At 44.3% G+C, this 116,272-nt stretch overlaps 1 protein-coding gene across 1 annotated transcript; it reads right to left on the bottom strand.

Moving 5' to 3' along the window:
• Nucleotides 1-27,000: 27,000 nt before the first annotated feature.
• On the bottom strand, nt 27,001-108,834 carry LOC309968551 (putative E3 ubiquitin-protein ligase TRIML2; the record flags this gene model as incomplete). Its single annotated transcript, XM_082849838.1, is given in 7 exon segments — nt 27,001-27,054; nt 54,679-54,863; nt 107,555-107,828; nt 107,834-107,926; nt 107,928-108,254; nt 108,260-108,306; nt 108,309-108,834. Coding segments are annotated over 7 exon segments (1,506 nt in total).
• Nucleotides 108,835-116,272: the final 7,438 nt, after the last annotated feature.

The raw sequence follows: 116,272 nt of genomic DNA, 5'->3' as shown, positions 1-116,272 counted from the left end.
GAGGGGGGAGGAGAGGATGAGATGCCGCTGCTCATCCGGAGCAGGTGTAAAGACAGGGACACCGAACAATAGTCGGCTCCTGTTTTCAAAGTTCTCCTCTGCCGTTAGTATTGCACTTTGTAAACACTCGGCACTCAATAAATGCTAGCAGACAGGCAGAAGCACTGCTGCCGACCAGCTGGCCTGAAAGTACGGGCTGCCCAGCCCCCGGGGCCCTGGCTGCTGGCGAGGAGAGCCTTGCCCAGCTTCCGAGTCTTGACGTGTGGCACAGACCCTGGCTGAGCCTCAACCCCCCTCTTAGCACCTGTCAGTCTCCTGTCCTCTCTAAAAGAGCCTGTTTTTCTCCCTGCTGGGCCCCCCACTTCTCTGGGATTTCCTCAGTGCTGTCTGTCCAAGTCTTTCGGCTGCTGGAGGTGTTCCTCAGGCCCAGAAACTCTGGGAAAGGAAAAACCAGTCAGCTGTAGGCACGACTACACATTCTCCACCTTCCCAGCAGCCTGGGGGTTCTCTTCTTACCAGGACAACAGTGAGTCTCATTGGCAGAGACCCTCAAGCCTGGCCAGCCAAGGTCCCTGCCCTTCTCCCACTGGCATGGTCCAGCTCTAACAATGTTCCCACCCAAGGGGCAGACACCCAGGTGATTTCAAGGGGTCCGAGGAACAGCAATGGAACAGAAGAGCAAGGGCCTTTTCTGCTCAAGGGCAGAGGCTCCCTGCCCTGGATACTGGCCCATGTGACCACATGTGCCCAGCCTGAGTCAGGGCACCGAGCTCACGCTGCCCAGTTTGCTTGCGTGTTAGTTCACGGCAGCTGTGGTCGCAAATAGGATCAAATCGTGCAGCTCTTAATTCTGTGTAACGCTGCCGTGAAAAGGGGCTTAACTGCTTTTCAGTATGATCATTATGACTCTCTCTACTTCCCTTCCCCATGAAACCTTGCATGAGTCATGGTTGGAGAATCTCGCTCCACCCCACTGCCCCCGCTGTCCCAAGGACAGAAAAGCTGGCTTCCTGGGGTTTCTCTTCCTGGCAGTAAACCCCATTGTCCCTGCAGGACCGTTATGACTGATCCAAGGTTAGAACATCAGGGAGCCCGTAACCTGGCAGGGGTGGGTGTTCTCCTCACCAGCTCACTCCCCGTCCAGGAGGGAAGACGGGTGTCTGCGGCAGATTCAAATTTGGCGGTGGGGGGTGACAGAGGTGGGCCATGAGGCCCACCAGGCACAAAGGCAGCTGTCCTGTGAGGTCCCCAGGCCCGGCCAGCCTCTTCCCTTCCCAAACTCGAGTCTATTTGTTCCCAGGATCAGTTGGGCTCTCTTACGCGTAAAGGACAGAAACTCACTTAGGCCTCTGCGTTAGTTTACAAGGGCTGCCATAACAAAGACTGGGTGGCTTAAACAACAAAAATTCATTGTCTCACAGCTTTGGAGTTTGCAAGTCCACAGTCAAGGTTTTGGCAGGGTTCCTTCCTTCTGAGGGCCATGAGGGAAGGATCTGTTCCAGGCCTCTCTTCTTGGCTTGTAGATGGCCGTCTTCTCCTGTGTCCTCCTTTACATTGCCTTCCCTCTGTGCATGTCTCTGTGCCAAATTTCTCCTCCTTATAAGGACATCAGTCATATTGGATTAGAGCCCACCCTAATGATCTCATTTTAATTTAATTATCTCTTAAAGACCCTATCTCCATATACAGTCACATTGTGAGGTACTGGAGGTTAGGACTTCAATATATGAATTTTTGAAGTGACACAGTTTAGCCCATAACAGCTTCCTAGAGTAAAAGTTCATTTTAAGGATGCTGAGCTGAGCTGGGCCAATGTGGGGAGGCAGCTCCAGAGAGTTTTCCCTTTCTCACTTTCTTTCTCTGGACTTTCCAATCCCTCCAGATGAAGTTGGGTCTTTCTGTCATACACGCTCCTAACACCCCTTTGTCTCCCTTATAGAATTGACCAGCATTGTAATTAATAATGTGTTGTAAAGTTTCCTAGTCAACGTCCATCTCCTCACTACACTGGAAGCACCAGGGCAGCAGGGCGAATGACTGCCTTGTTCTTTGCTGCATCCCCAGTGCTCGGCCCAGGCTTGGCAATTTAAAGGACTTATAGTTGTTGAGTTGAAGGCCTCTCACTTTTGGTGATTCTGCCCCCTTCTCCTCTCACTCCTTACTGGCCAATTCCTCCGTAGCCTCTGATCCGATTTGCCCACATTGCAGAGTCACATTCCATATCCTGTATTTTACTTTGTGATATGCATACCGTTACTTACCTAATGTTCTCCTTTGAAATAAGTCACATTTTTACAGAAAGAAATTTATTTAAAACATTTTTAAATTAATTGATTAATTTTATTTATTTATTTTTGGCTGTGCTGGGTCTTCGTTGCTGCACGCAGGCTTTCTCTAGTTGCGGCGAGCGGGGGCTACTCTTCGTTGCGGTGCGCGGGCTTCTCATTGCGGTGGCTTCTCTTGTTGGGGAGCACGGGCTGTAGGTGCGTGGGCTTCCGTAGTTGTGGTGTGCGGGTTCAGTAGCTGTGGTTCGTGGGTTCTAGAGTGCAGGCTCTGTAGTTGTGGCGCACGGGCTTAGTTGCTCTGCGGCATGTGGGATCTTCCCGGACCAGGGCTCACACCCGTGTCCCCTGCATTGGCAGGCAGATTCTTAACCACTGCGCCACCAAGGAAGTCCCAAGAAGTTTATTTTTAAAATTGTGTCATGGGTTTGATATTCTACTTATATGTTTAAATGAGTAGATATTGAAACGAACAAAAAAACTATTAAAATAAATGTTTGTGTAACAATGAAAGACATCCCTTGAACCACCGGTGGGCTACCTGCCCTGCTCAGGGCCTGGAGGGAGATAGTCTGCGTGGCTCAGCTGACCATCTCTCAGATTATGACAAATAGGGCACTCTTGGCTGCAAGTAACAGAAACCCCACTGAAGCTGACTTAAATAATAAGGGCCTTTATTACCTCACATGATGGAGGTATTGGAATAGTGAGGTGTGAAGACTGCTTGTTTTAGTGACTCAGCTGTCTCATCATAGGCTGACGTTTTTTGCACCTCTCTGTCCTGTGGCCTCAGTGTCGGTTTAACCTCGTAACAGGAGCAAGATGGCAGCAGCAGTCACAGCATCACACTGAGACGCAGCGTTCAGAAAAATAAGGGAGGCTGCCTTCGTCATTCTCCCGTTTCCCACAAGACTCCCATCAGACTTCCCTGTGAAATTCATTGGCTAGAATTGAGGCCATGCTTAGTCCTTGGAAATGAAATGACCACGAAGGTCCTCTGGGCTGGAAAGGGTGTGGAAGTGACAACTACAATGTCCATCACACACATCAGTGACTGGACCATGGACAGCCTATGCCATTGAGGCAGGTGCCCACTGCTGGCTCCTTCAGTCTCTAGCCCGGGCCCCAAACCAGCCTAGGTGAGGGGCTGGGGCATGGCAGGGGCCACAGCTCTCACATCCAGGCTCTCCCTTCAGGTGGCAATCGCTGTGCCCTCAAGCCCTGCCCGGCCTCAGGCTGAGCCATCAGCTTGCAAGCCTGTGCCGCCTCCTCCCTGACTCCCTCCTCTGGCTCACGGCAGACCTGAGCAAGCAGAGCCGGCTCCCACCCCGCCTTGGCCCCCGAGTCTGGGAAGAGAGAGTCTGCCCTGAGTGTGCTTTGGATGGGGCTGGGCCAGACCCGCAGGGCTCATTTTCTCTGTCTCCTGCTAAATTCCCTGGCTGCTCCTCAGCTGTCAGGTTGCCAAGCCCCGAGCGTCTCCTGGCTCCATCTGCAGCAGGAAATGGGCCTGACAATTGTTCTTCCAGAGCTGGTGATTTTTCAATATGTATCTGTATGGATCCCACCCACGCTTCGTCTCCAAAACCCCAGCTTGTGTTCAGCTCTGATTTACTGAGCACGTACTACAAGCCCAGCTCTGTAGTCAGCACTCTGGGTGGGGCGTGGACAAGGAAGGGGCAGCAGGGAGGGGACGGAGGAAGCATCCGACACGCTCACTGCTTTGGGGCTTGTCCTCTAGCCATAGTGATAACCACACACTTGGAAAGTGAGATCACCAGCCAGGATGGTTCTGCTTGGCTACAGGTCACATACATGGTCCAGATAAAAAATGCCATGTGGGTTCAGAGGAAGGCAAGATAGACAGGGCCAGCGTGTGTGCTGATGATTCTTTCTGGCCCCTACTTACCCCCAGAGCCATTCTCTTCCTACTGGGTGCTTTGGGGCTGACCGCTAGAGCCTGCATTGCCTGTCCCCGGCCCTCAGCTTCCGCTTGGGCCAGCGGAGCCACAGACAGGAGATGGGGTGGGGGCAGAAGGAGAGCGAGGCATGAGATTTATTCCCCCTGCTTCCTCCCTGCCTTGTCAAGTGTGATTCTGGTTTGGCTGGTTCCCCTAAAGCCGCAGCTCCTGTGGTGCGCAGAATGGTGTGGCTTCCTGCTGTCACTTGTCCCTGGGTCCCTGTTTGGTTTCTGTTAGCTTCCCCGTGCCTCTGAAAATAGTTCCTTTATTCTTCAGAGCTCCCTTGAGTGTGCTAGAACACTGACTGGTAAAGCAGCTTAGGAAATACCCTCCGAAGGAACAGAGGCTGGAGCTGGACTTCTGAGGATGGGTTGAAGTTGGGTAAGCAAAGAAGAGAGCAAAGGGCTTTCTAGGGGGAGCACAGCCCCAGCAGAGGTACCAGGGAGAGACTGGGTGAAGGCTGGGAGACTTTGCCTAGACGGGAGCGAAGGCTGGAAAACAAGATGAAGGCTTAGCATGGAAGTCCTTACCTGCTAGAGCAAGGGACGTGGCCTTCATTTCTGGGCTCCACGGAGTTATTGGAAGATTATGAACTAATGAGGCAACAGTTTTGACTTTATTATTAATGGTTTCGTGTTGGATTTTGTTTCTACTTTTTCCTGTTGTTAATTTTACTGTCATCATTAATAACAGCTAATATTTATTAAACACATACTTACAGGTTGAATTGTGTCTACCCCGAAATTCATATGTTCGAGTCTTAACCCCCAGCCCTTCAGAGTGTGACCTTATTTGGAGATAGGATCTTTACAAAGGTAATCAAGTTAAAGCGAAGTCTTTTGAGTGGGGCCTACACCAATATGACTGGTGTCCTTATAAGAAGGAGCAATTTGGACACAGAGACATGCATAGAGGGAGGACGATGGGCAGAGACTCAGGGAGCAGACGGCCGTCTGCAAGCCAAGCAGAGAGGCCTGGGACAGATCCTCCCTCACAGGCCTCAGACAGAAGCAACCCTGCCGACACTGTGATCTTGGACTTCTAGCCTCCAGACTGTGAGATAAAAATCTTCTGCTATTTAAGCCACCCAGTCTGTAGTACTTTACTACAGCAACTCTAGCAAACTAGTAACACCGCATAACGGTTGTGTGTTGATCTGTTATGAGCTGTCCTGTGTGCGAGGACAGCGAGTTATCAGGTTCCTTCCACAGCAGCCCCGCTTTGCAGGTGATTCCTCCAGCCCTCTTTGTTTCAGCATACTTTAACTCTGGCCATAACACTTACAGCCCTGACACTTTTCCACGGTTATCAACATATCTATTTATTGAGCCCCTGTTGCGTACCAAGCACTCTTCCAGGCCTTGAGGAGATAAAAACGCACAAAGCTCCTTACGGTCCTGGAGCTGACATTCCATCTTTCTGTGTTTGTTTCTTGTCTTTCTCTGCCCGAAGAAGAATAGCTCCATGAGGGCAGGGCTGTGTCCATTGTGTTCACGACACTGAATGTCTGTGGGATGAATGAGAATAAAACCAAGGTTAAAGTGATGATGCCCTTGCCCAAGGTTGGTGAGTGGCAGGTGCCGCAAATCAGACAGGCTGAGCCTTCGGGCCGCTGCTGCTCACTTAGTATCCCCTTTCAAACCGAAGGCGCGAGGGACGCACACCGCGCAAAGGAGGAAGCCTCTTCAGAAGTCCTTGTTAAAGCTCGAGGCGTGTAACTTTTTACTTGGTGTACAGATACCATGACTTCTGCTCACAGGATTTGAGGGATGTTTCAAGGAGAGGGAGGGACCCATATTTAGACTTTCTGTGGAACATCTATTCCAGGTTCAATTGCATCTAAGTACTCATTGAGAGAACTCTGGGCCTGCCCATAGGCCAGCCGCGGCCTCCAATGGGTGTGGGCGGCTGCCTTTCAAGTGATAGTTCACCCAGGACCTCTGGCCCTTGTGTGAGGACAGGGTCTGGTGGGGTGTGGTGGTGACAAGCTGCTGGTTCCGTTCACAGCCCTGAAATACATACTTTCAGCTGCATTCTCTATTGGAGGCAGAAAGAAAAGGGATGGAAGTTACCAGCTTGCTGGAAGCTCAAGATGTGGAACAAAGAAAGCAGATTCTAGATGCTGAGAGAGTCCTTCCATCCTATCTGCTGGGAATTCTCACAGGCATTGTTTCCCCACCTCCCTCAGCCTCACCTACTCTCTAAAATGGCCCAGGAGACTCGTGCCTTCTTTTGGGCCATGAGATCATAAGCATGGTCATCTTGACAGTGTAATTATACTTTAGTCACCCCAACTTCTGCTGGACATAGAACTTCTCAGTCCACAGGGTTGAGGGTGTGGAAAGCTAAATTGCTCACCTAACGGGCCACACCAGTCCCAGGAACCACTTCTGAAAGGCTGGGGACACTGGCCTGGAATGATGGCCAGTCGCCCACACCACGCCCTGGAATTAGGGCAGCCAGGCCCCTGCTCAGGGCTGCAACACAAACCCTCAGGAAGCTTAGTGCTGGCCCCAGCTCTCCTTCTGCAATCGTGGTCCAGATGAGGCTACACGTGGACAACTGTCATCTGTCCCTTCTAGTCAAGTATCCCAAGTGTGTGAATGATTTGTTCACTAACTTTTTTTAAACTGGGGTGGCTCCTTGATTACCCCATAATAATGGCCCTCACACTCACTTTTATCCTGATTCGCTTTTGCGGGTGGAAGAGGTGGAGGACGGCCAGATGCTGGGAATTGGGCACAGGTGTGGGTTGGTCCGGGGGTGTGTCATGGATGACATCCATCCGTATGAATATCATCATCTTGTATGTTGTGGCAGAGAAAGTTGGGAACCAAACGTCTTTCAGGTTGTTAGGAGATGGGCTTCTGGAAGACCCGTTAACAGCATGTTTGGAAACCAGCTTGGAAAATTTGACACATTGTCACTTTCATCTGCTAAGCAGCTTACAAACATTCTCCCGTTCCTTCCTGTGACTCCCTCCAACTTCTTTGCTTCAGCCCAACTATCTGAATTTTCCAAGTGAGATCACAGACCCAGAGGGGGCTGGCTCCAGGCTCTGGGAGGGTGTCAGGGCAGATGTGAGGTTTGGAGACAGGAGCTATCAGTCCTCGGGAAAGTCCCCCATTTCACTCTCCTTTTTGTGATGTCAAAAACCTGCCCATCACAAGGCAACTGATCCCTAAATTCCTCAGAGCTCTACCTGACCTGCAGGAGCATTTGCAGTAATTGTGCTGCGCACGATACTGAGAGCCCTCCTGGCTGGTGGGGATGCAGACTCCCCGGGGCTGACTCCTGGTGCCTCTGGGAATGTAGATGAGATCAGGCCACTTTGCAAGCATGAAATAGGCCCCCGGGGACCAGGGACTAGAGCCACTTCTCTGACATTTTAGGGTATGCACTTGACAGGTTAAACCCAACCCAAAGGGTCCTTCTCTTTTCTAGGCAGTCTCAGTGACTCCCTTCTGAGCCTCCTCCCCTCTGACTTTTGTTGCAATGGCCCAGAGGAAGGTCTGAGGTCTACCCACCTCCCACCACGAGCAGAAACCCTTTGGGGGCACGCGCCAGGATCTCTTTGCCTGGGCTGGTGAGGCAGCCATGGAGTTAACAGTCTCTCTTTTTCATGTGTGTCTCTGCGCCTGCCCTGTGAAAGGCATGATGGATGCCCTGGGCTCCCCGGGGGGCAAAGCTGGGGGCTGAACAGAGGTGGGAAAGAAAAGCAGGTTTGTAAATAAACAAGGGCACAGTCAGAGCCCCAGGGCCGTGCTCCTGCCGAGGCTTTCCGGGCTTCTGATGAGGGGAGCTCCTGAGGCTCCCTCTGGGGTGGCTGGGGATTTCACTGAGATGAACTCCAGATGATTTTCCAGGGGCTGATTTCACAGCACATTTGCTCCATCTGAGCAATCACTCTCTGCAGCAGTTGGATTTCCATTCGACGTTTACCTCGTGTGCCCGGAATCAGGACTGTCTGCTTCTTTGGGGTCGAGTCGTCTTATTTTCTTTGGGGCTTGGCCAAACCCTTTCCGTCGGCCTTGGTTCCATCTAGGCATTTCCATTTGTGTGTGGGCAAGACTAGACCAAGTTCCCAGCGTTTTCCAGAGCACAGAGACGATGCCCATTCCTTGTAGAATATAAAAAGTGGGGGGAGAATCCACCAGATCTTTTAATTTCACAGAGAGAGATATTTAGCTACAGTGGAAGACAGCAAAAGCCAGAATGATACCCAACTTAGGAAATACCATGTTCTCTGCCAGAGCGCTTCCTGAGGAGTCAGGACAGGCCTCTGGAGGATGTATGTCGGGACCCCGTGAGGGAGAACAGGCAGCATTGTTTGCAGCAAAGAGAACCCTGGGGACAGGCAAGGGGTGGGTGTGCTGAGGTGGAGTGGGGTAGGGGTATGTGTAGCCTAGCTGAGCTGTTTCAGGGACTGATCAGATGCCTGGGATAGAGACACAGGAGACCTTGCCTTGAGAAGCTTTGTATCCTTGTGTGTTGAGTTGCACCGGAGGTTCGTTTTGTTTCTTTATCTTAATTTTCTATCTTAAAAATTTTCCGATATTTGTACTTCTGTAGTACAAAGAAAACTAGCCCCTGAAGTCAACATGCGGGTCATTTCTTTCACTCGAGGCAAGAAATCTGTGCCCAGCCTTGATGCGAGGGTCACTGGATATCTAAATTGTTTGTTAAAGTGAGTGGCAGTGTGTTCTCTGTGAAATGTACTGACCACAGGGTGGCCGGAGTTAAGCCCGTCCTCATGCGTTTCCTCACCAGGATACACATCTTCCACCAGGGCTGAGTCTTCAGATTCCCCTACTCAGTCAGCCCTTTATCTGCCCTAGGACCTCTGGCCTCGCTAATGAGGCTCAGGGCCCACCTCTTCTGGTTCCTTGGTGCCCACCCCAGCGCTTGGCGTGGGGACAGGGCCACGGAGGGTGCCTGCTATTCACTTGCTGCTTGAACACACTCCCTTATGGTGGCCCTCCCAACCCCACTGCGTCCTCCAGCCCCTCTACATCTGCCTTTTCTGCCCTCCTTTTCATGTCCCCAAGGATATCCAAGAGCTGTGCTTGAGGACCCAGCTCAGGGCATCCACCCTGCAGAAGAGTGAGTCCAGTCTCTTGAATCAGAGCTGAATGCCAGGCCTGCATCTGTCGCTTATACGTGTGCACCCCTAAACTCGTTTCTCAATCTCTCTAGCCTCAGTGTCCTCCTCAGTAAAAATAGAGGGTTAGTGCTGCCATGAATCTTAAACTATACATGATAGAATCTGGTGTTCTCAGTTAGCCTCCAAATTTTACGGAAGTATGAAAGAAAGCAGTTCCTCTCCACTGGGGTTTCTTTTACAGTTAACAAGCGTTAGGAAGCCCTCCCAAACTTTTTCTTAGAGATTTCATTTTGTCTTAGAGAAACCTGCATCCAAACTGAATTCTAGAAGGAAAAGAACAGAAAGGAAGTAAAAGTTGGCCCTCGGAGATGGAAGCACTCACGCAGGTCCATTTGCTGTGCTCCACGTGTTCCTGGACTGTGGGGGTCAGCTTTAATCATTCAAAGATTACGATGGGTGATTGTTCCCCGACGTTGGCTTTTGTTATAATGGGAGGTAGCCTCTGAGCCTGCACCTGTTGCCTTCATTCATCTCGTCTTTTTCTGTCTACTCAGGCCTTTTAGTGAACATGGCTTGGTCTTTCTTTAAACTCCCTTCCTCTGTGCCTTTCTTCTGACTCAGTGCTCTAGATCCTAACTGGAAGACACCCCCGCCCCCCGCGGGCAGGGGAGGGGCCCTGGGCTTTGGAGGAAGAAGCTGGCAAAATAACTCTCTCTTTTCAGTGCTCAGGTCTCTCCACTACCCCCAGATCCTTGGCTGGGAAAAAGCACTTGAGGGTCTGTAGAGAGATCATTGCCTTAGAGGATGTGAAGAGAAAACGTGTGGTTAGAATAAGTGTTTATTTTCTACCAATGTGAGCACCACTGTGCTTAGGCATCATTTCCCTTTTATGCACAAAAAGCCTACGTTGCTGTCTCTCAGGGAAAAATGACTCTTGCGTTATGGTCCAAGGCCAGTGGAAAGGCCAGGAGGCAATTATGAATCCAAAATGCTGATTTCTTCCACACAAATGGTGCCTATTTCTACAAACTTTCATTACTATAGACTACCAAAAGTTATTGACTTGAAGCCTACTAAGAACCATTAAGCACTACTGAGCTTCTGAACTAAAGCATTGCTTCATAGTATAAAATATAATGCAATGTGAAATATTTATGTACTAAATTATTATAAAATATAGATGCAGGAGAAATAGGTATTATATATAATAAAAATAATTTAGTATAAAGTCATGTGTTCAAGTTTGTAATGTTTTTATAAAGTGAATGAAAAATTCTTTTTTATTCCTCTAATTTTTTTTTATCATTACCGAGTTTTGCTTTTTTTCTTCTAAAAAGAGGAAACAGGCAGAGGGACATGGGCTGCGAGGGCTTCTGCCAAGCCTAAGTTGGCCAGAGTCAAAAAAGATTGAGGGCGCCACCCAGAGAAAGGGCGCTGCAAATAATTTTCCCAGCTTCCTCTCTTTTTCCTCAAAATGGTTTGAGAGTTAATGGTTGGGCAGTGAAGCACTTCCACATCCCCACATAGACAATGGTAGAAAAGTTCTCAGTGTGATGGTATAAACGTATTATCATCTAAGACAGAAATAGTTGCCTTGTCCACCAGAGGTACAGTGAGCATATGGGTTGGTTGTCTTTTCATCTCCATTTACTATCTGCAGAATTTCCCTTCAGTAAAAGAACAGAGAAGAGAGAACTAATCCAGCAGTTTAGGCTTCTGCTCTATTATAAGGAGAAGAAAGATTCAAAGACAAAAATCAGTGCGGAATATTTTACTTGCAAGCTTTTAGATGATGCATATAAACAGAGATCAAAGGAAGGCAGAGAAACCAGGAGACATGGTTGATTATATCCTTCCAACAGTGGTAATTGTGCCTCAATTTGCAGGGAAATAGGTTCCCTTTCACAGACCTGATGATGTGAGCTGCAGCTGAGATTGGAACACGTCTGGCATGTCCCAGAGCTCCAGTCTGGGGGCTTCAGTGGTCTTTGGTATGATCGTAGTGGGCAGGGCCCCAACCCCAAGTGCTGCGCCGAGTTCCATGAAGAGTCGGCATCCGTGACAGCGTCTGGGTCTGGATCGACCAGGCTTCTCATCAACCCAGAGGCAGAGCACCCACAGAGAAACACAAACACTCCACACACCCCACAGAATGGTAGTGCTTTGTATTTACTTTTTAAGTTACAAAATGTATGTTTATTATACCAGAGTTGGAAAATTCTAAGCCAAATAAAAAGGAAAATAAATACCATCATATTTCCTATACCCAAGAGTAACCGCTGTTGAAATCCTAGTCCTGCTTCTTTCAGTCCTACGTGCATGTATGTGTACGTACGTTTACATGCAAGTCAGATGTCAGCAAGGATTTCCCAGCCCCTCAGGGAGCGGCTCAACCCTGCTGCATACTCTCTAGAAGTCCAAAGTCTTCCCCATTGTTTCTGGAAATTCCAGGAGTCTCACATCCTCAGGATCACCTCCATCTCCAAGCATCTTTTTCTACAACCATTTTAATTGTGTTGTTCTGCGTTGCATGAACCTAGATGATTATTAAGTCCTTCTCTGGATTTCCACCCCGTATGTCCACTCACACAAAGCATTTATTGATGAAATGGACTTTACTGAAAATGTCACGTGGGGCAGAGTTAGGGTTTAACTTGCAGCCACTGTAGCACCTACAAATGGAGCACCAGGCATCTTTGTGCCCTGCAGGCAGCCCCGCAGTGGGGAATGCCTGACTTGGCTCTGGGGGGTCTGGGACTCACACCTTTGGCTCCGTGCTCCTCCTTTGGTTCCATGCCCCCTTCTCCCCACCCTCACCACCATAGCCCCCCAAACCCTCCTCTTGTTTTGCACCTTTCAACACCAGACCCACAAGGTCTCCCTTCTAATACAAGTGGTTTGTGAATGAATTCTCTTAAACAGGGACATTTCTTCTTCCAGCAAATGTTAGAATAATAAAAATCTCGAGATCATACTCTATATACAGTCTTTATTCTGCCTTTCTAAATTGACCGTTACATTTTTAGCACTTTCCTTGTCATTAAATGTGTACTGACATAGTACTTCATTAAATAGATGCATTCATTTCACTAGTCCGCTATTGTTGGGCATTCTTTGCTTTGGGGAAATTTGGAAAGCAGAAATGAAGAGCTCAGAGGGGTGCGAATATTTTTAAGGTCCAATACTAGTTGGCAAATTGTTTTCCAGAAAGGTTAGATCCATTTGCACACTCCCCAGCTGTAAAGGAGAGTGTCAAGTGACTTATTCTTTAAATGATCTGCTAATTTGGCATTGGCCGTGGGAGAGAATATTTCAGGGCAGTAAAGAGTCTGGTCACTCACAGCCACAGTGAGCCTGGGGCACAGAGGGGGTTCTTGGCCTGGCTGGACTCCAGGGCCCTGGGGCAGTCTGTCAACCTCTCAACCTGCTGCCCCAGTCAGGCGAGGACACCCACTGTCTCATATAATCCAAGCAAGTCCTCAGCCCTGCCTCCTGCTCTGAGAGGTAAAATTCCCTGGGCATCTCCCGTTCCACCTTGGATACGCTGCCCTCAGCCACGCCTTTCAGCTATTCCTCAACAGACGGGGAAGGCATTGCGCACACCAGCCTTCTCCCCAGCTCAGAGGGGAGCTGGGCCTGGAGCCACCGCACTCATTTCTTTCTCCCTCATTGGAGCTTGAACGGGATCAAGGGCACCAGCTACCCCGTCACCCATCCTTCCAGCAGAGGGTTTCATGGGTTCTGCTTTCCCTTCCCCAGAGGTCACAGGGGTGCAAACAGGCAGAGCCTCAGAGCTCATCTTTCCTTTTCAGACCCCTTTCTTTCCTTTCTGGAGATGAGAGAGATTCAGGGAATCTGAGACTTCTCCCACCCTTTGCTGTTAGGACATTGGTAAGTTGTGCTTTTCCCGCTTAGCAAAGCACACATGTGCACAGGCAGCGGAGACGCTGGCCTTCCAGACTATTTTTAAACAGACTAAAAATACCGACTTACCTCAGAGGACTGTGCTGAAGGAGCTTGTTTAGGGTATCGGATGAACCTTTACAAATATAAAATACTTTGTGTCACCTGCTGTTACACCGTATAGGTTCCTTCCTACGCTGGTAACCAAGCAGGAAGATAGTTATAAACCCAGGCTGGCAAAGGAACGGGGTGATGGGCGGACTGGGTTTCATGATGCTCCGTTTGATCTGGACAACCCCAGGGCTGACCCTGAATTGCCAGGCCCAGTCCAGCATATAGAAGGCCCCCTGTAAGTGTTGGTTGTTGGCTAGGACTGGACAGGTGATGGAGGCCAGCTGTCTGAGATGTTATGATTTCTGACACCCCTGTTTGGGTAGGCAAAGCCCAGGCACACATGCGTCCACTGTGTTTTCCTTCCCCTCCCACCCCAAGTCCTTCCACAGTGTCCCTGGACTCGTCCCCTCCTTGGGATATCTGCTTCCCCGACATAAGCCTTTGCTATTGCAGAATGGAGGAAGGTCAAGTGCTCTTCTGTTCCAGGTCAGGCACTTTGGATTTGACCTTGAGGCAGAGGCTCAGCTGCCCTGACAACCCGCAGCTCATTTCTGCAGCAACACCTCCCGCAAAGGTAGCCCAGCCTGTCCTTGGCCACCGGCTTCCTGGGGCGATAAAAATAGCTGAGGCCCTGCAGCTGCTGAATGATGAGTTCTGGAAGGAGATGATTGATTCTCACAGCTGAGCCCCGGGGTCAGGAGCTCCGTGCCGGCAGAGGGGCTGGGGTGAAGGCTGGGCCCGCCCTGGGCCCGCTATAGATAGAGCTGTTGACAGAGTGATCCGGGCTCTCCCCACCTTAGGGGAACATGATGTAAGCTAATTAAAAAGAACTGCAAAGGGCTCTTGTGAAATGCAGACCACGCACCGTTTTCTTTTAGGCCAGTCTTGACCTTTTTTGATAGGTGCAGTCATCTCCCCACCTTCGTCTGGGACAAAGTTCCAAGGGAGGAGGGAGTTTCCTGCCAGGGAAGGGGATGGGGTGGTAGAGCGATAGGAGGCCCCGCTTCCCCTGAAACAATGGTAAGGAGCTGTCGGGGCTTATGAAACACCCCAGGGACGTGGATGTCAGGTAGTTCCCTATGGCCTGGAGTCACCCTCTGCCCCTCCCTCAGGCTGCGGCAGTGCTCTGCTTGCCTTGCCAGGGGCCTGGGCTTGGGCCATCGGCCCGGGCTGCTCTCGTTCTTCCCCGTGATCTCAGGTGAACCGTGCCCGTGGAGCTCCTGACCAGTAATAGAGTAGCTTTGAAGCCGGGACCCACATCACGAAGCTGCTGGGCTGTGCACAAGTAAACAGCTGGAAGGGTGAAGTTGCACAGCTGGATCAGCTCTGAATGATTCAGAGATAGAGCCATGTGTGTTTACTTTACAGTGCATGTTTTCTGGGCAATCTATAGGCCAGTGTTCTGTAAAGTAACAATAATAAGGTTTCAGAGAGAGAAAGAGAGAGAGAAGAAATTGCTGGAGGAGGGAGAAATTAAGAGGCAAATATGAAAGGCTATGTTTTCCTATGAAGTTATTAAAAAGATGATGAGTTGATGAGGTGACCAGACGCAGAAGATAATCCGGATGGCTGCTCCCGAGGAGAAAGCACTGCATTGTAACTGGAGCAGAGGGACTGGAGAGACCTACTGGTTTTCATGAAAGAGACAAAAGAAAAACTCTGCAGAGGAGCCTGGGTTAGGACCACAGGCTGGAAAGAGAAGTGGACCCTCCCTTTGTCTTTTATGCTACTTGTGGGGCATCTAGGTGTGTCTTTGTCTTTCTGGAGGCACAGGAGATGCATGCACTCAGCTTCCCTACCTCACTGTTCTTTGCTCAGAGGTGGGGCTGTAGATAATGTAATTGGTGCAGAAAAGAGAAGATTTCAGAACAGTACGAAAATGACCCCGCAGGTTAGCTCCAGGTCTGTCTGATATCTGTGGGTGACAAATGGAGAGTCCTTCTCTTCCAAACCCTCCTCTGTCCCACACAGTGAGAGGCCTTGTGCCCACGCAAGTGTGTAGACAACCCAGGCTGCACGTCCAGGCTCCACCTCTACACCCCACCAAAAAACTGCCTCTTGGCCTCTGCCTAGGGCCAGGAGTGTGCACATCGACCACCCTTGGGAGGACAGACCTGGGAAGAGGCCACAGGCTGGGGCCATTTGGGCATGGAATTTCCAGTTACCTGGAGCAAGGCTAGAGGGGTGCGGTGTCACTGGATCTAGGTGGGCACGTCCCCTTTGTCCCATAGACTTCTTGTGGAAAGTGGTGTGACCCAGGAAGGGTGAGAATGGGGTCCCCAAAGTGCAGGGCAGAGGGTGGGAGCAACCCCAGTTGCTCAAGTCTAAGTCTGGTACTGAGTATGTCAAACTCAGGCTGTCCAAAACAGGATGAATTTACCACCAGATCTACTCCTCCTCCTACATTCTGCCTCTGCGCCATCCTCCACCTCCAGGGGAACCCTGAGAGTGGAACCCCTTCCCCAGCTCTGAAGCAGCATTCGGTTCTAGCGATTCCAACTCCTCCAGAATCTTCCTTCTCTCTCAGCCCTTGGCTACGACCCAGTGACAGCTCTCACTTGTACCTGGACTGATTTCCTAGCCTCCTGGCTTTATCTTCTCCCCTCCTGTCTCCACACTGCCACCCCAGCAGTTTTTCCCCAGGGTAAATATGACCTCTCCACCTTCGGTCCCACTTAAAGCCCTTCAGGGGATCCCTGTGCCAACAGGGTCGAGTGCAAACTCTTCAGACCAGCACGCAAATCTCCATGCAACCGTGCATTGCCCACCTCCCCTCTCCCCCAGCCTCCAGCTCTCGAGCCTTGCCAAATTCTTTCGCAGCGAATGCAATATACCCTTTCTGACCTCTCTGCCTCCTTGCTTATACTGCTCTCTCTACCTGAAGTGCCCTTTCTTGTCAACATGTACTCACTTTCTCCCAAATGGAAACGTTTCCAATGCCTCCTACTCTCCCTTTCCTCCCCAGGTAAAATTGATCCCATTATCTGTAAACTGAGCTGATGCCCACTTCATAGCAATTAAACATATTTTCTAGCATTTACTTATTTACAAGTCTTTTTTTTTCTTTTCTAACTAGCCTGTAAGCTTTCTGAAGGCGGGGGCTGTATTGTCCTCTTGGCATCCCTGTGCCTGGCGTAGAAGCGTGTGTTGAACTGAAATAGAACAGTGTCCCTATGATCAACGTTTGCTGCCACAGATGGAATTGTGTGCTGATGAGCATACATTACTTGAATTTTTTTTTTTTTTTTACCAGACATCGTATAGAACAATTCCCAAACAATGGGCAGGAACTGATCACGAGGTTCAGCATGCATTCAAGGCATGGATGGGTCCATAAAAGGTGCTCAGTCTTGCTGAGAACCCTTGGCACTGCCAGCAGCTGGAAAGGCTCTCAGAGCCTGCAGGAGTTCCAGGCGTGTGGACTTTGTGTCTCAGGTGCCAAGGTCACCTCAGGACGAAGGCCCGGTCATTTACTCTGGCCACGTGGCTGTGCATCCACTTCCTCCAACAGGGGCTTCTTCCTCACCCTTGGAAGCGGAGAGAGGAGGCAAAGGGCAGACAGGTATGCAATCTACTCAGGCGGTCAGGGCCCAGCTGCCCATCTCATCCATCCGTGACGCGTTGAATGCACTAGTGCCAAAGACACAATCATGAGCAAAACACAACACTGCCCTTGAAGGGCCCACTCTCAGCTTGGAAGATAGGGAAATAAACCAGTGGTAACAATGAAGGAGAACACCTGCCCAAATAGGGTGAAATACAACATGATCGAAGGACCCTGAGCATGGACTGCCTGCCCCCTTCCCATGACTCCTGGCCCTGTGTGATCTCAGCCTGCCTGTTCTCCAATCGCAGGGACCTCTGTCCCTCTTGCTTGCGGGTCTTCTCTGCACATAGCACCCCCTGCTGGCCCCTTTTTGTTTTCCAGCTTCCACTGAATATCATTTCCTCAGAGGCCTTCTTCCATTGCCCCACCTATGGTAACTTCTCCACTTTAATCCTTGTTATTTGCTCTCAGCTTCTTGTTTATTTCCTTTAAAGCACGTACCAGGTGAGACCATTTTATTTATGTATATTTTATGATCTCTCGAATCCACAACAGAGTAAGCTGTAACAGAGGCTGCATCCGTCTTGTTTTCTCTTGCATTGACAGCATCTGGGACCTAGTAGGGGCTCAATAATCTTTTATTAAGCAACTGAAGGAAAAAAGGACTGGTTCTCCAGTACGTGGTGGTGTGAGGTGGGGGAGATGTCATGGAAGGCCTCCCAGAGACAGGACATTTGAGTTGGGCCTTGTAGCATTATTAAGTGTTTGCCAGATGGCAGGTATATGAGCAGGGACACATGTAGCCCACCTGGGAGGGGCACAGCTGCTATTGGCAATCTATCCCTTTTTGCCTACAGCCCCTCCTCGATGCATGGGGTGAGGCAAACTATTAAAAGTCTACTTTGACACATCTACCTCATGGGCAAGCCCATCCAAGCTAAATAAATGCAGCATGAAAGTTAACCAAATTCAGCACAAGCGGAACAATTAGAATCCGGGGAGCTACCTGACGGACCCAACAAGGACAGCAGGGACACTCAAGTGACCTCAGATGATTCCGAAACCTGGGAAAAATACTCCAGCAAGCCCAAGTCATGAGACTCATCTCCTGATCACCTCTGAATGCTTACAAAGAGCTGGCCAAGGACATTCCAGCTCTGCCAGGCCACTGGGCCAAGTGCTCAGGGACAACAATCCGCTCTGCTCTCTCCCCCCATCACACCCAAGGGCTGCATCCCACGGGCTGGCAGACACCTGCCCCAGCGCCAGCCAAACAGCCACCACCTTTGCACCAGGCCAGGGGGAGGGGCTGTTGCCGGCAGAGTCCTGGTGATTTACGACCTCCAGGCTCACCGTCGGCGTGGTGCCAAGCAGAATCTCCAACTTCCCCAGGCACAGGCTCTCCCTTCCAGTGATGTATGGATCCTGAGTAGGCCAGTCATTTTTTCCTTCTTCTCTTTCTGCCCCCTCCTCCCGGGACAAACAGGTTTCACACACCGTGGGCCCTATGCGTGTGATGACAAAGACAGAGAGGCCGCATTTGTCCATCTCCTCTCTGCACCTGCCGTCATGGGTTAGTGGCTGTTGGTCGGCGGCCACATTCATTTTGCTGGTGCTTTCAGCTCTGTGTGGTGCTTGGGCCACAGCACCCGCCGTCGTGCTCTCACTATGGCTTTGTCAGTTGCCAGGATCTACTTCCCACCTGTAGCAGGCCTGGCTCAGGACTATGAAGTCGTGTTTTTCTCTTCCTCCTTGTTTCCCTCTTTCTCTCCCTCCATCTATAAGAATCCATAAATCTTAGCTTGATATCTTGGCGTGAAAACTGAGGGAGTCGAGGTTTCCTTCCATAAGAGTACAATAGTTATAGAAGCTGCCCTCTCAACGCTGCCACCAAGCAGCCGGTGCCCTGAACCCGCTCTGTTTGTGCTGCACAGTGAATGGGTCTTGAGCTTTTCCCACATCATCTCTTTGCTCCTAGAGGCCAAAGGGGGAACAGGAAAATGACACCCATCTCTCTGTTGTTCTCAGGTGCCCCTGCATTGCTCTTGTGCTACATCGAGGCAGTAGCATTCTTGGGGTCTGGAACGTGGCAGAGGCATAGTCAAAACAGAGTGGGAGGGAGGTTGGGTGGTACCTTGCAGTGTCACCAGCTTTGCAAGCCGTAGTTCCTTAGCAGAGAATCATCACTCTCTTAAACCTGCAGGGGGTATTTGGGCATTTGGGCATTTGCCAGGTAGAGGCTGGCATCTATAGGAAATCACAGGCAAAAAGCAAGGGCAACCACCCAGTGAGGTCAGGCCCTTTTCTCTCTGCTATGCACTGGCTAGTGGAAGAAAGGGTAGGCAATCCAGCCCCAAGACTTCCACTCTCACCCCAGAGCAGCCCCTCTGACTTCTGCTCAGGAGAACTAACATCAGCCAGGCCAGCTGGGTTTCAGCTCCAAATGTGGCAGCCAGCAGCAGGACATGTCAGGTCTCAGGGAGGCTAGGGCTGCTTCTCCAAGTTCACCGGGATGCTGCATGTGGCTGCCGTCCCTCTGGTCCCTGGTAGCCTCCAGTGGCCTGCCTGTGCCTCTTTTATCAGCAGAGCAAAGCAAAAGTGTGGGCTGGAGACTCTGGGATGCTGTGGGGCCTCGTGGGGTGTGGGAAAGGCGCCCACAGTGCTTGATTCAGGAATCCCTGCTCTCAGGATGATGGCATGTTGTGGGTGATTAGTAATGTACGCTACCACTGTGGAGTGCTTACCCTCTCTCAGGTAATGTGCTAAGTACTTTACGTCATCTCATTGAAGCCTCTCAACGACCTGTCAGGAATGCCTTATTTTCCAACTTCTGCAGATGAGGAAACTGAGCTTCCTGAGAAATTAATTATCCAAGATCACACAACCAGTTATTGGGAGAGCCAAGAATTCTATAGATGACTCCAATGCTCATGGGCTTAATGAATAAATTATGCTACGTTCTTCCACGAGGGTTATGGGGAATTCACATATTTAAGGAGCATTAGGTAAGTTAGTCAAAATTCCAAACAGTAGTTAAATCCAGGATGTTCAGAGAAAGAAATTTCCTAGGCTATAGGCTGGGACAAAGCAGAAATACCACCTACCCCTCCAATACCCAGGATGATTCTAAGGCAGCCGCCAGCTGCTATGGTTTCTTCTGCTCCTGGGGGACTCAGAACACATCTCTCAGCCCCTCCTGGACTTACTTGGCTGGGACGAAGCCTTGACAGTAGACTCCCAAGGACACGGACAGCTTTGGGGCACCATTATTCTGCCTACCACACACAGGTTTTCTCATTGAGTCCTCATGGTAGCCACGTGAAGCACATATTCTTATTATACTCATTTTGCAGATGGGAAAAGTGAGGCTTCCAGAAATTACATGACTCGCCCAAGGTCATTGTCTTAGTCTGCTTGAGCTGCTGTAACAAAACACCATACACTGAACGGCTTAAGCAATAAACATTCATTTCTTACAGTTCTGGAGGTTGGGAAGTCCGAGATTAAGGTGCTGGTAGATATGGTGTCTGCTGAGAGCCTACTTCCTAGTTTGCAGATGACTCCCTTCTTACTATATCCTCACATGGCAGAGAGAGGGAGACGGAGACGGAGACGGAGACAGAGAGGGGGAGGTGGGGAGAGAGCTCATGTCTCTTTCTTGCTTTGTAAGGACATTAATCTCCTCGTGAGGCCCGCACCCTCATGACCTCCTCTAACCCTAATTACTTGCCAAAGTCCTCACCTCCAAATAGTATTGCACTGAGGATTAGGGCCTCAACATCTGAACCTGAGGCACAATATTTGCGACACAAATATTCAGTTCGTAGCAGTCACATAGCCAGGAAGTGTCAGAGGTGGGGTTTGAGCACAGATGATCTGACTCTAGAATATTCTACTGCCCCATGATATTTTCCCATAAGTGATATATGGTTTTTCTTAGCCTATGTTTTAAACAATTGAAGTATAGTTGATTTACAGTATTTCAGGTATACAGCAAAGTGATTTGGTTATACATATATATATTAAATATATTTTTTCCTTTTTTTGATTCTTTTCCATTATAGGTTATTACAAGATATTGAACATGGTTCCCTGTGCCATACAGTAAGTCCTTGTTGTTTATCTATTTCATATATATAGTGTGTATCTATATATATAATCCCATACTCCTAATTTATTCCTCCTCCCCTTCCCCTTTGGGGAAGGCTATTAAACTCCATAATGTATTTTGACCATATTTCTCTATGAGTAAATCAATATCTACAACATCATTTTAATGACTGCACCATGAATGGGGTGAGGATACAAAGGGTAGGTAGAGTCCAAATTCTTCTACATAATACCCATGCGATCTTATTGCTTTACGTCTTTGTAAAACAAGGACAATAATAATACCTATCACATGATGTTGGAGACTTAATGCATGGAAATATGATTTGCAAATCATAACTTTCTATATGATGTAAGTCATAATGATCATTGTTATTGTTAATTATGTACCAGGGTGAGGGGACTCCCCACGGGTTGGGGTGTTCTGGGGAACAGAAGTGCCGGTTACCTGGACGTGTTCACGTTTGGAAAAATTCACCTGTGATTTGTGCCCCTTTCTGTATATGTTATATACATATATTTGTTCCTCCTTTCTGTGGAATTAAGTGCCAATTTCTGACTCTGGCATTCAGGGCCTACTACGACTGGACCTACCTTCTCAGCCTCACCACCCTAGTGCGACCCCACCAGGAGATGCATGATTCTTTTCACCCATCCTATGCTTTCTTGCTTCTTCATCCTTTGCCTGAGGCTGTTATGTCGTGCCCTTTAAGATCTTCTCAGATATTGCCTTCGCTGTGCCTCCTTCCTTGATTCCTGTTCCGCCCCCTCTTCTGAATTCCCTTCTCCCTTGAGTTCACTTTCTCTGTCCTACTCATCAGAGACACTCTGTCAACAAATACTCTTGGAATGGAACTTTCTAAAATCCCTAGTCAAGGGCTGCAGTCCTGGAAGCTCTCCTCTGTGAACCCCTCTCTCATGGACAACACTGACTTCATAGGGCCCTGAGCTAGGAAGGCTAATGGGTGAACACATGTCTGATTTTGCTTGAGAAAAGCCCTATAGCTTGAAATGGAACCACTGCTGTTTTTGCCCTGCCTGGAGGTTCTCTGTATTTTCTTCCCAGCTAAAGTGTAAGCTCCAGGAGAACAGAGACCAATCATAGTATGTGTTTGCATGCATTCCCTACTGACCCGACCACAATGGTCGGGTAGAGGAGAAAGCACAATGAATGGTGTGTAGAGGAGAAGCCCCGTGGGTAATGCCGTGATGGTTACTGGTTTCGCATGAGGTGGAGCATATTACCAACAAAGACACCATTACTTGCTTTCCACACCATCTAGGGCTCTTTAACAGTCAAAGGGAAAGACACCTGGCGTTGTTAGCTGTGCTTGAGCCAGAGGAAATGGGGCTGCAGGCTGACTCCGAGGCCGCAAGGCTCTGACATGGCCAGTGGCTCATACTTAACCAGCTGGGACCCCTTCTGCTAGGGAATTGATAAAGTCTTTCCCATTCCATTGGTTCTTCATTGAGTGGAACGTATTAGACCGGGGTTGGCAAACTTTTACCTGTAAAGGGCCAGAGAGTAGATATTTTAGGCTTTGTGGGCCATATCACCTCTGTCATTACTGCTCATCTCTGCCTTTGTAGCGTGAGGGCAGCCACAGACACCACATAAACTAATGGGTGCTGTGTTCCAATAAACTTTTATTGTGGACACTGAAATGTGAATTTCACATTATTTTAACATCACAAAACAGTATTATCCTTCTTTTGATTTTTATAAATCATTTAAGATTATAAAAACCCTTCTCAGCTTTTGGGCTGCAGTTTGCCAAACTCTGAGTTAGATCATCAAGGGGAAGATTTTTTTTTTTTTCCGTGAAAATGCTTTTCAGACAACTTGCATTAGAATCACTGAGGGGCGGAGGAGAATGCTGTTCAAGGTGCAGCTTCCTGGTCCCCACACCAGACCCACTGAACCAGATTACCAGGGAGAACGCCCAGGAACCTGCAGTTGTAGCAGATTCTCCTAGGTGATTGTGAAATACATAAAGTGTAGGGAACCATTTTAGCTAAAAGGAAACCAAGAGCTTTCCTAGAGAAGCTTTTCAATTTCTGCAGGAAAATGAGGCCAACTGACAAAACAAGTGCTTCCTACCTGGGCAGGTTCTTTTAGGATATTTTAAAAGTCACTTTCTTTTAAATAGGGTCTCCTATTCATGAGTTGTTTTAATCTTACTCAGACCCCCAGTGCTGTGTTTTCCAAAGAGAATGAGTGAGCAGCTGAGCCCTTCTCACACAGATATTGTTGATCCTTATTCTGAGTCCACCTCCTTATTTCTCTTTGTAGCTAAAAGAACCCCAGTTTTATTCTGGCATTCAGCCTTCAGGATGGGCGCCCTTTTGCAGTTTATCTCTTTTGCTGGATGTTTATCTTCAGGACGGCTCTTTAGGGAAAAAAAAGCCCTGTGTGTAGTGTTTGCCAATCCCTGTGGCGTAAATATGCCCACCACGGCCAGTCTCAGGCCACCAACAGGAGGTCACCAAATGGAGGGGTGTGCTGTCAGCTCTCGCAAGCTAGTATGAGCTACCCTATTGCCACTCAGGGACCAGTGGTCCAAGTCCATCATGGTGATTCCATCCCTCTGTAGTAATTGGCTTGTGGCCAAAAAATATTCTGGGATGGGACTGGGCACTTTAAGGAGAGTTTTCTTTACCAATAAAGGAAGAGATGGCTTCTCTTATTCCACAGTAATTCATATTCCACTGCAGTTCAGTACTGACAGGCATCTTGTGGTTGTAAAGGCAGCTGACCTGAGGACAGCTGACATCATGGATTGCAGACCAGAGACGGGAAAGGACTCAGGTCCTTGGTGATGTGATCAAACTGCTGAATTAACTAGATCTGACAGCACTGTGTATCAGGCCTTCTAGTTATACACATTCCAAAAAATTCCAGGTTGTTGATTCTCTTTGGTCTGGGGTTTCTGTTACTAGCAGCAGAAAGCTTCCAAACTGATGTATCTTCTCTGCACTGACCACTCAGAAATTTAGCAGAGAGGACATGTGAATTATTACTCAGCCTTTAGCACCTCACCAGGGGTGAATGCAGAGCAGAACTTCAAGGACTCAGAGGCCCTGGAGCTCCAAGTCAGCCTCTCATGGCTCGTTATCTCTCCCCTGCACTACCCTCCAAAGCCCATTTACTTGCGAAATGTCACCAACTTTCTGTCTCACCTATCTTGCTCCAGCACTGCTAGCACGAGTGATGTAGGGCATTATCAGGGCTTCGGCAACAGCGTGTGTGGCTGAGGTTTAAATGAATTTCATCAGCATGATTAAATACTTATTACATGAGTCAAACATACGGGCTTCATTAAGCTAGCGAACTCCCAGGAACCTCCTCTTCTGTTTATACAACCCATCTGGACTCTCAGATTACTTTAAAGAAATGGGATAAATGGAGTTTGATATGACAGCCAGGTCATCTTTCAGCATTATACTCTCAGAGGAAATGCATCTTCCATTGCTAACTCTGGCTTCCATACAACTGGGTGCAGAGGTTTTTTCCATCTGCTTCTGGCCTCTGTGAAAGCCTGACATGATGCTGAAATTGAGACTTTAAGTGTAACTTGCCAGGACATGACAGACATACTTTTCTCATTGAAGCATGGAACATTGTCTAAAGTCATTTGCAAGCACAGACCCTGGGCCTTTTACAAGGAGGGCACACCTTGAAAGCAAAATAAAGGACAAGGTTTAATTAACTTACTGGGCCTCTGTTAGTCATTATTAGAAGCTCTTTATCAAATTAAAGGCCTGCTGGGAAGGCAGCTGAGTGCGGAGAAGCAGTGACGTGCGTTAAGTGCCAAAGTGGGTTTTAATTGGCTGTTTAAATGAGGAAAAGCTCCCTGCAGTGTGACAGACACACATAGCAGGTGTGTGCGCAAACATTCAGGCACCCACACACGCACACATGTAAGTGTGGAGCCCCAGGCGGTCTGGGGAATCACAGTTTTGGAATGCCGACATCCCCAAAGTGGGAACACAAACCCACCAGGAAGGGAACCCTAAAGCATGTGGCATTCCATCCCAATAAATGCCAGTTATTATTTCTGATAATAATAAATAACAGCGACGGAGCCGTAAGTCGTTTGAATGCTGCCCGATTTATACTGTACGCAGTCCAGCTACATTGCTAAGGCCCTCTCACTCTAGGATCAAGCTCAGGGTTTTGCCCTGTCTCTCATGTCCATCAAGCCACTGACATATCAAACAGGGGACATGTCAGCTACCCTGCAGGAGTGTTATAACACATTTACACAAAGCTCCTAGCCGTGCCCAGCATGCACGGAGAGCCCAGTAATTGATAATTATTTTGACCAAAGTATTTTCTACTCTTCTCTGAAAAGATTACTGGGGATCATTTATTCTTAAGAGCTATAGTTAGGACAAGAGGCATTGCAGCGTGGTAGCTAAGAGCACAATCTTTTGTGTCAGCTTTATGTGGGTTTGTACGCTGGTTCCACCATGTCAGGGGGCCTCTCTGAGCCTCAGGCTCTTTTTCTACAAAATGGGATGAATCATACCTACTTCATAGAGTGGTGGGGAAATCATATGACCATGCCAGAAAAGAGCTTAGCACAGTGTGTGCACATAGTAGGTGTGACCATCAATAAGCTTATTAGGGTTGTAAGTATTTCTGTTCCCCAATGAGAGATGGGGAGACTCAGTTACAGAGTGGCTGTGGGGCAGGCCCCAAGGACACCTCAGCTTTTCACAGAGGCTACTAGCAGACGTTCTTTGAGTCAAACTGTTGGTTGAGTGTATGGGATGGAAGCTTACTAACCGAGTGTGGCAGGGACAGGGCTTTGGGGGATATTAAGGACACATGGGGAGGAGGGTTGGACAAAGGAAGAGATCTGGAGTTAGTGTCTTGCTGTTCACCCCATTGGAAAGCTGGGGCTCCCCCTTTCTGAGTATGAACACATTTTGCCCCAGAATAACTCTGTGACACAGTTAGGACAAGAGGCAAGGCCCCAGTTTCTAGCCTTCATCTTATTTTACTGAGAAGGTTTCTTGTTAAGATGAGATTTTCTCAACCAGGAGGGAAAAATTATCCCGAAACAACTGGTTTTTATTCCATACGCAGGTTTATTCTCTTTTTTCTTGGTTAAAAGAATTTTATTGGTACCACGAACGTGCTATTTGACAGGAGCTTTCAAACGAAGTTCTTATAAGATCAAGATTTTCCAGGTTCCTTTACAGGGGTGGTGTGCAGTAGCCACTCTGACTTCTGGCTTCCTGTCAGCATCACAGTTTGGTGTAAAGTTATGGGGAAGGTTGTGGGGGGAGAGGGGGAGGAATCGCATGACTAGAGAAGCCTGGAGAGTTGGTAAAGTGACCATCTTTTGAAGAAGTTAGACGTGTGAAAGAACCTTGGCCTACAGCTGCTGACGAGGAACTTAAAATCCAGGACTCTGGGTCCTTGGAGCCATTGTCCGTTGGGAGATGTTTTCATAAAGGCTGCAAAAACAAATGTTCCTGGTTGAAAGCACGAGGCTACGTGCATTTAAACACACACCCTCTGTTCCAATAACAGCGCAGTGCCAAGCGATCCCTGGTGCATCAGCAAGGAAGAGAACAAACTCCTTCATTTCCCAACGTCCTTGCTGGGCTTGGAGGGATAGCTCTCACTCCATTTTGCGGCCCCACAAGGCTTTGAACTTAAAATAGCAGCATCCCAGGGCTTTTACAAATGATCCGCAGCGGGCTGGATGTGAGCTATGGATTCATGGGCTGCCGGGGGGTTCATATCTCTTGCAATTACAAATCAGAAAAAAGCCTGCATTCTTCTTCATTCCTCCTGCTCCACACGTCCTCGGCAGCTGGGCTTCCCAATGCTTCATTTAGGCCCATGCCCGTGAAGGGCCGGATCAACAGGCGAGGGCCATCAGGCAGCCATGTTAAGCCCTTGGCCTGGGTCCCCACTCCCCGTGCTTGGGTGAGACAGACAGGCCTTTGTGTGCCTGGAGCCGGCTAAGCCAGGATGTGACTGCGAGCTGGAATCTGACCTTTCGTGGGCTCCAGCACCTGTCAGAAAAAAACGAACAAGCTTGGGGTGTTTTTTCCGCTCCGGACTTAAATGCCAGTTTTGTGACTCGCTCACAGTGGAACGGTGCCAAGGCAGTTGTGGTCAACTCCGGCTCTCCAAGGAGCAAACCTGAGACTTGAGTGATGGACGGCCCTGTGTTTCTGAGGCCTGGCCAGCTCTCAGCTTAGAAGGAGTTCAAGCCAAGCCGAGGACTCCAGCGCCCTGAGTTAGGAAGCTCAGAGCAGAACCTCACAGCCATATTACTCTGGCACCCTATAGTGTGTGTGTGTGTGTGTGTGTGTGTGTGCGTGTGTGCATTCCACATTGGAACAAAGACCCAGTCACGGGGACCCTGCCACTGGCAGCCATCAGGGGACAATTTTGAGAGCCCTCCCCCCTTGCCCTGGCCTGTTGTAGCCGTCCGAGTATGAATGTGCTGGTCAACCTTGGGGTGGACTCAGCCACTTATGATCTGCAGGACCAGTGGAGGCAAATGGTTTAACCTTCTTGAACTTCGACTTCCCCAGCTGTTAAATAGGGAGAAAAATGCCTAGTTCCAAGGATTCTGTTGTTGTGGATTAAATGAGATGATACACGCAAATCGCGAGCCCCTCGCCTAAGCACCTTGGAGGCACTTGGTCAGTAGCTGTGTTTCCCGCCCCTGCTGCAGGGCGCGCTGGGGCTGGCGGAGGGGTGAGGGTGCTGGTCACCAGTGATACTCGACTGCCCCAGGGACGCATCCTGCCCTGATCACGGAAGAGAGGCTGGCCCAGCCCGTCAGTGACTTGAGGTGTAGGAGGACAACTTTCCTCCAAAGTGTGTCCTCAGAGGATCATGTTCAGGGCTCCTTGGTGGCCTCAGTTGGAGGTGGTGCAGCTGCCAGAGGGGCCTGGAGGCCTGGGTGTGGACCTGTGGTTGGTGCCCTTACCTATACTCTGAATTAGTTCAGAACCCCACAGATGGAGGACGGCTGATGGACACCAACCTTCCGGCCCTGGAGCTCATCGCTTTGAAGAGAATATGGCCACTGTACCTGCATCCTTGCCTCTGGGGATCCTGCATCTGCAGAGATGTCAGGCTGTCAGGCCGCCTCATTTCATAGACTAGAAGTCCAATGCTAAGAAGTAGCAGCTCAGGTGGAAGGCAATGTCTACAGTTAGACAGATGCCTGCCCCAGAGCCTGAGACATGCAGGAGACGACCATGAAAAAAACCTGAAGTTTCCTCATCATTCTCAAGCTATGAATACTTCAGAAATACATAAATATCCATCATTTCAAGTCCGCTTTTGCATTATATCGATCAAAAATGAACAAAATTTTATTTTAGAATGAAGTTTCTGTTTCTTTGTTTGACTTTACCACATCTCGTGGAAATAGCTGAGTAGATTTTTTACCAAATTTGGAGAGTACGTTAGGTTGGTATGACAGAAAAGCCTGGCTCTGCCCTGGGGAAATCTCAAAGAGATAAGCCATCATTTTCCAGAGAGAATGAAACTGAAATTTGGCAACAGGTAGCCATGAGTGGCAGCTGGGATGACTGGCCCCAGAACTAAGATGCTGGGCCAAGAAAGCCAGGAGCCCTGTAGGAGCCCTCAGTCGGAATGTGGTTGTTGACTGCACCAAGCTTCTTCTCAAATGGGCAACTCTATGTAGTTGCTGCCAATGTGAGTAGAAGAGAGATTTGTTGAACCCTTCTCCTAAAGAGCACAGGGTAGGCCAGTTAGTAAACACACGAATAGTCTATCAAGTCCATTACCTTTATATAATTAAATTTTCAAAAGATATTCTTCCTTGTTCAGATGGTACATTTTGTAGCCTTTTTGTTCCTAATGTTTGAAACGCATAGTTTGCCATTTAAATAGATACTTCCCTTTAAATATATCACGTTTAATCCTCAAAAGGATTCCCCTAAGGAAGCTTCTATTGTGCCTCTTTCACAGATGAGGACAGAGGCTCAGGGAGGTTGAGTAACCTGCCCAGCATCACCCAGCTAGAAAATGCCAGAACCGGGACACAAACTCAGGTCTGTTGATTTCAGGGCCCAAATTCTTTACCAAAAATGCTATGTTGACCCTTCCTGTTGCTTCTTAAAGTGTCATTCCTTTACTACAAAGACATTCAGATGGTCATAATTTGATTTTTTGGCTTAAAGGGTGACTTTAATCCATCAAATTGCATGCTGACAATATATTTCTATGTACCTTTCAAAAAGGTCTGGGTTTTAAAAATTCAGATGAAATTTTAAAAATGCTCTAAATTAGATTTTCACTGGTAAGCATGTTATCTGATCAGGTGATTATTTGATGTTTGATAAATATTCACCGCTACTGTTCAGTCCTCAGTTGAACAGTTAAAAGGTGGCTGGTTTTAGTCTTAATCTGAAATACATTAGGAGGGGTCAGCCAAACCCAGGCAGGCTTGGCTAAAGGTTTTTTGCATTGGTCACAGTTTTGACTTATAGATCATCAATTAGTTGCAGATGTCGACAGTAATATGGAGTGTAGGAAGGGTCAGGAGAACACTTCGTTCCCATTTGAGAGGAATTCAGAACCTAAAAAAATACTCTGTTAATTCTGAGCTGCCAACATATACACATTCATGCGTGTGTGTAACTCCCTGGAAAAACAATCAGGTTTTTAGAAGCAGTAGACCATAAATCTATAGAGTTTATAATTCAATTCACAAACAATTGGGTTTTAAAAACATAATTGTAGCAACAAGAAGAATAATGGGAATCATTTTCACATTTGTCTCATCTCTAGAACTCAATAAATGGTTAATTTTTAATAATTACAGTAATTACTCATATAAAAATAAGAGCAACAATGAGAAGCACAGCTGTGTTCACGCCAAGTTCTGAGGGTTCTGTTTGTCTGTCATTCCATCAGTCCTCACACTCACTCTGAGTTAGGTTCTACCACTAGCTCCAGGTAGAGCAAAGGGAAATGGAAGGTCACGGAGATCTTTGGAACTGGCCACAGCTCAGCTGCCTCCCTCTTCCGACCATGTTTGGGGTGAGGCATCCTGCCAGTCTCTCTGGAGGATCTGTGTTCGGGAAAGACGGTGTCAGCTCTGTAGGAACCCATGGATTTAGAAAAGACTGAGATGCAGACACCAGAATTATAGGAGGAATGAGGTGGAGAAGTCCAAGTTCATTGTGAAAGAGAAGGAGGGAAAGACTGCTTCTGTAGCTCATTGATCCCCACGGGTCTACCAGCTGTGGCCCACAGGCTCAATCTAGGGCCAAGCCCTGTTTATACAGCCCCGAAGCTAAGAATGGTTTTTATAGTTTTGAAAGGTTGGAGAAGGAGGAAGAGGAGCTGTAGGAGGACAAGCAGAAGGAGAAAGTACATGGCAGACCATATGTGGTCTCCAAAGACTAAAGTGTTTCTATCCAGCCCTTTACACAAAGTGTTTGCCAGTCCCTGGTCTAGTAGAAATAATATTCAGTCACATAAATTTAACATTTTCTAGTAGCCACATCAATAAAGCAAAATTAAACAGGTAAAATTAATAATGTATATTTTTTTAACCCAGAAGATCCAAAAATATTATCATTTCAACGTGTAATCAATATGAAAATTATTAACAAAACATTTAACGTTCCTTTTTTCGTTCTTCGAAAGCTGATGAGTATTTGACACAATACATCTGAGTTTGGACTAGTCACATTCCCAGGGTTCAGTAGCCACATGTGACAAGTGGCTACGCTGTTGGACAGTGCAGGTCCAGACATTGATGAATGGGCAGTATTTTGATGTGGGGCATGGGAGGACATCAGACATGGTCCTGAGCATGGTTTCCCAACCTCAGCACTACTGACATCTGGGGCTGTACCACTCTTTGTTGTGGGAAGCTGTCCTGTGCATTGTAGGATGTTTAGCAATTTCCTTGGACTCTACCAACTTGATACTAGTAGAACCCTCCCCTCCCCACTTGTGACAACCAAAAAGGTCTCCAGATATTACCGAATGTCCCCTAAGAGGCAAATTGTCCTAGGTTGAGAACCGCTGGTCTGAAGCGTGGAAAAGCTGTGTGTGGGAACACACCTGGAATGGCCCAGAAAATGTTCTCTGAGTCAATCACCTTGATGGAAGAAACATAATTGAAGGAGAGTAATGAGTGTTTGGGTAGAAAAAGCTGAGGGCACAGCTCAGGCTAAAGCATTTGAAATTTATTCCCTCAGCAATGATAGCCATCAAAGAGTTTTGAGCAGGGGAATGAAATTAGTAAAGTTCTAAATTAAAAACATTTTTTCTTCCTTCTTTGAATAACTAGATTCTTTCTCCTCTTTCTTTTACTGGCACAGATTAATATTTTTTTCCTTAAAGCAAAGCATCGTTTAAAGAGCCAACACCCCCACCCTGCGTTTGATGGGTGGTTTTTATTAAATTCCAGTAGAGGGATGGGTTTCCAAAGCAATCATCCAACCCCTTGGTGAGCAGGCTCCCTGCCACTCAGCTGACATTCCACCCTGCGGGAGTTGAGGAGAGAGGAAAATCGACAGCGGGCAGGCAGAGTGACTGTAGCTTACGCTGTTGGAATTTCCAGCGGGGCCACTTGGTGTTACAGAGGGGGGCCAGATGCAGCAGAGCAGGGCTGGATGAAGCCTGATAACAACCTCTGTATCTAACAGTTGCTAAATTGTTGTATTTGCTCAGCCCCTGACATCCAATGACTAAGGGGTTTCTAAGCCCCCTTTGAATAATCATGATAATGATAATAATACGTGTAGGTCTTTATGGTTGATCATGTGCTTCTGCGTACGTAGTCCTGTTTAACAGTCACGCGTCATGATACAATATTGAAGGAGGTATGTATAGAGTAGATGTGTATTTTGGAGTTTGTTCTTTTTTGGGCGGACTCGGAGGCTGTTTGTCCAGCTCTGCTAAATGTTCTCCGTTTGCCCCTTGGATCCACTCTCCCCCTGTCCACCCTGCTTTGTGTCCTGGGAAGCTGGCCTGTATGGATTGCATCAGCTGGGCTCCTTTGCCCTCATTTCCTGCTGGGTTCAGCCAAAGGGAAGCACAGTGGGAGATCACGGCGTGGGGGAGAGTGAGGCTGGGGTGTGTACTCCCCCATCCCTCCCTGCTGGGCTGTGGGTTGGAGGTGGCTACATCCCTCCACTGAAGACCTCAGCTCCTACGGTGACAGGCCTCCCCAGACTCCCGGGCACTACTTCCTCTCCTTGTCCTTTCAGGCCTGAGGATGGGAAGGCACTGTCCTCCTAGCCCCCGAGTGCTTCATCATCCCTTGAAGGTTGTTGACCCACACACCTGCCAATTGTCCTCTCATAAACTCTCTTCCATCACCCCTTGTGAGTGTACCGTCTGCCTCCTGCCGGGACCCTGCCTGGCATTCCAGCTCACTTCAGCTTCTTCTTCCTTTTTCGACCATCCCAACATCCAATCCGGACAATTCAAGCAAGGCTAGAGTGAGTAGCCTGGCCTTTGAAGTCAACGTGTTGACCACATTTTATAGCTAGAGAAGCGAGGCATGGAGTTCCTTTGGCTTTCCCTGGGTTACCAAGTAACTTGGTACACAAGAACTTTATTCATAAATCCCAAACCCACACACCCTGTTCTCTTCCAGAGAAGAATGTATGTAATGCTTAATTCGGTGTGTTTCTTTCTGGAATTTCTAACAATAATAATGGAAAAGGAACTTGGGGGAAAGTGTCAAAGAAAATCACGTTTGTGTTTTCCTTTCCTTATGTGTGGATTGTTCCAGGGAATCTAAACCCCAGCCTGAGCTCCAATGTCTGAACCAGACACGTCAGCTGTCAGCAGGCTGGCCCTGTCATTGGACATCAGCAGAGGGAGATGTGTGTGTTCTCATCTCCTCTCTGCTCTCGGCCTGGTTCCACCCCACGGGGAACAGGCCTGGACGTCACATTGCCTGCACTTCCTCATGGAGTCTCACCAATTACAAAAAGAACAAGCCCGGCTCTGGGTTTTGTCTCAGCCAGTTTAACCAGAGGTAGTGATTAATGCCGATTAGTTGAAAAAGCCTGGGTCTTTTTAAAGTTGTTTCCCAGCTATTAGTGAGCTCCTGTTAGTATAAACATGAAGAACGAGTAAGAGCAGAGATATGAATGGTAGGATACGGTGCCTAAAGACTGTAGCGAAAGAGAAGACAGGCGTTCTCCGGCCATGCGAGGGAGAGGGCACTGAGCTGCCCGTGTATTCAGTCTCTTCAGGCAGGTAGAAGTGGGGTGTGGATACACACAGAATATCGTGGCTCTAGTCTTGGCTCACTGGGTGACTTGGGGCTAATTCCTTCAATAGTTTAACCTCAGTTTCCCAAGAAAGGAGATACAAAGACCTTGAACACTCTTAAGTTGAGTGCCTCTCAACCCTGACTCCATGTTAAAATCACCTGGGCAGCTTTTTAAAACGGTATGTGTGTTCTGCTCCACACCAACTGGATTGGAGTCAGGGAGGCTCAAGTCCTGGCACTGACGTCCACTATTCTGTTAGCAGATACAGTACCACCCTCAAATCAGGTGAGGGACAGAGAAGGAGAAGGGGAGACACACACACACACACACACACACACACACACACACACACACAGAGGGGGAGGGTGCTGGGTTTTGACGTAAAAATGTGTTTCCTTTTCATGATCAAAAATTTTGAGAGCAACTGCATACTGTACTTTATGTATAGTGAGCACTTGATAAATAAATGTTTAACGTCAAGGAGGAAAGAAAGCGGGTGCAAGAGAAGAGAAGAATAAAGGAGGGAGGGAGGAATGACAGAAGGACATTAGGACAGTTTTCTGTCCTCAGTGTTTGTGGAAATCATGGGCACAGCCAGGCATGACTTACCTGAATTTGCAAAAAGTTTAGAAGAAACTGAGGAAAACAAGAGAGAGGAAGACAGGAAGTAACCAAAGAGTTCATGAACCAAAACCTCACAAATCAGTCCTAACATTTCATCATCTCATTTTTGACTCATTCTGGTTTGTGAGTCTTGACATAGGAGTTTTCAATGAATTTTAATTTCCTGTTGGTTTGAGTTGATTCACGACTGTGATATTTGAAAATATTTCAAGGCAATTCAGTGCTTTCTTGCCAACTGGATTTCTCCTTGGCTAGGCTCTGACCTGAAGGTGATTCAAACATTGTTTTGTAGCGTCAGTCTGAGATAAACAGGGTAACCTTGATCTCAATTCACTCCTTGGAGTGAAAGATCGTCCAGAACCCTCTGGGGATTTTTTTTTTTTTAACAGACTATTCTGTGACCTCAGTATATTGGTCCACAACAGAAGAAATAATACCAGAGACAAAGAATGACATTTCTTAATGAGTCAGGAGTAAATTATTCAAAGGCATAATAATCCTAAATGTGTTTGCACTTAATAAGAAAGCTTCAAAACGCATGAAGCAAAACTGGATATTCATCCAAGATAAATGAAAGCATATGTCTTCACAAAAACCTGTGCAAAAATGTTTATGGTACCTTTATTCACAATTGCCAAAACTGGAAACAAGCCAAATCTCTTTTGACTGGTGAATATATAACCAAATGTGGTACATCCATACAATGGAATACTACTCAGCAATGAGAAGGAATGGACTACCGATACACACAGAGCATGCTAAGCTGAAAGAAGGCAGATCCAGAAGGCTATTTATTATATGATTTCAGATATATGACAGTATAGAGAAAGCACATCTATAGATGGGTAGATGGATATCAGGTCACTGGTTGCAAGGGACCTGGAGGGATGGAACTGACTCTAAAGGAACGTGAGGGAACTTTTGGGGGTGATGGAAATGTTCTATGTCTTGATTGTGGTGGTGGTTATATCACTGCATGAGTTTGTTAAAATTCATAGAACAGTATACCTAAAAAGCGCAAGTTTTCCTCTATGCCATTTATTCCCCAGTAAACCAAAAAAAATCATAGAGGAATATTGTAAATAATTTTGTGCCAATAAATGCAACAATTTAGATAAGATAAATTCTTTGAAAGACACAAACCACCAGAACTCTTTAAAAATATAATGTGAATAGTCCTATACCTGTTAAAGAAATTGAATTTATACTTAAAATCTTTCTCACAAAGAAAACTGCAGGCATCAATGGCTTCACTGATGAGCCTGATGTTAAGGGTTAAGGGGTAACTATTACAATTCAGTTGGGAATACTTCCTAACTCGCTTTATGAAGCTAACTCTACCCTGATACCAAAACCAAAGACATCAGAAGAAAAGAAAACAAAGACCAACTTCCCTCATAACGTAGCCCCCAAAATATTTAGCAGAATTTGGGCAAATAAAATCCATCAGTATATAATACATCATGATCAAGTGGTGGTTATCTCAAGAATGCAATGTTGGTTTAATACTAAAAAAAAACCCCTCAATTCATTATATTAACAGAATGAAAAAGTGAAATTAAATAATCATCTCCATACATGCAGATAAAGCGTTTGACAAAATTCACACTCATTCACGATAAAATCTCAGCAAACTAGGAATAGATGGGAATTTCTTTATCCTGATAAAAAGCCACGTGTGAAAAAACTATAGTTAACATTATACTTAGTGGTAAAACACAATGATTTTTCCCTAAGCTTATGTCCTCTCTTACCATTCTTACTACTTGTATTCAACATTGTAATGCAGATTCTAGGGGAATGGGAATCATAGAGATTGGACAAAAGGAAGTAAAACTGTCTTTATTTATAGCCAACATGATTGTCTACATGGAAAAATCGTAAAGAATCTACCAAAAGATTTACAAGAATAATAAGCGAGTTTAGCAAGGTTGAAGCACTGCAAATTCATCAAAGAAAAATCAATTGTGTCTTTATTTATTAGTCACAGATAATTGGAAATTGAAATTTTTAAATATGACTTTTACAGTGGCATCTAACAACATGAAATACTTTGGGATAAATTTTAAAAAATATGTGCAACACATACATTGAAACATAAAACTGTTGAGAGAAATGAAAGAAGATTTAAATTAGTGGAGAGAGATACCATATTTGGTCAGAAAACTCAGTAATATTAAAACTTCAGTTCTTCCCAAATTAATATATAGAATCAATATAATCCCAATCAAAATTCCAGCAGATTTTTTTTTAGAACTTGACAGTTATTTAAAAATTTTTCATCAAAATGTGAAGGACCTAGAATTGTCAAAACTATTTTGAAAAAGAACAAGTGTGGAGGCATTATATTACCTGATTTCAAGATTTACTATAAAGCTACATAATTTAGTATGGTATTGGCCTAAGGATAGACAGAATTATAGAGCAAAATAAGGAATCTAGAGATAGACCCACACATACATGGTCAATCATTTTTCAAAAAAGGTGCCAATGTAATTCAATGGAGAAAGGAGAGACCTTTCAAAAAACAGCTGGATGTCCATAAGGAAATAAAATGAAAGTTGACCCTTATCTCACATCATATACAAAATTTATTTTAAGTAGATAATAAACCTAAACGTAAGAGCTAAAGTATAAAATTCTAGAAAAAAACAGACAAAGAAATTGAACTGGGTTAGGCAAAGGTTTCTTACATAAAATACAAAAATCAAAATCTTGAAAGAGAAAAATTGGTAAACTGAACTTCTGCAAAATTATCAACTTTTGCTCTTCAAGAGACACTGTCAAGAAAATGACAAGGCAAGTTACTGACTGGGAGAAAATATTTGTAAAATGTATCTTAAGAGATTTGTAGTGAGGATATTTAAAGAACTCTTACAACTCTGTAATAAATGAGAAACAAATGGACAAAAGATTTGAACAGACAGTTCACCAAAGAAGATTTACAAATGGTAAATAAGAACATGAAAGAAGGCTCAACATTATTCATCTTTAGGGAAATGTGTACTAAAAACAATAAGGTATCACTACATGTGCACTAGAATGACTGGAATTAAAAATACTTATAATACCACGTGTTGGTGAGGATGTGGAGCAAATGAAAAACTCTCTCCCAGGGCTTCCCTGGTGGCGCAGTGGTTGGGAGTCTGCCTGCTAATGCAGGGGACACGGGTTCGAGCCCTGGTCTGGGAGGATCCCACATGCCGCGGAGCGACTAGGCCCGTGAGCCACAACTACTGAGCCTGAGCGTCTGGAGCCTGTGCTCCGCAACGGGAGAGGCTGCGATAGTGAGAGAGAGGCCCGCGCACCGCGATGAAGAGTGGCCCCCGCTTGCCACAACTAGAGAAAGCCCTCGCACAGAAATGAAAACCCAACACAGCAAAAATAAATAAATAAATTACTAAACTCCTACCCCCAACATCTTCTAAAACAAAAAACAAACAAAAAAACTCTCTCCCATTACCGATGGGAGATGTGAAATGGTACAATCCTTTGGAAAACAATTGGTCAGTTTTTAATAAAATGTAATGTGCACTTATCGTATGACCCCGCAATTCACCTCTTAGATATTTACATAAGAAAAATAAAAACGTGTCCACACAAAGATATGTATATGTATATGAATGTACATAGAAACTTCATTTTCGGTAACTGAAAGCCGAAATCGATCCAAATATCGATTAACTGTTGAATGGATAAACAGGGTGCAGTATTTCCTTACAGTGGAGTACTCCTTAGGAACAAAAAGAAATGAACTACTGATACATGCAACAACATGGTGAATCTCAAAAGCATTATGCTAAGTGAAAGAAGCCAGATGTGGAAGACTACATGCTGTCTGATTCGACAGATATGAAATTCCAGAAGAAGCAAAGCTATAGTAACAGAAACCAGATTAGTCATTGCCTGGGGCTGGAGATGGTGAAATGAGATTGACTGCACAGGGGCTGAGTACTTTTTGAGTGATGGAAATGTTCTGTATCTTGATTGTGGTGGTGATTATACAACTGTATATATTAATCACACTGATAAGACTATACGTTTTTAAATGGGTGAATTTTACCGTATATAAATTATAACTCTATAAAGCTGGTATTTTAATAAAGGGTCTAGGTGTAGATAGGGCTTCACATCAGAGTGACAAGTGGAAAGTTGCATGGCAAATTGTGTAGATGCAGGCAAAGGTAAAGAATTGGAGCAATTAATGAAATCAATCTACTGTATTGGGTTTGATTATAATAGAACCTACCCATTGTTGGAGCTTGAAAAAGTTGCCCTCGGTAAAGAATCTGTTGCTTCATACTCATCTTTGTGTTTCCTTTCCTTCCAGCCTTTTGGCTGGTCCTCTGATATTGTCATTACTCATTACCCCTTGAACTTAAGTCTAGTGTTTTTGTGCTTGGATTTCGTGTAGTTTCTAAGAGACTAAGGATTCAAAAATTTATGGTCATCTGGTCAATCGAAAAGTGAACTTAAACTCATTGGTATTTGCAATGCCAGCATTTATTTATCCTTTCCCAGTGGAAAAGCTGAACAACTAAAGAAAAAAAAAAGTTAATGAGTTAGCTATCATCGAAAACCATTTAGGGATTTTATATACTTTCTCTTTAAATGCATCAGGGAAGTTTGCATGATCATTACAATCCACGACAAAATAAGTTTTTGCAGTTTTAGGCACTGTAGTCAATGAATAAAATGCTTCAGCATATTTTTATGGGAGTGACATATGCTGGGACTGTCTCTTCCTCAAGAGACCTGAGTCCAGCAAAATGATAAAACTGGCCCAGCGCCGTGGAATCCCATGAGAAACTGAGATTGAAACCACAACACAAAGAGCAGAAATTTTTCATGCTTTTCAAGCCTCTACTCCAGTTTGATATGAACAAAGCTTTGTACGCAAATCAAGCCTATATTTAAAATTTTCCTCCTGTCTGGTAGGGAAGGAGGGCTGTATTTTGCCATGTTTAGAATGCACTTAATCTCTTTGGTCTAGGCAAATCCCACCAAATGAGAACAGCTTGGTGTTTAAATTTGTTTACTCCTTGTAAAATAGAACTTCCTGTTTTTTGATTCTGTAAAGATTTCTTGAAGTAGGATTTAAATATTGTTTTGGTGAGTTGAATGCAAATGGATCAGAGATGTACGGATAAAATTTCCCTCAAATTTACCCTGAATTTTAATAATTAAGAACTAGCCAAACATACTTTAGGTTTAGGGCTGGATTCAAAACATTCAGGGAACTCAGACTGCATTCCAAACAGAAATGTTTTTGTTTTGGTGTTTTGTTTAAATTTTACATGGGAAACAAAACACTTGGGTTTGTCTCCACAAATATGAATCTGCTTTCAGTATTTGTACCTCAACTGTCTCACTGATAGGGAAGTTTTTATATTTTTTTTCCTGGAAATGAAATCAATTTTCAGAGAAATGAGAGATTCTGTTGACTGTTGAGAGTAGCCCAAGTCTATGTTGGGCAGGCTCCCAAGCCTCCTTTTGAAAGGAACCCACTGCCCTCTGCTAGGGCACCCACTGTGGCTGGACCTCATTCATGAATGTAGCAAATAGCTCTGATTTTCAGCTCCACTGATCCTCCTAGACCTCAGGGTTCCCATCTTCAAATTCTGTTCTTTCTCCAGACTGTTCCAGTTTGGCTATCTGACTCTTCCCACTTTGAGCAATTTCGGTAGAATATCTCCACTCTAATTCTGGCTTTTGGGGACAAACCCCATTCTCCCACCTTACTCAACTCTCTGTTTCTGGGGAGCCTCACTGTGGGGCGTCTGGGCTGTGCTGGTCATGGAAGGGAATGGAGGCTTCTGGAGACCCCACTGAACTCAATGAGGAACTCAATGGATTCTGGGCCCAGGTCTTGGGAGGAGAAATCCCTGCTGGTCTGGGATGAACAGCTACAGAAATTTCCAGAGGCACTTGTCAATGGAATGAGGATGGGGAAAATGCTGTTTGGGGTGCCTTGGGCCAATGATATTTCATTTTCTGAGATGGGTGTTAGTAGTTATGTAAACTCTCCGTCTGTCCAGCCAAGGGCAGGTGCATACTGGAGAAGGACAGTTACTGTAACCATGGCAATGATTCAAGTTGTCAATGAACCAGATCTTCAGGGGGTTTTCCACTCTTTTCTCCTGGTTCTCTTTGTAACTGTGATGAGTAGGGCCTCAAAGGGAGAAAAGACTGGAAAAAGGAGGCAAAACTCAAGTTGATCAGCTGTGCTACCTTTTTGCAGTTAAAAAGTTTGAGTTCATGTCTGAATCACTAGGAGAAATAGAAAGATTAATGACTAAGTAAACTGCATGTTGGTAGGACTGGTAATCTTTCTCTTCCCCTCCCTCCCACTGCAATCAGAGGGGGACTGCTGAATTAAAAGAATTTAATCAAGACCACGTCTTTGCCCTGGTTATCAAGAGAGCACCTTGACATAAGGATAGAGGCCCACTGCACCTAGGCCAAGCCTGCTGGTGAAGAAACTGTTATTCTTTTCTGTGGTTTTAGACCAGTTGTTTCCAAATCTGTCTGCACATTAGATTCACCTGGTAAGTCTTAAAAAATAACAATGGCTGGACCCAAACCCAACTCTGGGGGAAGCCCAGGCATCAGTGTTTGTTTTGTGATTCTAATGTACAACCAGAGTTGAGAACCACTGGTTTAGATTGTAGTGTTTCTGAGAAAAGTTAATATTTGTCTTTTGGAGAGGTACTGACTTTAAGAGGTCAATGAGTCTCAAATTGGCAGTCCTGTATCTCTTTCACCGGTGGGAATGTTGCAAAGTAAACCTGAGTTCAAGGATTCGCACCCACCCTCATCCATGACATTACAGATATGATTTCACGTCTCCATTGCCCCCCACGCTTAGAGGTGGCAATAAGCATTCGTGTCCGCTCTGCTGAAGGTGACTGGGGAGAGATTCCTTCAAACTGCAAGTATTCTGAGAGTGAGACCTCTCCCCATGGGTAGGAGTAGGTGTAGAGCTTTCCCAGGGGAGGGGATGAAGTTTTCTCTCTGGGGATGGGCGCTGAATCCATAAAGTCCAAATTGGCTTCAACTTCAGCCTTTGTCCCTCTTGTACTATAATTTCTTTCTAAAAGTGTATTTACGCATGGGTAGATATTTGCCTGTGTCCTTGCAGCTTGTGTGTTAGTCTCGTGGTGACTGAGGGGACAGAATGGCAAGAGGGGAAGAGTCATCCTGCCTCTTCCTCTCCTGGGGAAAAGGCAGGCAGCCCGTCAGGAGGACCACAGCTCTGCAGAGGGCCAGATGGTTATAGGCCCCCCACAGGGAAGCCAGCAGCAGAGGAGGCAGATGGCCCCCAGCCTGTGCAGGATCCCTGGAAACAGCATTCAGACAAGAGGGAACAAAGTCTCTGGCCCCATCCTGCAGCATGGACTAGTAAATGTTTCGCGAATGGCTGTCCAGAAGATAAATCTCTAGTTTGTGGCATGGGCCAATTTGCATGGTGTAAACTCACTAATTTTAGGCTCCCAACCTGAACAAGGAGTCTCTGGCAGAGAAGCTGGGAAGAAATGTGCAAAACTAGCTCTGAAAAGCTGGGAGGAGCGGGCTCCAGCAGATTCTTAGGGGAATTGGTGTATTTTCTATAGATTTCTGCTCTGTGTGTCCCCTCTCCTCTTTCAACATAAACAACCAACATTCGTCTGTGATTGCTGCAAGTACAACCTCATGAACTCAGGGTTGAAAATAAGCCATTTATCAGAACTGAAACCTGGATTTGGACCCAAGTAGGCAGAAAGGACCGAGGGCTACACCTTTTATAAAATCAGAACAAATATTTTTGAGTGTTCTTCAAATATTATCCTAGAGCTAGTCACATACAGTTTGAGATGGTCTAAACACGTAATATTTATTGAGTGCTCACTATGTACCAGGTACCTTACATGTATTAACTCCTTTCATCTTTACTATAACTTTATGAGAAAGGTAGTATTATTAGGAGAATTACACCGTTTAAACAAATAACCCCGTGTCTACGGTTGAATAAAACTACATGTTATTCTAAACTGTTCACCGGGTAGTTGGAGATGGTTAAAAATAACAAACATTTATTGAGTGCTTACTATGTACCTGGGTGTTCCATGAATTCTGCAATGAATTTTAAAAATAACCTATCAGTCAGGTGTTCCTATGATGCTTGTATTCCACTTAAGGAAATAAAGAACAGAAAGTGACTTCCTGAAGGTCAGGCAACTCATCGATGGCAGAGCCGAGAATCAAACCCACGCAACCTGGCACTACAGACTCTACCAAGCAGGGATGTTTCCAAGCAGGGATGTTCCCAGGCAAATCCCTGACCTTCAGTGTAGATGTCTGACCTTGCTTTAAAAGCAATGAACTTCTAATTCAAATGTTTCTGCACAAACACCCTTCCTAACACGCAGCCTTCCTTCAGGCTGTAAACGCTACCTTGTTCACTTTGGCGGTAGATACAGTTTGGTATTACGTTATTGTGGTCTGTGAGTTAGAACTGAAGTATCCACAAGTCAAGAGGTCAGGAGATGAATTCTGAATCAAAAGCAAGTCTCCTAATTGCTAGTCAAGTTCAATGTTATCCCCTTGAAAACCACTCCTAAACCACACGCAACTCAGCTGAAACTAAGGGATTAAAGCAAGTCAGATTTCAGAAGGATTCTATTGATCTCCACCTTTCGTACTAAAACAGTTTTGAAGTTTCTGCCTCATTGGAGTGACATAATTTACACCTTTCATTCTGGGGGTGTCTTAGCTGAGCTGCACAGTGGCATTCTTATGTAGACAAAGCTACTGGAGTTTAGAAACAGGAAGGGCTAGAAACTCACTTTTTAAAGTAAAATAAAGCTTACACAGTGGGGGATTTCCTTAACTCTCCAAACTCTGACATGTGTTAGGTAGTCAGGAAAGAATAATAAAATTCCCCAGGAAAAGCGTTTCACAAATGGCAGCGGTTGAAATGTGGTTTTCTAGGTGGCCATGGGTCTGATTTCCATCCCATTCTCCTCACCTCCTGCAGGGCTGGTCTCGGTTGTTTTTGCAGAGACAGGTTTGCAGAGCCCCGCGGAAGAGCCAAGCCTTTCTGAACAGGCCAAGGACAGTCTGGAGGATGCCCAGCCCATAACCCAGGCTCCTTCTGAAAATGTGTGTCTGTGTCACATAAGCACTATGCTAGCTTTCAAGGGCTGCTCCCTTGATCACCCAGGAAGGGCGCCAGCTTTTATTCAGTCCTGACGGCTCAGCCAGCACTCCTTGATAATGGAGAAGGTGAAGAGGTGCTTGTTCAATGGAAAGCAAATAATAGGAACCACACGGACATACAACGCTTCTAGCAGGTAGCCTCAGAAAGAAAGAATAAGATTGATGGAGTCAGAGATGAAAGAACATGCTGCCGGAGGACAAATGGTATTTCTGGAGAGTCCTTCAAAAAGAAGCTGCACGGTGTAAGGTTGTCAAGACTTTTGATTCAGCCCTGAGGACCTCAAGGAATGAAGTGGATCTTGGGAGGTTCTGGTCCTGGGGTCCAAGATGGGAGAGACAAGTTTAACTTAGGGGTTCACACCTGTAGCCTGTAGTAGCCAAACAATGGTTGAGTGGGAATTAAAAGATCCAGATAGTAACATCCCAGTACATTTATATATTTCATTACAGTACAGTCAGTTTTGCTATACCACAACACACGCATTCCTAAAACTCACCTCACTATGCAAAATCGCACAATAAAATCTGCAGGGCTTAGCGAAAATGGAGCCAAGGGTACAATGCCTAAAAGCTTTGTCAGTGACATTAAAGAAAAGAGATAGGAATCTAATAAAAACGGTGGCACTGTCTCATACATGTTAAATGATTGAGAAATATATAAATACTACAATAAATATGGTACTTTATATTGAAAAGGACCTGAAGTTGTCTGTGGAAGTGGGCTTTGCAGCTTGTGAGTTATCATAAAATGATAGAAGGATGGTCATCAAAATTTGCAGGCCTAAAATCCTGGAGCTTGTATGTCTGTCTTTGAAATATAGGCCCTTTGAAGTATGCATTTATACTATGGTATAATAGATACCGTCTTCATCAAAATTGAAAATTTAAATCCACGTATGGTCTTTTTCAGTTAACTTCTGTGTCTCTGCTGGAAAGTCTTTCACAGCTTTCTCATCTGCACTTGGCGCTTAGTCCAACAGCTGAAGGTTGGGAAATTGTAGCAATGTTTGAAACCACCCAACTAGCCCCTCGTAGTACTAGAAGGCACCACCTCTGCAGAATAGGGCATTTTCCGTGAAGATCTTTGTATACAAATAGTGTGTTCTCTTTGTGAGAAAGGTCGTCCCCCATTTTTCACCCTTTGGTTTTCAGTCTCAACAGTGCTCATCTTTCCACCTCTTCCATTTCTTCAGTCCTTATGCTTACCGATTTCTCAGCACTTAGAGTTCCATCCATAGATGTTTCTTTTCTCGTCGCGGCATTGCGGATTCTTTTATGCCGTTGTTTGGGAAATGTCACGTGTTCTCTTGATTCTTTAAAAATGCTTTCTCACTTCAAGCTTCTCCTCAATACACTGTGCTTTCCTTTCTCATGACCTGTTTGGTGTTTTTGAACCAGGATTCTCAGATATATTTCAAGTGTTGAATGAGTTTTTTTTTTTTTTTTTTTCTTTTCAAATATAGAAAAGCTCACAACTGTGAAAGAATAGCAAAACACAACCTTGGAGGACAACACACTTGGTTAGGATGAGTAGGGTGGGTAGGACAACACAGCTTCAAGTTAGGGGGTAGATGTGTGAAGTGTGTGCCTGGGTGCGTCCTGTGAATTCCTACAAGACTCAGTTCAGCTGGGTGCCGTTTTCTATGTTAACCTAGTTTTTCTCACAGACAAAAATTGCCTGTGAGAAATCTGCATTATGCTCAAATTATCCCATAATATATTAACCTAGCTGGAATAAATTTGCATTTTCAAAACAAGTGTTATCCCAGACTATATATGGTACCTCTGCTCATGTATTTTCTCATTTGATCACTATAATAATGATGTGAGGTAGACAGGAAAGTTAATATTCCAATTATACAGATGAAGAAACTGAAGCTGGAACATCTCAGAGCTTGGATATGAGCCTGGAACTGCCAGAAGTTAAGATATGAGTTCTGACGATTTTTTAAGGTCCTGGTCCTACCGGTTCCTAAAGCTTCTGGAAGCTTGGTTTTGTGAGCCAGGAAATTTTCTTCTTGGCGTAGTTTGAGATGGGTTTTTCGAGTAATGCAGGGTCTTGGCTAATTCAGGGTAGCCTGGATAATGTTCAGATTCTCTCCCAGCTCTGGGAAACTTTCTGCCACATTTTGACTTATAAATTAACCAACTTCAGATAGAAGGCACCCTAAATTTTAAGGTTTGCTCTTGAAATTGGAGGTTCTGCCGGTATTGAGCAGCGATGCAGAAACAGGATAAAGGAGATAGCTCTTTCGACCCATGAGTGCTAGACAAGAAAGTCCCCAGGCAGAACAAAGACCCCTTTGGGATCTTTGGAGGGGTTCTGACTCGGTTTGCACCCACTTAGACATTGCCTTTTCTGAAGACAGTGCCCCTTCGCTGTCCCTGTCAGTACCATTGTGATGTGGCCATCACCAGCCTTGCTCTCCGGGGGAAGAGATGCTCTGGGTGTAGCTGAGCTTCATTTTCCTCTTGCCCTCTGGTGTCCTGACTGCTCTCAGTTAAACCCCAGCTCAGTGACAGAAAGGGATCCCCATGGTTTTCAACAATGAGCTCAGGGGAGATCACTGCTGCTGCCGCTGCCGCCGCCGCCTCTGCTGCTATTACATGAGCACCTCCTGGTGCCCCAGGAGCGTGAGGAGTAGTCACCTGTTCATTCATTCATTCATTCCACCAGTTACTTGTGGAAGACCTATTAATGTGGCAGGATCATTCTTTTCATGTGGTTTCTTCCATTTGCTTCTTACAATTTGAACCCAGGAACTACCTGGCTCCCAGCCTGTGCAGTTCACCCCATGCTGTCCTGCTTCTCCTGTTCAAGGTTGTCCACGCAATATTAGTCAAGCCTCAATCATTTTTCTACTTACTGGAGACCAGGAAACTTGTCAGTGACCTTCCCATGACCTGGAAAACAATTTCTCAACTTGTCACTGCCTTTCACGTGTGAGTGCAGTCTTAGTTCCCTTCTATTTAGATAGCATATGCCTGGATGTCACCTTCCTGTGTGTTTTGATGACTTTTATATTTCCTTCCTTCCTTCCTCCCTTCCTCCCTCCCTCCATCTCTCTTCCCTCCCTCCCTCCCCCCCTTCCTCCCTCCCTCTCCCCTTCTTCCCTCCCTCCCCCCTTCCTCCCCCTTCCCTTCCTTCCTTCTTTCCTTCCTTCCTTCCTTCCTCCCCCTTCCCTTCCTCCCTCCCTCCCTCCCTCTCTCCTTCCCTCCCTCCCTTCCCCTTCCCTTCCTCCCTCCCTTCCTTCCTTCTTTCCTTCCTCCCTTCCTCCCTTCCTTTCCTTCTTGTTTCAGATTCACGTGTTGGGACCTATTCTACAAATTTGAGAGAAAAAGAAAAAGAATAAGGAAAGCGGAGCAATCTAAACGCTGGAAAAAAAAATTTTTTTAACTTTATGAACGCAGCTTTTGAATTTGGTGGCCACGGCTCCTTCCCAACCTGTGTCTTTCATGTCCTGTTTCCAGCTGGAGTGGGAATTTGAGGTGCCCTGGCCCTGAGCCCGCACTGGGTTATGCCTCCCTGTCCTCTGTGGGCAGTGGCAACCGCAGCTGCTGGAGAGGCGGAGCAGTTGGCCTTCCTGCCGGGAAGGCACCAACGCTGGCTGGGAAAGGAAGGGAGCCTGAGGCTTCACCTGATGTGTCCAAGGGCAGCAACGGGAGTGACAAGGAGAGATTCCTGCAGCCAATGGGCATGGGGCTGAGGAGGAAGGGGGTGTCTCCAGAGCTTGGTTTTCAAACTTTCTGCCTTGACTAAAACCCAGGTTCTCAGCAGAAGGGATGTGACTCATGGCTGAGAAATTCCCCATGGCCTTGCATGACATTTATGTTGATTATCTCTGAGTCACATTTCTGGGAGGAAATTTTTTTTTTCACCAGATACAAACTGAAGGGAAAATGGCATGGATGGTAGTTTGGAAACATCAGAGGAAACAGGGTCACATGTGTTACTAGCAGGAGAGCTGGGGACATGCAAGAATGGAAAGAAAAACAAGCCAGGAAAGGAAGGACGTTGAGGAGGTAGGAATCATCTCCCAGTGGAATCGGTAGAATTGGGGGTCTCTCTCTGGTGATGAAAGGATGGGGGCAGCACAGATGGACTCTGGCCTTTGTCTCTTATTGTGATTACAGAAATTCAGAATGTAGGAGATGGAGTCATCGTTCGCTCCTTTATTTCACAAATACTTGCCGAGTGCCTTTGATGTTCCAGATTCAGTTCTAGGCGCTGAGACAACACAAAGTCTGCCTGGCGGTGTTGACCTCAGTGGAAGAGAAAGACAGCAAAGCGAATAAAACAGCATCTTTCAATCCTGCCCTTTTGACTAATTAACAGAAATGCATTCAGAATGTCCCTCCAGGATGCTGCAAGCGTGTGCACTTTGCGTGAGGGGAAGGGCTATGAAAGGCCCTGTCAAGGGCGCTGTGCTTCAGCTGTTCAAAGGTTTGTCTGGGGTCTGGGCTCCTGTAGATGCCCAGCCCCATACCTGGGATCCCATCCCTGGAAGAACCAGCAGGGGTTTGGAGCTGACTGGGATTTCAAAGGGGCCCCTTGAAATCTTCAATCCTCCTTAGTATGTGTGTTTGATGCCTCATCTGAGGTTCCGAGCTTTCTTAATGTAAATCTCAGTTAAATCATTGTATATCTGGAGACAGGAAAAGCAATGTCCCAAGTCCAGTAGGATTCCAAACCACCAGCAGAAAAACCAAACCAAACCAAACAAACAGAAGACACTTTGCAGTAAATTAGCTTCACTTCTGCCTGACTGAGATGAATGGTTCTGAGGCTATTTCCTACAAAATGACCATTCGTAGCCACCAAGCAGCAGTTTGGGCGGTAAAGGGAGGCGATACTAAGAAGCGGAGAGAACGAAAGGCCAGGATCCAGAGAGCCGGGGTCCCATCCAGACTTGCCACTAACTGGCTCTGGAGAGGCAGGCAGTCCCCCTGGCTGGGTGGACGGAGAATGGAACATCGGGAGACCCAGGGAAGGGTTCTCAGTCATGGATGGAACAGGCAGGCTTAGGCAGAGGGTGGGTACCAGAGAAGACTGGGAAGAAACCGAAGGCAGGGGCTGCAGTGAGCGGCCAGGAGCCCAGCAACTCACAGAACCTTGAAGAAGCCAGACAGCGAAGGATTAAGACACTTCCTGCAACCTGAGTGACCCCGGCTGAGGGAGGCTGGGAGGATCTGAAGGAAGGACTGGATGGCTGTCTGGCTGCCACTTTTGCCTCACTGGTGCCTTGCATTCGCTAAACCCAGGTCAGAGCTCACTGACGCCCCCCCCCACCACCACGCCCCTGGCCGTCTGGCTGCTCCCTGGACCCTACCTTCTGACTCACCCTTCTGCATCTGTCCTCCCAACTGACCTCCAGGGACCGCTGCACACCCCTCCATCCCGGACACACAGCTTGCAGCCAAGTCTTTATGAAAGGCAGAGAGCAGAATATGACAACAAGCAGAGAGCGAAGGGGGCGCGGAGGGGAGCGTAAAAGAAAGATGGAAGGAGAGAGGCAGCAGCATGAAGGCTTCAGCTAAAGGCTGACTGAGGCTTAAGCGGGAGGAGTGAGTAATACTAAGAAAAAGAGAACTGGGGCCCGCTCCAGCACTGGCTCTTAGTGTCCAGAGGCAATGGAGGCGCGGCCCCACCTAGCTCTCCCCAGCAACTCTCTTCTTCATCTCTGTCCTCCAGGTGGCTCCCTCAAAGTTCTGCCCTCACTCCCCACACCCCCCACAGTAGACAAGAGAGCGCCAGCTCGGGTCTCCCTTCTGCTCCTGTACGTTCCCAAGAAGCTTCATCCTGTTGGCGTGGTCTCATCTCTTTCTGTTCATCTGGCCCTATCCACCCTTAGTGTCCCCAGGCCACCCATCGAGGTCAGTCAAGGGAGTGGCCAGATCAGAGCTCTGATGGCTGCCGCGGGTTTGGTTTTGACCGAGAACTCTGCATGGGTGGATGTGTGTGCACACGCATGTGTGCGTGATGTGCGCACGTGTACTCAGGGGGAGTGGAGGTGTACTTACAGCTTTGGCCAAAAGGATTTGGGCTTCATAGATCAGGGACTAAGTAGGATCTCTTAGCTGGGGGGCAGTCCAAAGGTATGAATTAAGCTACACCCAGCAGAATCTGTGACTGACTAAATTCCTGTAATTTACTCCTGTATATGTTGTGTGACCTACGCGTTCTTACCTGGAAATGAAATAAATTCTTATTGTTGCTGTTACTATTACTGTGGCTTGAAACAGAAGACGGAGCGTTTGATGTGCTAATGGCCCAGGTCAGTGAACAGAGTTACAAGAGACATTCATGAGGAGCCTCCGGAGCTCATCATGTCTCTGGTTAAAGAGGAGAGCATCCCCATCCCGGCTGGCGGCCAGGTGGTTGATGAGGGGCAGAGAGGGATGCTTGGGATGGAGATGTCCTGGTAGCTGGCATGTTGCCTTACCAGGGTCCAGCTGAAGCCCATTATTAACATGAATTCTCTTCCTTCATCATTTTAAAGAGAATTACTTTATTACAGACATGCTATTAAAATAACAGAAAGCCAAAACAAAAATTGCTCCCAATCCCATCCTGAAATCAAATCAATGAAAACTATGCACGATATCCAACAAATATAAAATTCTATCCGTGATGTTACTAGAACACAGAGAATGCACATGGATGTGGCCTGGCATAGGATACTGACTAATCAACAAAGGTTTTCTCAGGCTTAGGCCCAACCATGCTACGCTCGACCAAGGTTTCAGTGACTTTTCAGATGATCTGGCTTAGAAATCATGGAGGAAGGAGACCCAGGCTTAGCCAAACCCCACCTATTCTCATTCTCCTCCCTCATGGTGGTCTATCCCTTTGAAACGTTTCCATGTCTCTGTGGGAGGCAGATCTTCTGTTACATTGTGACATGGCCCCTTGATGTTGATGGCAGGGAATGAATGGAGTCTATGCATTTGCCATGGAACAAATGGTGCTTCATCTGTGCTTGTTTGAACATGTGTATGCTTCTGCATTTCAATGATTTCTTCCTTCCTAACCAATCTGCTAAATGCAACATTTACAACCAGTCTCGCATGCATTATTGCAAGGCTGGGGCCTGATCATGTCAAATGAAGGCTGCCAGTTTCCCCTGCCAGAAGCAAGAGGCACTGGGAAAAATGGAAATTGGACAATAGTCTTGTATATACTCCCTGCTCTGTCATGGATGGCCTTCAGCAGGAAACCAATCAACGGAATCAAAAGAACACGGTTTCCTGTTAACATAGAGCGATGCCAAATTCACCAGACATTATTATTTCATGCCCTGTGCCAGTCATTGTCAACCATAGCATAAGTAATAACATATGACTGGGGTTGTGGTTTCAGTGAAATATTCTTTTGCTCTTGGCATGGTACCACACACCTTCATATGCTTTATTGCCCTTTCCCAAACCTAGGGAGGTTTGTTTTTTTTTTTATCTTTGCTTTTCTTTTAAGATTTCTTTTCCCCCAAAGAACTATATCTGGCTGTTTTGCTGCATACCAGCTCTCAAACCCAAGCCAACCGACTCCCAATTCTCAGGCTTTTCTTAAGCAACACTTAAAAAAATATATTATTATTATGATGATGATGATTGCATCACATAGGGCTGAAATAAACCCACTGTGTATTGGCCTTCAACAATCTTACTTTTTCTTTGAAAATGGCTGGTTCCCTAAGACTGGCTTTAAGAGAGAAAAACCTCTCACATAATATTTTTCTTGTTTTCCAGGCTGATCTTGAAGGTGATGATAGGTCATAAGCCGCAGCCTCTGCAAGGATGTTACAACCTCTGCAGCAGGCGGGAAGTACATGTGTGTTTGGAATGCAACAAAAGGGAAAAGTTCCTAGTGTGTTTTGGACAGGATCCCGCATTTTTAACCCTTTTTCCAAACCTAGAGAAAACCCAGTTCCATTAGCTACTCAGAACCTTTCTCCTAAAATGCCACGGTTAAGGGGGGATGTGAGCAGTCACCTGGATCATCCCTTTTTTTTTCAGACAGTTTTGCCTGGTGGTAAAGAGCTTTGGTAGCAGATGGAGCTGGCTCAGACCCTAGCCCCCTCTCTTATTAGATGTGTGACTCTGCGAAAGTTGATAAACTTTCTGATTCTCACATTTCTTCTCTAGAAAGTGGAGAAAACACTCTCCAGGGTTGGGGCCCTTTGCTCCCTGCTCTGTCATGGAAGCCTTTGGCAGAAAGTGTACCCCGTAAGTGCTCAATAAACAGCATGACTATTATTAAGAAAGCACTTTGGAAAGTACCGGGTCCCTGCTCCCAATGGTTTTGGGGAGTGACAGGAAGAGACTGTGGGGTTCAGGGGTGTGGAGCATGTAGGGCCAAGGGCAGAGGAGCTGCTCCATGAGGACTGGGTGCATTATCTCACTTAACTGTCATGAGAATTCTGGGAGAGAGTCATTATTGTTCCCATTTCACAGGTAGAGAAATGGAGGTCCTTGCACACTGCTAGAATTGGCAGAGTCACTACTAGACCCCAGGGCTCCAGAATCCTTGCTAATGTCCCATCTGTACATCACATTTCCTCTCAGAGTTGAGTTAGTTTGTTCTTGGCCTGTCCTCAGTTCCCTGAGGCCCTCTCCCTCCCTGTCCTTTCCAGGAAACGACAAGCTCCCTGCCTTTACCCGCCCGCCCCCTGCCAAGCACACACCCTCACGCACACACTCACTCACTCACTCCCTCCCTCCCTCACTCCCTCCTGGGCCTGTGCTGCCTCCTGTGGTCTCCTAGGAGAGTGGTTGCTCACACATGGATAGGACCTAAACTTTGAGGTGATTTGACTGCCTTGTATCACATTTTCTTCCCAGCAAGTCCATCCCTGCAATCTCTCTGTCTCTCCAGAAAGCTTTTCTGAACTGCAAATTTATTACCTGTAGGTTCCTAGATTAACCCCAGGCATCTAGCTCCCAGCTGACCTACTGCCCCTTGTCTTCCTCCTGAGAGTGGATAGGATGGCATTCTATCCAGGAACAGGTAACTATTGATAAGAGGAAGGTGAGCGGCATTTTGGAGGATGGGTTACTTGGGCTGGAGTGGGTTCTAGTTCAGGGTCCCAGGGAAACAGACTCTGAGATGGAAATTGCTTGGAGGAAGTTTATTGCAGAGGGCGCTCAGGATCAACACGTGTGGGTGGGGTGGAGGGCGGGTGGAAGAAGCAGGACCAAGCAGATGGAGGATTAAACTGTAATGATGGCTGTAGTGATCACTGAGTCTCAGCTAATCCCATAGGCAGCTCTGGAGCTAGGATAGCCCTTCAGAGTTGCCCTGTTTATACCCTGTATTGACCTGGCAATGGGTGCAGGCTGCTGCCAGAGGATGTGACTTTAGTCAAGGTATAATCTAAGGGTAGTTCCTGGAAAGGGACCCAGCTGAGAGCCTTCTCTGGATGTACCTCAGCATCTGGGCAGGGGGAAGGTGAATGAGACTTCAGCCCTGAAGGAAAACTGGATAGAATGCCATCCTATCCACTCTCAGGAGGAAGACAAGGGGCAGTAGGTCAGCTGGGAGCTAGATGCCTGGGGTTTTGAGACTGGTGAAAAGACTTTAGAATTAAAGTACTGGGAAAGAGAAGGTAGTTTTTTCAACCTGCAACTGAAACAGCAGAAGAAGACTCAGATAGCTGGTAAAGGATGGAACCTTCCTGCTGTGCCTACTTTCACTCTCCTTAGAACCTGGCCATGCAGCTCATCTTGGGTTTTGGAGTCAAATAAGATTCTGGACCAGTGTTTCTCAAAGTATGCTCTGTGAACCCGATATGTCCAAATTACCCTGGGGAAGGGGCTTTAAACATATAAATTCCTGGGCACCAAATATAACAGAATCTCTGGGGATGGGACCAGGAACCTGTATTATAAACATCTTCCTTCCCCCACAATTTGATTCTTTTGTACTTTTTTTTTTTTTTTTTTTTTGCGGTACGCGTGCCTCTCATTGCTGTGGCCTCTCCCGTTGCGGAGCACAGGCTCCGGACGCGCAGGCTCAGCGGCCATGGCTCACGGGCCCAGCCGCTCTGCGGCATGTGGGATCTTCCCCGACCGGGGCACGAACCCGCGTCCCCTGCATCGGCAGGCGGACTCTCAACCGCTGCGCCACCAGGGAAACCCTTTTTTACTTTTATAGTAGAGCTTATCAACATCTCTGCCACAACTGTCTCTGGAATTGGCAAGGTCTTCAGGGCCCAAAATAAGTATTTTTCATAATAATAATATTTGCACAGCTGAGTTACATCACTCTGGATTTTTCAGATCACTTCCATAGTAGGCTCCAATTGAAGTGGCTGTGTAACTCATATGTGATTGCCCTAGTAACTACAGCTATTCTACTTACTCTTCTTTGGGGGGACCAAACTATCCTCCCCTCCACCTCCTCCTGACACAGCCATGGGGCTCAAATTTGAGCATCTTTTTGCTTATAAGACTTCACCTCTCTGGCCACAATCACGGATTGAGGGATGGGCATCTGCCATGAGCTGGGCCAATTATTGTGGCCCACCTCTGCCCCCAGGGATTGATGCAGAAATGTGCCCATGATTCAAGCTAAGGCAGTTCGAGTCGTTCCCCTAGGATTTTTTTTTCCAAACTAAAGCTGGTATGGGGAGAAAGGGAGAGCCTTTCCCCTCTGCTCCTGAGGCCATGAGTGTGATTCTAATGCTTTCAGTACTCACAGCCAGTGGCGTGGGGAAAGTGGGTTTGGAAGAGCAAAACAGACACCAGCTGAGAGAAGCAGAGGTGAGAGGCAGGGTGCATCCTGATGGTGTTTAAGACCTCTGTTCCAGTCACTTCTGGTTTTGCACGGTTTGGTAATGTGAACCAATTACCAGTGTGTTAGTAATGGATTTCCTGGTATTAAGCACGTGAGGGTAGTACATCAGGATGTGATCACATATAAATGTGGAATTATCAGACACATGGGCTGTCTGGGAGGGGGTGGGGGGAGGGATGGAGATGGTAAATAGGTAGTAGAAAGGTCTCCGTTTTCCTCTCACTCCCCCATGGGCATGCAGTAACAACTAAGTACTACATGTATGCGATGTGTTTGTATTCCTTTCTCTTGTTGAGCCTAAAAATCAAAACCAAAAACAAAACAACCTTTCAATCCAGTGTCTCAGGAAGCCAATTGGTGGGAATCAGCCTTTGCTATGAAAGCTTCATTGGATCCTTGGACCCACTGCCTTTGTATCTCTTTCAAAAGAGGTCTTTGCATGTTGATTTCTATGTGAGGCTAAAGGTTTTAAGTGTTTTGTCTCTGCACGCAGGTATGTTAGTAGAAAATCTTGTATGACTTTCCCCAAGTCCATCTGTCAGAGAAGGTCCTTGCTGGCCGTGTTATCTTGGCTTCTTCCAACTATCAATCCCAGTGCCAGGGCACATTTCACAAAAGAAGCTCTCTTTTTCATTTTCCCTTTGGTATGTCAGGGCTTTAGTTTGAGGATAAGAAGGAATTCTTGCAAAATAGAAAAGTTGAAGTCTATAGTTTAATTGGTTTGGATTGAGAGGAAGTAACTATTTTGGGGTATACAAGTTTACCCCAAAGAAATTATGCTTCCTTACTGGGGGGGTGGTGTTGTTGGTGGAAGTGGTGGTGGTGATGATGGAGATAGTGGTGATGGTGACAGTAGTGATGGTGACCGTAGTGATGGTGGTGGTGAGGTGGATGGTGGCCTTTCTCACCAGTTTCTTCCATACCCCAGGCATTATCATTGATGGTTTCTCTTGTTTCTCAGTGTAATGCTCTTCTGCAAAATAAACATTGAGAACATAAGGGACATTAGGTAAAAGCCCACATACAGAAATGCACTCAGTTTTCTCCTGCCCCTTGAGCTAAGTAAAAAGCACCTACCGGGCTTCCCTGGTGGCACGGTGGTTGAGAGTCCGCCTGCCGATTCGGGGGACACGGGTTTGTGCCCCGGTCCGGGAAGATCCCACATGCCGCGGAGCGGCTGGGCCCGTGAGCCATGGCCGCGGAGCCTGCGCGTCCGGAGCCTGCGCTCCGCAACGGGAGAGGCCACAACAGTGAGAGGCCCACGTACCGCAAAAAAAAAAAAAAAAAAAAGCACCTACCAGTGGCCCATCCCTCTTCCCTGCTTTTAGGGAGAGCGTTTAAGAGCTCTTCTCCTCCCCCGCCACTTCCTCCTCCTTCTCTTTCCCCCTCTTCTTCCCTGTCTCCAAATTAATCTTAGCAGGGAGTCCTAAAGCAAATGATCATGTTACAAGTCTAAATGCGATAGCCTGTCATCTTTCATTATTTCTGACATAAACAAAACTGTCAGAATTCTCTGAAACCTGCCTTCGGTTCAGGTTATTCTCTCTGAGGCCGAGAGCGCCATAAGGATTAGTAAAAGGAGGGTTGCTCCAAGGTAATAAAAAGAATGTAATGGAAGATTGGAAAAGATCTCCATTTCCAAACTTGTGTGCGTTTTTAGACCATTGCCTTTAAGGGGGATATTGATTAAGGCTGTAAAGTGTTTACATAATTGTGGCATATTTTATAAAATAGAGGTCTGGGGGCATTTCATTAACCAGATTTCTTTCTTTGACGATTCCCCTGCAATTTCCTTGAATATTTAGGTTTGATATGCAGTTAAGGAATAAATCGCCTGGCTTGTTTCCTGGAGATCGGTGCCTTCTGTGGACCGAGCTGCTGCAGACAGGCAGAGTATGTTTTTATATGGAAGAATAATACCCAACTATTGGAGTTGTCGATTAGGGCTCTGAGCTAGCGGGCCAGCACTTCAGGCACACACACACACAAATGTTTTGGAAAAGTTTCTTATTCTTCGCATGCTTTGAACATGGATCTCCCTGCCAGTGGTCCTGGGATGAGCTGAGTGTAAATGAATGCAAGTATCTATTCATCAGAGGCTGTTTATCTTTTTCTGGCCCCTCATTCAAAGCAGCCACAGTTTTCTGAAAGAGCCACACAGACCACACTCCAAAGTAGAGAATTATTTGGTTCAGAGTGGGGAACGCTGAGGCCATGGTCTCGGTTTGGGGGCATTTCAGAACTTGAATATTTTGGTAACCCCTGCTCTATAAATCATTGAATTACATCAAGTCTATTTAAAACCCCTCTGGGCGGCTGTTTAAAATGCTGTCACTGCAGTAAGCAATGTCCTCAGAGTCACATGGTAGGTTGGGGCTGAAAAGGGGATGGGTTTTGTTTGTGTTTCTTTAACTCCAGTTAGGTTTACCCTCTGACTCTCCACTTCTGCGAATAGTCCCTCCATTTCCAGTTATTTCAAAGTCAGGATACAAAGGCCACTGAGTCCATCAGGGTTAAGCCTTCCCATCAGAGCAAATTCTTTTTTCTTACATTCTTCAAGCCATTTAGTGAAACTACCACAAATTGTTAACTTCAGATTAATATGTTTAATAAGTGAGATCTGGACTATTTCAAGAAGGCAGGCAGTTTGGAGGATTGGCTGCAGCTGAGCGATCCCGTGGCTTTTCCTAGGTCATGGCTCGGGGTTGAGACCACCTGTATAGCACCTGTGGGCAACTCGGGCCTAATGACCCCAGGGAGCCTAATGACCTAGGGAGCCCTGCTCTGCCAGCCCTGCCCTCTGGCCTCCCCATTTTCTCTGGGGTCTGACAATGCAGGGGGTATCAGGAGGCCAGAGCTGAGGGCGGGGGGGGGGGGCGGGTGGGCAGGCAGCCCGGAGTGAGGCCTCCGGCTTCCCTGTCCGAATGCTGTATGTAATAGGTGGACTGTCTGCCTCTGCTCGGGTTCCAAGCCCCTGGGAGAGAAGGCTGCTGCGGCTGTCTTGTTCACAGTCACACCCGGGCCTGCCTTACCCAAGCATGTGCCGGAATGCATGCACACACAAGAGAGGGAAGTTTAGCTTCAGTGAACTTATTAAGAACATTTTAATCAGAAAAATTGAAATTAAAAATCAAATATGCCGGGCTTCCCTGGTGGTGCAGTGGTTGGGGGTCCGCCTGCCGATGCAGGGGACGTGGGTTCGTGCCCCGGTCTGGGAGGATCCCACATGCCGCGGAGCGGCTGGGCCCATGAGCCATGGCCGCTGAGCCTGATCGTCCAGAGCCTGTGCTCCGCAATGGGAGAGGCCACAATAGTGAGAGGCCCGCGTATCAAAAAAAAAAAAAAAAAAAAAAAAAAAAAAAAAATCAAATATGCCATCAATTTCAGCAGACTTATAAAAATGTTGAAATCTAAAAAAAAAAAAAAATCAAATTACACATGGGGGGTGTGTGTGCTGGGGGGACATTACCGTTTCAGAGTCTGGGCCCTCCCATGGTCTTAGTCCTTCCCTGGCACACGGTAGGTGCTTAATAAAGTTGTGGAATCAGTGCATGAATCCAAGTTAAGAGCAGGGCTTTGGAGTCAAGATCTGAGTCTGAATCTCAGCACCGCACTTACTAGCAGTGCGAGCCTGAGCAGGTTACTTAACCCTTTTGAGCTTCAGTTTAAGTTGTTGGGAGGTTTAAGTGAGATAAAGCATGCAATATATTATACAGTTGATCCTTGAACAGCCAGGGTTAGGGGCCCCGACCATCTCTGTGCAGTGGAAAATAGGCCTATACCTTTACCCTCCGTATCCACGGTTCCACATCCACAGCTCTGCGTCCACGGGTTCAACCCACCATGGATCCCGTAGTACTGCAGGAGGTATTAACTGAAAAAAAGTCCACAAAGAGGCAGACCCGCACCCACTCAGTTCAAACCCGTGTTTCCAAGGGTCAGCTGTGTATGCGATCTATATTAAAATGAATGGCATCTATCATATATATTCTACTCCCCATTGCATTTGCCCCAAGGGCACCCAGAGCGGACATGTCCGAGGAACAAGAGCCTCTGCCTTTGCCAGCTGAGGAGAGGAGTACAGGGCTCAGCTTTCTCTGCGGGTCCAGGGCGGAGAGGGGAAGAAGGCAGGGCCGCCGGCCTTGGCTTTGGCGGGGAAGCCCTGGCCTGCTCGCCACCCTCGGCGCAGGGGCGTCCAAGTCCCGGTCTCCGCTGCGCGTCTGGAATCCTCCGGGGCCACGGGGCTGCAGGGGCACCTCCACTCCCAGGCATTAGTGCATTTTGAACAGAAAAAACCCCAGCAGTACACAAAACAAAACCAGCAGCAGCCGAGGCGAATGTGATTCAAAGACGATCTGCTTATTCTGAGCCAACCCAAATGAGGGGCGGCGACTCCCAGCCTTCCCCGCACCCCTGCAAGGCCCAGGAAATACCCGAGGGCCCTTCGGAAGGGGAGGCCGCGTGCCTGTGTTTGGGAAGCCCAGCAGGTGTCCCCAACTAGCCTGTCTCTGGCTCTGACCTTGCAGAGATTTCTCACTAGGTCAATGTTTCTTTAAAAAACAGTAACAGTGAAGCCCTTAATTCGTTTTTGTTCTTTTGTTTGTTTTGGGTTTTTTTGTTGTTGTTGTTTGTGGGTTTTTTTTTTTTTTTTTTTTTTGCAAAATTCCTTCAGTTTATGGAAAAGGCAGTCAAAGGGGGGAATGTGCTCTGGTCCCCTAAAAGATATTGTGGTCCCTGAGAGGAACCCTGAGAGGGGAGAGGCCTTTCCCTTCCGGCTCAGCCTGCCCCCAGATGCTTCCTTGATAGAGGAGGCTCTGCACTGGAAATGTTGCCTCTCTGGAAAGAGGGTTTTATTTCCTACTGTGGGGGCCGCATTTTCCTCCCTCCCTCCCTTCTCTCCTCTCCTTGCTTCTTCCCTCCTCCTTTCCTCCCTTCCTTTTCGGTTGAGAGTTTGTTATTCATTTTCTCTCTCTGTCTCTCTCTGTCTGTGTCTTTGTCTTTCTTTCCATGGAGAGAGCAGGGATTTGTTCAAATCTCATCTTCATCGGTTACTAGCTTTGTGACCTTGGATACCATTTAGCCTTTCTAAGCCTCCACTTCTTTACGAGAAAAATGGAGTTAATAGTGTCCAAGGTATGAGATTGCTGGGCTGATAAAATATATTAACCGTAATCATGTGCTCACCACAGAGAATACACTCAGTAGGGACAGGTTTAATAATAAGTACTGCTTTCCTGAAAAAATCTACTTTGATAATCCCCCCACCCCAACTCTCTATCCTTTAAGAAAACTTTAGTTAACAGTTTCCAGCCTCTGGGATCTTAGATCAAGCAGATCTTCAAGGTCAACTTAAATACTCATATCATTTCCTGAAAAGAGAGACCAGTGGTTTCTCTCCCACCTGAACATCTGCTTCAGCTTCTACATAATCGTGTCTACCTTCACTCTTGCCCCACTTCAGTCCATTCTGCAGCAGCCAAAGTGGCCTTTCGAAAACAGAAATTCAAAGCAATACAAAACAAACAAACATCTCTGAAATCCCAGATCATATCACTCCCTTTCTGGAAATGCTTCAATGGTTACCCGTTATACTTAAAACAAAATCTAAACTGCATTCTCTAGACAAAGACCTGTGCTGGCCCTCTGCAGATTGTCCCCCACCACTCTCTCTCCCTCTGTATTTCAGCTATGTGACCACCTTTCTGACCTTTGCATTCTCTGATGGTTTTAAACTCTCTACTGCCTTAAGGCTCTGCACTCACTGTTCCCTGGACGATTGACTCTTTCAGCTCAAATGTCACCTCCTCAGAGATGCCATACCACTACCTGATCTAAAGTAACACTCGTACCCGACCCTCAGTTATCCTCTACTTACATCACCTTGTTTATTTCCATAGCACTGTTATTAATTATTTATTCGTCCATTGATTGAATCAATGACCCTGTAATTTAGAGGGAGAAAACAACTTATAAACAATCAGCTCAAGCCAAAGGACCAGGGAAACAAATGCAATAGCTTTCAAAGCAAGGAGAGAGAGTCACCGATTAACCAATCTCTAAAATCAAAACAACAGAAAAGATCATTCTTAATAGGAAGCCTGAGTCTGTGCCCTGTGGTCAGAGCTTGGGTGGATATAATTCTGCCGCAGAAAAACTACCGAAGGACTCACAAAAGAGTGAGAAAATCTGACTTCCCTTCAGTATGAAAAAATGTCCCCAAGCAGCTTCGATGAAAGTAGGAAGAGAGAATGAGTTAATTATTGTAATTATGATAATTTCTTCTGTATTCAATACTTACTTGACTAGGTCTGTTAAGAGAATTAGCTTTTTGTGGCTTACTCATTTTTTTCCTCAGGCCTTACCAATGGGCATTATTTTCTTAACTTAAAAGAACTCTTTGGTTTCCATAGAGAAAACTCTGGAAACAAAATATACTAAGCAATTGAATCTGAATTTTTTGAAGCCCTATCTCTTTCTGATGTGCCTGGCCTGGGTTGTTTACAGGCTATTGGTTTGGATGGCTTTGGGAGTTTATTGAACTACTGCAGATTATATAAATTATATTTTTCCTGAGTAATTTTGATCAAATAAACTTTTTCCCTAGTTCTTTCCCCCTTAGTTTACATGCTCATATGTATTCCAGAAAAATTTAATCCACATGGTTAGATTTATTTATGCTCAGCTCATCCCAAGATCACTGGCAGGGGGATCCACGTTCAGAGTATTTGGAGAATAAGAAACTTTTCCTAAAACATTTCGTGTGTGTGTGCCTGAAATGATAGCACATTAGCTCAGAGTCCTAAATAGGCAAATCCAATAGTTAGATATTATTCTGATGTGTGAAATAGGAAGATCTTAAGCAGTGGATGATACAAGTCCAAATTATTTGAATTTATTTTAAAAGAAGTGATTTCTATTTACCTATTGGCATTTCAGGATTTTCCCTTCTCTATTCAAATCCCAAGTGAATATTTCCAGACCAAATTAATTTTCCTATGTGAAAAGCCATGTCAGTAAGAGAAAATAGCTAGCCATGTGGTTTGAGGCAAGTTAACCTAACTGCGCTGAGCCTAGGTTTCCTCATCTGTTCAACAGGGTTAGACACGTCCAATCTGCAGAGCTGTTGTGAGGATTAGACATAATGTCGGTAAAGCTCCTAGAATAATGTATGACTTGTAGTAGAGTTTTAACAAGGGGCAAATGGTCCTATCTATCTAGCCTTTTGTAACATTTTTGATGAAGTTCTATATGACACTATCATCACTAAGATGGTTATAGGGTGTGTGTGGACCAGAGTGGGCAGAAAGGAATGTCCAGAGTGTCCAGATGGCCAAGGCAAGTGGCTTTCAGAAGGGCTTCTTCTACAGAAGCTGGCCCAGATAGTTAGACAACCAGACACCACTAAGCTCAGCATCCTTCCTAACCCACATCTACAGCAGATGGTCAGTGGGTCATTTGTCCAAAACCAACCAAGTGTTGATGAGAGTCATGATGGCTTTGGGGCCACACATTGGAGGGTATTATCATAAGTAATGCCCGTGTGGACCTCATGACTTTTGTGTACATGACCTTTGGAACTTTACCTTCCCTCCTCCTTAGAATGTTAGCTTTTTGCAATATAGCTCAGTGAGGAGGACAACTGCTTCTAAAATGGGATCTAACAGACTCTCTTTGCCCCAGCACAGATCTAAAAGGGCAGTTCACACATGAAGCCACCCATGAGCATGAGGTGTCTCCAGGTCTTATGATCTGCAGACCACAGTTATGTTCTTCACCAAGAATGGGAGTATTTACAGGAAACAGTGAAAGGCAAGGGAAGCCACACTCAGCAATCATGGGAAAGATGGTGTCAGATGGCAGGGCAAACCACTGTAGTAACCTCCAGAAGTAATTATGGACATCTGGATTGATGAAAAGAACTGAAGGATGGCAGGCATTCTGCATTTGGGACTGGGTTTTCCCAAAGGAAGATAAATGGAAAAAACATGTTTGCTTTAACTGCTGACTCATGGTACAAAGTTTTAATTCAGAGACTTTAATTGAAAATGCAGCAAGAATGTAAAAGATTTACATGCAAAATATTTTAGTACATTGGCAAGACATTAATTATAAAACCAGATGGTCATGGTAGAAAAATCAACCAAGAGGCCTTTATTTTTCTTTTGTTTTCTTAGCAGGAAACATTTTTACTTTACAAATTTCAGAAGTCGATTTTATATATAAGCAAGACCGCCTTTCTATTAAGATTAATATAAAGAGTGATTGTCCGGTGTTCCAAAATATTAAAAAAAGAAAAACAAGAATCATCATTATAGAAACCTGGAATATGAAAGCATTCTTGTGATAGAAGCTTCATGATCAAGACACTGGTTCTCTTTCCCCAGAGGCCAGTCTAATGAGACCATATTTCTCGGCTCCTATTAACCGTGACTGCTGTCTCAGTCAGGGGTCATTTGTTTGCAACAGAAGGTTGGAACAGAACTGCCTGAAATTAGCTCAGAAAGGAGAGTTTATTGTGAAGATACAGCAGACTTTCACTCTCAGAAAAACTCACGTTCAGGAGATATAATCGGTTAAGAAAGTTCATCTGATAATCTATCTCTCCATCTTTATCTTAAGGCACAAGGCATCTTCTCGTTGCTTCCCTCTGCACACCTGCTCCAAGATAACCACATTTGTTCCCCAGGCTGGCTTTTCCTGCTTGGTGAATAGCAGGTCCACCATGGATGCCAATCTGAGTTTAAATCTACCATCTTTTTCTTTGTTTACTATCTGTCCCATCTGTTTTTATTTTCCTCTTTTTCTTCATTCTTATCTGCTGCCCTCTCTTACGTTAATGTAGTATTTTAAAAATTATTCCATTTCTGCTATTAGCTTCTTGATTATACATTTTAAAATTATTCTTTTTGTGGTTACCACAGAGATGACAAACATGCATCCCTGACTTATTAGACTGTACTATAAATTAATACTGTTAATAATACCGTTAATACTTCTTGGACAATGAAACAACCTTACAACATTTAAGCCAATTTTCCTGTTTGGGCTATTGTTATTGTTGTCATGTGTTTTAATTCTACATACTTTTAATCCCACAAAGCATTATTCTTGTTGTTTTAAACAGTCAGTTTTCATTATGTTTCACCCACATGTTTACCTTTTCCATTTCTCTACATTCCTTCCTGTATTACTATGTTTCCATCTGCGATTATATTCCTTCTGCCTAAATAACTTCCTTTAGTATTTCTTCTAAGTAAATACCTGCTGCCAACACATTCTCTTGGTTTTTGTTTGAGAGTTTTTATTTCAAACCTTGCTCTGTGATCTGCCTGTGAGTTTTTCTTCTACTTATGGCACATTTTTCTGCCCAAATTTACACAAAAAATTGGGCTTCCCAGCTTCAAAGATACACTACAATAGTTATGAGACATCTTTATAGTTTATGATTTGAAGCTATGTCTTTTTTTCAACAGGGAGGATTCAAGGTGCCTTTTATAACTCAAAACCTATGATGTGTCAGGTCTTGAAGGCCTACCACGTGTCAGGTGATGTGCTAGTCACTGGGAATTTAAAATCAAATAAGATGTGAACTTGTTTTCTAAACCCTCAGTCTTGTAGGAAAGACAGGCAAACAAATGTTACATCATGTGTGATAAGTCCTGTGATAGAATTATGCATAGGTTATTTTAGGAGCCAAAGGATGAACACCCCAATCAGAATCAGGGAATATTCCCCAGGACAGACACCTGACCTTGGATTGAATTTTAAAAGAGTAGAAGTTTTTAGATCCATGTATCAGCTAAGAGTTATTTGGCAGCAAGTAACAGAATATCTGACTAACAGTGGCTTCGATGAGAAGTCTAGAGGCCTTTGACATTGATTTCAGCTGTTCATTTGAGCTCTTTATTCTTCTGCTCTGCCATCCTTGGTGTGATGGCTTTTCATCCTCATGTTTTATGGTCTCTTGATTTCAACATGGCTGCCACAGATCCAAAAATAGCATCCCTGTTGAAGGTGGGAAAAAGAAGGAAGGACAGCACCAGCCGTATCTGTCACTTTCCTAGAAGTTCCATGGCAGACATTCATTTGCATCTCATTGGCCAGAAGTGGGTCATGTGGCTACTTCAAAGTGCAAGGAAGCTGGCAAAGGAGGATCTGGCTTTCAAGCCTCTGGGGAGGGAGGTTACCTGGAGAATAGTGCTGGGAAGGGCTGTTGGATTAGTCAACTGCAGTGTCTGCCGCAAATCTAAGGTGGAGAACAAATATATAAAAGTTTGGAGTTGTAAAAATTTATACACATTTGAAGAACAGCAAATAGCTCTGGAACCAATGGGGAGGCTAGAAGGAGAGACAGTGGCCACAACACAAGGTGTCTTGTGGGCTAAAGAGTCAGGCCATGAAGAGCAACAGAGGGTCTCAAGTACAGAAGGGAAATGATCAGAGTTTTTTTTAAAGATTGCTATGGTGGCATGTTGAAGTTGGCCTGGGATTGGTCCAGAGTGGAGTCAAGGGGGATAATTAGGAAGCTATTGCAGTAATCTAGGTAAGAAGGGGCAGGAAGTAACTGTGGAGATAAAGATTTGACAATGAATTATAGCTATATTTGAAACAATAGTTATTACAAGGTAGTATGTATAGTTAAGAGTTTGGGTTTTGGAGGAAGACATAACTGGGTTCAAATCTGCTCTGCCATTTCCTAGATGTTCAACTCTGGACTTATTACTGAACCTCTAGAAATCTCTTTTCTCAATTGTAAAATAGGGCCACAAAGAGGACAGTATCCACTTTATAGGGTTAAATGGTATAATACAGTGGCTTGTTAATTCAGGCTAACATTCAGTTATTTCTCTATACTTATATGTGAATATACTCACACATTCATATAGATGCAAATATTGAATGAAAAGAATAGATCTAGGATCACCCCAGGTTTCAGGCTCCAGTGACTAGGAGGATGATGGTCACTGAGATGAGGAATATTAGAGGAGGAATGTGTTTGAAGGAAAGAAGTGTGAGTTCAGAATTGGAAACATTTGAGTTTAAGGTAATTTAGGAACATTCAATTGGCCTAGGCCATTGGGCACGTGGTGCTTTAGCAGAGAGAATTTGACCATGAATAGATATTTGAGTGTCATCACATTGTAGGTTATAGTTGGAGTTGGACTGAGGTCACTCAAGTATCCGAATATAGAAGAAGAAAAGCAGAGGTCATCAGTGAAGAATGTGAGGCAGGGAGAGTAGCTGGGAAGACGACTGAAAGGTGTGGCTGGAAAGTGGAAGAAAGACCAGGAGCATCACAATGGACAAGGGAAGGAACAACCAAATGCATTGAATGGTGCAGAAATTCCCGATCCTGGCTTTCATCATCACAGGTCCTAGGAAGCCTCTGTGAGAGCGTAGTTAGCAGAGCAGTAGAGACTGAAGCCACATGACATGGGTTGGAGAGTGAACGGGAAGTGAGAAAGTAGAAACAGGGCAACTAGGGAGCTATTTCCAGAAACTTGTCTCTGACCAAAATGGAGCAGTTGGACAATAGCTGGAGTGAGGGAACGTCAAGGAATGGCATTTCAGTCTGCTCGGGCTGCCATAACAGACTACAGCCGACTGGGTGGCTGAAACCACAAAAAAATCTATTTTCTCTGGAGGCTAGAAGTCTGTGATCAAGTTGCCAACAAGGTCTGTTTCTGGTGAGAGCTCTCTTCCTGGCTTGTGGTTGGCTGCCTTCTTGCTGTCCTCACATGGCCTTTGCTCAGTGTGTCCTATGGAGAGAGGGAGATTAGGATCAGGGCCCTACCCTTAGGACCTCATTTAACCTTAATGACTTCCTTCGAGGCCCCATCTCTAAATACAGCCATGCTAGGGGTTAGGACTTCAACATATGAATTTTGAGGGGACACACATATTCAGTTCTTAGCAGATGGGTTTTACGAAAAAGATAGAAAGGATATTTTTTTGAGCTGAGGTTGAATAACCAGTCAGGAGAGCATTATTAAAGATACAGAAGAGGGGACCTGGGCTATTGGAACGATGACCATGAAAAGCCAAAGCAGAGCCTTGGATCACAGAGGGAAGGGAAAAGTGTTGGTGCCAGTGGAGATGAACACCTGCAGGGGTCCTGGGAGGAAATTCCAGCCTGATGTAGGAGGCAGAGTCATCTGAGAACACGGGAGAGTCAGGAGTAAGGGCCTGGAGAAGGAAGGTGATTGCTGAAGGCCCAGCTGTGCTTGGAGACCATGGATTGATAAAGGCCGAGTCTTCCCAGTTGGGTGATGATGTCTAGTTTAGGTAACCATCTGACCCACACTTGAGGTTGCTGATCTGCTCAACTATTACTGCCATTTTGTATCAGCTGTCATCTAGAGACAGCAGATTGAAGCTTGAGTTGAAATTCCTGCTTTTGAGTCCAGAACTACAGGATGGAAAAATACAGTAGCAGATCACTGTCAACTAAAAGGGAACGTTAGGTGACGAGGCTGTGAGAGTTAATGGAGCTGGTGGCATTTTTGGCTGCATTGGTACAAATACAATATTTACACCAAAGAAGGTAAAAGTCTATCTCCAATCTGTGCCTGTCAGGTTATTCTGGAGAATTTTGAGCACCACATGTGAGAAGAACATAAATTGTGCTGTAGTCACCCAGAACATCGGACAGGACTCATGCCTTGCCACGTGACACGTGGGTACAGCTACTAGGGGACTCTTAGCCTGAAGAGGAGATTCAGCAGTAATAAGGTAATTGTTGATTTAATCAGTCTATTTATCTTGTCCTTTTTTTTTTTTTTTTTTTTTTTTTTTGGTGGTACGCGGGCCTCTCACTGTTGTGGCCTCTCCTGTTGCGGAGCATAGGCTCCAGACGCACCGGCTCAGCGGCCATGGCTCACGGGCCCAGCCGCTCTGCGGCATGTGGGATCCTCCCGGACCGGGACACAAACCCGTGTCCCCTGCATCGGACTCTCAACCACTCTCAACCACTGCGCCACCAGGGAAGCCCTATCTTGTCTTTTATGTGCTCTCACTTCAAGAGGTTTCTCACCTGCTGGTTCATTGCTTCCCTCTGACTTCCCCAGTGAATAGGGACATTATTAGCCAGATTTCACAGATGGGGACATTGAGGCACCTAGAGGAGAAAGACAGGAGACAGCCTAGGCGCCCAGCATCCACCAACTTGCTCCTTAAACCATCTCACTCTTGACTTTCATAACAAATGTTTTTCTCTGTCTCCTCCCATAAAAATCCTCCCGTTCTTCAGAGCCCAGCTGAAGTTTCCCTCCAAAGAAGCTTTCATGGCATCATTGAGCCTTCACTGATAACTGCCTCCTTTGAAATTTGACAGTATTCAAAACATCTTACTAAGCATCTAAACAATATAAATCGACACCTGTTGCTAGAGTCTATAGTACTTGATTATATATTATTTCATGTTATTCACTCTGGTTTCATACATGTTCGTCACCTCTCTCGGGGTTATGTTTTATTCTTTGTTCTTATCTCTCATAGAGCCCAGCCCAGTGCTGAGCTCTGAACACGTGCTCAGTATAACGCCTTTGCTCCATAGGGGATAGTACTGCCATCTTCTGAGGCTGTCCACTCTACACACATCCTTGGAAAGGTAGTCTGAAACAAAGAACAGTCATTGTCTCTGCTTGCGAGTTTGCAGAAATGTGAGGCACCAGTGGAGAACTGTCTCCCAGTGATAGGTCATTCTCAACTATTCCCAAGTATTGACATTTTAGCAGCTAGTAAGAGTTGCCAGTTATCTCCTTGACCTTCTTCTGATCAATAAAGTACATCATCAAAACTGGGATCCCCGGAAATTTAAAGTGATTGTTTTGTTTTTAAAATATGGTCTGCAGATATTTTTATTTTTCCTGAATCAATCCTTGAAAAACAAAGTTATTCATGACTGATTTGAAGCATCTATTTTTCCATTTTAAGTTTTACTTTTGTGCAGCTTCTGTTTCTGAGATCGCGTGTATTTGATGGCAGTGCTTTCGATTTTCTTTGCATCAGCCAGTCCACTGGCTGTTTATTCAACAATCCTATTGCACTGAGCACACGATCCTTCGTAATGTAGCCTCAACCTCATCCAAACTCATTCACTCATGTAGCTTCTGCCCCAGCCTAATTCTGGAATCATCTCAAAGACGACTTGTTCCTCCATACCTCTATGCCTTTGTGTGTGCCATTCCCTCTGCTGGAAAGCTTGCCCTATCTTTTTTGCGAAGGTAAACTCCTACTTGCCCTTCAAAGCCAGACTCAAGCTTTGCCTCCACTGTAGAGCATTCGCTGTGTTCCCTAAGCAGAATTACTGGCGTCTTCCTTTGTGATCTTTGTTTATCTCTATGATAGTACTTCCTATATTGCACTGTAATTATCTGTTTACACAACAATCTCAATCAGTCCGAGGGCAGGAACCATGTCTCTGTATTCCTAGTGCCAAACATAACAGATGTTCAAGAAATTTTGTCTTTGAATGAATGAATACATTAGACTTCTTGGTCACAAGCAACTGAAATAGCCTCTGATGATCTCAAGAAAAAAAATAAAGAATTTTTTGGATGGCTCCTGGGGACAGATCAATGAAGGGCTGGAAGACTGGGTTTAGAAAATGGACAGGACACAAGGGGAACCCAAGAGGGCAGATCAGCAGGGACAAAAAAATTCTAATTGCCACTAATATCCTTGTATCCCTCCCATTGGATTCTCAGGCTGGGGAGAGTATTCCATTGGCTATGTGCCACATCACACTTTGTCTGCTCACTCCGTGGACAGACTGGGATGTGGTCACCTATCGATGTCAGCTTGCAAGGCTGGGGGTTGGGTAGGCACTATTCCCACCAAAATTACACATGTTGGGGAAAAGCAACTTTGAAAGGAAACTGGGATGTTATCAGAAGGGGAATGAAGTGTGTCTAACCAAAAAAAAAAAAAAAAAAAGAGTGACAAGTGTCTATTACTATAATGAGACTTTGTGGAAAAGGAGACTATGTGATTTAAAAATCAATTTAATATTGGATGGTTTGCTTACCAGCAAAATCACTCATGACATTTAGCACCTTTCTTTCTTTTCCTTGAGGAACTCAGAGTTCTTGCATAAATTTCATAATGTGTTATGTATCCCCTGGATATCTGATTTACTCACTTGAACTTAATGATTGGACTCAATACAAAAAAAGAGCTTGCAAACTTTGCCTGTGGCTGTCCAGCCGTCAAGGAACTAAGCTCTTTTGCTCCCTGGAGAAGCTAAAACTTCTAAACTGAAGTGCCCTCTGCTCTGGTCTCTGCTTTTCAGCATTTCCCTTCTGCTTTCACATACTTTTGCTGTTTTAAAATTAAATCTAAGAAACTCATTCCATATTTTTCATCATCTGCTTTTGAAAGTGAATGCTATGGATTTATGGGTTTGTGTTCTTTGATGTTAGAGTAGCAAACTATGCTTGCTTCACTTGTTTTCATTTCATTTCTTTTAACATCTATGAAGCTTTGATAATTTGATTTATTAAAACACCACAGTCAGTGTAGGGGAACTGACACCGTTTGCATTGTTGGAAAACGTCGTGAAACATCAGGCACTAGTTCCCTACAGAGAGCTTAGGTCTGTTATGATGTACCCCTCCTCTTTGGTCTTCAGGGAAGTCTGGCATTAAGCAAAATTTCAAGCTACACCCCAAGGATATTCATTCCTAGGACATTTCAAGATTTTTGGATTGGCTCCCACCCTCCTAATTTTTTTAAATAAATTTATTTATTTAAAAAAATTTTTTTGGCTGCGTTGCGCCTTCGTTGCTGTGCATGGGCTTCTCTAGTTGTGGCGAATGGAGGCTACTCTTCGTTGTGGTGTGCGGGCTTCTCATTGCGGTGGCTTCTCTTGTGGATCATGGGCTCTAGGCACATGGGCTTCAGTAGTTGTGGCATGTGGGCTCAGTAGTTGTGGCTCGTGGGCTCTAGAGCACAGGCTCAGTCGTTGTGACACACAGGTTTAGTTGCTCCGCGGCACGTGGGATCTTCCAGGACCAGGGATTGAACCCATGTCCCCTGCATTGGCAGGCAGATTCTTAACCACTGAGCCACCAGTGAAGTCCTCACCCTCCTAATTTTGATGTTATACTTGCTAAGATATTCAGAATAATCAGTTAGTTTTTCTTATTAAGAAACAAAAATGCTCCTTCCTGTTTCCTGTATTGTGGATCTGATGTATTAAAATTTGCATTTTATATAGTATGCCTTTAAATGTATTAAGGGGGAAAAGGGGTGCAGAGGGGAGAGAGAGAGAGAGAATACAGGATAACTTTACCCTGAGTGGAAAGCCTGGATAAGCAGACTACCAGAAGAACTTAAAACCATATTAAAAAAGTCAGGGTTGGAAGAGCGCCTAGATATGTTCATTGCAATTCCCTCCGCAGTGGGAGGGGCTTCAAGGAAAGGAACCATTACGCGCTACTATTTAATGAATGTGTGTGTGTGTGTTTGTGTGTGTGTGTGTGTGTGTGTGTGTCTGTGTGTGTTTGTGTGTGTGTGTGTAGGGGGGCTATTATTAGGCTAAGACAGGGACTCTTTTAGGTATCTGAGGAATGGAAAAAAGCCAGGTCACATGGGGACGAGAACTGCAAAGCCAGAAACCAGGGGCTCGCTCTCTCTCTCTCTGCATCTGTAGGGAATTGTACAATCTCTTCTCAAAATTGGTCATTCGACACACAGTATGATATAGGCTATTATAAGTTTCTTTCCTTAACAAGAAAATAGGCACTTAGACATGTCAGGAGATTTAAAAAAAAAGTCATGGTCTAAAAATGAAGCAAATTAAACTCTGGCATGATTTTGAACTGATGGAGTATCAAGAGAGAGAGAATCCATTCAACCTTGGTATTAGGAATAGTCTCCTTAGCATGACACAGGTTTAATAACATAAGAACTATACACCTTTCTAATGGGTCCATTCACACTACCAAAATAATAATAATAATTAATTTTTATTTAAACTCTACTAGGTGACAGGCACTGTGCTAAGTGCTTTTGATAATTCCATTTAATTTTCAAACCCTATGGGGTAGGTATTATTATTCCAAGTTTTTCAGATGAATAATTGAGGCACAGAGGAGTTTAGTAACTATACTAAGTCACACAGCTCTTACGTGGCAGAGCTATTCTAAGCCACATGCTTTACCTCTATGACATATATTTTTCTGGCTAGGCTATATTATCCCAATCAGGAATAAGTGATACTTACACAATCATTATAAATGCTCTTTTGATTTTTAAAAGAATTATTCTATAGATAAAGCATGTAAGACTTGATTATGATTATAAAAGAGAATGCAAACATTATTGACCTTGGAACATAATAGTACAGAAGGAAGTTAGGGGAAAGAGGGAGAAAGAGAAGGGAAAAGAGCATGTATTTCCTCGCATCAAAAGAGCAGTATTTTTAAAGTTATAAAAAATAGCTAATAGGAGTAAAAATAAAAATAAGTCAAAAGTTGGAAGCAGGTTGAATATAACTGAGCCAAATTTTTTATTTTTAAAAGTGGTACTCAATAAATTCTTCTTGAAGTTGATAAATCAGGAAACAGCATATACATGTTATTCCAGTTATGTGGATGACTACAGAAAACAAAAAACTATAAACAGATGAAAAACTGTTACCTGTGAAAAGTGGGGATCTTGGAATGAGATTTTTACTTTTTATTTTATACCTTTCCATTTAAATGATTATTTCCATGTGCACATATTATGTTTTATAATAAGAACCATGCCCATACAATGCATTTCAGTAAGTCAACATCTAGGTTTCCATCCCAGGAAAATGCTCATCGTGTAGATACATAAGTGGCTCGCAGTGAAATTCCAAAGTCTGGAGATACAGTCCCTGTAGGGCGTGCTGAGCACTGTTGCCCCAGTGGTCTGGGGTTCCTTTATATAGATCTGAATGCCTTTAAACCCTCACCTATCCCAACATACAGCCCAGAGATGGGAGAAAACAAGAACCCTTCTGCCTGAATTTCTTAACCTCTTTTTTCTTTTACATTTACTTCCAGGTGAGATGGCATAGTAGGTTCCACTTCCTCTTCTGATCTGATCTGTGTCTTAGCCTGATTCCGGGAGACAATAAGCCACATGGCTTGGCCTTATTAGTACATGGGGTGCAGGAAGGGAAACCAACCTACTGAAAAGAATGCACAATATTGGGAGGTATTTCAAAAGTATCATCTCCCTTACCTATATATAAAAATGCATATGAAAAGGTCTGTAAGGATACAGACCACTGCAATGGCAGTGGGCACCGCTGGGGAGAGGAGTGGGGCAGGGGAGAATGTATTCATGTATGTCATGGCTTGTTGGCTGTTCTGGGTTTTTTGGTACTGTGGGTATTTCAGTGCTTTCATATGTTTTTTCCATTTTAATCATTACAATAGCGAGTTTAGTTTTAGTCTCTACTTACTTTTTAAAAAATTAATAGACCTTATATTTTACAGCAGTTTTAGGTTTACAGAAAAATTGAGTGGAAAGTACAGGGAGTTCCCATATACCTACCCTCACCCCCCTCCCCAATTTCTCCTATTACTAACATCTTGCATTAGTGTGGTACTTTTGCTACAATTGATGAGCCAATATTAATACATTATTATCAACTAAAATGCATAGTTTACATTAGTGTTCACTCTTACGTTGCACATTCTGTGGGTTTTGACAAATGTATCATAACATATACCCACCATTAGGACATCATACAGAATAGTTTCACTTTCTTAAAAATCCCATATACTCCACCTATTCATCCCTCCCTGTAATTGATTTTTTTAAAATCTGTGATAGTCCTGATTCCCATGCTTGCCCTGCTGGCTGTTCCCGCTTGCCCAAGAAGTGAAACCCAGTCCACTGCACCTGTTCTTTTCGTTACTGACTCTGCTCTCTGTGATAATAGCATCATGAGTGGTCTTCAAGCACCTCACATCCTGCCACTACCGCCACTTGTCAGGGGAAAACCCAGACAGGATGAGATCCACATTCCCAGCTGTCCCTGTCTTCCAAGGAAGAGAAACCCTAAACCAGTAGCTAAAGAATGAAACCAGATATCCCAGGGAAGGACTGGGGGATGTCAGGTCTTTGGTGGTCTGAAAGAGGCGTCAAGCCAGAAGCCCAGAAGTGCTGGGCAAACCAGCAGGGAGATGTAGATTATGCCAGGTAACATCTCAGGCACTGCAGGGAATGGACCTCGAATAACAGGACTTTGGATCTGAGACCAGCTCTTATTGCTGAGTGATTAGGAGAAGTATGGAGCCCTTCTGCTTCCTGAATAAAATCAAACCCTGACGACCAACATTGGCACTGGGGGGAGAGTATCTTGTGGAGACAGCTGAAAGTGAGGCTGAAAGATATTTCTCTAGGCAATGTTTTTCAAATATTTTTACTGTGACCTAGAGTAAAAATATATTTCATATTGATATCTAGTGCACACATAAACACATACACACTGCGAAGTCTCAGCATCACCTGGGAGCTTGTTGGAAATGCAGGATGTGGAGCTCACTTTTGACCTACTAAATCAGAATCTGCATTTTAATAAGGTTCCCAGGTAATTATGATGCACATTAAAATTTAAGAAGCACTCCTCCAGGGACCCCAAGCTAAAGATGAATAAACCATACCTATGAACCTCAGGGGGTCTCGTTCCATGGGTTTTCTCCATTTCATACCAGAGTCCTTAGTAAGTTGTCTAAACACTTCAGCCAACAGTAATCTTGGGATCCTATCTCCCACCTCTCTCAAGACCCCACCAAATAATAATAATAATGGTAATAATCATAATAATTGACTTGTAGTACAGAGCTAAGCATGTACTGAATGCTGTTCTAGTACCTTAGATGTATTAACTCTTTTAATCCTCATAACAAACTTAGTAAGATAGGTTCCACTTTTTCACATTTTATGTATGAGAAAACTGAGATACAGAAAGCTTAAATAACTTCTCAAGTCACATGCTAATAAATGGGGAAACAAAAGTATAAAACCAAAAAAAGGAAAAAAACAGGAAGCACACCAGTGATAGAAAACAATCAACAGATTTCCACAAGATGGAAAGTGGTTGGGAGAAGACTGTTGAATGACACATGTGGAAAAAGTTGAGACCTCCCTGGAGGGTTACGAAGGTGACTGGGGCCAGTCTACCTGACAAAATCACTGAGAGGCTCTGTGCTTAACATCAGCAAGTATGGCTACGGGTCAAGGTCATGACCAGGAGCAGGAAACTAGACAACTGCCCTGTTGATGTGTCCCTGTATTCCCCCCGCCCCCCACCTTAGTGCATGAAGCACAGGGAGCTGAGGCTCATCCAGGGCAGAAAGTCTGTCAGCTCTGCTCCAAAAATTTTGAGTTGGCAATCTGTGGGAAAGCTAAGACCTCCAATATAGATAATGTATATCAGCTGGACACGAGGGGGTTCCCACAGCTTAACAGTTGGTCAGAATTTTATATTGAGCCCAGCTATTAAGTGTGAGGGTAAAAACATTTCAGAACTGTGAGGACTTAGAAAGTCTATCTTTCATGCCCTCTTCTGTGGGAAGTTACTTAAGGATGTACTCCAGCAAAATAAGGAAGTAAACTAAGAAGGAAGAAAATATGCCACCCATAGATTAACCACTCTGACCCAGGAGAACAGGGACAGACATGAGGTTCCAGGATGAGAGCAGTATAGCAGGCCCAGACTCAGGCAAGTCCAGATTGTTACAGGAGGACAGAAGACTTCAAAATGGAGGGACTTAAGAGGGGAAAGCCAACTCACTCAGTAGAAAAGATGTTATGATAGAGAGTTTGGGACATTTTTGGAATATGATAATGGAAAACCATATGAAAAGAAAAAAAAATAGTAAGAAACCTCAAAGGCCAGAGGAAGCTATATAAGAACCTCAGTCAACTAAACATGACATGATTTAAAGCAAATGCTAAATGTAGGAAAAGAGACTCCATTAGTCCTTAATGCTATGAACATTCTACGTGATGTGGTCCTTGGTCAAATAGCACCGACAGGGAAGGAACTGCAGTTTGAGCACACTGCTTGCCCAGGCATGGAGCAATACTTAAATGGTTATAAACATGTAAATACTTTTCACTGGTGTCTAACTTTTAGAGTCAACCTTTTGACAAAGCAGAGAAAAGTTAACAGATGTTATACAGAATATAAATGCCAACAACATCAGCCATATAAAAGGTAAACTGCAACCAACAGAGGGTAGAATGTAGGAGAAAAGAAAAAAGGAAGACATAACAACATGATCATTGGCAATATAGCTAGGCAAACTGAAGATGTGCCTACTCTATACCCCAATAATTCTAGAGAATCACTCACACTTTGAGTACCAAGAAGCTCACAGCAGCATAGTGTGTAATGGTTCAAAGGAATCAACATAGATGGAGAAGCAGTACTACATAGTGGTTAAGAGTGAGGACTCTGGATAGTCACTTATTAGCTGGTGAAATTTTAGGCACATGACTTCTCTGTGCCTCAGTTTCCTCATAGATGAAGAGGATTGCTACAGGATCACATTAGTCAAACAATGGAAAGTACTTAGAACAATGTGGCATATAGTAGGCACTCAGCATTGTTACTATTACTATTATTATAATTTCCCATCAACAAAGCCTGAATACTGTGGCACATTCATAGAAGGAATATGAGGTAGCCCCTGAAATGAAAGGACTAGAACTTATATGTATTAACATGGATACATTTTGAAAACATCAAGTTGAGTGGAAAAAGCAAACGATAAATAAGGTGTTCAGAGTAATAATACCATGTGTGTACATTTTAAAACATAGAAGGCAATGCTATGTATTGTTTATGGATATATACAGATGTTTATATAAAAGATATTTAAGAAGTAACATAGGTGTTATGTTATTCTGTATACTTATATTTCATAATAAATGTTTAAGATACAAAACTAAGTTGCTGAAATAAGAAATGGTGATGTAGCACTTTATATAAAGTTTAAAATTTCAAAGGTAGCAAATAAAAGAATAAGAGTATAAATATTAAATATTGAGAGGACGAGGAGGTGGGAAAGGGAGGGATGAGATCATTCTTCATGTTTTACATTGGAGAGTCAATAGGTATTGTTTAAAATTGATAAATTAAGAAATAGGAGTATAAGCATATTATCTAGAATTATGGAGCTTACCACCAAAAGAACAAAAACCAGAAGTTAAAATAAATTTTCTCTAGAGAGTGAAACTGGGTATGGTCTTCTGTACTATTTTATTTGTTGTTATGTGCTTGGTATTATTTTGATGAAATTTTAATTCAGGTTTAAGCTTAATATAGGTATAAAAAAGAGTCCTGAGCTCTCCTTGAGACCAGAATTTTCTGAGATAAGCAGCACCCCCAAGACCAACATCACCAACATTGAGGCAACAGTGAAGTTTAAGCAAGTGATCCTCAGAAAGAAAGTGAATTGTAGACAATAGGCACTGAGGTCCTACTGCACTTGGAGAAACTATTTCCATGGCCAACAGTGACAGATGGGCTTGATTATGTTAAGGGGGCCTCTGGGTTTCCTTGTAGGGAGCCAAAGGCCTTCTGAGAGCCCCCTGGCTCTGCCCCATTATGGTCAGTCAGGGTTCTGGCAGGAAACGGAAGCAGTTGCAGTTTTTTTTTGTTGTTTGTTTTGTTTTGTTTTTTTAAACATCTTTATTGGGGTATAATTTCTTTACAATGGTGTGTTAGTTTCTGCTTTATAACAAAGTGAATCAGTTATACATATACATATGTTCCCATATCTCTTCCCTCTTGCATCTCCCTCCCTCCCACCCTCCCTATCCCACCCCTCCAGGCAGTCACAAAGCACCGAGCTGATCTCCCTGTGCCTTGTGGCTGCTTCCCACTGTACAGAGGTGCGGGCAGGGTAAAGACAACCAATGGGGAGTGCTGAGCAACCGTGGGAAGCCCCATCACCACTTCTGGGTGTCCAGGGGCGAGGGAAAGAAGAAGCCCTGTGCGAGCTGGAACCATTGCCATGGACACTATTGTTGCTTTGCCCTGAACTCCCTCAGCCCACTTCTGAGTTCACCTCTATGAAATGAACAGTTCCCTTGATGCTGGTAGCTAACCCCAGTGCCATGTCTCCTGCTTCCCTGCATGAGGGCTTTCCCTACGTCCAGGGCTCCAGCTCAGCCTTGCACAGGACAGAGCTAATATGGCAAGGATGGGACACGTCCCTTGTTTTACAGGTGAGGTCAAGGGGGAGTAAAGTGACTTTCCAAGTCCCTTAACACCTGAGTCAGTCAGCATCATTGGAACAAATGGATAGGAGTCCCAAGTGATTGCATTAAACAGACCAAGAGTCTTTCATATGTCTACATTCTGTATCAGTCAGGGGTGCATCAGCAGAGCAGGACTCTGGGAGTGATATGGAGTGAGGTGTTTAGTAAAGGGGTTAGACCCTGTGCTGCTGGGGGAGCCACAGGAGGAATGAGCGCCAGCCTGCTGTCTCTGCATCTTGTGTTGAGACTGAAGTCAATCTATTTCAGCTTGGCTAAGTGGACACAGCACAAAACCACCACATTTTTGCATAGATCTTACGCAATTGAAAGTGCCTTGGTGGCAAGAAAGCTCTATTAAGTGTTACAATTCGACACAACATCTAGAGGGATGCTTCACACATCGTAGATACTCTGTAACTATGTTCCATTTTGATGAAATAATCTAAATATTAGTCTTGTTAGTTTGCAGTCTCGCACAAGTCAGCCAAAAACAGCTGTGCAGCCTTTAGAGCCTTGACGTGATCCCCAGATGACGGCAGCCCACTCTCTCCTCCTTAATTGCTTCTCCATTGTAGCTTCTAAGTTGCCAAGTGTACCATTCATTTAATACCCTTCTATACTTATGATTGCTCATGATCTGAAACCTTGTCAAAAAGATTTGAAGAAAAGTGGAAAAATATTAAGATCCACAGAAAAAGCCCTTGAAACTTGGAGTGGAAAAAATGACAAAAAATAACCTGCCACAGTGCTAGCCAAGAGGCCAGTGATTGTAACACAGCCTCTGTAAACAGAGGGGCAAGAGCGAGGCGTTTCTTCCCAGGTGAAGGGACAGCCAGCAGCCCCCAGTATTCACAGCACCAGAGATGTTTCCAAATCCCACTCCAAATCTCGTAATCCCTTCAGTCCTTAACCACTGGGAATGACATCATCCTTCCCCCCCACCCCCACCTGGTTTCAGACAGAGGCTCACCGCTTCTACTCTGGAGCACTGTTGTGGTCTAGCAGGCATGTGGCTTTCAGGCTGACTTAGAAAATCCAATCGCACATGGAAAAACACAATTTAAAAAATTATGATCTCTTTTTCCCCTTTATAAACAGATGTCATTAACTTTGGATCTAAGCAGGGGCATAACTGTCCTGGCTCACTGAAGGATTTGTGGCGTGTTTTTCAATATTGTTGAAGGCATGGATTTTCCTGTTGCAGAAAAGCTGTAAATATAGCATCACTGGAAGGCTGAGAAGTGTCCGTTTTCAGGGATTTGCCTCCCCAAATGCCTATAAAAATGGAAACAAAAAAGTAAAATGAAAGAGTAATGTACAGGCATGCTCAAAGCTATATCTTGCTGCTACTTGCTTGAGTTATTTAAAGTTCTCTCATTCCATTCACAGGATTGTCAAGAAATAGGGGATTTTCCTTTCTTCTCCATATTCCCTCTTCATTCTCTATGTCTATCTCCTTATATCTATCAAAGTGTCTCTCTGTAACTATGTAGTGGCACAATAATCTGAAAGCTCTGGTTAATGTAGACATACACATTCATTCATTCATTCATCAGACATTTCATGAGCAACTGCTCTGTGCCAGACACTGTCTAAGTTCTGAGTATAAAAGAATAAACAACTCCTGCCTTGGATCTTACCAGTCTATTGGTGGTAATAGCCTTTTAAATGGATAAATTACAAAATGTTAAGAACAAAGACAGACGTGCTCTGTGAGCAGAGATGGGAGCAACATACTGTGCTGAGATAACCTTTCCCAGTTGTTTCAGAGAACCACCCTGGTATGAACATTTTCTGAGGCATATAATATGCGTACAGATCACTTGGAGTTAGTTTTGCAGTGTTGAGTTAATACAATGGAATGAAGAATCATCCTTCTGTGCCAAAGTTTACCCTTATGTCAGGGGGAGAGGGGTGGATGGAGAAAAGCACAGGGAGGGGGCCTTGGCTTTTGGCCTACCAAGGGACTAGCACATTTGAATTCCCTGGTGCTGTTAATGAATCATTAGTCTGTTAAGAATGTTGTGTGTGCTCATGTGTGTGTTTAATTGTTTACTCTTCTAAAACTCCTTCCTTCCCCTCTCTTGTTTCTCCCCCTTCTTTTTAAAATGGTCAGAAGAAATCACAAAGACAAGGAGGAATCTTGTTTTATTGTCCTTTCGGTGGATTAAACCATCACGTTGTGACATTCATCTAAATCATTAGGAAATCTACATTCCAAAGTCTGTAAAATCCCATCCATGCCTCAGCAGGGAGGGGAGAACGTACAGTTGCCAAACTTCACACTCCCCCGATCCTTGCTAAATTTGGAGCCAAGTGCAAAGAATTGGGGTCCTGCACTCACTTATAGCTGGCAAAAGGCAACTGCCTCGTTTGTGAAAAAGGACTTCATGGCCATCAAAAGCTGTTACAGTGTCATGTGGTGATGAGTTTAATGTAAATGAACCTAAAACATCTGGATCAAATTTCCTCTCAAACAAACAGTGTTATGAAAATTGGTGAGTGAAAAATGTCTTCTGGCCAAAGGCATTTTGGGTTATTCCTGAACCCAAACTGTCTGCAGTGACAGTTTAAGGAGGGGGCCCAGGTGAGGCTGCTCTGTTACTTCTCCTGGCACCTGAGTCTACGGCAAATAGGACTGGAGCCAAGAGGACTGACCACGTGAGCCATCATCTTCGTAATGCAAAAATGGGAGTAATTGATTCATTTCTCAGTTATTTACTGAACACCTACTAAAAGCCAGCTATGATGCTATGCTCAGGGGAAACTGCAGGAAACAAGACAGACCCTGCTCTCTGAGAGTTTGCAGTTTAGAGACAGCTTAGAGGCACACACATTAGACAGACAGTTAGCATAGAACATGGTGGTTCTTTCGGGTGCTATGGGCGCTCAAAGCAGCCCAGTGAGTCACCAGCTGAGAACGGGTGGACTGAGAGTGTGTCTGTGGGAAAGCGGCCTCTGTGCTGAGAGCTTCAGAGTGTCTGGTTCACTGCTGCACTCCTCAGGGCCAATCTCCAGGCCTGGTACCTGGCAGGGCCTCAAGAAATATCCATTACGTGAGTGGTTCTGCAAACAAATGCTGAGAGGAGAGCTGGGTGAGGAGGAGAGGAGGTGTGTTTGGAAGCAGTGAACAGCGCATGTCCAACGCTGGGGATAGAAAGAGGTTTAGTAGGCTGGAGAGAGGGGGGCCAGGTGGGGATGACGAGGAAGAAAAGAGGCTGGAGGAAAGAGGGGTCCTGATACTGCAGCGTCTTATAAGCCCAGTTAAAGATTTAGACTCTCTTAAGGGCAGTGGGACATCCTTGAAGAGTTGTAAGCAGAGAAATGACATGATCAGAGTTTTATTTTGAGAAGGTCTCTCTTGGCTACCATGTGGAGGATGGATTTGTATATAATATGGCTGGAATCCAGGAAGCTTCTGTAGTACTCCAACGGAAATGAGATGGTCAGGCCTAGACTGGAGAAGGTGGAGATGGGAAGAACTAGACAGGTTCCAAAGACATTTAGCAGGTAGACTCAGTGGGACTCAGTGATCGTTTGAAGGTAAAGGGTGAGGGAGATTCCATGAGGGGGGCTCATCCTGGGACAAAGATGCACCAGCCAGTGACTCCTTAGGGAAGTGCTCCTGAGTGGGAGCAGCAGAACAGGAAGGGAAGGAGGCTAAGCAAGGCTGTGACTTTCAGGCAGAATTCCACAGATGGTGCATTGCCTTCACCCTTTCGGGGAATTCTAACATATCTTAAACCATTTTAGTTCATTTACTTATTTGTACCAAACTTGTTCCACATAGGCTATAAGGCCAGCTCTAAGGATATATAAAATACAACAAGATTGCATAAAGATCTAAGAAAAGAAGAAAGAAAATGGGGGAGGAGCCTAAGAAAGAAGCCAGGATTGAGGATAAAATGTGTACTTTAATCAACATATTCCGCCTATGTGGGCCACGTGGTTGGCTGTAATGTAGAAGGGAAACTTGGTCAATTATGCTATTTGGTGTTCAGAAAATAAATACCAACTTCAGAAGTGCAACTATTTTGACACTAGAATGGGATGGGAATTTCTTCAAGAATTTTGATATGGGGCCACTGTGTGGTTTTATAAGTAACCTCCTTATACATCCCAGAAAAACAAAAAACAAAAAAAAAACAATGAATCTCATGACAGTTTTTAAAATAATGATCCTCAATAGAGGCTGATGGCAGCTCATCAAAAATAGAATTCAGCAAAATCCCCCGTGGGGGATGGATGTGTGTGGGCCAGGTTACCAGTTCTCAGCTGCCCCTGCTTGATCAGGGGTAGATTTTAGAATATCTCATAGAATATTGCTTGAGAAATAATAGATGTCCTCCTTCAAGCAACCGCCCTTGTTTCTTGCAACCAAATGCTTGCTAAACATTAACTCACAATGCACTTGAATTTTTTTTCTCTATTCTATCTCAATTGTAGATCTACAATCAGCTCTCTATTTCCAGTTGACTATAGACCTACATGACTTAGTAGACATTCGTTCTGAGATTAGATTTAATGTCATTCTGTAAAAACTGAAAAATCAAGAAAAAGATGCAGGTGTGAATCAGCAACCGTACTACCTGTGCTTACAGGTCAGCCCAGGGAGCACCTGTGGGCAGGGCACCGTCTCCTCAGAATCTGTTTTGAATCTATGCTAATGCATAAGCTCATAAGCTATCAAGGCCAACTGTTCTACTCCCTATATCCCAGTTCTAATAGTTTCAGCCTGGAAAAACCATTTCAAGGAGGTATATGCAGAAATCGATCTCATAAGCAATCTGCAGTTCTGGATCTGGCTTGATTATGCCTTACCTGCATGTGGTTAAAGGTGAATGCACTTAGAACGGTCTTTAAACAGTTCTAGAGCCACAGAGTCTCCCATGGTGCTTCATTCAATCAATGTTTTAAAACCGTCTATACAGGGACCAGGTAGAGAGTGACATTGACCCACAAAAATTGGGGTCATTGGCTTTACTTTCTGAGGCTAACAGAGATGAGTCTTCCGGGAATCAGCTAGGATCCTGGTTTCTTTTCACGTGGTTGTCTTTGGGGAGCATATTTCTGTCAGTCACTTTCTAAGACAAATAACCCACCAAACGCCACAGTGCCAACATTTCCTGTTGATTTTTTCTATGAAATATCTCTCGGATTTTCCCTCCTTTCCATCCTTTGTTCCCCCCAATACAGAATATTGTGACCCCTCTCTTTGCTTACACTCTGGTGTAGACCTATCTAGTTCATCTTGAACACAAAAGCCAGATTTGCTGTTTTCCTTCCTAAGAAACCATTTCCATCATGTCACTTTCCTGCTTAAGAATATGATTGGTTACCAACTTCCTATCATGCTGAGTCCAGATTTCTCTGACTTTCAGCACCCTCCATCATCTGGTTCTACCATAAATTCCCAACTTTATTAACCATTAGCCCTTTCCTCCTCTGAATTAACATAGTATCTTGCTCATTCTTCTATAACACTTGTCACTTAAAAACTTATATACTATACTCTTCTACACTTATGTCTTCTCAATATATTTGTTTTATATATTAAATGTATATCAGTTTAGAATTAATATATATATATATATATATATATTTTTTTTTTTTTTTTTTTTTTTTTTTTGTGGTACACGGGCCTCTCCCGTTGCCGAGCACAGCCTCCGGACACGCAGGCCCAGCGGCCATGGCCCACAGGCCGAGCTGCTCCACAGCATGTGGGATCCTCCCAGACTGGGGCACGAACCCGTGTCCCCTGCATCGGCAGGCGGACTCTCAACCACTGCGCCACCAGGGAAGCCCTAGAATTACAATATATTTTTAATGTATCAAATCTTTTATCATTTTGCAATGACCCTATTTACCACTAGCATAGCAGTTCTTCTTCGTCTTTTTTCTTTTCCTTAAAAATCCATTTGGTGTGATAGTAAAACAGACATACCAACTTTTTTTGGTTTATATGCCTGAAAGATGGTTATCTATCCAAGTACTTTAAAAATTTTTGTGTCCTTATGAATGTCTGTAACAGCATATATCTAGATTTTCTTCTTAATTTATTTTGGTTGCCAGTGTATTTACATTTATTTCTATCATCTTATTTTGTATCTTCTATTTGCCCTGTCTCCTCTGTTAACTTTATTTTTCCTCTTGGCTTATTTTTGGAGTGAAATTTATATCCTTTAGACTTCTCTCTGAAGGAGAATTCTTTTGTATTAAACTTTTCTTTTTGTCTGAAAGTGTCTTTTTTTATACTTGTTTTTGATGGTTTCTCTGGGTATAAAATTTTTATTTGACTTATTTTTTCTGCACATTGTAACTATTACTCCACTATCTTTTGCCTTTTGTTTTACTACTGAGCACTATTTGCTCCTTTATATTTGTTCTGTCTTTTCTCTCCAGATGTTTTTACAACTTTCTTTATGTCTTTGCTGTTCCTTGTTTCATTATGATGTGTCTAGATATGTTTTTCTAGTTATTTATCTTACTTGAGATTCACTGGCTTCCTGAATATCAGGTTTGAGATTTTTCAGTAATTCTGGAAATAATTGGAACACCTACTAGACTTACGGTAGACTTTCTCAATTTATTCATGAGTCTTAGCCACTTTTTCATATTTTCTATCTTTTTGTGTCCTTGAACTAACTTCCAGATAGTTCCTTTAAATCTCTTTTCCAGATTACAAGTTCTCTTTTTATCTGTTTAATCTGCTAGTTTACGTATCCACTGAATTTTTAACTTCTAGAGACTCTATTTTTATAGTGACCTGTTCCTTGCTTATAGTTTTAGGTCTTTTTATTATTTCTTAAAACATAATAAACCTATACTTATATTCTGTATTTGATAATTTCAGTACCTGAAGTCTTAGTAGCTCTAATTTTGCTGACTGTCATTTATAGTACCTAGTTTGTTTACGTTTTGTGATATGTGGCTATGAGTTCATGTTCTTGGTACTTTATCTGTGAGAATTCTTAGAAACCTGAGTTGCAGCTGAGAACTCCAGAAAAGATTTGTGCTTCCTGACATACAGGTGGCCAACAGGCACATCAAAAGATGTTCATCATTGCTAATTATTAGAGAAATGCAAATCAAAACTATGATGAGGTACCACATCACACCGGCCAGAATGGCCATTGTAAAAAGAAGTCTACAAATAATCAATGTTGGAGAGGGTGTGGAGAAAAGTCAACCCTCTTACACTGTTGGTGGGAATGTAAATTGGTGCAGCCACTCTGGAAAATAGTATGGAGGTTCCTCAAAAATCTAAAAATAGAGTTGCCATATGATCCAGCAATCCCACTCCTGGACATATACCCAGATAAAACTATAATTCGAAAAGATACATGCACCCCCATGTTCATAGCAGCACTATTTACAATAGCCAAGATATGGAAACAACCTAAATGTCCATCAACAGAAGAAGGGATAAAGAAGATGTGATATATATATATACACACAGACACACACAATGGAATATTACTCATCCATAAAAAGAATGAAATAATGCCTTTTGCAGCAACATGGATGGACCTAGAGATTATTACACTAAGTGAAGTAAGTCAGAAAGAGAAAGATAAATACCATATGATATCACTTATATGTGGAATCTAAAATACAACACAAATGAACATATCCTGAGGTTTGCCTCCCTCTTAGGACTTGCCATTTTTTAATAAAACAGTATGTACCATTCTGCCTCAGCTATGTTCTACTTTCCATTTAGCAATAAAGCTTTGGGAGTGATTTCTAAATTCGTATCCTGTTCCTCAACCTGTGTTCAATTTTGTGTGACATAGGAGACCTTTGTGCCAGTCTCAGAGTCAAGACTGCCGTTCAGTATTGGTACACATTTTAAGGACATCCAGGAGAACCACCGGGCCTCTGGGACTATATACTCTCCCTCGTACAAGGTCATGGTGCAAAGTTCTTGGCAGATTTCACATACTCTTCTGGCCAATAAAGCTTTTCTGGGCTATTTCTTTCCACATTTATTCTGTGATCCAGATCGTAGGCACCTTTTGTTTTCAGGCTGGCAAAAAACCTGGGCATAAAAAAAGAAAAGTCAAGGGTTACCAAAGAAATAAGAAGCAGTGATAAACAGTTAGAGGGAGACATTTACAGACCTTCTGAAAGATGGAGAGCCTAGCAAATTCCACTTCTTAACTTCTCCAAGCTCATAATTCATGCTTGTATCTTTACATAGAAAGCCCTTCACTGCTTTCTAGGCTTAAAAGAAGTTGGGATGCTGAAGAGCTTGTTCTTGGGTTGCTGTCACATGGATGGTTTTGACTAGGCTCAATGGCAAAAGTGAAAGCTTTCAGTTGTTTTGTGTAGCTTTGTGTTACAAAACTTAAGGTAATTTAAAAAAATCATAATTAATTTAATATGGTTGTTTCTCCATGGGGAAAAATTGGTGCCAGGCCAGGAAAGGTTATTCTGGAATTAAGTAGGAAACTTGCACACAAAATGTGCAAATGTGCCTCATGCTAAGGCAAATATAGGGTCTCCCTTGGAGGCATACGAAGTTTTGATTTTATCTTCTGTTTATTTCTCTGACATAGCTGGTGCTATGTTGATGGCCAATAGACATGAATGCGGAACTACCCTGAGGTGGGATGTTTCAGTCCATAGCATGCTTACCTCGATTCTCCTTCATTTCTCTTCTCTGGTTCAGTCAAGTTCATAGAAGCATTATCTACTGGAAAAGGAAGTTAAAACAATCTAGGTTCTCTCCAAAAAAAAGCAAGACTTAACATATTTGTTAAAGGGTGGACGGAGGGGAGTAAGTACATCTACCTCACTCATCACAATCATCTTCCCATCCTCCTGGCCTCTTCCTCCCTCTCTCCTCATCCTCCAACCCCATACTCTCTTCTTGAGCTACATGCGCACCCATTGCCAGCCCTCCATCACCTTGTAGATTTAGGTAAAACATCCTCCCTCAGCGTTTGAATGATAAGCTTTGGTAAGTAAATGAACATATTCATCAGATTTATGGGTACCAAATGAATATTTTTGTACATTCCAACATGGCCAAATGCACCTAACTGGTTGTTAATCAATACAGCTGCAAAATAACATGTTCTCCTGTCCGCCTCCCCAAATTTCAAGAGGAAGAAAAAAGCAAGAGTGGAAGCAAAGCATACACAGGCATAGTTTGGCAGCTTAAAAAAGGGCTTAAAAAGTTTTAGGTGAACCTTGGCTTTTGTCTCTCAGCCCTCAGGGGAAAATGTGAGCTTGTTGCCTCATTGAAAAAATATCATAGCCCTTGACAGGCTGGATTCTTTGATCCTCCAATGTTATAGTGATTTCTCCAGTGCCCTCCTACACCCCATCCCTCCTCACCCCCCACCTTACTGGGGCTTTGTAACCTGATGCTCCATAAAGAGCATTTCCACAAAAGCATTAAGACATGTCCCCACATAATATTAAACCTGTCCCCCGAATGCCCTCCTCCTCCCAAGCACAGTCCCCCCCCTCTCCACCATGAGGCTGGGCTGGCAGGAGAAGCTGGCTCAGCTGTTTCAAATTAGGGGCAATGGGAGGCTTCCTTGTAATATATGACTTAATCAGGGGTCTCTGAAGGAAACAGTCCAAACTGAGTCTGGAAATGACCCGAAATTGGATTTCATAAACCTCCTTTGGCTTTGGAGCTGGGAAGGAATTGGAGTCTCTCATAGGTGTGTTATACGTTATCATTAGTAGATGGATAGCTGTCCTTGAACGCCCATAGGAATGAAGTATGCTGTGTGGTGGTTGTGTATTATTAGAAAAAATACAGGATGCCTAGTTAAGTTTGATTCAGATAAATAATATTTTTTTAGTATCAATGTCCCAAACATTGCATGGCAACCATAGTGTTATTGATGTTATTGTGCTATAGTCTTATAGTGTTATTGCAATAATTTCCAGGAGTGAAGGAGCCATGGTATTCTTGATATTACCTCCTTCCTACTAAGGTGAGGCTCAAACTTCTGTAAGGCTCCATCTGAAAACGTTGGGTCATTTTTTTTTTCTATTGGTCCATGGTTTCTCCTTAAGTCTAGTTTCCCATCACTCTTACTCAGGTGAGGAGCTAAAGTTAGCCTCATGAGTAAGAAGGAAATTGCCGCCTATAGGCACCCCCTCCCCATAAACCAGAAGCTGAATGCTTAAAATGTTGTCACTATATATGTACAGATGGCCAATAGGCACATGAAAAGATGTTCAACATCGCTAATTATTAGAAAAATGCAAACCAAAACTACAATAAGGTACCACCTCACACCAGTCAGAATGGCCATCATTAAAATGTCTACAAATGACAAATTCTGGAGAGGGTGTGGAGAAAAGGGAGCCCTCTTACGCTGTTGGTGGGAATGTAAATTGATGCAGCCATTATGGAAAACAGTATGGAGGTTCCACAAAAAACTAAACATAGAGTTGCCATATGATCCAGCAATCCCAGTCCTGGGCATATACCCAGACAAAACTATAATTTGAAAAGATGCATGCACCCCAATGTTCATAGCAGCACTATTTACAATAGCCAAGACATGGAAACAACCTAAATGTCCATCGACAGACGAATGGATAAAGAAGATGTGGTGGATATATTTTATATATATATATATATATATATATATATAAAACAGAATATTACTCAGCCATAAAAAAGCATGAAATTATGCCATTTGCAGCAACATGGATGGACCTAGAGATTATCATACTAAGTGAAGTAAGTCAGAAAGAGAAAGACAAATACCATATAATATCACTTATATGTGGAATTTAAAATATGACACAAATGAACATATCTACGAAACAGATTCACAGACATAGAGAACAGACTTGTGGTTGCCAAGGGGATGGGGGGGTGAGGGAGGGATGGACTGGAAGTTTGGGATTAGCAAAGCAAACTATTATATGTAGAATGGATAAACAACAAGGTCCTACTCTATAGCACAAAGAAGTATATTCAATATCCTGTGATAAACCGTAATGGAAAAGAATATGAAAAAGAATGTATATATACGTATAACTGAATCACTTTGCTATACAGCAGAAATTAACACAACATTGTAAGTCAACTATACTTCAGTAAAATAAATTTTTAACAATGTTGTCATTATATGCATCAGTTATATATCGTACAGCTTTATTACCCTACTAGTTGTATTACTTGATGTTACTCAGATGAGTCATTACCATTGCCCGTCATGAAATAAAAAATAGAAACATACGAAAGGAACATTTGAGTTGCTATCATTTCCTCTAATGGTAATAATTTAGACATTTTTGTCATATTTTTCAACTTTGTAGCAAAGCTGCATTATAAATTACATTTGTCATTGTAGTTTGAAGCTCACAGAAAAATGCCTTATGAGAAAGGAGGTAGAGATGTCAGAGCTGCTTTATCATAATATTGAGAAAGAAGTCAGAAGGCTCAGGGAGGAGACAACGTTAGAATAGATTTATTATGAGACTCGAGAATCTGCCACTCGACTATATTCCCTGGGAGGACTCGGAGTATACTCTTCTCACTAAGCGTAGAAGGATCGCATTGGGGGGTGGGCATCCGTGTTTTTGAGCTTGTGGTAAATGGTGGTACATGCTCCCATGGTCCTAGAGAACCCTTGGAAAGGCATAGTCCTGGGACCCCAACATCCCCGTTTCTCCCAAACCAAATCACTCCAACAGCAAAGTCCAACTTCCTCTTGCATGTATGCCACCCCAAAATGGTTATGGCAGTGGTAATACTCCTGATTATCCTGCCTAAGGATACTTCTTCTGTCAGGTGGCAGAGTCCTGCTAGGAGGTGTACACCCAAAAGGGAAACTTTTGATCACCTCAGACAGAGATATAGCTGGTGGACAAAACAGGAGGAAAAAAACTCAGTATTCAAAGTTTATTAGATTGGGTAAAGGAATAGGAAGCCCCAAAGCATCCCTCCTGCCAGTTAGGAAGACCAGGGCATCTGAGGATTAAAGAGATTTCTCAAGAAATACAATAGGAAATGAGGGTGGGGTTACAAACAGTAAACAGAAGGAAACACTGTGACAGTGAAAAATTAGGTAAGATTTGCAAGAGCCAACACTGAGGAAACCAAGAGATAGAATCATGGCACAGAACAAAAAAGACAAAGAAGAGCTTGGTTGGAAGGACCAACTCCACACAGAAGATACAATAAGAAAACACAAGAGAGGAAATGATTCCAATGGTGCAGGCAACCTGCTTGCCCGGAAAGTTCATAAGGAAATGGTAGATATATTAACATCATCAACACAGGAGGCAAAAACAAAGTTAGGTAGCAATAAGGAATGTGATGGCATGAGTCAAAGAGGGAAAGAAAGGGATTAATAATTAAAAAGGAAAATTAAGCAGGCAAAGATACAGACTTTAAATTTTTATTTTTATTTATTCCTGTTCCCACATTTTATTGTATTTCCCTGGCAGACATCCCACACTCTGGTAAGTCTGGGGGAAGGGGAGGGGTTGGCAGAAAAATGTTGCTTTGGGGATTTGAATCTTACTACTTGGTGCTGTTAGTGTTGGGCAGACATTTATAAAAATTACATGCTGTAGTGGCAGGTCATTTTTTAAAAAAAAATGAATCCTGAGCTTCAAATTTAGGACAAAGGTGAGGGTTTAAAAGAAATAAAGGGAAATAAGATGAAGGCAAAGGGAAGGTGGGATGCCGGGGGTGGGGGGGGCGGCAGTTGGCTTGGAGGGAGCTGGAAAACCTGCCAGTGACGAGGAAGAGAGGAACCCAGCTGCCAGATCCCTGACGGACGAGAGACATTTACTTCCTGGAACTTGTCTTTTTGGCTGTTTACTTCCGTGGGGATTTTCCCTTGAATTGACACTAGTAGCCAGAAGCTTAGACAGAATCATTGGAGTTGGGTTTGGAGGTTAGATACCGTCACGATTAGCTCTGCTTTTCACGCTTTTATGACTATTTTTAATCTCTCTCTTTGTTTGCTCTCATCTGCTCAGGAAAAGTTTAGCACATCTCACTTCCCCCATGTGGGTCCCCTCCCCCCCATCCTCTTCTGTCCTTTGCTCTTCACCTTCTTTGTGAGAGGACCAGAGGCATATTAGGGCGACACCTGTCTGAGGTCTGGGATCTGACCTCCGGCATTGCTCCTACATTGGTTCTGTCTCCTGGGATGGGATCTGACATCCCACTGAGAACCTCACGGCCGGGACCACAGCTGCCTCTGCAGCAGCTCCTCAGCTTCTTGCTCCTCAGGAGGACGGCATCCTTCCTCCGAGCCAGGCACTCCAGACTTGCCTTCCTTTTCCTTCTTGCTGCAACTTTGTAGGGCCATTTTCTAAAAACATTCACCAGAGGGGAGAAGGAATGTTTCCTTACAGGTGCCTATTTCCCCAAGTGACTTTTGTTAAAAGGCCGCCTGGGAGAATATTTACAATCTAAATGGTCTACAGAGTTTGCCTCACCATGTGGTATCCTCTTTAGCTAAGAGCTCTCTGGGGCCGGGTCGGGGAGGTAGAGGCAGCCCACACAGGGCTCCCTCCCCAGCACCGCCTAGCCTGACCCCTGTCTCCACAGACTGCCTTGCCGCCTCTGAAAAGCAGATTCTGTAAAGTGATATTTTCCCCTCTTCTAATCTCAGAAAAGTTGTCAGACTGGTTCTGAGCCTCCCCATAGGCACTGTTCTTTGCTACAAAATGTGATGTGTGGTGCTGGGTTTAATCATGAAACTAGTGTATTTAGGACCACTGAAAAAGATTTTCACAGGGAAGCGTCTTTGAAATGATTCTCAGTTGCTCAGTGTCTTGCTTCAGTTCTGTCCTCCTTTTTAGCTTGCGTGCATTTTTTGCTATTTCTTCAGCGTGGTACAGACCAGAGAAGCATTTTCCTCGGTAGCATCCTTGTGTATATCTCTTTTAACTATGTTCTTGGGACTCAGGCGGCGTTTTACTTCAAAATTCCCTCATACGCACGGACTTGGAGAGATACAGACTCATATTTCCTGTATTAAAATACTTGCACAAAAACACTGTTCTTTCTAGTTTATCAAACAAGCTAATGTGTCTCCCGAGAATTTTGAGTTCAGCCATGAAAAACTCTGTGAACCTTTTTGTGTGTGAATCATTTGAGCTTTGGACGGGTTTCCTCATGGGGAGATATGATTGCATAAAATATTCTACTTCTACCTAAAATGTTTCAGGAGATGATCTTTCAGCAAAGACTGTTAGTTTTACAATGGATAAGCAGTGTTTGAGAAAATAAACTCTGCATGAACAAAAAGCTTTCAGCTTCTTGCATACATTCTGTCTTCTCACAAGACCAAAGAGCTCTCATGAGTTCCTGAAATTTGAACCTCAAAGATTCAACTAATTGATCTATTCCTGTTTCTACATTTTATTCCCAGTGGCCATTTTCACACCCATCCCATTTAGGAGACCTGGAAAACTCAGGAGATATTTTCGGCCTGTCAGGACACACTTTTTTTTTCTTTAACTTTTAAAAAAGAGCCATTGACTCTCTCTTTTTTTTTTTAAACTTTGCACCAACCAGTCCAACTCTTCATCTTGTTGAATCACCCCAGGGGACTTAAGCTCTGAAACCCAATTCCCCTCAAGCAAAGATATTTCATAGGCTTTTAGAAGTGGAAAGGATCCGAGAATTGTTCGTCTCACCCATTTCAACAGTTTCAACACAGGAAAGGATCCAGGGAGAGGGAGAAGGAATCCCACAATAGAGGGGAAACTACACAGAAACAAAAGATTGTTTCAACCTTCAGATTCCACATACCTTCCACTGTGGAGCTCCATAAAATGGCCTACATCACAGGGACAAGAAAGAGTGGGGTGGTGAGGGCTAAAGATTTCACTTTCAGTTTGGGTTGAAAATGAAGCAACAGTGTTTCCCTACAACCCATTTCTTTAGCTTTCAGACAGTCTAGAGTGTCTTGCCTTTGAGGCCGCATCTGAGATGAGCTGAGCACGATTTCCACTGCCTGCGGCCTACAACTTCATCTCTGGCTCCTACCATTTGGCCCAATTTCAGCTTCTCTCCAATTCCTGCCCTCCTCCCCCGCCTCCTGGGAAGACTCTGTTGCCTGATCTTTATTGCTCTTTTCCCACACTCCATTATACAGAGTGGCATCAGCCTCTGAATTTATTTATTAGGACTCAGGTCTACGATATACAACCCCACGCTTCAGTCGTAGAAAGTCAGCACCCAAGGGGAAGGGCCAGAGGCTTGCAAAAGAGTCAACCCTCTGGAGGCCCCTCGGAGCCAAACTGGTTTTTCAATACTTCACACTCACAATCCCACAGTCCAGACGGGCAGCCACAAACCTTGTGGGGGAGTGCATTTGCAAGTGGCAACCTTATACCCACATGTCTGGCCTACGCTTGGGACACTAGCTCTATTTTTAAAAATTAGCATTTTGCCTAATAAGCTTAACCTTTGTCATTGATGTTCCCATTCAATACACTTAAGCGTGGTACAGACTTAGACTGTGTATTTTTTTTAAAAAAAAAACAACAGATAATACAGGTAATACATTTACATTGTGCATAACTCAAAATGATATTAAAAATATATGCGTTGAGAAGTCTCACTCCCACCTCTGACCTGGTACCCATCCCCACCCCCTGTGTGTAACCACTTGTATTAGTCTTTTACATATCCTTTATTTTCACTTTTCCACCTGTTTTTTAAATAAGCCTTTTACTTTAGAATAGTTTTAGATTTACAGAAACATTGCGAAGATAATACAAAAAGGCTTTGTATTCTCCTTGCCCAATTTCCTCTATTGGTATTACCTTACAGTACCATGGTATATTTGTCACAGCTAAGAAATGAGCATTGTATGTAACTATGAACTAAATTCCACACTATTCATCTTTCACTAGTTTTTTCACTAATGTCCTTTTTCTGGTCCAGAATCCCATCCAGGATGCTGCATTCGTCATCATGTCTTTGTTGGCTCCTTTTGGCTATGACACGTTCACAGATTTTACTTGTTTATTTTATTTATTTATTTATTTATTTATTTATTTATTGCGGTACGCGGGCCTCTCACTGTTATGGCCTCTCCCGTTGCGGAGCACAGGCTCCGGACGCGCAGGCTCCGCGGCCATGGCTCACGGGCCCAGCCGCTCCGCGGCAATGTGGGATCTTCCCGGACCGGGGCACAAACCCGTGTCCCCTGCATCGGCAGGCGGATTCTCAACCACTGCGCCACCAGGGAAGTCCTACTTGTTTATCTTTAATTAATTTTTTTATTGGGTAAAGTTGACATGTAACGTTGTGTAAGCTTAGGGTGTAGAGCATGGTGTTGCTGTGATATATTTATATATTGTAATATGGTTGCCATTGTAATGATATTTATCACATTACATGTAGTACAGTATTATTGTCTATATTCCATATACCGCATGTTAGATCTCTATGGCTTATTTAGTACTTGTTACGAGTTTGTACCATTAAACACCATCAATCTTATTCCTGTGCCCCACCTCCCCTGGTAACAACCATTTTACACTGTTTGTTTGTTTACAGGTTTGACTTTTTTAGGTTCCACACACAAGTGATATCATACAGTACTTGTGTTTCTGTCTGACTTATCTTGCTTAGCGTAATGTGCTCAAGGTTCATCCATTTAGCTACAAATGACAAGATTTCCTTCTTTCTCACGGCTGAGTAATATTCCATTGTGTGTATGTACTACATCTTTCTTATCCGTTCATCCATTGATGGGCATTTGAGTTGGTTCCATATCTTGGCTATTGTGAATAATGCTGCGATAAACATGGGAGTGTATGTATCTCCTGTTTTCATCTCTTTTGGGTATATACCCAGAAGTGGAATTGCTGGATCATATGGTAGCTCTATTTTTAATTTTTTGAGGAACCTCCCTATCGTTTTCCACAGTGGTTGGACTAATTTATATTCCCACCAACAGTGTGTAAGTCCCCTTTCACTGTAGCCTCGCCAGCCCCTGTTGTGTCTTGTCTTCTTGATGATAGCCATTTTAACAGTGGTGAGGCAACATCTCATTGTGGTTTTCAGTTGCATTTCCCTAGATTTTTCTTGTATTTGATGACTTTGACGGTTTTGAGGAGTGTGCTGGATTGTGTATTTTGTAGAATATCCCTCAGTTGGAGTTTGTCTGATTTTTTTCTCATGATTAGGCTGAGTGGAAGACCACAGAGCTGTACTGCTATTCTCATCACATCATATCAGCGGGTACATGCTGTCAACATGACATTACTGTTGAGGTTGACCTTGATCACCTGGCTGGGGTGATGTTTGCCAGGTTTCTCCATTGGGAATTTACCTTCCACCCCCTCCCTCCTTTTCATACTCAGCTCTTTGGAAGCAAGTCCCTAAGTGCAGCCTGCAATGTGGGGTGGGGAATACAGTGTTCCTTAGTCCGTGCTTGGTGTAAATTGGCAGGGCCCCTGGGAACGCCAAACCTCGTGCTAAGGCTGTTCCTCCAGTGGAGGCTCCAAAGTCAGACTTTCTCACCTCCTGACAGGCTCACGCATTCTCAGAGGCAACTCATACACTTACCAGGTTGCCGGGCTTTCACTCTATCGTTCGAATCGTGCTTTTATAGCGACCCCTCAGCATCAAAATCCGCTTTTACGAAGGTGAATCCCACGGCACTCTGGCGCTAGGGAAATGCTCTCTGCGTTAAATTTCAGTGGATTTGCACTGGACTTTGGTTTGATCTGAGTCCTGAAAAAGAATGTGTGGCTCACAGGACAGTCAGTGTTTGGGCGGCTTGATGCACACGGGCTTGTAATGGCATGTGTGTTTTGTAGTCCTAGCTCTGGAACTTCCTGTTGGGAAATAAGACTCTTTGAACTTATTTCTGTTTTACCACTGCCTCCCACACTGTGGGCTTGGGAAGTTCATTCTCCCGGGACCTCAGCATTGCCACCTGCCAAGTGGAGAGGGCAACATGAGGCCCCAGCAGAGCATCTTGCTAACCACTTCGTAACCGGGATTGCACGGACTAAAGATGGGCAGCTCTTGGTGTCAGAGGTGATGGGCTGCGAAGACATTGGGGCACAGAAGTCCTCCTCTGTCCCTTGGGAAGGGTTCAAAGGGCAAGGTGCCTGGGGGTGTGATAGCACTCATGAGCTCTCCGAGGTTCTGGGGGAGACAGCTCTGCTTGCGCATGAGCAAGTATTGTCTGCCCTGTTACTGCAGCAGTAACATGGAAACTCCTCTTTTTTCAGCGAGCTTATAAAAATGAACAAGGCAAAAGCAAAACAACATACTCTGGTGGAAATGTATATTCTCGAAAAATATAAATATAATCACAGGAATGGGGTGTTTTTATTTTTTATACTTCTTGTTTTCTGGTTGTGCTGCAAGGCTTGAGGGATCTTACTTCCCCGACCAGGGACTGAACCCGGGGCCATGGCAGTGAAAGCGCTGAGTCCTAACTACCAGACTGCTAGGGAGCTCCCAGGAATGGGAGTGTTTTAATGAGAAGCAAATTACCTACATCAACCAATGTGGCTTATAGAACTGACTGACAAAACGAAAATCACCTACCAAACCCTGGAAGGCCCTTTAAGACCCTGCTAAAGGCTCATCTCTGTTCCAGCGCAGTCTTGACTGTAGCTGAATTACACCATGTCAGATTCTCAGTACTCACTAGCTCTTTCAACCAACAAGCATTTATTGGCCTCCACTCTAAGCCAGGTACTATATTAGTTATTCATTCTTAAAAGAATGAAAAATATTGTTCTAAGTGTCAGCACTACCTTCGTGACTCATTAAAAATCTTTTAAATACATTTTTCCAGGACCAAAATATACATCTTCAAGCCAAAGATTATATTATTTCTTGGCCACACCCTTCATCAAGTCATCTTTTCTCTTCCACACTCTGCCCTGGCCCCAAAGGGAGTTAGGAGAGGAAAGTATCTGCAGGATGTTGTGGGTCAATTAAATAGAAAGGATGTGACAACTTGATGTGGGTTTGTGATGTTTCAATTGGTTTATGCCCGGCTGGGGTGACAGATTTGTATGGGGCAATTGCATCATCCTCCTCTTGCTTTCCTTAATCACAAAAATGTGCCAGAAAACTGGATGTTGTGGATAGACTGTGGAATTATGTGGTTCCCACAAGGCATGGCGTCTGGCAGTGATTGGCAGACGATGGTTGTCACTGATGCTTCTGAGTTCTCTGAAGTTCTCTCTTGTGAGGCAAACAGCTGAGCTTTTGGTCATTCCTGATAAAGGTCTAAACATTATACCCAGGGCTTGTCTTGTTCTGTATGCTGAGTGAGCCGTTGACTGATAATGAGAGAAGTCCCCTACCCAAGAATATTCTATCAGCCTCCACCCCAGCACCTCCTCCTACCATCATCCCCTCCCACCAACACATCTTTCTCAGATACCCTTGGCTGCCATCACTAGTCTTTTAACAGTGAACTATACATTCACTGAGGTGGGTGGTGCTTTGGTCCATCATTAGCCATTAGCAGACTAAATGTGTTTATTGGATTAATTTAGTCCCCTCTGCAAGGCCCAGATAGATTAAGGGGACAAAAGATTTTTTTTCGATGACAGAGAAGAAAAATCTAGAACAACAACAGCAAAAGTCTAGATTGATTGGCAGCATGGAACACTGGTTGATCATGTGGCTCTAAGAGTCTGACTTCAGCCCTTCTGTTATGATCTTCCAGTTTCATAACTTCTTACTGCTTCAGTTTCTCCATTTGTACAAGAGGAATGATAACAATAAGAGATTCTTATTCAGACGTGGTGGGGCACAGAAGTCCTCCTCTGTCCCCTGGGAAGGGTTCACAGGGCGAGATGCCTGGGGGTGTGATATCACTCATGGGCTCTCCAAGGTTCTGCGGGAGACAGCTCTGCCTGCGCATGAGCAGGTATTGTCTGCCTTGTAAGATTGGGGTTGTGAGGATTAAGTGAGAATAGTTTTAGAGGAGTGCATGGGAATGCCTGGCAAACAGCAAATGCTTAATAAATATTACATCTTGGAGAGGGACTTGAGCAACCAGCTGTTAGCATGAGGGCCCTGGGAACCCTGGGAACATGGAGGGGAAGAAGAAACATCCCAGAGTAAAACATGTTCCAAAAATAAGACTCACATTCATTTTGCTAGGAACTGGTTTCTATCCCCAAGTGCGGATCTCATAAACTCTTCTTCTCAACCCTCCCTCCAATACCTTCCAAGATTCCATCCACAATCAACAAAGGGATTATCAGCTCCAATTTCTGGGGAGAGTATCGTTTTACCCTTAAACCAGAAGAAGGGGGACTCCCTGCATTTTCTGCCTCAGGGGTCAAGTGTCGTCAAGTTTTCCATTCATTTGATAGGGATCATGCCCGCACCCGGTTGCTGCAGTAGCTTAGGTGACAAGTACAATAATTCGGCAATTTGACTGTTGAACCTTCAGGAGACAAGAATTGCTTGAGTCCAGCATAGGCACAAGGACAGACACAAGGTCAAAAGTTGAAGCTTAGAAGACAGAGAGAAAAGCAATCTTTTCAAGTCTAGACAGCATATTAACAGAAGGGCTTAATATGTTGCTCTGTTTATAGGAGCTTTTTGCTGACAGCAGTGAACATGAGCCCTTTTTTCTCCCCATTCTGCAAGTTCCCTTCTGCTGTGTCGTTATAGCCACCTCTTCCCGTGAGCCCATGGAGGACTGGCAATCAGAAGCTATGGCTGGGGTCTGCAGGGCAGGGGGAAACAGGAAGGGGAAAAACAACTGGAGGGTTGATATTTTGGGGGCTGAAGGTGAATTCATCACATCAGTCTACTAGCAGCTCACAGCTATATTTTAGTCTTCTCATGATTTTTTTCTAGAAATGTTATAATAGTAAACGAGAGAATAGGCAGGTCATCAAACATTTTCTATATGCATTTTTATTTTCCTAAGGAAGGCAATTTGGGAAAGATACTTTCTTTCATTTTTTTTAAAATTATAAAATGACTTTGGTTAGAGTATTGGGCAGTAGCTGATGGGAATATAAATTCATTTCAACTTTCTGGAAAGTATTTTGGCAATATATAATAAAAAGTCATCAAAAAGGGTACATCCTTGACACAGAAATTCCATTGCTAGGATTTTATACTATGGGAATAGTAGTATAAATATTTATATGACAGAATGTTCCTCACAGAATTATTTAGAATAGCCCCCCAAATGGAAATTATTTAAACACTCTGAAATAGGGGATGGGTGAGATAGAATATAATGTGAATGCCAAACAGCCACTCAAAACCTTCCTTAGAGAAGTATTTAATAGCAGTGAGACGTAAGGCAGTGCTTCACATCACAGGCTTCAGAGGCCTTGAATTTGAGCTGCTATATGAGGGTAGTGATAGCAACCTCACAGGGGTATTAGAAGGACAACGGAGGTAAAGAAGATAAAAATGAGATCAATGTATGATGATGATGTCATTGTTGGGTAAAAAAGCAGATTTCATTGATTAGCTCTGGTAGTTTTCTGGTAGCATCTTTAGGATTCTCTATGTATAGTATGTCACCTGCAAACAGTGACAGCTTTACTTCTTCAAAAAGCAGATTTCAAAACAGAATGGCCAGTAAAGTAACAATGTATCATTCATTTAAATATTTTATATATATATATATATGCACGGCTTTACTACATGCATGTCTTTAGTATGTATATACATATATAGTACATTATATGTGCATATATGTATGTGTGTATGTATATGATATGCCTAGAAAAAAGACTGGAAGGATATACACAAAATGTTAAAAGTAACTAGCTCTGGGTAGTGGAATTACAGGTGGATTTAATTTTTTTATTTTTCTGTATTCTTCAAAGTTTTAAATCCTGAATTTATATGGCTTTTGTCATCAGGAAATTTCATACCACCAGGAGTAAAATCCACCATTTAACTCTGATATTAAAAATGCTAAATCCGTTCTCTATGAAGAACAAGAATCTGCAAGGGGCGGGGTGTGGGGAGTAAAGTGCACCCTACAACGAAGCTCTTTAACCTGGAGAGAGACCGCAGGAAAGACTTGACCTCTCAGGAGGCGTCCAGTCATTGGAACAAAGTTCCGCTGTAGTCAGAGACCAGAGCTGTGGAGTTGGCCTGTCATTGTTCACCTGAGGCTCCTGAATGGGTAAGCAGGTTTCTCATAATTTGTGTATTGGGTTCTGGTTACATAAGCCACTAGCTGTTTGTGTAAATGGCTCTTTTACCCTGGTCTGGATTGGACGGAGTCTGTTTGATAGAGCAGCTTATATAACCGAAATCTGAGACTGAAGGAAGGATTTGGCCCGGACTGTTGATTGCATGGGAGGGTGGGTTGGAGAGGAAGCTTCCAGAGCAAGAGGCTCTTATTTTGAGGCAGTGAATTAGAGCAAATTGTTCCCCGCACTCCACTTAACCACATTAACACAGTGGGATCCAGCCCATCGATAGAAATGGGTTCTATTCCTTCTTCTGCGGAGGGAACAGGGCTGTTTCTCTCCAAGGATCAAGCAAGGTTAAGACGTGCATGCACGGACGCCGGTGGAAATGTCACGTTTAATAGTCATTCCACGGCCTGTGTCCCATTGACATTCCAACCCCCTTCTGTTTTTTAAAGCTCAAAAACATTTTCCTAACGGTTTTGGGGGGGTGGGATTTTATTTTTGCAAGAGTGGGTGCGTTTGTTGCCTTTTTTTCTTCTTTGAAAACTAGTTCAATTTTTTTCCTTTTTCCCTTCCTGAATTTTAATGGGCCTGAAAGTTGGAGTCTGCCAGAATTTGAACATTCAGAAAAGAAAGGTACAAGATCTTCCTCTCTCAAAAGCCAGCCTAGCGTGCATTTTTCAGGCCTTTCTCCCACACCCACTCAGCTTAAACCACGGAGGCTGCGTGGCGCTGGCCAAGGACTCCACTGTAAGCGCATATGCTTCCTGTTTTGTCTTTCACCTCATCTGGACCCTGGGGTAGACTCAATTCTCATCTCTGAGGCTCTGTTATTTCAGTCTTTGGTCTCAATGTCACTCAATCAGGAAAATGCTAATTCCTCAGCAGGGAGAAGAAAGTCATAACTCTCTTCTTAGCTTTATATTAAATCCCCCAGAATCCCCCAAACAAGTAGCCCAACCCTCTTACCTCTATTTCTCCATCTGTAAAGGGAAGAACTGTGAAGTGTGTTTAAGTCCTCATACCAGCAAGCCCTGAAAGCCATTTGGGCTCAGTTTAGATTGTGCCTCATTATCTCAAAAGGTGTAGAGAGAGCATCAGATCATCTAAATGGCATTCATCTTAATCAATACTTGTAAGTCAAATGCGTATCGATCCATATTTAGAACAGAAGTGTATACTCACAGGCGCAGAGTAGATATATGTAATCTCTGACCACCCCCATACACTCAGTGATTGCCAGTGGGATCCCCTCTTACCTCCTAGTTACTTCTCTGTCCCTGCCTCCACCAAAGGGACACCCTTTTTATTCAGAGCCCCACCTCCATGAAGAACTTGTCCAAATTTCATACCAGAGGGATGACAGTCTTTTAGCATAGTTCTTACAGCAGTGTGAATCACTAATATGATTAATCCTGCCGAGGAGAGTTGCTAATTTTTATTCTAGGATGTCCTCTGTTGTAAGATCTACCACCAATTTATTAATAGCTTTAAGGGGAGGAAGGAAAAACTACTACATGAATTGTATACAGTAACAGGGAGATACATCTCAAGTTCAGGGGAGGAAAATGCACAAGACATTGAGAGATCTGCAAAGAGGGCATTTGTTTACTGTGGTTAAATAGGCGTGTAGACTCGAGGGAATTGCCTGGATAAGATCCCTGCACCACAGTCGGCTGTGTGACCTCGGGCAAGTGACAACCTCTCTGTGTCTCAGTTTCTTTGATCATAAAATGGGGATACTAGTGCCAGTCACACAGAGTTATTGCAAGGATTGAAGTATTTAATACATGCAAAGTGCTTAGAACAGTACTTGGTAACCAATCAACAAATATTAGGGTAATTGTTAATCCAGATGAATCTTTATTTTTCTTGTTCCAAACAAATCTGGTGCAATATAGAGAACTTCTCCCCAGAAAAAAATACAAAACCTGTGCAGACACACAAAATTTATATACAAGCTCGGGGGTTTTCAAGGCTCTGTGAAGTCCATTCATATTCCTCATCCACTTGGTGGAATCTAGAGGGATCCACCTGGGGCAGCACAAGCCTGGGCTTTGGAGTCAGGCCGACTTGGGTTTTAAGCCTGCCAGCCGCTGACGAGCAGTGTGGCCATGGGCAAGTTCTGTGACCTCTTTACATCACATCTCCTCACTTATAAAATGGGCGTAACAACAGTACCTGCTCTGTGGACTTAGCCCATCGATAGAAAGGGATTCTACACGATAAACTGTGGTAACGCTGGCGGGGGCAGGAGAGGGGGAACAAAGAAATCCTGCCGTTTTCTGGGAATGGAGATTGTCCCTTTGCTCCCAGTCTATTTCCAGACACTTCCCCTTTTACAAAAGAGCTGGGAATGGGCAATCTGGTACCACAATTCTGGAAAATGTGCCCTATAATATGAATTATGGGAAGAGTAACAACAACAAAAATTAAATAGTGAAGTGACATGTTTCCAAATATTTAAGAAATTGTTACTTTACTAAAAGAGCCTAAATAAATATTCCTAAAGTGACAGCGAAATCTGGTAGGAAGATCCCAGAACTTGCTCCCAGGAGCTGCTTTTTAATCCCTCCCCAGCCTTAGAGACCATGAATGGTGATATCCCTGCTCAAACTCTCCCCCCGCCCCTGACATCAGTTTTGAACACCAGGAGCCTGGTGCATTTTAAGACTTTTCTAAATGTCCATAGGATACAGCTCTCAGCTGGTAATGTTTATCCACGTACCACATATGTTTGTTTTTTTAAAAAAAGGACATAAGGAAATACACTGAAATGTTAATAGTAGAGATATAGGTTATTTTACTTTTCTTCTCTACATTTTCTTCACTTTCGATAATTTGTTTTGTAATAAGTATGCATCATTTAAATAATTAATTCAACAATTAGACATTTGTCTATATGAAAGGTACTCCGCTAGGTGTTGAGAATACAGCATCCATTATCTCTTGATGTCTACAGTCTAGAAGGGAATACGACATTAAATAAATAATTACACGAATAATTCATTGCTTCCAATGGCAGTAGGCCCAATAGTGAAGTCTAGGGGACTATGAAATCAAGAGGGACTTGACCTAAGCTAGGGTCTGGGAAGGCTTCCCTGAATAAATAATATTAAAACTGAAATCTGAAGGGGGGAGGGGAGTAGGAAAGAAAGAGGAGAATATTCCAGGTGTAGAGATTAGCATGTGCAAAGACCCTGAGGCTTGGTGAGTTCAAGAAGCTAAAGGGAGGCCAGAGTGGTTACAGCTTGGGGGAAGGAAGAAATTCAGCTAAGGCAAGGGCAGCAACAAGCATGGCCTCAGAGATCATGTTAATGGTCTTTGCATTTGATTTTAAGAGGAGATAGAAAGCCAGGGTTTTAAGCAGAATAGTAACAAATAGCTATTTCCATTCTGGAATTTTTTTTTTTTTTAAAGAAAAATAACAACAAAGGTATTTCAAATCATTTGTTGTGTATAGTTTAGGAGTTCTTGGATTTAGATTTTTTAAGGCCAATTCAATAGACTCACCCTATATATGAAAATATTGGGTAAAAGTGTTTTTACCCAGTATTGAAACGTTAGCTTCCTTTTTACAGGGAGCCTGGGACAGTGACAGGAGCTCAACACTGCAGCCTGGGTCCCCTGTCAGTCCAAGGCCATGGGGCATGCCTTGGCACAATAGTGGCAGATGGTGGAAGCCGGGCAGCAAAGCACCCTTCTTCCCACCACCCTGGGGAGTTGAGGCAGGAGGCAGCCCATGAGCATTCTGTCAAGAAAACTCCATGTGCCATGGAAACGCAAAACGATGCAATTCCCAGACCCGCTGTGGTCAAAACACAGCTGGATAAATGACAGCATCTAGAACCTGACAAATTGTGAGAGTGTTTTTCTGCTCAGGAGTGCAGGGCTGGGTCACTGCTGTGCCAATTAACTGCCGTTAGAGTTCAAGGGATGATCGCAGGGACCTCCAAAAATGTACATCCGGAAACACTGTCTTAGTGATGTGAACACACCAACTCGGAGTCTACGTTTGTTGCGATGCTTTTGAGTTTATTTAAAATAATGGTTTAAACCACAGTGCTCTATCATCTCAGGAAATCACGGTATTGGAAGTAATTCACCACCTGGCCGCTGAATAACAGGTGAGATGCTTCCAGCCAATCCTCCTCTCCAGGGTTCCTAAATCAGCTGGGCATGTCCTGACCTCCAGGTTATTTGAAGGGCAGGGGAAGCTGCCAAAACCCACCCTCGCTCCTGGAGGAACTCAAAGCTTTAGTGGGCTTTGGAGCCCGGTAACCGGCATCTGGTAGTCAACCTTTTCCTGTAATGAGGAGGTATTAAATATTGACATCAGGAACTGGGACTTTTGCAGGCCCTGAACTGGTCTTCCAACCTGTTACCTATTATGCTGCACACTTTATATACCCCCGAATACGACAAGAAGAAACTTGCGAGTGTTCTATAAAACCTGCCACTGACATCAGGGTGGGTCTTCGAGGCTTATGGTTATTCTAATAAAAGCAAGGAATGTGTAACAGGCTGTAGCCAGCAGACCACCAACCACTTTATCGTTGAAGCACAAAAGAAAACCTCTGGTAAACCTACCGTACCTCCCTCACAGCGTGTGGCTGTTTCTTAACCCTTGAAGACTCTGTTACACACCTAACTTAAGACGACATCTGTACGTTTCTGGTTTCCCTCCCTATGATGAGTCTGCTAAGTTACACGCTTAGACAAGAAATACCTATTGATGGAGCGGTTATGAATTACAGATTGGAGGTTACAAATCAATTCAGGATTTTTAAAATATAAATTCAAACTAGATCTGTGAAGCCAGCTTTTCCTCGGACAGCATAAGAAGACGGGCAGCCAGGCAGCCCTATGATAGGTATGAAGGAGGTCTTCTATGGCCCCAGAATCCTTTCTTGATCTCTTCCTTTTTCCATGGTTACCCTCACGCTCAGGAACTCAGTGTCCTATCCCTACCAAAGTGCAAACATGGGAAAGGAACTGTATCAGCAGGGGAATAGCAGGAAACTCTCAAAATAGTTATTAACTGAGGAGAATGAAATGAAGTTGCTATTTAGTCAAGCATAGGCTGGTAAAGGGCATCGGTGAGAGGTTGGGGGGGCACTCAGGGACTCTTACCGGCAGTGAGCTACTCCCACCCCAAAACCAAGGGGCCAGGGGTGGTGGAGCCCTTATGAGAATCTGGCAGGAGCTTCAGCAAGAGAATCTGGTGGGGCTGCCTACAGCAGCCGGCCTCCTGGGGGCACAGAATAGGCCATGCAAGGGCAGGTAATCCATCTGGAGGGGCAAAAGAAATCCAGATCCGGCACAGGACCTGACATCAGATTATGCAATCCATTACCTTGCTCAGATTCTTTAGCACCCCAAACCTAATAAGTATGAAAGAAAAGTTAGCGGTCGTGTGGGTACCTTATTTTTAATCCTTGTCCTAAAGGGTTTTCCAGCATCAGTGAGCAGATATGGAAGGGGGGAAAGAAGGAGCTGTCTCTGTTTCCAAAATCACACCCAGCAGTGGCCTCTGATTCTTGAGGATGCTCAGGGATGAGAGGGAGCTTCCAGAGGAGACCGGATACACCTGGTGCACTAGGCCTTCCGCCCTCCCAAAGCGCTGTCATCCACTGGACAAGTGTGGGATGCACTACGACGTATCTGCCTTGAAAAGGATTCCCCCATTAAGCTTATTTAGGAGTCATGAAGCCATGCCCCTCATCTCCATCCTGCACTTCTTACCAAGCCTCCTCAGAAACTTTCCTGCTTCTGTCTTGCTCCCTCCAAGCCACAGTCCTCCGCATAATCATCAAAATATTCTATCTTAAAAAAAAAAAAAAAATCCCCTGGACTTCCCTGGTGGTCCAGTGGTGAAGACTCCGCGCTTCCAGTCCTTCCACTGCAGGGGCCGCGTGTTCGATCCCTGATTAGGGAACGAAGATCCTGTGTGCCGCGTGTTGCGGCCAAAAAGAAAAAGCCTGCTTAAAATCCTGCCGCCACTCCGCATTACCTACAGTGTAGACTGCAAACCCCATGGTGGACTCCCAGGTGCTTCCGCAGCCTCACCTCTTTTCAAGTCTCCTCCTTGCCCTTCAGGTACCAGCCACGTCAGTACTTTTGCTCGTGTCATCCAAGATGCGTGAGCTCCTTTTCTGGGTCTTCTGCCCCTATCGTCTACCTGCCTGACTCCTACTGGTTGTTTTGAGAAGTGTCTCAGGAGTAAGACCTCCAGGCTGAGATGCAAAGATGCTATCACCCTGACCACCCTCCATCACAGCACTCCCACATCACACTGAAATGTCCCAGCTTGCCACTGGCACTGGGAGCACCATGAGGGCAGAGACTGTGTCTTATTCACGAATTCATCCTCCTAATGCAGCACCCAGCAAGAGCTGCCATTAGAAACTATTTGATGAACTAAACTAAATGATGACTTGCCAGAAAGAAAGCGCTCCTCCAAAGCAAAGTTCCCTGGGCATTAGATTTTTTTAAAAAGCATTATAGGAGGGGCTTCCCTGGTGGCGCAGTGGTTGAGAGTCCGCCTGCCGATGCAGGGGATGCGGGTTCGTGCCCCGGTCCGGGAAGATCCCACATGCCGCGGAGCGGCTGGGCCCGTGAGCCATGGCCGCTGAGCCTGCGCGTCCGGAGCCTGTGCTCCGCAACGGGAGAGGCCACAACAGTGAGAGGCCCGTGTACCGCAAAAAAAAAAAAAAAAAAAAAAAAAAAAAAAGCATTATAAGAGTACAACCGTATAGGTATTTAATTACTGTTGCTAGATCTCTCTCTCTATTCCACGAATACCTCAGACCCTTAAGAATTGATTTAAATGAAAAAAACAATTTTGAAAGCGGATTGATTAAAGGATGTTTTGGTGGAATAATTGGAAAGAATAGAAGAATAAACCATAGAACATCTGACTCAGGGAGGCTTTAAAATACCCTCTAGTGGAAGAAGTGAAGCGACACAGTTACCTGAAGACAATAGTAGAGATCATTGGGAAGCGCCAGGCTTGAGAGACTGACCTCCATGTTCCCACGGGTCATATTCTTTCTATAATTCTAAAGTGGCTTTAAAATACAGGTAATCAACTGCTCAGAGGAGACATAATCACTTAGTGTCTATCGCTTCACAATTGTGTAGCTACAGGATTAGATCGTGTAGATTGGGATCTGTTTCTAAGAAATGGGAGCGCTAAACGAAGTGGGTCAAACATACCTCACTTCTCACAAGCTATAGCCTCTGGCAACATTATTTATCCTCTAAAATCAATATACTGTAGATATCTTTATCTTCCTGGTGTTCTCTAGGGCTCCTGGAATGGTGGGTTGGACCCTATCTAGACGGCAGCTTCATCCATTCAACGGGAGATCACTCACTGGAGTTACTGGAAAATGTTCATTTTTACATTCAGCATGTTATCTCAACCATCAACATAATCTGGAGTTGGTTTATTTTTTGGAAAACTATTTGCTGCAAACCAAAAAACTGTCAGTCATAAAAAGGATGTTAACGATAGAGAGACCTTAGCAGTGTAAACAAAGCAAAGATATCGGCTGGCATCATACAACCTGTAGAGGGCGCAGTGGAGGGCCGGAGTTCGTTGGCTAATGGCTCTCAAGCTACAGAGCAGCTCACCAACACCGAAACCATTGGCACCGTCTGGGGGTCTAAACAAGGAAAGTCCATGGGGTCAAAAAGAGCAAGGACATACCTCAGAAATTCCAGCTCCTTTTGACAAGTATCCGATGCTGGGACTCAAAATTGACACCAAATTATTCATTAAAGGCCCCCTACACACACCACCACCACCACCCTTGCAACACAATATTTTCTTCCCCGCCCCCTTGAATGTGAAGTTGAAACTAAGTGAATTCAGTGGCAATTGGAAACCCCAGCATTACAAAGCAGTGTATTTCATCATATACGGTTTAGTCTAATTCTGGGTAAACCACGTCTCCCCACTTTTGTCTCCAGCTGAAGAGGCATCAGTGGCGCCTGCAGCCTCTTCTGCACAGCTGCTTCTCCACCGACAATTGCTGCTCAGACACAGGGCCCTTCTCCAGAAGTTGATGGTAGAATCGGGGAGCAGAGGGAACAGTCGTCCACCCAAACACAAACTCCAAATTTGAGAAAGCGTCTGTTGTGCAATTTTTTTTTCGAGTGCTAAAAATCTTTTATTGGATTACTTTGTAAAATAACTTATATAAAGTCATGCTTGTAACGTTCTTGCCTCTTGTGGTCTTAGATTTCACACCAAAGAAGATTGAGGGCTAAGAGTACCGTTACAAGAAGAAACATGAGGGAGGCAGATGCTCAGAGAGTCGGAATTCATGCCTCCATTTGAGATACAAAGAGAAAATATAGGCCTGAGAGCTCCTTGGAAGGCGAGATAAGAGAAATTATAGATGAGGGATCTCTTTGTCACATCATAGAAGGATATCTGTCCATATTCATAGTCCAGGAAAACTCCAACTCTGTGCATTTGCTCTCTCAAGGAAACCCTTTTTAAAGGGGGAAAGGCCCAGAAAGTATAATCAGTTCCCATGATGGATCCTTGAATAAGACCTTATCTCCGGAAGCACTTCTGCTGGCAGAGCTTCCGTGTATGCCCAGCTGCCACTGTGTTGCCTTTTCCACACCCACCCTCCAGTAGGTGCCGCCCTGAGAGGAAGCTCTCCACACCCAATATGGTGGCACTCAAGTCAAATCTCTCTGGGTGACCGGCTACATCCTGCTGCACATTTCTGAGTCTCACACTTCTCAGATCCTCAGATAAGACCAGACAGGGATGAGCTGTTTTAGGGTCCAAAGTTATAGGGCTTTGCAGCACGTTTAGCATTTTGCTCATTCCTGTTATTTGGCATAAACTCAGGTCTGTGATTCGGGCGGGCTCTAGACACTGAAGCAGTAGTGACTCACTCCTTTCCAGAGAATACCTTGCATTCTGGGGTGACGCTGAGGCAGATTGCCCACATTTCTTCTATAGCTCTGCAGCGATTTTTGGAGGCTGCAGATCTGTTCAGAGAGCTGACTTCACTCTCCCTCAGTTTACTCATGTTCTCTCTCCCCAAACAGTTCCGTCTCTGTAGTATTTCCTGGAACTTCTCCTTCGACTTTGTGGCAAACTCCATCAGTTGGTTCTGATTGGCTTCTCTCAGGTTCAGGTTGAATCTGCAACCTTGCAGGCTCTGGAAGTTCACTTTGTTTTCTTCAATCATCAGTCGGAACCTTATCCTATATTCAGACTCAATCATCACTTTAAAATTCTGCTCTTCCTCCTGCATCATCACCATTCTTCCTTGCTCATCAGCCAATATGCTTTTAGTTACTTCAAGCTCCTCCTTCAATGTGTTCAATATCTCCTGGAATAACTTCCTGTAATTCTCAGCAGCTTTTTGTACTCCATACACCTCCTGATTCTTGTGCTCCTGGGACTTGAAGTACTTGTCACAAAGCGTGATTTGGTCATCATGGCAGAACAGCTGTGGTGGATCCAGATGTATCTCACAGCAGACATCTGGGATTTCTTGCTCTAACTGGGAGCAGAGCCTTTTGGACATGCCGGCAGGTGGCCCTAGTTGAAGATTGGGCTGTTTCTCTTGTGGAATACACCTCCCCGTACTCTGAAACGGAAAAGAGTGGCAGTGTTCTGGTGCAGACACACTTGTTAACCTCAGTCCGCAGTCAAGCATCAGCAGGTCAGCGCATCCTGGACTCCTCAAATCCAGCAAATCTTCGGCAGCCACGTGTTGAGCTCTCAGCAGTCAACATAATTGGCCAGGACCCTCCTCTTGGAATGGTTTCTTCTCTTTGCAATCAAGATCATGTAAATGACGACCCTCCTACGTTACTCGTCTGTTTCCCAGCATTATTTTTCGACTTGGAATCCTCTTGAACCTCTAAGTTTTGGGGTGCTTCCAGGGTCAGTTCTGGTCCCTTACCTTATGCTAGTTCCAGTGTCTCCCTAGGTAATCACATTTACTTCCCTGTTGTGTAATTTTGAAGGTAGGATGTTGACACAACAATTGTGAGGACCATGAGGAAAAGGTATTGAGGTTAGCATTTCATCCAGTAATTGCTATACTTGGTATTTACCCAAATGAGTTGAAAACTTATGTCCACACAAACCCCTGTACATAGATGTTTATAGCAGGTTTATTCATAATTGCCAGAACTTGGAAGCAATCAAGATGCCCTTCAGTAAGTGAACGGTTAAGTAAACTGTAGCGCATCCAGACCGTGGAATATTATTGAGTGCTAAAAGGGAATGAGCTCTCAAGCCATGAAAAGACACAGAGGAAACTGAAATGCATATTTCTAAGTGAAAGAAGCCAGCCTGAAAAGATTATATACGATAGGATTCCAACTATATGACATTCTGGAAAAGGCAAAACTATGGAGACAGTAAATAGATCAGTGATTGTCAGGGGATACTAAGGCAGGAGGGATGAATAAGTGGAGCACAGAAGATTTCTAGGACAGTGAAACTATTTTGTAAGATTCTACAATGTTGGATATATGACATTATACATTTGTCAGAACCCATAGAATGTACAACACAAAGAGTGAGCCCTAATGTGAACTATGGACTCTGACTGACATATCAGTGTAGGCTCATCAGTTGTAACAAACATACCCTCTTCTGTGGGATGTTGATGGTGGGGAAAGGCATGCAAGTGTGGACAGGGGGTATCTGGAAACTCTCCACACTTTCCACTCAATTTTGCTATGATCCTAACACTGCTCTAAAAATTAAGGTGTATTTCTTTTACATCTAGCACACTAAAAAGAAAAAGATACAGAGGAAGCAGAGTAAAAGTGAGTCTTTTAAACAATTGATTTAAATATCTGTGTTTGGTTACTGAGAGGTGTAATCACAAGGGATGCTTTATTTTCGATATGTCTTTATTGATGCAGCCCCATCCTCAACAGACCACTTTCCTCAGTATTAGAACCCCACTCGTGCCTTCCCCAGTATCAGAACCTAGCCATGTCAAGCCATTTCCTGCTTGGTCTGCCCATGTGGCCTCAGGAGGAGGCCCTGAAGTGGGGAGGTAGGAAGACCACGCCTTCCCCAGCGCCCGTTTCACATGCACCCACAGACTCAGGATCTGGTCTGAATGGCCTGTGTGAACTTGCCCTGAATTCCTGCAGGAGGAAGCTGCTGCAGCTGAAGACGAACTTCTACCCAAGACTGGATAATCACTACGGATTAGACAGTCATTGCTCTATTAGGTGTGAGTGATCACTGAGGCCAGTCTAAACCCTGAGGAAGTATCTGGCTGAGAATGGCCTGGACGAATGCAAGTACACACAGCTCCACTCCCCTTTCCCTACTTTACCAGCCTGATAATGACACACAGAAAAGAGACACAGCATATACTCAGGTTTAACAGCAAGAGTGAGCTAAGGCTAATCATTTTGTGATAAGAACTGAGTATTTCTTTGAGAAGTTCGAAGTACAGACTTGAAGCCTACTGTTCATACACAGAGTCATTATTAAGGCATCCATTTCCCCAATATTGCAATCCCACCTCCAAAACCACAGATTCTTTTCTCCTCAATCTCTCAGGCCTGGTGTCTTTGATATTTCTTCATTCTGCCGCCTGGAATAAAGGTCCTGGTAACAAACAGTGCAGACAAGCAAGGATGTCTTTTAAGAGTACGGTGGACAAGAGCGACCCCTGCTGGATGCATGGGGACAAACTAGCACAGCACAGGGCTAACACGGGAAAACAGAAGAAAAATATTTTGAAGTGGTGCTTTTGGAGGAGGAGAAGAAAATGTTTTGCTTAATAATCTTTTTAAACTTTATTGGATTGAAAAACAAACCTGAAAGAGTTATTCTTTTTTAGGTTTCTAGAAACAGACTTGGTTGAGTGTTTGCCACTTCTACAGCACGTTGTTACTTTAAGTGATTTTTTAAGGGCTCCGACTATTCGGCACTGCTTCTAAAAGCAGCTTAATAGCCGAACTGTTCCTTTTCTATCTAATTGCCTGCCAGGACTCCAAGTAATGTGTGCACAGACAGGAATGTATCTACTTCGTGATCAGGAGTAATTCTGATAAACCTGAAAGCATACGGTGGACTTCAAGACTGAGTTTTCAGAACTGCCTGGGGAAAGGGATGTTTGAGATAGGTCAACAGGGTCAGAAACATTCAAATAAAACTTGACACATTTTGCCAAACTTTTTCCTTTGGCCACAATGTAATTTGGATATTTTCAGAATCCTTAGATCCTGAATTTGGAGGGTGAGTGCTTTTATAAAAAGAGAGTAGGTTTCCTTATACATGACGTATATCCTGATGCACTAATTATGCTCTTCTTTGCAATATCCTCTGTACACACTCTGTTGTAGGGGCATGGAGAAGACAGAGTTTGGTGTTTCAGTTCACTGCCTCTCATGTCAAAATGCCTAATCACGGGAATTCCCTGGTGGTCCAGTGGTTAGGACTCTGTGCTTTCACTGCTGAGGGTACGAGTTCAGTCCCTGGTGGGAGAACTAAGATCCCTCAAGCTGCATGACTTGACTTGGCCAAAAAGAAAAAAATGCCTAATCACATCGGCATTGTGTGACTCTGCCACTTTTTTGACTCTGCCACTACTCAGTTAGGCAACTTTGGGCAAGTTTTCTAAACTTCCTAAGCCTCAGTTTCCTTCTCTGTAAAATGGGGTTGTTTATAGTGCCCACTTCAAGAGGTTATTGGGAGGATTCAGTGAGTGATGCTAAAAACGGTCTGCTAACACCCCAGGATAATCCCAATTAGCTTTAGATGAAAATGTTTAATCTTAGAGATGAAGATACAGAAAAATCATGATTAAAAAAAAAAACACACTGAAAGATTGGCAATTGTATATGTCAGCTTTTGAGAGGGAAGTCATTGATGGTAGGTAAGCCTTTAATTTGGGGCAAGAATAAAAATGAGTTGATTTTAGTTTCTATGGCTCTATGAACATCTCCACCGAAGGACAGGGTTAGAAGCCTTCAGGGAATTTTAAACTTTTCAGGATGGACTCTGGTCTTCTTGGTGTAGACAGGCTCCCCTGACCCATCATCCATGCAACATCTGTTCCTCCTTCACTAGTTCTGTACCTGCCAGGTGTTGGAAGAGATGTGATAACAAAGGTGCATTCTCTGCCTGTGAGAAGGGCATGCTCTGTAGGGGAAAGGGGAGAACGTTTCAGGATCCTGAGATGTGTACTGTTCCTTCCTCATTTCAGTCCAACACACTCTCAACAGGGCTTGTCGAGATCTTTGGCAACCACTCTCCCGCACTGACCAGGATTAGAGTTAGATTTGAAGACACAGAACAGAGTAAAATCAATTCCTTTCAAGCCAATTATCCAACTGGTTTAACAAAACCAATTTCTCAGCATTGTCCTTCAACCTCTTGGTAGGATTAAGGGAGCATCTTTCCCTTCAGTAATTGGATTGTGGACCTCACAAACACCCAGCAGGAAAGAGGTTAATTGAAAGGGTTTGGGTTGTTATTTATATGCCGCGTAAGTACCCAACTGGTCCTGGCCTTTGCAGTTGGCCATATCTCGGCAGGGATGACAGGATGAACTTGACACTTGCTGGATTGCCAGGAGAGGTCTTGGGATTTGGGAATATAGACTTTTGAAGTTTGCCATCCACTTCAATCTCTTCTGTAGGTCAAATCCTCATAATCACACCTGTCCTCCTTATGAGGGTTTGATTGTGAATCAGGCAATTTTTGCCTTTTCTCCCCAAAGGAGAGATCATTATCTTAAAAAAAAAAAACGATTGTCTTATAAGAGGCAAGTTCAAATACAGATGAAAATAATACTACTTCTTAGCATTTCCACCCCACCTTTCATCTACAGAGCTCAAAGTACTTGGCAAACATTAATTAATTCTCAAAACACCCTTGTGAGGTAAGTAAGGGTATTATCTTTATAATAATATATAAATACTGGCTGGTTCATGAAAGCAGCCACTTTAAAGGGACAATTCTGCAGGATCAATTTCAAAAACAACCTTCTTACCTGGTGTAGACTTAATACTTTTGGGTAACACATTTGGGAGTGCCAAATTTACTAATGATACGATATCCTAGAGGGAGCATATCCATCCTTTCAAAGTGATTTCTTTAGTGGATTTCGACAGTCTTATCTATTCTAAGGAGTTTTTTCACGTTAAAAAAATACTAATTGTGGCTTATTCAGTCTAAATTATGTCAGTCTCTACACATGAAAGAATCCCAAACTGTCCTAGTACATAAAGTTTAATGGTGAGAAATTGAGATCCTATTTCAAGTGCATGTGGCTTTAAAGGGGGTGTGATAATTTCAGGGTTTTGTAATGTCTTCTGTCATCGTCTTAAATTTTGAACACATTGCAAACCATAGTTCCAAGACTCATCAAAATGGATAGCAGCCAGGTTCTCTAGATGAGAGACACTGACAGCTGGCAAAAGCTCACCAAGAATGAATTAAATGAATGAAATGCCCCCCCCCCGCGCCCCGCCTCCACTTTCCTCTCTTCAGGTGGGTCACACTGAATGCTTCACACCAAAAGGTGGTCCATTTTTCTCCTGTATCCCTTCTGTCTTCTGTCTCCCTCAGCAACAGCTACAGCATAGCACCCTTTCCCGTTTGCTAACCTGGGTCTGACCAGTTGTTCATCAGAGTTGATTTTAGGGCGCCTCACCCTCAGTGAAGCTCACCCTACGTCACCACGTTCCATCACGAGCATCATCTCCATCTATGCTCAACCCTCCTGATGACAACAGTCATCTCTGTGAAGTCTGACTGGCGTTTTGATCCTGGAAAGTCAATTCTAGTAGAAACTCTACTTTTTCTGTGTCTTTAAACTCACTCTCCATCAAGAGCTGCGTTGCGTCCAGGAAGCATTGTCGGGATCTACTTTGTTCCATCGAAATGGAAAAACATCCCCGGACTCCGACTGAAACCTTTGTTTATCGTCTTGGTTAGTCAGGTAAATCCTCTACAGGAAAATTTTACATATGTTGCTCCGAACTTTCTACTTATTGATCCTAATTAGTGAATTGTTCCGCTCAACCCTGTAAGAAACTGTAGGTGCCGCTTAACTGTGCCGTATTGATCCACTAGGTGTATCTGCTTGCCTCTGTCAATGGCTTTACTTAGCAGCCTCAAGAGAGAAAACCTGGTTTTGGTCTCATAACTTTGTTTGAGCTGACGGTCTCCAATCTCCAAAGTGGGATAAACCAGATTCCTTCACTGTGTTTATTTTGGCCCACCATGTCTCTTTATGGAGAAAATGGTCCAAATAAAGTGCTTCCTCTGTGTATTTTGACAGGAAACACTACTAATATGCTTTCCTTTTGTTGTGTGCCTTGCTCTTTTCTCTCAGTGTTGTTTAAATATTTTCAGTACAATGACATATTTATTAATCCACTCCTCTCTGCATGGGGCATGAAATGATTGGTTCCTCTGTAAAGTCCTCTTAGAAAAGGTGGTTTCTCCAGTGAGAGTTAATAATATTACCACTATTCATGTAAAAAACACTGAGACAATCTCTTAAAAATGGAACACATTTATCTAAAACAGCTGGTAAAGAAAGCACACAGGCCCAGCCAGAGGCAGTGAGGCCAGAGGTCAGGGTTAACACCGATCTCGGTGGAACTTTGAAGCTGACACTTTACAGATTATATGTGTCTCAGTGCGCAGTGGGCACGGCATATAAATTGGACTTAGAGGCCCTTATTTGTTCTCTGCATTTTTATGAGCCCACAGAGCTCTTCTTTGAAGCAGAATACATCGAAAATAAAAACTCATTTTAATGTTGTGGAACTATTTACAATAAATCACATTTACATCCTGGCTTTTCTTAAGTATAAGATCTCTCTCTCTCTTTCACACACACACACACACACACACACACACACACGCATGCACACACGCACACACTCATGGGGTCTCTTTTCCAACCTGGGTAGCATATTCTTTATCTTTACAGTATTGTAAACCCAGCTTCCCTCTTTCTCCTTGCTTTGACTGAGGAGTCAGATCAGAGATGCAGCTATATTTGGTACCACAAGGATTACTATTGTTAAGTCATGTGAGGTGATTCAGCTCCAGTGAGCTACTTTTTACCCCCAGGAAAATCCCCTGATACCATAAAATGCTGGCTATAGCATGGCCCTTCAGCACTAGAAGAAAGCATCTGATTTCAAAGAGATTGAGTTCCACTCTGGAACTAATTATATCATTCGTTTTATGGATTTTTTAAGTTGCTAGGTGTTTTGACTGGAGAAGGCTGGCGACCCAGAGAGCAACATGCACTGGCAGAGTCTGCCATGGGCACTTTAGCCACCTAATTAATTTTCAATAAAAGCTCACAATAGTTAATTTGCTCTAGACCCAATGTAAATCAAACGGAGACAAATAGGTTAAAATTAGAAATGTGTGATGGGAACCATGTTTATGGTCAAAATTACCCTTCACCCTGGAAATAACACAGATTGACAGGGAAAGAAAATGAGACCACACAGACTTTTGTTCAAATTGATTCTTAAGTGAATTAAAGATTTTATTAAGAGAAAACCAGAATCCTCCCCCTCAAAACCCCCCCCAAAAAAGATCTGAGATCTACGGAAAAAACATTGCTTTAAGAAAAAGCATGGTTTAGAAAAACGTTACCTTAAAAAAAAAAATCACAGAATGAAGACACTGTTTCCATTATACCAAGTTGCCTGGTGCCCTCTCATTTTTTCCCAGGCTTGACATAGTGTGCGTATAATAGTAAAAATACTGTAAAGTTATTAAGTTCCCAGGTCTAAGTTGCCAGACTTGCCTACCCAGTGCTATTCCTTTAGCTCCTACTTTTCAAAACACTGCTTTCTAACATCAAACAACCATTTTTACTTTTATGAGAACATAGACATAGATTTCTTATGATTTTATAATGATACTTCAGGCCTCCAATTAAAATACCTAGACAATATAGATATCTTTGGCTCACTCCATTGGACAAATATTATTATTAAGCT

This window comes from Leucopleurus acutus (assembly GCF_964270905.1).
Source record: "Leucopleurus acutus genome assembly, chromosome: 1".
NCBI classification, from domain to species: Eukaryota; Metazoa; Chordata; class Mammalia; order Artiodactyla; family Delphinidae; genus Leucopleurus; species Leucopleurus acutus.
The sequence above is the reverse complement of the archived record's forward strand: the minus strand, read 5'-3'. Positions and strand labels throughout refer to the sequence as shown.